The 143,197-nt window shown below is 36.4% G+C and overlaps 9 protein-coding genes, 3 long non-coding RNA genes, 1 other non-coding gene and 2 pseudogenes across 18 annotated transcripts; 9 read left to right on the top strand and 6 right to left on the bottom strand.

Annotated features, from left to right (window-relative positions):
- The first annotated feature begins 1,059 nt into the window (after positions 1-1,059).
- LOC147556618 (Mitochondrial substrate carrier family protein) lies at positions 1,060-5,940 on the top strand. 3 transcript variants are annotated; one of them, XM_086657524.1, is made up of 7 exons: positions 1,060-1,413; positions 1,566-1,641; positions 2,998-3,093; positions 3,893-4,409; positions 4,796-4,931; positions 5,042-5,244; positions 5,375-5,940. In XM_086657524.1, exons 1-6 carry the CDS (start codon positions 1,297-1,299, stop codon positions 5,234-5,236), a joined length of 1,137 nt encoding a protein of 378 aa, XP_086513650.1. In that variant the 5' UTR covers positions 1,060-1,296; the 3' UTR covers positions 5,237-5,244; positions 5,375-5,940. The 3 variants fall into 3 exon arrangements, with proteins under 3 accessions (XP_086513650.1, XP_086513651.1, XP_086513652.1); XM_086657525.1 differs by having other exon boundaries at positions 1,103-1,413; positions 5,549-5,940; XM_086657526.1 differs by having other exon boundaries at positions 1,150-1,413; positions 1,566-1,659; positions 2,973-3,093.
- A 2,684-nt stretch (positions 5,941-8,624) lies between these two features.
- Positions 8,625-13,040, bottom strand: LOC147556617 (putative folate-biopterin transporter 2). Its single transcript, XM_086657523.1, has 5 exons — positions 12,003-13,040; positions 10,556-10,815; positions 10,376-10,471; positions 9,546-9,716; positions 8,625-9,459 (listed from the first exon to the last, which is right to left on the bottom strand). The coding sequence occupies exons 1-5, from the start codon at positions 12,382-12,384 to the stop codon at positions 8,869-8,871; spliced, it is 1,500 nt and encodes a 499-aa protein (XP_086513649.1). The 5' UTR covers positions 12,385-13,040; the 3' UTR covers positions 8,625-8,868.
- A 4,601-nt stretch (positions 13,041-17,641) lies between these two features.
- Positions 17,642-21,131, bottom strand: LOC147556616 (uncharacterized; annotated as a pseudogene).
- An 8,965-nt stretch (positions 21,132-30,096) lies between these two features.
- Positions 30,097-35,060, top strand: LOC147556615 (uncharacterized). The gene is made up of 6 exons (XM_086657521.1): positions 30,097-30,631; positions 31,119-31,400; positions 31,515-31,688; positions 31,768-31,874; positions 33,097-33,422; positions 34,161-35,060. Exons 1-6 carry the CDS (start codon positions 30,479-30,481, stop codon positions 34,742-34,744), a joined length of 1,626 nt encoding a protein of 541 aa, XP_086513647.1. The 5' UTR covers positions 30,097-30,478; the 3' UTR covers positions 34,745-35,060.
- Positions 35,061-35,902: 842 nt separating this feature from the next.
- Positions 35,903-38,026, top strand: LOC147556614 (uncharacterized). 2 transcript variants are annotated; one of them, XR_015233486.1, is made up of 4 exons: positions 35,903-36,085; positions 36,891-37,002; positions 37,705-37,873; positions 37,983-38,026. It is a non-coding gene; the product is annotated as an uncharacterized LOC147556614 (long non-coding RNA). The 2 variants fall into 2 exon arrangements; XR_015233487.1 differs by having other exon boundaries at positions 37,950-38,026.
- An 8,396-nt stretch (positions 38,027-46,422) lies between these two features.
- On the top strand, positions 46,423-48,435 carry LOC147556613 (uncharacterized). The gene is made up of 3 exons (XR_015235003.1): positions 46,423-46,569; positions 46,722-46,787; positions 48,306-48,435. It is a non-coding gene; the product is annotated as an uncharacterized LOC147556613 (long non-coding RNA).
- Positions 48,436-48,519: 84 nt separating this feature from the next.
- On the bottom strand, positions 48,520-48,837 carry LOC147556612 (syntaxin-124 pseudogene; annotated as a pseudogene).
- Positions 48,838-55,096: 6,259 nt separating this feature from the next.
- Positions 55,097-70,547, top strand: LOC147556611 (lon protease homolog 1, mitochondrial-like). Its single transcript, XM_086657522.1, has 20 exons — positions 55,097-55,774; positions 56,390-56,455; positions 57,419-57,610; positions 57,713-57,778; positions 58,123-58,164; positions 58,293-58,415; positions 60,718-60,816; positions 62,127-62,192; positions 62,277-62,363; positions 62,954-62,993; positions 63,484-63,655; positions 64,334-64,458; positions 64,734-64,864; positions 64,950-65,054; positions 65,290-65,403; positions 66,554-66,721; positions 68,009-68,110; positions 68,677-68,928; positions 69,253-69,774; positions 69,987-70,547. The coding sequence occupies exons 1-20, from the start codon at positions 55,436-55,438 to the stop codon at positions 70,170-70,172; spliced, it is 2,997 nt and encodes a 998-aa protein (XP_086513648.1). The 5' UTR covers positions 55,097-55,435; the 3' UTR covers positions 70,173-70,547.
- A 2,851-nt stretch (positions 70,548-73,398) lies between these two features.
- Positions 73,399-76,745, top strand: LOC147556610 (large ribosomal subunit protein bL35c-like). The gene is made up of 3 exons (XM_086657515.1): positions 73,399-73,817; positions 73,932-74,048; positions 76,534-76,745. The coding sequence occupies exons 1-3, from the start codon at positions 73,569-73,571 to the stop codon at positions 76,609-76,611; spliced, it is 444 nt and encodes a 147-aa protein (XP_086513641.1). The 5' UTR covers positions 73,399-73,568; the 3' UTR covers positions 76,612-76,745.
- Positions 76,746-77,504: 759 nt separating this feature from the next.
- Positions 77,505-77,576, top strand: TRNAG-UCC (transfer RNA glycine (anticodon UCC)). The gene has a single exon. It is a non-coding gene; the product is annotated as a tRNA-Gly (tRNA).
- A 2,138-nt stretch (positions 77,577-79,714) lies between these two features.
- Positions 79,715-82,639, top strand: LOC147556608 (uncharacterized). The gene is made up of 3 exons (XM_086657514.1): positions 79,715-80,224; positions 81,694-81,848; positions 82,251-82,639. Exons 1-3 carry the CDS (start codon positions 79,750-79,752, stop codon positions 82,458-82,460), a joined length of 840 nt encoding a protein of 279 aa, XP_086513640.1. The 5' UTR covers positions 79,715-79,749; the 3' UTR covers positions 82,461-82,639.
- Positions 82,640-82,830: 191 nt separating this feature from the next.
- LOC147556607 (putative transporter C405.03c) lies at positions 82,831-86,884 on the bottom strand. 2 transcript variants are annotated; one of them, XM_086657512.1, is made up of 8 exons: positions 86,323-86,884; positions 85,399-85,797; positions 84,685-84,896; positions 84,424-84,494; positions 84,202-84,303; positions 83,915-84,032; positions 83,696-83,831; positions 82,831-83,321 (listed from the first exon to the last, which is right to left on the bottom strand). In XM_086657512.1, exons 1-8 carry the CDS (start codon positions 86,401-86,403, stop codon positions 83,226-83,228), a joined length of 1,215 nt encoding a protein of 404 aa, XP_086513638.1. In that variant the 5' UTR covers positions 86,404-86,884; the 3' UTR covers positions 82,831-83,225. The 2 variants fall into 2 exon arrangements, with proteins under 2 accessions (XP_086513638.1, XP_086513639.1); XM_086657513.1 differs by having other exon boundaries at positions 84,424-84,491.
- Positions 86,885-88,238: 1,354 nt separating this feature from the next.
- On the bottom strand, positions 88,239-97,022 carry MGD1 (monogalactosyl diacylglycerol synthase 1). Of its 2 annotated transcripts, XM_086657510.1 has the most exons (9): positions 96,669-97,022; positions 95,447-96,254; positions 95,134-95,306; positions 93,220-93,381; positions 92,984-93,125; positions 91,991-92,215; positions 91,334-91,396; positions 91,175-91,249; positions 88,239-88,719 (listed from the first exon to the last, which is right to left on the bottom strand). In XM_086657510.1, the coding sequence occupies exons 2-9, from the start codon at positions 95,960-95,962 to the stop codon at positions 88,480-88,482; spliced, it is 1,596 nt and encodes a 531-aa protein (XP_086513636.1). In that variant the 5' UTR covers positions 95,963-96,254; positions 96,669-97,022; the 3' UTR covers positions 88,239-88,479. The 2 variants fall into 2 exon arrangements, with proteins under 2 accessions (XP_086513636.1, XP_086513637.1); XM_086657511.1 differs by lacking the exon at positions 96,669-97,022 and having other exon boundaries at positions 95,134-95,320; positions 95,447-96,168.
- Positions 97,023-100,253: 3,231 nt separating this feature from the next.
- On the bottom strand, positions 100,254-108,083 carry LOC147556605 (uncharacterized). The gene is made up of 3 exons (XR_015233484.1): positions 107,970-108,083; positions 101,503-101,586; positions 100,254-100,391 (listed from the first exon to the last, which is right to left on the bottom strand). It is a non-coding gene; the product is annotated as an uncharacterized LOC147556605 (long non-coding RNA).
- Positions 108,084-123,142: 15,059 nt separating this feature from the next.
- Positions 123,143-127,377, top strand: LOC147556604 (glutathione hydrolase 3-like). Its single transcript, XM_086657508.1, has 7 exons — positions 123,143-123,522; positions 123,656-123,939; positions 125,237-125,755; positions 125,862-126,097; positions 126,224-126,488; positions 126,576-126,713; positions 126,944-127,377. Exons 1-7 carry the CDS (start codon positions 123,477-123,479, stop codon positions 127,199-127,201), a joined length of 1,746 nt encoding a protein of 581 aa, XP_086513634.1. The 5' UTR covers positions 123,143-123,476; the 3' UTR covers positions 127,202-127,377.
- Positions 127,378-143,197: the final 15,820 nt, after the last annotated feature.

The following is a 143,197-nucleotide window of genomic DNA, read 5'->3' as shown; positions in this document are numbered from 1 at the left end:
TTAAACCAGAATGACATTTAAAATTCATATTTTTGTATATTTCTTGTAAGTTCATGTTAGATATATGAAAAGTGGAAAACGTTTTCTCTAACATCTGTTCTTCAAAATCTATATAGCCACAATGTTCCAATTTTGTAGTTATCTTAACCAATACAAAATTATATTCAGAAACAGTTTTAAAATCCTGCAGCCGCATGTTTATCCTGTCATTTTGGGCTTTTGGTAAAATAACTCGTTTCGAATGACCATATCTTTTCTTTAAACATTTTCATAATACAAGTGATCTTTTTTGCTTTAAACATTATGATTTAAGTTCTTCACAGAAATGGCGGCGGATCACAATCAGGGCCGTTGCGCGTTTGTAAAGAGGTTCATTATTTCCCTCGCAAATTATTATTTTTAGTTGTTTAGACTCTAGATGGGCTTAGGTTTCGAGCTTCCAAGTGATATAGGTTTTCTCCGACAACTCAAGGGCTGTAAAATCAACACTTGTTATATTTGACATATTAGACTTGAAAAATTACGAATTACCTGTAAGCTTGATAGTCTTTTTGAGTTGAATGGAATCTCCTCTATAACTAGAGCGTCGTGCTCATAATATTTTATATTTAAAAAGATAGAGATGAAGGTAAAATATAGAGATGAGGGGAAAATGATAATATTATATGTAACCACTAAAAATTTCTTACATAAATATCCTTAGAAGAAGTAAGATGGATTCCTATTTATAACCATCAATGCATGGGAGATAAGGCTCCGAAAAATGCCACATTGAGAGATGGCATGTTTGGAAAGGTGCTTTCATGAGTCAGGAACCCAATTGCTTGCCTAGTCAAAACTCTCTTGCTCAAGGAATGTCACGTATAAAACTATGGCCTAATAAGAAATGGTCATAAGATGAAACTACATCGTTAAGGTAGCAATTATATAGGCACTCTCCATATAGATATACACACTTCATATATGGGCAGCTAATGATGTATTAATGCCTTGTAACGACTAACGTAGATGGTAATGGATTTTTCAATAAAAAAAAGGTTAGTTTGCAAAGTTTTTTTTGGGAGGGGTATTTTTGCTAACTGACCCCAAAATCAGGGCAGTTGAGCAAAATTCCCATCCAACTACGTGCTTTTCAACTTCAACCCGAATGAAACCCAGCGTCGTTTCAACTTCAACCCGAAGGGTCCTGTCCGTGAACCGTGAAAAGCTTCAATCAAATCTCCCGGTTCCAAAACCTCTTTGTTACAGAAGAAAACCCTAATTCGTTTCCTGCAGAAACTTATTTTTGTTACAACAATGGAGGAATTACTGAAGAACAACTTGTTTGCAACCCACGCCATTGCTGCTGCTGGATCAGTGACTTTAGGCACTTCTCTAACTCATCCCCTTGATACTCTCAAAACCCTACTACAGGTTAGCATTACCCTTATCTCTGTTTGTTCAAGTGATATCCTTGCAATGAAATGAAAAGAACCCTAGAATTATAAATGAAGAAATTCATAACAGAGGAAGAAAACTATTTCTTCTTGTTTAATATTAAGGATTGGATTCTTGAATTAATACAGGTTGGTACAGATCCCAGTAAAAAGTTGGTGGTTGCTGAAGTTCTGGGAAGAGTTCGTTCTTTATCAGGAAATTTAGGTGAATACCATGAAAAATGTATTATTTTAGTTAGTCAATCTCATTTATTGAATTTTGCTTGGTTTGTAAACCTTCTGAACCCTAAATTTGTAAGTTCAGAAACTTGGATAGATACACAATTTGCTCCTTTTGTCTATCAGTGAAAGAAAAAAAAAAGTGGAGAAACCATTCTGCTTATAATCTAATTATGGAAGGTGTCTGTTTGTGACCGATAGAAAGTGGACGACGAATCAGATACACCTCAAGAATAATTAGGAGTTGAAAGTCTCTATCTAGGATCATAACATTCCACCTTGTTTGGCAGTTCGAGGTGTAGTTACAAACACTTTTGGGATGATTGTATTGTGTGTCACCACGGCTACAAGTAGGCATTACAGTTAGTTTTGATATGATAATGTATGTGTAGTATAGATAACAGTAAAACTGTAGTATAGATATAGGTGGTGCATGGTGGGGATAAGCTAGGTAGACCGTCCATGGCCATCGGGACAAAATAACCTCCACATCCAACAATGTTACTTGGAATGCAGTTCTCTCCGGTACGTGATACACTACCATGTGAGTATCTAGTAAGGTAGGGGTATACATCTCTAGTACTTATTCGGGTTATTGTACTTTTTGGACTATTTCCCTAGATAATGTATATTCATGATGCATGTTTAATAGATACACCTACTCTCAGATCTTCACCCTCCAAAAAATCAGTTCTTAACTAGTTACCTACCTAACTAGTTAAGCTTATATATTTTTGAAAGAGATTTTGTTAAATAATAGTAAAGATTTCGGGACGCCGAATTTGAAGTACGTGATTGAGAACCTACCCAAAAACTGTATGGAGAATCCGGTATGCAGGGGGGAGTAGAGATGTAGAGTATCTGGTAGCTTCGAGCCATAGCAGGTGAATGTAGCCCATGTGCCTAATATTCATACGGCCTTTTTTTCTTCTGCATATAGGCGTCGTTCTCATTAGGCAGATACTCTTTTCCCAACTTGAAGGCCAAAATGGTTTGATTGGGGCTCTCATCTTACTTGATGAGTTGCTCACCCACTAGGATATAAAGGACAACCATTAAAGACTGTTTGGAGGTTGTGTAGTGTTTATAATAAAAAATCTGAGGTTCAGAGAAAAGATTGGACTCAAGAAGATAGACTGATTATGTAGAAAGACTGCGGAACAAGCTTCGATATGTTGCTCTTCTTTTTTTGCATGCACTCCTGCTGCACAGTAGTTTGTCATTCACTCCGTGTTTTCCTTTCCTTCTTGCAGATTTAGTGTACTTGAATTTCTTGTTATTAGGCGATTAGCTAATTATAAGATGATTATTACTAAGTTGTATTATTTTCTGAACATCTCAGGTCTTTATAGTGGTTTCGGGTGGTCGACATTGGGAAGAATTTCAGGGTTGGGAGCTCGGTTTGGAGTCTATGAACTTTTGACCGCTTATTATAAAGGTGGGAGCACTCATTGTTTCACATGTTATATTTTTGTACAGGTTCTTGTGTTTTACCTCTTCACTTTTATTTTGTCCATTCCAGCATAGCTATGCATATTTGAAGTAACAAATAAATAGAATACAAGAATATAAATCTAAGGGGCCTCTAGGCATTCAATTGCTTCCGCATGGACAACTGAAATATTCTAGAATGATACTAAGTTTGTCATTCTCAAAGGTAAATAACTTTGTGTTGCTTTGTGCACAAGAGGCTGTGAAGTGCTGAAAAGAGACGATATAGGTTATAACAGGACAAGATAGGTGTTAGATGTATAGTTGGTGCATAGAAGGAGGAATAGCTATTATATTGGAATACTTCTCCTTTGAGAAGTGCGAGAATAGATTCATAAAGATATAAAGAGGAGTCGAGTCATTCAATGAGAAGAAAGCAAAAAATATTAACCTAAAAGTATAAATGTATAATAATGTTAAATTGCATCCCAGGACAACACAATTTCTGTGAACTTAAGGTATCTGATGCAATCTTTTCCCATACTAATGAGGACAAAAAGGTTTCCTAAAGATTTTTAAGATTTACTGCGTTCATTTGCTACATTTCTAGGTCCTCTTGCTTTGGGCTTTCATGGTAGGCAAATCAAATCCTACACACAATATTTTGAAATTTTTGCAGGTTTTTGATGCGATCATGTGCTCAGATTACTTTTTAGTTCTTAAGAAAATCATGTATGCCAGGGAAATGATTAATTTAAGTTATATTCAGCTTTTACATCAAATAATTTCTGATATAATTTTTGCAGATGGACGAGAAGAGAATTATATTTATGTTGGTGAGGCTCTTTTGGCTGGTATCACAGCTGGGGCTTTTGAAGCTTTTACTAGCACTCCATTTGAACTTCTTAAAGTTCGGGCTCAAGTGACTTCTGCTGCTTCCCTACCAACCTCTGCTACCATTATGAAAAAAGAAGTTGCAACGCCTGTGATAGCGAAATTATTGCGTGGATATTCTCCTGATAAGAAAGCATGGGACCTTACAAGTGGTCTACTGTCCGCCTTACCTTCAAAGCATCCCAATACGATAGGTGCCCTAAAAGAATTGCCGTGGATGATGACTGGCTCTGGAAAACCACCTCTTGCTTATGAAGTCAGAAGGCTTAGAGATATAATTTCTTTGGAAGGATGGGGTGCCTTGTGGAGAGGTCTTCGGCCAGGAATAGTTCGCGATGGAATTTTTGGAGGGGTTTTCTTTTCAACCTGGCAATTCCTACATATAGCAATGCTCGACTGGAAAGCAATTGAGATGAATCCCCCTCCCAGGTTCCATTAGTTACTTCTTAATGCTTTTGGTTTAATATTGAGTTTTATTATAGGATTCTGCTGTTTTATGCTTGCTTTTCATTTTGCTCTTGATATTACGGTACTCTTCTTGGAATTCCTATTAGTTTCTCCTTGATCCATGTATATGCTTTGACATGAGGGTCAAAAGAGTTGAAATACTTGTGGACATCTCAGTAGTATGCTCTGCACTAGATCTTTGCCAAACCTAATAATACTCCGAACAAATTAATCTCCCAGTATATGCAAACATGGCCATAAAAAGCCTCTGCATATATAGGCATCTAAAAATACATTCTGATGACCAATACCATCCAGTTGCCATCTTTTCTTTCCTACTTACTATCGATTTCATTTCTCCTTTGTAGGTCTATTGAAGAAATTGGTCCTATTTCTCCTCTAGCTGCTAGTTTAGCAGCTGGATTTTCTGGTTCAGTAGCTGCTGCTAGTTCACATTGTTTTGACACGGCAACTAGTCGATCACAATGTACTGTGGTCCCAAAGGTACATGATTCATTCACTTGGCGAAGATACCTGGGCAAGAATTATTAGATCATTATGTTTATACGTAATCTTGTTTCTCTACTAATCTGAGATTGGGTTCTTTTAAGCAGTATATATCCATGGAAAGCAAGCTTATGAGATGGAAAAAGAAAGGATATTGGATTGAAAAACTTACAGGGATCCATCCCTCATATAGAAATGTCTTGTTTCGTGGGATTTTGCTGAGGATGGCAAGTAGCGGATTTGCTTCTTTTGGTATTGTTGGCAGTTACTTCCTGGCTGTGGATTACCTCGCCCCTAGATGATTGAATTGGTATACCTTCTTCAAAAACATACTTCTTCGTTTCAGTTTTGTACGATAAATCAATATAGTGTAAGGTCTTCCTTATGAGATTTTGGATATAAAACGAAATCAAGCTATTAAAAGCAACTCACAATGACAGATTCATACATCAAATTGAAGTGAAACATCACCAGTTAGATGCACATGTTCTGAAATAAGCTACAACTATATGGAGAGAGACGGTGATTCTGTCTATAGTCAATGACTTGGTTCATTAACTTACATTATGTTGGAATTCTCTGCTGATGTAGCATGTTCGTTTACGATGCAGCAGATTTACAACCTACATGCGGCAGGTTATTTCGTGAAGTTTTGACAAAGCTCTGAGATCTGAGGATCCTGACCCTGAGACTAGTTGGTATGACTTTTTTCCCATGTTTAAAACTCCATGGGGTGAAAAAAAAATATTGAAGTGGTGGAATGATGTTCAGATTGTTAGATCAAAATCATATTTTTTCTGAAACTGTTGGATCAAAATCTAGAAAAAAAATAATAAAGAACTCATGTGATTATGAATTTAATCAGGTGTAATTGTTTATTTTGATGTTATATGGTTTTTCGTACTCTTAGCGGAAGACCTTTGCCTTGTAAGTGCATTTGTAAAAACCATTTGGTATTGATGTGGCTTATTTGAATTCGATTAATAAAAAATGACTGACTTTCCTTTGTTGTAGTGTCTAAAAATGTATCAGTATAATGAAAATAATAGGTGTTTTTAAGTTGGAAGCCATGCAGTAAAGCAATACACACCTTGGTTGGAGACGAAATGTGGTGTTCTCTTTTATGAAGGCGCAAGCGTTATTTTCTATTGATGCGTTTTAAAGCTGTGAGACCCTCAAGTGTTAAAGTAGACAATGTCACATAGTGTGGTTACCACTGTTTGGGAACTTTTGCCTGTTGAGCCACGTGAGTGATAACGGGTTCTCTTTTGGTTCTTATTTTTCGGGTGGATTAGGCGAAAAATAAAATGTTCTAAATGGCTAAAGAAAACCTCTACCGATATGGTCATTCCATTGGAAAAAGGCCAAAATAATTTGACCTAATGACGAAAAAGATTACAAATTTCGTCCTCTCATGTGGTGAACAAAACTTATTTTTCTTCGTGAACGAATGAAATAGTGCTCCTAATGTAAATGAGCAATTTAGGATTCTTATTTTCATTTGTTTTCGACCAAAAACAAGTCGTCTCTTTCTCTCCTTCGTCCACCAATGTTGATTGAGATAGAGAAATCATATCTTCTTCTATCAACTTGTGTTATGACATTTCTTCGTAGGAAATTATTTTCATGACCAACACCGCCACGAACTAAGGACATGTTATTCGTTAGGATTTTTTTTGATAACAAAAATGTTTCCGAACTTGAAGATTCTAGGATTTCAAAGTTTTGATATTAAGGATCTGAAAAGCAAATTTGAGTAAAGGTAAACTGTTAAGGTTTTGAAATCCACAATTTGTTTTTTCACTTTTTAGAACGATACGAATGTAGGAATGATCTGATTTTTGATGATTTGATTTTTCAATGGCTTGGTTTTTATTTGAATTTGATGATTTGGTATATTGATTTGATATTTTTATCGATTTTCAAAAGTAAACCTATGATCTACTTTTGGTTTAGACGGTTTGATTTCTCTATATGTTTTGTCTCGGTTTCATAAATCTATGATGTAAGGTCTGCCTCTTTTTTCTTGAGATAAACCAGAACTTTCATTCATATGTAGGAATTAAATCCAATACGTTCGTAAATTATAACACAAAACTTACAAAAGTAGAAACAACGTGAAGGAAAATAAGTTCAATATTGCAAAAACAAAATAAAAAACCCTAAAGGTCACAAGATAAAAAGATCCTAAAGATCGCAAAATAGAGGACCCTAAAGGTCGTGAACTTTATAATATTTAATTTTATTTATACCATAAGTCTACATATGTTTTACATCAGGGGCATGAAAATTGCCCTGATGAGTCGAATTTGTGACCTCTTGGATTTTAGAGTACGAAACATCTACATATCAACCTAACTAATTAATGGAGGAACTGGAGAAATCCTGAGAATGTCGGATCGAAGTTGTTGATCCTAACGACTTTTATCGAGGCATTTTGTCAAATTCGAGATCGTGTTTAGAGTACTAAACACCTACATATCTACCTCTTGTATTGATGATTTGGTTTTTCGGTGATCTAATTTAGATATGAGTTGGAATAGTGTACCTACAATCTTGTTTCTGGACTCATATTTTATATTGTTGTAATATTGTTAGGACATTTTTGTGATCCATGTTGCAGATTACTTCTGATATATCTTGTGATAGTTTGATGATTCTAGTCGCTTGAGCATTTGTTGTGTTCGATTTCATCATTTTCGTTCAGTTTTATTTACCTTGTGGTGGTGATCAGCGGACCGCTCTGGTCTGGGTCCGACCCAGTACCGGCCTGTTCAGGGCGGCCTGACACGTTGATGGGTGGCTCGATTTTTTTAAGGGCCGCCAATCCCGTGTAAAGATGGTCAGGCTCAGAAAAAATAGGAACCAAGCCAGCCTGGGGTACCATCTAGTCTCAGGCTGGACCTCATTCTAAGCTCGGTTGACCAGTTTAGCACCTTTTTAACATTTCCAAAAAAAGTTCACAAACTCTGAGATTGACAAAAAGCCCAGGTTGGGCCAAAGCTAGCCAGGTTGTTGGTACGGGTCGGTCTGCCTGGTCCGTCCCAAGTGTTTTTCCGTAGGCACCCCAACGGCTAGGTTGGAGGTTTTTACACTTTTTACCTCCCACCTAGCCGTTTCAGAGTTGTTGGGGGAGGGAAGCATAATTTAACCCACCCCCTCTCCTTCCCCCCAGTTTCTGCGCCCATCGTTCCACATTCCGTCGACGTTTCCCCTTCTTTCCTCTCTGAGCGACGAAGTGGCTGTTTACAAACAAGCATTCAAGAAAGCCAAAAAAAGTTTTAAGGCTGATTAGTGAGGTTTTAAAAACTTCATACAATGAGTGGTCTGCCATTCCATTTGTGCTTTCAGCAAGTAGGCGACTAAAGTATTAGAAAAAACTGAAAGATTAAGGTATAATGAAGACATTTATTCCTTATTGAATCAGTACGGCTGATGTACTTATGTGGCCCTCGCGTCGATCTTACCTCCGCTGTCTGCCTGTGCGCGGGTTGACTCACAAGAAATGCAGCTAGCTCGCCAACCAACTGCCTGGGTGTGTGCCCCCCCTCCCTTTTTTTATGTTTATGAAAGAAGTCTGGATTAGTTCATTTTCACCAAAATGTTTATCTTTCTCATTCTCTAATCTTCACAGAAGGATCAAGTTTTATAGAACAAAAGACACAAATAGAGTCAAGAAAGACGTATAAATGATACAAAGGGGTAATTATCATTAGATTTTTCTCTTAAAGTGATTTCTCTATCTGTTTTTCCATCAATGTAAATTGTAGTTTGGTATATGACAATAGCAATCAATAAATATACCCTAAAAATTGAACTCTTGAGAGAAAAATCGGAAAAAATGATACACTTAGGAGACAAGCAGATATTTGTGCTTTGTCCATGTCCTATTCCTGGCTGAGTTTACATCATGAATGTTAACTACTCTTACTTTTCATTGACTACTATGAACTAACGAAACAAGTTCAGTCTCGGCTTCATGATTTTCTCCACCTTCTTTCGTCTTCAAAAGTTCAGAAGGAAGAATAGACGACGAAGAATCACTTTTCGGAACCAAAAATATTAGAGCTAGTGGAAATATTCTCATTATATTTCGTATTAAAATAGCCAACCACAGGTTATCAAAATTCACCCTAGTAACCTTCAACAAATGAAGTAAGAATCCTCCTCCCCATGTCGATGTGAGTACTCCAAAATTATCGATAGACATCAGTAAAGCAAAGAAAGTACCTTCAATGCCAGGAGGGCAAAGTTTTGAGCTTAGTACAAGAAGTGGCATCCATTTTAATCGGCCAGTCATTTGAGAAACACCTTCGTCAATCACAACAAAGAATTTATCCGGCACACCGAAAGACAAATTTAACCGAAGCAACAATATCAAATCCAGCATTCCAGATAAACCGTAGAGCAATTGAGTCCAGAAAAGTAAGCTACGAAACGGGTAGTCCTTAAAAGCTTTCTGGTAGAGTAATACTCCTAGCAGGGATCCTATTGAACCAAAAGAAAATATAAACCCGACATTCTCCTGCATAAGAACGAAAATTTTAATACTTATAAGGATAAAATTAATAATATATATACCGAAAAAAATCAAGAGAATGAGATTAGTACCTCAGAGAAAGCTGGACCTGCATTCGGGTCGGTATACCAATAAAACATTCCTTCATGGATGTTTAAGCTTACAGAAAGTGATAAATACATGTATAAACATGGCCTCCATACCTCGCCACATCTTAATGTTGTCAACATAGCCTTACTTGCATCGAGGAACTTCTCGTATACCTGATATCATGATAAAGTTACAAACTTATTTGAAGGAAAGATTTTCTAGTGCACCAACACACTCGCAACTTTTAAAATGAATACCCATATCTTGCGAGAGATGGTAAATACCGAATATATGAAAATGCCTTTGATACATGAATAAAAGCATGACTAGACTTAGTAAAAAATCACAATGACAAACTATAATATTTTTAAATGGTTGGACAATTTAGTCACTTTCACAAAGAGAAGCTTTATCACAATAACGTTGTAAAATTGTCAAGAACATTTATGTTAGATTTCAAAAAAAAATTGAGTACTTTTGAGTCCTAAGGGGCATTTCTGTTTAAGGAAATGCTTAGGAGTTAGGATGCACATCAAATTAACCTAAGAACTGGGGCACTATGTCAAGAAAATCCCTTTTACGGGGTTTTGGCATGAGGATGCGAAAATTGAAAAGATGGGTACAACAAGCCGATAGCCACTTGACAAACTGAAATCCTAGTCAAGTTCTGAAAGGAGACACGAATCTCACCAGACTCCTTGTTTTGATTCCTAACTCTTGTTATGGGAGAAAGTTAGAAAACGAGGATTTTTAACTTGCTAGGACGACAAGACGATTAATGAAAGTTCACTTTTCAGTGGAGCCGAAGAAGCAAGAAATCAGCTATTATTACCTGCATATAGGAAAAGGTTGGAATGTGAGGTTCCTTCATCACTATTCCAACCAAAATGACCAATGAAGCTGGGATACTAAGCAATCCAAACACCCCCTATCAAGAAAAGATAAGGAACTTATCAGGCCAAATACTCAATTTTCAAACACTAATCAACTCAAAGAACCGAGGAGAACTAACCTTAGGACCAATTAGGTCAACAAGAAAACCGCTAATTGAAAATCCGATAAGTGCTCCAATGGAAGAACATAGTCCACATAAACTTTGTATATCAGAAGCAAGGGAAGGGTGGGTAATACTGTTTTGAGCTGCACATGCATCAATTGTAACATCTGCTATGGCTACACCAGCACTCCCTGACGTTAAAGATAACAATGCAAATGCTATATGCAACTTTTTGTGCATTGATATCAAGAGCATGGAGATGACACCAAGAAAACCTGAAACATATGAAATATTATCTGTATAAGTAATTAATCCTTAAGAGGATAGTACTAAATTGACATAATTCGGAAGAAATGGCGGAAACATTCGGTCGAAGTCTAAAGACAAGAAAATTAACATACAATGTTTTTTTTTAATTCTTATTCTTGTGGAAATTACTGATCGTTTCCGTAAGAGTTATGAACAGTGATTTCAATCTTACAACATGGAATAAATAACTTTGCCTTATTGAATACCGTTGTTTATTTCGAATTGTTCTTGTATGGCTTATTTATTTGTTAGTTAATAGAATAATGAATTTACATATTTCTTATGATAACCTACTACATTCTTATAAGATGTATACCATAATTGTTTTGGTACTTGGAAACATGCTTTTTATATTTCTATTGTTTGCTAATTTGTAGCTAAAATTTCTACACAATATCTCCACCAATTCTATAAAGTTGTAGTTATTTTCAGTTTTCATTAGCTAACGCTTATTGCAGATAACTAGTACAGACTTCCCCCGTACTTAATCCACTTATATCTGTACATGAATGCCAAGGACTCAAGGGCCAAGTTCGATCGAACATAATCCCATTGTATTTGTGATGACAAAGTTTCTTGCTTGACCACGTTTTCATACTCTAAACTCATTAACCGATAAATCTTGGAAGAACATACACACAGAAACTTCCATTTTAGAATACGTTGCCAACCATTTTGTCGTTTTCTTAAAAATAATAATAATAATAAAGCCAATATTAAAACATGGCAAGTATAGATGTTTCAATCTATAGGAACTAGGAAATATCGGAATAGGCAGAATCCGCGTTTTGATTTTCTTGAGCATGAAAAGAGTGGCATTGAAAGACAAGTAGGTAGGAACTTGTTTCCTTTTTATATTACGTTTACTCCTTTCAAGTTATATTCATACTTTTCATGTACAATTTAATTTTCGTAAGGAGTGGATACGTTTTTTCAAATCATTGGATGCTTTAAACTTGTAAGTATCAACTATTGAGCCAGAAAAATAGCTAAACGCATTTCAAAAAGTTACCAATATATATCATGTAATTTCAATAATCCGAAATCGAACTACTTTCACAGCTAGTTAAATCAGTAGATGACTCAAAAAGACATGAATACACAAATAGATCATATTAGAAGAGAAATCAAAATGTGGGTATGTATAAATTACCAGCTACAACAAAATATGGTCGTCTTCGATATCCGAAAATGGGGACAACATCAGTGAGAAGACCCCAAAGAGGTTTGACAATCCAAGGAATAGAAGTTACTCCAGAATACATTTGTGCTTCAGATGGTTGCACCTTTTGAACATCCTTCCAATAATAATCTGAACTAACTTTACTTAGACCTCCACCAAATCCTTGACTAATTCCATAAACAACAACAACCCCTAAAACAAAACTCCAATGAGTTTCATTAGCAAGCATTCTGAACCAATCTACAGGTTCAGAAATAAATGCCCAAAACCCTCTCTCTGTTTCTGTCTCCTCCTCCTTCCCATCCCCTTCTTCACCCTTACAATCTAGTGGAAGACTCTCTTCTTTCTCCATTAGGTTCAAATTTCAAGAAAAAAACAGCTACCCAGCTCACAAATTAGGGTTTTACACAGTGGATCTCAGGTAGAAATTCCTCAACAATTTTCCTAACTACATGATTCAGAAATTTGGGTTTCTTAAAATGACTGTCTTACAAAAACAGAACCTCACAACTACACTCAAAAATAAGTATTTCCCAAAATGGGTACCTCAACTTTGATAAAAGATCATGAAAAAACATGGAAAATTTCAAACTTGCTGAGTCTTCTCTAATTCTCTTTGAAACTCAAAAAGTCAACTCTAAGTGTATGAAATAGAAAAAGAAAGATCTAAAATTTCTTCATTGGGTATTAAAGATTTCACTTCAAACTCTTCAAATCTGATGATAAAAGCAGAATGGGACAAAGAAATCAAAAGAAAAGAGTCTCCAAAGAAGGAGGTGGGGTTGGGAAGTTAGGACATGGAACTTGGAACAAAGAAAGCAGATTAGAACTAAAAAAAATATTCAAGCCAGATCTGTTTGTTTTGTTTAAGACTTAAAAAGTTGAAAATTTGGTAGGAAAATATCCAATTACAAGGGCCCCATTAATACTAACTGCACTTGCACGTGGCATGTGGACTAATTATATTGGCTCCTTACTTGTGGAGTGAGGTATTACAAGGGCCCACCTAATAGATCTGCTCAAGGGGTTGTTTACTATATACCACACTCAAGGTCTCTTAATCTTTTGCAGCGTTAAGTTAGGGATAGGATGATGAGCACAAGGTCCAATAGGGTCGAGGGATAATTTCTAGTAAGAAAAACAATAGGTAAAAGTGAACGCACCGATGAAAATTATGATATCAACGAATTTTTGCGTCAAAAATAGAACACAACAACAGTTCAAGGTGTTCAAGACAACAACTAACACACAAGAGAAACCAACATCGACATTGCAGCAACAAGAACCACCAGTAATAAAGACCAGTACTGCAACAATCAACAAGGGGCTAACACAAAGATCACCAACAAAGAAGCAGGAGAAAGGAAACAAAAAGATAACGATGTTTGGAACTAATGTTTGTAAAGGTAAGTAGTAAGAGTATTTCACTTTTCACTTTTGTTCAGGCTCAAGTTGAAGGAGTAGAAGATGGAAAAGCAATAAGAAAGAATATTACACACATAATGGAGCGACCAATGGTCCGACCGAGCTACCAACTGATATAACCAAACCGGGTCGCCTATACACAATCCATGTGGGATCCAACTCTCTAGATTAATCCTAATTGTACTTGATTAATCCTAATTGTATTTTGTGTTTATACTAATACCTATTAATGTGTTATAAATACATCTTGTAATCATAGTGCTAAACATAACAGTGAATAATAATAAAGAAGTTATTTTGAATCTCATCGATTCTTCTCTGTTGTCTTCAAGTTATTATTCTTCACATGGTATTAGAGTAAGTTTGATATCGTATCTCGTTTTTTTTTTCATTATGACTACTCCTATTGATATCTCTTCTGAAACTAATTTGATAATCCCAACTCATGGTTCTTTTGAACTAAGTAATACACGTTGTTCTTCTGTCTTTGATGTTCATCACTCTGACTCTCCTACTACTGTATTAATTACAACTCTTCTCACCGGAGATAACTATGTCTCCTGGTCTTGAGCTATGAAAAAGGTTCTTCGTGCTAAAGACAAACTTAAATTTGTTGATGGTACTATCCCTAAACCAACTTCCACGATCTAGTTGGAAGTTGGATTATTAATCCAGTTGCTCCCGATATTCGATCTTCCATCCTTTATGATGATGATGATGTCGCCGATGTTTAGCGAAACTTATATGACCGTTTCTTTCAAACCAATGCTCCAAAGGTTTTTCAATCGAAACGGGCTATCTCTTGTTTACGACAAGAAGGTTATGATGGCTCGTCCTATTTCACAAGTCTTAAATCTCTTCCAGATGAGTTAGAATCCTTACTTACTGTTGAACCATGCATGTGTGGACATGGAAAGTCTCTTATTGATCGTGCAAATCAAGAACGAGCCGTGGAGTTTCTCCAATGACTCCATGATCGTTTCTCCTCCATCCGAAGTCAAATCCTTTTCATGGACCCCTTCTCTTTAATCTTGAAGATTCATAGCCTTGTGAAGCAAGAAGAAACTCAACAAAATATCCCTCACAATTCAACAAACACAGTTGAAGCTGCTGCCCTGACGGTCGAGCGGTTCGATAACTCAAATTCTAACCATTCCGACCGGTTAGGTAAACCACATACAAAACGTCAAAGACCTTTTTTAAATCATTGTCGTTAACATGGCCATCTACGATCTACGTGTTCCAAACTTCATGGCTATCCAGATCGATAAAGATCAGGTCCCGTGGCTGCAAACGTCACCCGGAGCCGAAATAACCGCATCGCAACAGGGGGTGCCTCTAGCTGCTGTGGTGTTATCGACTTCTTTAAGCTTTAACCAGTACAACTATCTGGTCTCCTTGCTTGAACAACAACGCAACTCTATAGGCACCTCCAATTAGAATATACAAGGGCCTTTTATAAACAACACAAGTAGCCCGTTTATAGGCATCTCCGAACAATAACAGTTCGGTCACAATAGTAACTTTACAAGCACCACCGTCCCACCTGACCAGCAACCAAACGACTCCCTTTCATCTCCAAACTTCCAAGGTACGTTACCTCTCTTCTACTTCTCTTTGGGTCATTGATTCAGATGCCACTACACATATAACTTCATCTCTTTCATCTATTCTTATTATTCAATCGCACCTCTGAACTATTTTGTTCGTCTTCCGGATGATTTTAGAGTTCGTGTTTTACACATTGGTTTTATCTTTTTTTACTAGAGATTTATATCTTCACAATGTTTTACACATACCTTCGTTCAAATTTAATTTAATCTTTGTCTCTGAAATTATACGTGCTCTTTCATGTGATGTAACTTTCAATTCTAGTTCTTGTGTCTTTTAGAACCAAGTCAAAGATCGGACAATTGGAGTTGGTGATCCCCATGAAGGATATACTTTCTACGGATAAGTCTAAGTGTTTTTTCTTTTTTCGTTTCTAGTATTAATAATATTAGTTTTGATTTATGGCATTGGCGGCTAGGTCATCCGTAGTTATGGCAGATTTAACTATTTTTTACAACGTTTTTCTTGTATTAAATCTCCTTTAAAAAATAAAGTTCCTTGTCTTATATGTCCACAATCAAAACAATTTCGCGTACCTTTCTCTAAAAGCACTTTCACTACTTCTCGTCTCTTTGAACTACTTCATGCTTTTCCTATCACCTTTATTTTTGAATCTCGTTATTTTTTAACTCTTGTCGACGTTTTTTCTCGTTGCACTTGGATCTTCCTCATGCACTCTAAGACAGAAATGACAAAGATTATTTCTAATTTTTTAACTTTATTCACACTCAATTTCGTTCTAAAATCGCTTCTTTTCAAACGAGCATGGGAGACATCATCTTCCCTCAATTATAAATTTTTCTCTCCGATAACGGGACGAAGTTTATGTCTCGCGATCTCCAATCTTGGTTCCAGAAGCATGGTGTCCTCCATCAAAGGAGTTGTGTCTACCCCCCCAGCAAAATGGGGTTGTTTAGCGTAAACATCGGCACATCTTGGATGTGGTCGGTGTTCTTTGTATTCAGGGTAATCTTCCTCTCTCTTTTTGTGGTGAGTGTGCCCTCACGACCGTTTATCTTATAAATAAGATGCCAACACCTATTTTGGATGGTTTATATCCACACGAGAAATTACTTGGGTTTCTTCCTATTTTTGTCCATCTTCGTGTTTTCAGATGTTTGTGTTATACTCATAACATTCATATCTCTTCTAAAATGAATTCACGTGCCACCCCAGGCATTTTTGTGGGTTATCCCCACGGTCAAAAGGGTTGCCGCGTTTATGATTTCTACCAAACGCATCTACACTTCTCGGGGATGTGATTTTTCATTAATCTCGTTTTCCAATGGATTCCACCACCCTTTTTCCTTCCGCTCCACCTCCATTTCTTTACATATAACCCGATTGCTCTTATACTTACTCACCTCACCCATCTTCAATTCCCCGGGTCTCCGAGGTGCCTTCAGAAACTCGTACTCCGGTTGATCGTTATCTTTCACCTTCTCGGTCTGTAAGCACTCCCTCTCTCTCCGAACTCCCTCCTCCGTCACCGCCCGTTTACTCAACCAGGCCTCTTCTCTTAACTCCCAGAGATGGCTTACACCCAGCTGAAACCGAGATGGCTTACACCCAGCTGAAACCGAGATGGCTTACACCCAGCTGAAACCGAGATGGCTTCACCAGGCGCCTCGTCTATATTGGATCATGGATCAGTCAACTCTCCTTCTTCGGAACCATCGTATGTTTCCTCTTTGCCGATTTCTAGCATGAATGAAACTGAAATTGTTCCTCACCAACCTCGAGACCGGTCGTCCACCGTCCGATTTCTAGTATGGCTGAAACCGAAATTGTTCCTCATCAACCCAAATTAGATTCCTAAAAAGTCATTTTGAATAAGATTATTTTCCCTTTTCCCTTGCTATGGTCACCCCTTACAAGGGAATATGACATGATCCAGCTGGCCCCTTTATGGGCAGCCCATATCACATGGTCGGCCATCCTCTTGGGCCTAAAACATCTCTTTGGTGTCCCGACCCAAAATCCCTTCTTTCGGGCCTTTCGTAATATCTTTGCATAAACTTCTTTAGGCCTTTGGACATATCTTTATGGGTATTATCCATGTTATATGCTCAATCCCTCTAGTCATATCTTCCGATGAAGTCGACACTCTTTGGCCATGTTTGACGCGCGGGAATGAAATGTGATTCCCGAGAATACCATTCCCGTAACTAGATTCCTGGGAATCAGGTTACTTAGTTTAATGTTTGGTTCGACCAGGAATAGGAATTTCATTTCCTGATGGAATCCTAACTTGGTGTTTGGTTTGTAGAGGAATGGGAATGTTAACTTTTGTAAAAGTTTACTTTTACCCTTACATAAACTACATAAAATACACATTAACTTTGTTATATATTAAAATCATTATTACTTATTCAAATTTATAAATATGAAATAATAACACGATACACCAAGGGTTAGAATTTCAAGATAATAAATAAAGGTCTTAATAAAATTATATTCGAAATAAAGTTTTGCTCATAAACCTAAAGAAAAAAATTTGTTCATAAACCTAAATAGTAATTATTAATACCAAATCCCACAAAAAAAAAATTAGACTGAATAATTTTTTATATCTAGGGCCTAATTTTTCCAAGTAGCCTCAGAACCCAATATAGACGACATTCAGGTGGCAGTGCAAAGAAAAGAGCTGCTTTCGAAGAGTCACTATTGAGGATATCTGTTGCTTCTAGCATTTGATTGTAATCTAATCCTTCGTGTAACTTGGATAACTCCGCTACCACTTTAGTTGCAGTTTCATTTTCTTGGTTATGAGTAAGAGCTACAACCATCTTATCCATATATTCTTTCGTTCCTTCAGCAATTTTTTCAATCGAACTAGCAATGTTTCCCAAACTCGTTACGAATTCATTTGATTTTCGGAAACGTTTCCTCTTATTTGAGTTTGAGGTTTTTGTTGTTGGAGCTGGACTAGGGTTAGGGTTTTCTTCCTCGTTAGCAAATGATGCTTCAGAATCACATTCTCTATTGATTTCACCATCAAACCCATCAACACCATCAACGAAGGAATCATTTTCATTTGCATCAATTTGTTCCTCCTCGTCAGTTGGTGCTCCTGCATCCTTTCCGTTTGCCCTCTCTTTCAAAAATATATCTACCAAAGCATCATAATGTGGGAATGGCTTACTTCTAAGCCCTTTGGCCGATGGATGAGTCAGAAAAAATAAATATTTAAGTGATAAATAAAGAACTCAACATACACAATAAATTCAATAACAATACTAATAAGTCATAAAGTAAATGGACTTACTGTGGACGGGTAGAAAGTCACACGGTTAGAAGGATCGTCGGGTGGGCACCAGCAACTAGGCTTCGGGCCTTCAAATAGACGGGTTGACGGGCAGAAGGTCGGTTCTGGTAGCCGGGTAGACGGGTAGGCAAACGTCAGAGAAGGAAACAGCTACTGTCGGGCCAACGTCAGGGTAGAAAACGGGTACCGGTAGCCTGTAAACCTGCACAAGGGAAACACAACCGTGAAGTCCAAGGGGGCACCGGAGATGGTGTCGGCCAAGAACCCTCCGACGGTCAAGTCAGTAACTTAGTTCGATGTAATAAAGAGAATAACCGAAGGTAGAGTTACTATTGATGGTAGAATCGTTGTAGCGTCGGGGTGGCACGACTCGTAGAGTGGCCGGAGCTCGGTTCTACGGAATGGTGAGTTGTGGTAGCTTCTGGACTACTTAAATAGCAGAGTAAACTTCTGGTTATGGAAGAGTAGGATTCTGCTTACGGAAGGGTAGATCTCTGCTTACAGAAGGGTAGACTCCTGCTTACAGAAGGATAGATTAACGGGGAATGAGAGAAACAAGAAGCCTCTAGCAAGTTCCGATGTGGTTTCGTGGAAGCTTCTAGCCGGAATCTCTGCCTTAGGCTAGCTTAGACCAGAGATCGTCGGGGTAGGTGATTCGTAGCCGGAGCTTAGTATAGAGTGAGTGAGGTGATCGGAGTAGAGCTTCTAGAGTGCTAAGTAGAGAATAAGTAAGTAGTTTTCGAGTGAGAGTCTGAACCCTTTCCAAGAGTGAGGCTTCCTCTATTTATAGGGTGTAGAGGATAGTAACCGCTCTTGGGGGCGCAGGGTTGTTGGATCCGCAATAGTAGGATCACACTAGACTGCTTCCGTGGTCGTTGATCTCTTGAGAGAGAAGGGTAGCCTTACGATACCCGTTGCCCTAGCATGTTCGTTGCCAGTAGAAATAGTCCACCACTCCTTTAAAGTAGCGCAAGACTCGGTCTTCTACCATGACCCCAACGTGTAGCAGAATGCTAGGATTGGGCTGACCCAATCTCTAACAATTTGGCCACGTGTACGCACAACTAGCTGGAGTGTGGGTGGATCGTCATGTCAGACTTTATCTCGGCATGCCAGGAGCGTGGGCTTGGGTAGGCCTGCTTAGAATTTCTGGGCTTGCGAGGCGTGTTGGGCTTTCGGTGGGCTTCCTTGCTAGATCGTAGAGGCTACTGAAGGCACCCCTCATATGTTACACGAGGGTGGGCGCATAAGGAAGGCCCAATGCTGTTTTTTGCCAATACACTTACCTTAACCCATTCGTCAAAAATGCTCTTTTCACATATAATCGTTTTGTCTTCATCACTCCATTTAAACCCGCCTGCGTTTGAAATAATATCTGAGATAGCTGCTATCTGTTTTTTTTATATTTTAATTCGTGATTCAATGTGAGACACCCCTTTAATATTGCATCCCGGTAACTTTTCTTCCATCAATTTTTCTAGATGAGAAAGATATTCTGATCGGAACCCATTTTCCGCCTTTCAATGTCCACCAATAGCAATTTCTATCAGACACTCGTCCAGTTTGTCATCTTCTTTAGGTAGCCATAAATGTTTTGTTGGTCTGGAGCGAGATTGTAGATCACTAGGAGGTGTCATCTGGATATATAAGAAACAAGTATATCACATATAATTAAATAAATAACCAACATCAATGAACAAACTTGCAATAAATATAAGATTATTATAACTATATATTAATATTCGATGTAATTCGGAAAAGACATAAACCAGTTTTTTTATCTAATATGAAAATTAAGCATTTCTGGATGTTTGCCACTCATTGAACATTTAAGATGCTAATTCATCCCTCCATGTAGACCACTGTCCTGAAGAATCGATATGCGATATTGGATCACCATGTGGCTGTGTATAATTAAACATATGTCGGTCTAATGCTTCTTCTAATGGATCTACTGACATTTCTTGGCGAATGAAGGACTTCTCAAGATAGTCCATCTAAGCTTTAGTAACCCAAAACATCTTTCTATCACATTCCGAACACTTGAATGTTTCATGTTAAAAAACTCTGTAGCAGTGGTAGGTGTGTGTCCTTCTCGCCAATCATTTAAATGATAACGTTGACCTCTATATGGGGCAAGAAATCCTTCACTATTTAGATATCCAACATCAACGAGATAGTAACAACCTAATAAAGAAACTAGAAGTTATAATTTTTATTTAAGGTGAGACAAAATACACAAGAAAATAATCATTGAAATCACATGTTTAAACCATGAGGAACTTTCAATCCATTTCTCCTAAGTAAGGCGTCCCTCAGAACTCGAGAATCCGCTGCCGATCCCTCCAAACCAGCCAAAATGTAAATGAATTGCATATCTTGAGAACACACTCCTAATACATTGGTAGCAATATCTCTCTTTCTTGTCTGATATCGAGGTTTGTCATTTTCTGGCACATTAATTCTTATGTATGTTCCGTCTAGAGCTCCCAAACAATTCTACATCAAAATTAATTTCTTATTCAATTAAGATGTATTTCTTACTTAATCTAACCTAAAAACCTTATTACTCAAAACATAGATAAGATGTATACCTCGAACCATTTTCATTTTAAATCAGTTGAATTCTCAGAGACAGCTTGAGGTTTTTTCAACAAAACTGATTGCAATCGAATTACCCCATTTAACATGTTATTGAAACATCTACTAATTGTTTCTCCTGAACGAAAAAACCTTATTTTTATAGTTCTATTCTTCCCATGGTGGGCAAGTATATGCAAAAATATCGCGACCATCTCCTCCACCGAAACCTCATTTGTGTCATTCACTTTACCAACAGTGCGCAACATTTTACACAAAATGGTAAAAGTTTTCCTATCCATCCGAAATTGTTCTCTGCATACTAAATCACTATTTCAAACCATTGTCTGCATGTTCTCTGTACGCAATTTATTTGTAAGAGTCGATGATGACTTTAATATGTAAGACCTATAATAGTGTTCGACTTGTGTGACGACCATTACGGACAATAACGTCAACATATTTAACAATAGCCTCAAATTATCTAAAATAATCAAGATTTTTCGTTTTCTTGAGGTGATTAGACGAGCCATAACTGCATATTAATCACATGTCAATTAATTAGATCTCTAACACCCACTTCTTTTTTCTATTCTTTTTTTCAGAAAATCACTTACTTTTTCTTTACTACCAAATTCCTAATTAATGTTTAGAAATATAATATTGTTTTGTCAATAAAAAAGAAAAAAAAAAGTATCATACTGTTTACAACTATCCTATTAATATTGGGTGAATCAATTATTTTTTCTTTACTATCATGATTAATGTTTACAATTACCCTACTACTATTGGGTGGAAATCTGCTATTTAGTGAAAAATTGATGGTAGTATGTGAAATACTAAAATGTCAACTAGCAGACAACTTACTCTCAACAAAAAAAAACTAGAAGGCAACTTGGTGGATTTCAATAAGGAATGCTTAGGGAAACCAGATTTCTAGTTTATAATTTATAAATTCCCTCGCCCTAGAGTTGTCAGAACAAGAGGATGGGAACCTAGGTGTTATGTAGGTTTACCTAGTTTAATGATTGATCCTACATGTTGATATAAAAGAAAGTAGAGAGATATTGAAGAGGCAACTGACCTTGACTGAGAGGGAGAGATGGATTACTCGTGAGATTGAAGAAGCAACTAACCTTGACCGAGAGAGAGATGGATTACTTGTGAGATGTGTTATGTATTAAACCCTAGTTTAGTTGAGGTTTTATACCTTGCAATAATTATAAATTAGTAATTTTAATATTTTATTAAGGACATATATGTCCATAAATATTACCACAAGTGATTCCGGGGGAATGGGAATCACAAACCCACCCCCCCCCCCCCCCTCGGGAATAGGATTCCTACGTCATTCCCGCACGCCAAACATGATATGGATTGTGATACTCAGGAATCACATTCCAATCCCACATAAATCCCGCGCGCCAAACATGACCTTTGTGTAACCCGTTGTAGGATCCAGTCGAAGTTAGCCGCGAATCGCTTCGCGATTCGACGATTGTAGTTGGTTTCCAGCTAAACATTACGATCCCTAAATCATCCAGACTTGATGATCTTCCTCATCACTTGTCCTATCTGACAAATTGCTCGCTACTCGCACTGCATCTTTGGTCGAACGACATCTCCTTCAGACTCCCACTTGTACTTAGAACAAGTGCAATGCTCGATTCCCATCTCACTTCGTATCCCATCTGATACGTCACGTCATTCAGACTTTCTTGATCCCGAGTACAACTGTCAAAACAAATGATTAACGTTTAATCCATTTGAGCACGACCATTCATTTTTCAGTTGTTACTCGTCAAGTGGCCCGGAAATAGTTTATCCTAATTTTAATTTGAGCACGGCCATTGGAAGAGAAACAATCCCAAATTCCTTGAAGACAAGAAAAACGGAACAGTAGTTTCCGCTAAAGGTAAAATGTTAAAAGTTGATTCAATTAAATACAATTCCCTCAAAGGTATTGGATACCTAACGCTCATTTCATTATGAATGACATGAGCAAATGGGAGCTGAGTATTTAACTGAAAGGAGATGAACCTATCGAAGAGTCAAGGAAGCAATAGTTGTTGAGAAGGCTTCAGAAGGCTTTTAAATCTCCTATAGGCATTACTTTTTATTAGAAATTAGTAGTTTTTCTTTTCCTTTTGAACATCTCTCTAAAATTGGATTTATGAGAAATAGAGTATTTAGATTCAATATTTTATGATGTTCTTAAGAAAAGTGCCTATTTCAACTTATAAACATTAAAGACCGAACGATTCAATTAGTTATTATAATCTAGTCAGACAACTAGGATGAACATTCGAAAGAATAAACATGGTTCAAACTAACCGATCTGACAAGATCTTTGACAAAATAGAGGTAAGTTAATCACTGAAACTTATGTTGAACATAAGATAATGGTTAATGTGACTAGAATCAACTAAAGTACTCGAATTTAGGAGAAGTTTTAGAAACTTAACCTAAATCCGGTAATGAATCAGTATGACTAAAAATATTGATAAGATCAATAGTCTAAGTCATAACAAGTCTTCCAAAGCGATAGTGTCTAAATACAAGCTGCATACCCACAAGAAACCCAAAAATGCTATAGAAATTGAAAGAATTCCATACGAATATGGATTTTAGAAAGATTCTAAAATAGTCTTTCAATTATAGTCTGAGAACTTCGGACATAATTTCTTCTTCTTCAAAAGAAGAAATATGGGGTTTTTCCCTCACAACGTCGAAACAAAATTAGATTGTTGCTCTCGATGGTGTCTTCCTAGAAAAGAATTGTTCAAGAAGACAAGTGGGAGAAAATATTCGAATATGATTCGAACCGAGCAACAAAAGAACATAATGGGAGCACGAGAAACCCACCTAAACTTCTTAAGATAAGTTAAGAAGGTTCTACGATATTGTTCAGAAACCCCATTGAGTCTTCAGAATACTCACATAAACTATAGCAGAAACCAGACTATGAAAACTGGCTAAGAGCCAATAAGATCGAAAGTATGAGTTGGTATCTAAACATTCATAAAAGAAATTCAAGGGTTGATTTTCTAAAAAGAGTGGGTAGATTCTTGTTTCATAAGAGAGTAAGTGGGAGTGAAACTAGTCAGTTTCACGTCCTTTATGTGAGGCATACTAGAATTGAGAAACAGTTAAGGAACTGACTCAATAGGACACTAGACGAGGGTAAATAATCTGGGCATCGAAATCTATAGGGATATAGATTAACAGATGATAAGACTCATTCAAAAGAAGTTTTGAAGAAGTCCAATTAGAAATACTCTTAAGAGAGATTCTACCCATCTCACATGGATCACTGCTAAGCAAGAAATCAGAACTTGGAATTCTGATGAGCAAAAGCACACATGAGGGAGTACTAATGTCATCAGACATTAGATCGATTATAAAGATGATCGATGTTTACCCGCACATCTAGAAATACATAAGTATTTCTTGTCGTCACCCATAAAACAACAAAGAAGTTCCTAGAATACTTCGAGTATCTAAGAAAGTATCTCTGAAAGTAAAAGTTGAAGAAAGTCATAAAAGCAATCTTCCGAAAATAAAGATAGGAATCTCTTAGGAAGGACTATCATGTGGAAAATAAGTTTTTCACAGTGGGAGTCGTAGCAAACTCTACTAATAAAGAAAGTACAATTAGGACTTAAGAAGTGTTAGTTTCAGTTTAAGAAAACTGATATTATTGTAAAAGCTGACGAAGGCGTTCTTCAGCATAATAATGATAAGCAAAGTGAAAACCAATAGTGGAATGAATCCACAAAACTAAACTGTCACCTCAGATTGAACATGGAAGATGTACGTATCTAAGGATTTAGGGTGATGAAAGACTACCCTAAGAGACTTGTAAAATTGGGCACGTAAAGAGTTCACGTGGGGAACTCACTTTTACAAACTCTTGTTATCCGAAATAAATTGAATTTATTTTGTCATCCAAATTTTGGTTTAGAATTTAGGCGACAGTCCAAAAATAATGGAAAGTTCCAGGCAGGTTTATTAGATACGTGATCTAATAAAAGAAACCCTACTAAGTGAACGTGGAAGCATTCCGTTATGAAATAACCCTATTTCAGGACATCGATTCGACAACGATGACTTACGAAGACTAGCATGAGTGATTGACAAGATAGCGTTGTTTCTTGGGCTATAGGAATTAGAGAATTAAAGTCAACTTCATGGGTGTATTAGATACACTGGAACCCACCAAGTGAGAGTACTTCAAGAAGTTGAAGATATGAACGTCATAACTCTCATTTAGCAAATCAAAGAGATTCCTCAAAACATGAGTACTCACTCGTTTTATGTAAGGAATGTCAAGCCTTGGTCCCGTCAAACGCCGCGCCGTAACAGGAGGTTATATAAACGGAGGTCGGGTAAGACAAGATAGACATGAAATTGAGTGGGAGTACAAGAATGGAATATATCTTCCTAACGAGAGTTAAGATAAAGTATCTCTACGCCACTTGAGGAGTGACAACTGGAAATGCATGGTCGTGCTCAAATGGATTGAAAGTTAATCATTTGATTTGACAGTTTGTCCTCCCGATCAAGAAAGTCGGATAAGTATGACGTATCAGATGAGATATGAAAGACATGGTAATCAAGCATTGCACTTGTTCTAAGTACAAATGGGAGACTGAAGGATATATGTCCTTAGAGTCTGAAGAAATATCCTTCTAAAGGAATGTCATTCGACCAAGATGGTAATGCGTATGATTTGGCTCATACAACAATGATGACTTTATTGGAAGATCAATCAATCCGCTTCAATTAGGAGTCGTAATGCTTAGCTAGAAGCCGCTTACGAATGTCGGATCGCTTTGGTTATCCGCGGCTAACATAGCCGGATCCTACAACGGGTTACACATAAGAATTGGTAACTGGAACAATGAGAATAGACTGATGAGAACTTGTAAATAGATGGATGTGATCCAGTCTAAAACATAGAAAGAATCAGACTCGAAAGAGAGGTCTGAAAAGGTAAAAATCCGCTTTTAAGGGGCAACCAGGGATTTCCTTAAGGGGAGATCCCTGGCCAGCCGAACTAAAGGGGTGGTCCGGAAAGAGCAAGCCCATTAAGGGTTGCTTTGGCCGGCCATACCAATGGGCAACCCTAATTAGGGTTTTCCCCATATTAAAGAATCCCGATTAGTTTAAACACTAACTTGTGCTTATCTTTTCTGAAGGGAGTTTTAGGATTCCTTATTTGAGTAGGACTCTACTAAGTTAATGCCTATATAACGCCCCAATATGAGTTCAGAAAAGGTGTGGAATTTTCTCAGAAGAAAATCATCTCTCTCACACATCTTAAAGAGAAGAAGATTTTAGAGAAAAGGTTCTCATTCTTTCTATCAAGTCTAGAAGAAGCAGTTCTTCATCTCAACCTTCAAGAAGGTCCTAGCTGACTCAAAAGAAGGAGTTCGAGTTATACAATTCGGTGTCTCAAGTAGATGAGCTCCACTTGAAGCTCTTTATCTTCCGAATACTGATCGGAATTTAGTTCGTGGGAAAGCGAATCCAAGGAATTCTTCTTCATTCTAGTTCATTGATATGTTCATGTATAGATCCTGGACAACCTAGTGTTAATCATAAGATGATTGAGATTCTGCTACCAACACTAGTAACATGATTAGGTCATTTATTAGATACGTGTAATTCCCAACACTTATGGGAGTTTACAGAGGAGGAGTATTTGGAATTCTAATCCAGTTGGCAATTTTTATCTTTTTTCGTCCTAGTCAGCTTGTTCACAACCAAGTTGTTTTGTTATATAGATATTTTTTAATATTCAAAGTCATTCGAGATGTTTGAAATTAATTCTAACCTTAATGAAATTAAGTTTCCGTCGCGTTAAACGCGATATATCCCTCTTGACCAACTGTGGTAAATCGTATTTAATTCTGATTGACACCATAGGTATAGAGATAGATAGAAACCTACAATTAAAAAAACCGATCTGAATTTGTTTTATTGATCTCTTTTATTGTAATGAAATAATATTGATCTGTGTTTATATGAAAATGAAATAATTTTCTGCAAATGAAATTTTGGATGAAGAAAACTATTTTCCAATGTTTGATAAGACTAAAAAATGTGAGATAGTCGGTTCCGATGGAAAAAATAGGTCTAAAACTTTTCCCACAAAAAAAAGATGGGAAACGGATTTCCCACCCTCTTCACTTTTACGCTCTCTCTCCTACCGTATTTCTTCCTCTCTCTCTATTTCTGAAAGTGTGATTGCAACCCATGTTCTAAGATTCAATCTCAAAAATATAACCCAATCCCAAATCTCCTGATTAGGATTCAATCCATTATCCTAATTGATATGGGATTAATCCGATCCCGACTTTTCCAATGATTCGATCTCAAAGACATCACCAACATCAACACAGGTAAGAAAAGTATCGGTCAGAAGATTTCAAAATTAACCCCAAAACGAAGTGAAATAAAAAAAGGAGATCGATCTAGAGAGAAACACCGCGAAACGAGAATGGGATCTTCAGCAAACCTTTACCTTCAACCACAAGTACGATTAGCAAACAAGAATCATCTGAGAACAACAATCGAAAACCCTAACCCTATTTATGCTTAAGTTCTTCAGATTTTGTCAGAGAAATGAGATATCGAAAACCCTAGAGGCTAGTGCACTGATTCTGAACTTTGAGATGGAGAAGAAAGGAGAATCTCTTTTAGCCCCTATTTTTAAGTTTTCTTCTTTTATATTTTCTTTTTCTTTGTAAATTTGTTTTTGATCTCGTTTTATCAGAATTACATCCAAATATTTGCTCGAACAATTTTTTCTCTATATTATTCTTATGTTTTTTTTTCCTTAATTTTATTCTCACTCTTTTTTTTTTCTAAAATGATTATGCTACGTCTTTCCTTAAGATCTTCAAGATATAAATATTAGTGTTTTTTTAAAACACAAATGACTCTCGTTCTTTTAAGAAAAAGTGATCAAGACTATAGGCACTCCATAAGTGCGATGCAAATTACTTTTTAAAGGCACTCTTAAACTTTCCTACAATCGTATCAAACGCCTAAATGCTCGATTTCACATGGGAGAAAAATGACTCTTTTCCATTAGAAAAGTTGATTTCCGCATCTTACAAATTTTTACGTAACAAACGGACACTAAATGTGCCCCCACAAAGAAATTTTTCTGGGTCGGCCACTATATGCATGTGGTCGAAAAACTAAAGAAGTAAAGAGAGAACAAAGATATAGAAAGTTTTACTCAATTGGGAGGAGGGTAAAAAAATTTTCTATGTTGGAGAAAGTTTGGAAAAATAACTCACGTGACACTAAATTTCTCTTACCCTAAATTGGCTACCAAACAAAAGAAAAACATAGATTTTAGAGAAATTTTTTCTACCTTCTCCCGAAAGAAGCCTATAAAAAACAAAATAGTTGCATGAAAATAATTATATGGAAATAAAAGAGTCCCATGGAAAGTCTTCCACGGAATTTATTCCGTGGAAATAAGAGTTTTTTTGTTTGGTAGTCATTTTTATTCCGTGAAATTATGAACTCTGTTATTTGGTTGACAACTAACTTCCACGAATATAATATTCAATTAAGAGTTTTTATTTACTCTTTATGTAGTCAGAATAACATTTTTACACTTATGTTGCAAAACTACATTTACATCCTTACGTTGTCCAAATTACATTTTTAATCTTATGTTGTGAACATTATATTTTTACCCATATGTTGTAAAATTATTTAATCTTGTGTCACTTTGCTAACTTAAGAGTAACAATGTCAAGTTGTTAATAAAACAAGATAAAGGTAAGAACGTCATTCATACCACATAAGGGTAAAACTGTCATTTTGGTGTTATACTAGGTTAAAAATGTCATTTTGACAACATAAGGGTTAAATGTCATTTTGAGATTATAAAAAGGTAAAAATGTGATTTTGGCTCCATAAAGTCAAAATGTCATTTTGACAACTTCGTAAACATGTCATTTAGTAAGAAAGACGTACAAAAATGTCATTTGCCCAATGTATAAGTAAAAGTGTATTTTGCTAAAGTTTATAAGTAAAAATGTCATTTCTAACATATATGGAGATAAATATTAGGTTTCAAGTATCCAGAGATATTAAAATATTTTTATTTTGATTTTTGTCTTTCCACAGATAGGGGTGGGAATCGGGCGGGTTCGAGCTCTTGATTTTTGGGCTCTTGATTTTCGGGCTCGGGCGGGTTCGCGCTCAAGAGTAAGCTACCCGATCGGGTTATCAGGCACTTTGAGCCGGGTAAACATGAGTCTCTTCGAGGCCGCGTTCCGATTTTGCCCGAGAGCCAGATCGGGCTCTAACGGGCTCGGGCTGGTCGGTTTTCAGGTTTTTCCAATAAAAATATCCACATCAGAAAACATCTTCAAAGCTCATCCAACCCTAATCTTCGAAATCTATGTTCATCTTTCTCAAGAAATTTCAAAACTCTTTTGAAAAATAAAACTTCACAAGGCAAAACTAATCCACGGTCAGACTGATACCCAAATTCATCTTCAACTTATTCTTTTGCTCCTTTTGAAGAAGAAAGTAGATCTAGATCTAGACAGTAAATGCTTTAGGGTTAGAGATGTGAGTTATATGCTTAGATGACTTAGGGTTTTGGTTGGAAAACATTTTAGAGGTGATCGGAGAGAGAAGACAGAGGGGCGTAGAGATGCTTTAGGGTTAGAGATGTATTTATAGGGGATTCCTAGGGTTTTAATTTGACTCGGGTTTCGGGCGAATTTGACGAGCGGACGCCAGACAGGTAGCGGGTATTAACGGGCGGACGGGTGGCGGTTAGTTTTCGGGCTTCGGTAGCGGGTAACGTTCGGGCGGGTGTAACGAGTCGGAACTCAGGTAGAGGATCTTGCCTGAGTCCTGCCCACGCCCACCCGAAATTATGAGCCGGATATGCCGGCTCGGGTTCCATTCGGATTTTGGGTACTTACGGTCCGGGCGGATTGCGCCGGATCTCGGGTTCCCGGACCGTTTTTCCAGCCCTATCCACATAAGCTAATTCATAAGAGAGAGCAAAGAATTAAAAGTGGAATATTCATAAAAATAGATTCTGTAGGAATTAAAATCATGGAATTATATTTCTTATCAAATGGTGGAGATACCTCGTTCTATAGAAATTCTTTTATTTTCATGGAAATTGATGACATCTGAGGTGGAATTTTGTTACACGTACAAGAGTTTCAAAGAGCACGTGTTAAAAGTAGCTTACGTGCCGTCGAAGCTCGTTTTCACTGGGGCTACTCTTTCCTTCGCATGACAATTCTTATTCGTCTTTTCCTCCACTCCCACCTGGAAAGAAAGTATCTAGGGTTTTCATTTTGATGTGTTTTGGAATCTTTAAATGATCGATCAATAGAGTTAGGTTTGATTTTACTTTATCAGTAGATCTCAATTACTATTATTATTATATCTTCTTAATTCTAATTGGGAGTTTGTTAGGGTTTCAATTAGGTTTTTAGAGTTCCATTTTTGTATTAAGGGTAAACAAAAATCTGAGGTTGATTATAAGAATATTTGAAGTTTGATGGTTCAGTTGATGAATTCGGGAAATCAACGATCTGAATCTGACACATCATGTCGGAATAATTTGCGGGCGAAATTAGAGATTGAAGATTCATTGGAGGAAGAATATGGTCCTCTTCATAAGAGATCTAAATTTGGTCCGCGTTTTCAACAGGTTTGATTTCGTTTCATATTAATCTTTGATATCTACTTTTTGTTTATGGTAGTAGCACACTGATCTAGTAGTAATTTCTACTCTCTCTCTCTCTCTCTCTCACCCTCAATGTTCAATTTAGGGTTCTAAAGAAATGGGGTAGCCTCCATTTATGCCTCTGGAGAAGTAAATTACATTAGGGTTTTTTTGTTGTTTATGGTAGTAATGGATTTACTCTATCCAGCTCTGATCTGTTGTATGTTTCTTAGATATCAATGTGTTTATATTATATGTATATATTATATGTATATCTTATAATAGTTCTCTCTGATTTTGTTTCGGCTTCAAGCCCATAGGTTACTTATTACGGTATTACCTATCGAATGCAGATTCGGGTTTTTTGTTTGAACTATTCTCTTGTTGAAATGAACATTTTTGAGTCATTTATGATCTAATCAAGATTTTTTTTTTTTTTTTTTTTACATTTGATTGGTTTTTTGTTATACAGAAATGGAGCAGTGAAACTAGCAGTTCTTTAATTCAACCTTCACAATACAATCCTCTGGATGAGCCTAGTCCATTGGGATTGCAGCTCAGGAAGAGCCCTTCGTTACTTGATTTGATTCAAATGAGGCTCTCCCAAGGGGGCAATGCATCTAAACTAGGTCGTCCACAAGCCGAAAGTCTTGAAGGTAAAAAGGTTGTCAAGGGTGCCCTTGCCACTGGCAGTAATGACAAGCTGAAAGCTTCCAACTTCCCAGCTTCACTTCTTAAAATCGGAACTTGGGAGGTAGTCTTAACTCTTATGAACTTCACTTTTTTTTTATCCAATTTTAAGAGGTGGGCGCAAATTTCAGTTATGGTTTAAAAGTTGCAATTAACTATGGTCTATTATGGGTAATAGTGTGTTTCAAGAAACGAAGGGGATTTGGTGGCAAAATGTTACTATGCAAAGCATAAACTAGTCTGGGAAGTTCTTGATGGTGGTCTTAAAAGCAAGATGGAAATCCAGTGGTCAGATATCATTGATCTGAAAGCAAACTGCACTGAGAGCGGTCCTGGGACCTTGGATATAGTGGTAAGTTTGTGTTCATGTAATATGAGGATTTGTTTTCCAGTTGGTTCTTCAAGCAGCCCTAATGATTTTTATTGTATAGCTGGACAGGCAACCTCTTTTCTTCAAAGAAACTAATCCTCAGCCTAGGAAACACACCTTATGGCAAGCTACTTCAGATTTTACCGGAGGACAGGCCAGTGTTCACAGGTAAACATAATAAACTTGCTTCTGCTTTTTAACCTTTTGATCATTCAAGTACCCGTATGTCTTGTGGTTTGAAATGCCTAAAGCTCATGATAGACAGCTACTCCCAGATATTAGGGACTTAGGCGTGGCTCCTGTATTTCGTTAAGAAGTCTTAAATGGCTTTTAGTTGCAACTTAGGGATTGATGAGTAATCTCTTGGTGTCTCATGTGTGCTTCTCTGCAACACTTATTTCTTGTCTTTTGTATTTTCTTTTGGCTCTTCAGTTTTCTTCCTTCGTAATAATGCAGTCAGGCTCGGCATGATGAGTTACTCTTGAATCAGCTCAGGCTTGGGATAGGCTGAGCCGGTTCCAGGCTGAACCGACAAGTCAAGGGTCGATGAATCGTCTAGAACACTCATCCCTATTGTAATGACTGAACCATAAGAAAAATGAGGGGGAGATAGGACCCACTTGGCATTCTACAGACCGTTGACTGAATCAATTTCTATCTCGATTGTTATAAAAAAAACAAATAAACGTTATGATAATACATATGCTTCTCAGCGGCTCTGATAAAAAATATTTGTACTATAAGTTCCTCTTGTGCTTACCTGTCTTTACTGCTTTTCTACTTCCTGGTCAAGTGGTCATGCTGTTTTCTATTTTTTCTGATGGTTATTTACAGATGTTGCTGGTTATAAGCATCTATATTTATAATAATAATATTCTTATATTATATTATATATATATATACATATAAAACGAGCTTAAGCCATCCTCCCAACTACTTGGCTTTGTCGGTAACAAAGTGTATCCCTGGCTTTATTTTGTGAGTAACAACCTTATGTTTATACAAGTAAGGTGTACACTTACTTCGTACAATACGACATAAGTTACAATTGGCAATCAAGTTTCAGTGAAAAGATTCAATAGGTGCGCATTGAGAAATCAAGATGTACATGACTCCAGTAGAAGATGTCGGAGAAAAGAACTTGTCATTTAATAGCAAGCTATTTTTACCGTTGGATGTTCCAAAATTTTGTCGTTTATATGCTAAATACAAAAGTTATCTTACTTTTGTTTATTAGGCAATTTAATTGATTGTCGAAATAGAAATTAGGATTTGATATTTTCTGTCCATGTATGAAATTGCACTTTGTGAATGGTGCAAGCGATTTGTTTTGTTTCGTTTTAGCTATTGTCCATCTCCCGTTTGACAGAATCTTCAAATTTTTTTGTAGGCGACATTTCCTAGAGTGCCCACCAGGGCTGCTAAGCAAGCATTTTGAAAAGCTTATCAAGTGTGATCCGCGTCTGAACTGGCTGAGTCAACAGCCAAAAGTGGACTTAGAATCTCCGTACTTTGAACCAAAAGGTTCTATTTTCGATAGTCCTGGAGGATCCAAATGTCTTGGCTTCGGTCAACCTAAAAGTAACAACCTATCTGGTTTAAGAGATGTACAATCGCCATCTGGTGCTCAGTCGTCTTCCTCGAAGAGTGATTTCCAGGATCCAGTTGGAAAATCACAAGAACTTTCATCCATGGAAACTCTATCCCCCAGCTCAGGTACATTAATGAACCTAGCAAGTCCATTTTGGTTATAATGATTGGGAAAGAGTTGGTTTACAGGCATCTATTAACCGCCTCGATTACCGTCCTATGCCTATGTTGTCTGTGTATGGGCACAAAAATATCTCTATGAAATGCTGTCATAATTCAGACAGTCATCCAGGGGGTCAGATTGGTGGGAGCACTACAGCACTTTGTATCTCTTAGTTTACGTTGAAGTGTTGGAGAAGTGTTCCAGCTTAGTCAACTGAAAATTTAGGAGACCTTGCTATCTGACTTTTTATTAATTTTCTCATCTTAATAATATGCCGTTAGAGGACACAGGTCATGCTCACCACCTGGTTAATACATTTGTAATTACCCAACTAGTTAATCATGTAGATTCCTTACAGAATAAATATTAGGTTAATAAAGGTTCAAAACTTCGATATTCCCGTTCTGAGTGTTGGATCACCAATGTACCCCACAATCGATACGGGATTCTGGTGTGCAGTATCCAAGGTGGAGTAGAGTTTCTGGTAACATATGCTGTGAACTAGTTTCGCTGTAGGAGACCATTTTTTTTTCTTTTCGGCTACAAGTTTGCATGGGCCCTCACTTGCTCAAAAGTACCTTGTATATATATATACATGAGACTTCTGAAACATGTTAGGATTGTGGAGGATTGTAACTGAACTGGTTCTTTGTTATATTGTGAAATTATGCCTTAAATTTTATCTCTTTTCCTCTTTCTAGTGATGGGTGGTCATTCAATTGAAGAAAATGGGAACAACGAAGCAGAATCAAGAGGGTTACTTGGCCATTTGAATCAATTAAAAGTTCCTGGAATTCGTCCATCAATGTCGATGAGCGACATAGTAAGCCACATTGGGAATTGCATATCTGAGCAAATGACTTCTGGCAACCCACTTTTCTCAAATGATTCACAGAACAAGGACATGCTTGATGAGATCACTCAATACCTACTCAGTGATACTCAAAATGCATCTGCTTCTGATGAGCAATGTGTCATGTCAAGAGTCAATTCTCTCTGCTGTCTTCTTCAAAAGGATTCAACCACAGTTCAAAACTCCCAGCTCAATGTTGAAGATGAAAATGAAGTAGAAAAACACATTCAGTCAAAGGCTGAATCATCAGTCGACAATAAAACAATCCAATTTTTTCCGGGATCAGAAGAGAACTCAAATGATTCCCCCTGCAAGTCGGGTATGTCGAGGAAAGACTCATTTGGGGATCTGTTACTTCATCTTCCTCGAATTGCATCTCTGCCGCAATTCTTGTTCAACATCTCTGAAGATGGTGAAAATCGAGCCAGATAAATTCATCTTCCCTTTAAGTTATATTCAACTTTTAAACTTGTGTACAAAATTTACGTAGGTGAATTATTTCCGTTATTACCTTACTTAATTGGGTGATGGAACCAGTAAGGTTGGATTACAGCTTTGGAGAGGTTTGGATTCAGAAATTAGTTTTGATGACGAATCCTTTCAGGATCCAATATTTTATAAATTGGGAGTTATTGCATTTTCTTGTATGAAATGTAAACAGTGTTTCCATTAGGAGCGTCTGAACTAGACTTTGTTAATAATTGATAGATGTTCTAGCTTTTTAAAATAGAGTAAGAAGGGTTTGAAAGTGTTTGAGTTTTGATCCGAGCTTTTTATTGTGTGGATTTATGTAGAAATTAGCTTGTTTCCATTGTATTGTTTGGTTATACAAGGGAATCAGGGCCTATTAACTTGAAATGGTGACGATAGGCATGATAATGAATTGTGCATTTTTTAGGATCCTTGGAAGTCTATAAACCCATGTTAGACTTCAATAAATGTTATTAATATTTTTGCACTGTCACATAGTTTGTGATATTTGTGAGGGGCAGAATCGCGTTAGACTTGTTGCCTCTTGATCTGAATCTGGGTTGGTTTTTGTCGTGGTGACATGTAAAACCTGTGGGTTTCAGACTTTGTTTTCTGAGTCTGTTTCGTTCTGATTTGTTCATAGGCAACAGATCACCATCATAATGTCTCCAAGGGTTTTGTTTCATCATAATTTAAGATTATGCTCTATGTCCCACCAAATTTATATTAATTTACATATGGTTCGGGAATTGTATAATTTGAAACTTCGGTGCGCAAGATGCTATTTAAAAAATTGAAATATCACAAGACAATGTGGTTTGTTAACTACACATCAACAAGGACGAAAGCATTCCTTACATTTGGCGTGACTAGACTTCAATGATCACAATATCAATGTAATAAACAACATGGATCAAGTGTAAATTACAACATGGAAATTATGTGTATCGTGCTGATTATTTTTAATTCACCCTACTATCTATATAACAAATCAGGTTGGTTGTGACCAGGACAAGCTGACTAGGACAAAAAAAGAGTAAAAATTGCCACCTAGGTCAAAATACATTCATGATACATCCAATTTCTTCAACTACAAATGACCGTTCAAATCCCAATCTTCAAGTAGGAGGGCGTTACAAAACCATTTCTCTTCCTCTCTTTAACATTCCCTCTCATCACTTCTTCCAGAAAGATGGTCCAATTCTCTGAAAGGGGTATTTTTTTTTTATTCAAACGTCCCTTTCTATTCATCTTCTTCTTCTTTCATCAAAACATTTCTTTCTCTTCATTTTCTTTGTTGAGGTAAGTTCATTAAAGGAAAGCCCTAACCCTATTTTCTTGTACAGTAGTTGTATTTTAATCTGTAAGATTTTTGTGATTCTCTGATCGTGTTTATTTTCTGAGTTATGTTTGTTACAATTAAAGAGAGTATGTGAAAATTTAATCATTATATTTCTTGTTTTTCATCATTTTTAGGTTTGGTCATCCTGTAAACAAAACAGAAGCCTATACTTCTATTTCATTAAAAGCAAGTTATTTCAGTTCTCTAAAATCCTCATTGAATGTCATCACTTTTGATTGGATTATATAAGAAATTCTCTTTACTAGAGGGCTGTCCTTTTTGCATATGAGAACCTCTTCCCACCTAATGTGATTATGGTCAATGAAATTGCATTGGTGTTACTGCCTTAGTGGTGTTCAGGTTCCACCTTTGGCCCCAATTAGTACCAACAAAGAGGGTGACTAATACATGTATAATTCATCTTCATTAATTTTTTTTATTCCAACTGATAATCGCAAATATCAAATTTTTGTGGTTTCTTCACTTATTTGGATTTTGTCAGTAACTCATTTCTCTGGATTTCATTTGAAAATATCTACTCTGGATTTCGACTCACAAACGCGGGAAACCTAGATAGTATTTGTTTCTCTTCCTTTTATCTTTTTCTTCTTCTTTCCCATGTGTTCGTTCACCATTAATTGTTTTCTCTCTCAAAGTTAATTTTGGTCCGAGATTGTATGGCATTGGTAAACGGAGTAGAGGATGATAATATATAATGGAGAAATTTGGTGTAAATTGCTCATACCATTGTCTTCTTTTCTGCAGTTGTTGAAAATAAGCTAATTTCACTGTTTCTCTTCCCAAAAGTGTGTTTGAGGTAATCCGACATTAAGCAAGTGAGAGCTCTGATTTAGATGACTTCCATAAAGAGGAAGAAGTGAGTATTTATGTTTCTTTCATCGTCAATTTATTTATTCAAATGTTGAAATAAATGTTTGTCTTTCAGTTGTATGTACTGCTTGTACAAAAGTAGCCTTTGAATTTCACAACATTGAGATTGTAGGAATTAAGTTCGTCCATATCTTTGTTAAGTATATTTTGAGTTCACAATTAGTTTAGAATTTAGATTAGGTTTACATGATTTTATATTGCATTACTTATCTAATATCACACTTTTTTTTTATGCTGGATACTAACTTTTGCCAAACCTTTTATACCCTGAAAACATGATCCTATAGACGGACATAATTCCTACATTCTCAAAGCTATAGAAATTCTTATGAAAATTGATTTCTTGTTTTCATTTGAAAGGATCCTTGACCACCTTGTAATCTAACTAACATCAGTTTCAGACCATGAAATAGCATTGCGAAAATTCGATGATCAATCGAATCCAAGGAGAAATCTTTTGAAACTCTACAACCCACTCTTTTGAAGAAAGAACATGTCTGGCTACTTAGACCTTTACTAAATGTTACTACTTCCATATTACATAAGGTGTTTCCGCTACATATATGTGAAGATCACTTTTATTTGAGCAATCATGCGTTTTTTCTGTTGCCTAAGAAAAATTCTGACTCTACTTTTTTCCATAGCATCCAGTAGTTGAGTAATTTACCTATTTCAATATTTTTGTCAGATGTTAGAAGAAATATGAACGTCGATACAACCTGCCGAGGTGAAAAAGAGAGCTTCACAAACAGAGATCTCAGCTAAACACCAAAACAGAAAGTACTTGCACCAAGAATCGCCACCCCTTCCTTGGTATTTCTTTTTCCTGGTCCATCTACCTTGACTAGGTCTCCAAGGTAATGTTGTTCATCTACTTATTTTATTGATTACAACATTTACAAAGCGTGAAGTAACAACTTGTCGATGCACTAGATGAAAGCAGCTGAAACGGTATCTTCTTTACAGGTATACTGTTAGTGATGGTGTCCAGTTGGTGTGCTAAGGCATTATGTGGCGCCCCAAATCCCAAATCTCAAGTCGCCTTGAAATCGAAGATTTGAGACCTTCAAACTGGATCCACGAGCGACGCCTACCATGAGTGCACAATCAATACCTGAAAAATGAAATAGCTGGGTTAAAACCCAACTGCAGTAGATTTCCTCAAACCTAAGTCTCGGGTAGGCAAGCTCAATCCCCAATCAAGGAAGTATTTCATTCATATTCATTATTGGCGTTATCTGAAATTTAACGTGACAACTAACATAATAGAACGAGATTTACCCCACGCATGTAGAAATTAGTAATTTATGTTCTTGGTTATTAGGCTTTCAACGTCCTCGTATTCTAATCCAATATTAACTCTCGGGATAATAATCTTTCTCTTTTTCAATAAATATAAAAAGATCACACTATTCACCAAGATAGACCATTATAGAACCCTAACTTGACAATTAAGTCGACAAAACATTATGCCAAAAGACACAATCATCCAACTCTCGTCGAATGATATGACAAGTTGGTGTCCAAGTTGTATGAGAGTGTGGTCCACAAGGTCATCCATTGTGTTAGCGCCGACCCCATACGCTCCATACCTCGATCACATCCGGTAGAGAGGGTCGAACCAACCACATAAACTCATACAACCCTCCATCAACTCCATCATCACACACATAATAGCATCATACAACAAACATAAGTTGAATGAGAGTGTGGTCCACAAGGTCATCCATTGTGTTAGCGCCGACCCCATACGCTCCATACCTACATCGCCTCCGGTAGAGAGGGTCGTACCAACCACATAAACTCATACAACCCTCCATCACATCACACACATAATAGCATCATACAACAAACATAAGTCGAATGAGAGTGTGGCCCACAAGGTCATCCATTGTGTTAGCGCCGACCCCATACGCTCCATACCTACATCACCTCCGGTAGAGAGGGTCGAACCAACCACATAAACTCCTTCAACCCTCCATCACATCATAGCATCATACAACAAACATAAGTCGAATGAGAGTGTGGCCCACAAGGTCATCCATTGTGTTAGCGCCGACCCCATACGCTCCATACCTACATCACTTCCGGTAGAGAGGGTCGAACCAACCACATAAACTCATTCAACCCTCCATCACATCCATCGCATCACACACATAATAGCATCATACAATCATAATAGCATCACACCACAAACATTGACACTAATAAAGAATTACAAACAAGTTCACCAAACCATTCAAGCCAACAACACATGGCAAGTCAAAATGGATGATGCTCATAATAGATCCCCACGTGGATCACAACCTCAAACAAACAAATAACAATAATAGTTAACAAATATAGACTCACCAATATAAGGTACCATATACCTAGGAAATACATTGCTTAAAGAATAGAAACCATGTGAATTATCTCAATCAATTCGCTCATAGGAGATTGTATCGACACCTAGTACAAAAAACTATTATAACTCCTCACTCGGAACTTCAATTAACTCACCGTTTGAACCACTAGAAAGTAGACAAACAAACCTTTCCAACCATATAAGCTAGACACCTAGATTCGGTACCAATAAATCCAGATCTAATTTTAATCTAGACCAAAATACAGTAGGGACTGCTGTGACACCTCATACGAAAACTACTATAACTCCTCGCTCGGAACTCCAATTAACTCACCGTTTGAACCAATAGAAAGTAGACAAACATACCTTTCCAACCATATAAGATACACACCAAGATTCATTATCAATCAATACCAGATTTACTTTTAATCTAGACAGAAATACAGTAGGGACTGCTCTGACACCTCGTACGAAAACTATTGTAACTCCTCGCTCGGAACTCCAATTAACTCACCGTTTCAACCTCTAGAAAGTAGACAAACAGACCTTTCCAACCATATAAGATAAACACCGAGATTCGTTACCAATAAATCCAGATCTAATTTTGAAGTTAGATCAAAACATTGTCCTATATAGATATTTTATGGAATTCAAGATGGAACTAATATCTAAATCATTCAATCATTCTTTATAGAACTTTATGTGATTAACAATACTAAACCTATCATGGAATCAATTGAAAAAGCCTACAAAAGAATTAGGAGATAAGAAATCTACCTCTTTTGCCTTAGATGACATCAAGACCACAATCATGCCTCTTTCTCTCTCTAGAGAACTCCATCTTTACCTCTTTTCTTCTTTATCCAATCTTCATTCACTAAGAGTGGCTTGTTGAAGATTAAGAAGATATACTAACCATAACATAAACAATACATAGATTTCTTCAACTTATTCATCACAATCTTCTCCAAAGAATACCATTTCTCTTTCTCTCTCTAAGTTTTGTTCTAGATCTACAAAAAGAGCTCTAGACCCCTTTTTTATATAATTAGCTCAAGCAACCCTAGTTTTTCTTTCTAACCCACTTCTATTTTATGATGCTCAAGCCCACACTAACTTACTCTTCATATTAGGCCCAACCCCAAATTGACCTAGAGTTTGGTTATTTCCACCTAATGTGGTATATATAGAAAATAGGGGTGTTACACATTAAGATGTTGATATATTTCCACTAAGAAGAGTGAATCAAATAACAATACCTCTTCACTACTAGAGCAAGAAAGGACCCTTTTAGAAATGAGAAGATTATTGTTGAATGCCATGGTGATAAGGTTATGAATGCAACAAAGGGTTCTTCTAATAGGTAAATGATCATTAACTTCAAATTTCATGGATTGAAGACGAGTTGCAGTTAAGATTTCGAGGTGATTTTATGCATTTATAGTTCTTGTATTTTGCATTTTCTGTATCTTGTGTTCCTTAAAACAGTTTGTTGCGGTGAATGCTCCTCAATTGGCACGATTGTTTAAGGTTTAGTGACAATGTAATGGGAGTGGTTTTGAAAGAATTTTTTTATCCATAAGACGATTTTTGTTGTTCTTTTTCTTTGCTCACTCTTGCCTGATATCAGATTCCTCACATATATACATGTATATATTTATATAAATAATATAATATTATATATATCCAGTCATACAATCGGTACGTAGTTAGTGGACACTTATATGTTGACAGTGATTTACTTCGATTTATTTATATTAAGATCGATTGTTATATCTTCAAGTACTAAGAAGTCTTAGCCCCAGTTCTCTTTTTTCTTTTTTTAAGTATTGAAGTATCTGTGCCGGAGGCACGGGTTATACCTATTTGTTATAAAATAAAATCCATATGTCTAATTCGTCTCTTGTCGAGTAATCTATTTTGTTTCACTCTCATTTTTGCAGGAGAATGTGGTGGTTAAAGCATTTGTATTAGCTTTAGCCGCAATCGAAGCATCTTTATTACTCTCTATAGGTTTAGATTTTGGAGTCCGACAACCTAACGACACTTTAGATTAGCAGATCAACTACAATGAATTACTACCTTTTTTCATTCTTTCACTCATTGTTATGTTACCGTGTTTCTTATTTAATAATTTGGTGGATTTTATGAAGAGACTGTTGGAGGATGATAGATATTTAGAACCAAGAGACAAGAATAGGGAAGACAATTATATTGTTCAGGAGACATCGTATGAAGTTTTCTTCTGTAGCCAATCAAGAACGAGCTTTGCTTATTTTGAACGCTTTCAACCTCAACTCTTTGTGAGTTCAGTGTTAGTTTTTGTCCTAGGGTAACATGAAAAAACACTTATATAGAGATGATAAAACAAAGAAAAAAAATCAATGTATACAAATTCATGGGAATTAAGAAATGTAGAAGTTTGTTTGTTTTCCTAAGGTAATGGAGAACCTATATTTGTGTATATATTAGTTTTTGTTGAAGTGTATATATTAGTTAAATTCGAATTTGCAAGGCAGTAATTTCGCAATTGTACAACTCTTCTAGGATTTTTTATAATATGGATATGTTGTTTTTGGGTCAATAAGAATAGGGCTACATGGTTACCACTTACCGTTCATTCACATTGCCAACTCAACGAAGAAGCCACCTAGAACATAATGCTAACAAATTATGCTTATAGTTCAACAAAAAAAAAAAAAAAAACAAATTATGCTTACATTTTTATGGCTCCTTCTTTCGCCCCCCAACAAAAAACCAACTTAATCATATCCTTTTTTTTTATCAACTTTATGTTCTTCAAATATACTATAACTTCTTTGCCGATTACAATCAACAAATATTAAACGAAGTTGAAGAGAGAAAGTCGGAGAAGCTGATGAAGAGTATCTGACCATGATTTGTTACACGTTGTGTAGAACTTTTTATTTTTTGAAATCTATAATTACCGTAACTATTTCTAATTTTTGAGAAAAACTAATTTGTTTGTTTTTTATAATTTGTTTTTGAAGATCTTCTCCTAATTTTTTTGCTTTGATTTATGTCAGTCAGAGAAGATGCAATAATTGTGATAACAGAAAGATCATCGATGCAAATTAAATATCACTCATTTTGATGAAGGAAGGTCCACCACTTTATAACAAGTAAAGTGTTCAACAGAAGCGTCCGTGCCGGAGGCACGGGTAATGCCTAGTCTATATAACAAGATACATTGGTTGTGACTAGGACAAGATGACTAGGATCAAAAAAGAGAAAAATTGCCACCTGGATATAGACTTTAAATTTAATTTTCATTACTTTTGGTAGATGTTAATCATTCAATTTTTACCCCTAATTACTCTAATGTATTCTTAACAACCGCATGCAAAAGCAATATAGAGAAAATACACTTATGCCAAAACTCTTCGTGTTCTTTCTCTTCAATTTGTCTCTTTACAGCTTTTTTTCCTTTCAATGGTACAAAAATTTATGATCAATTTCTTTGATCATGCTCTAAATTTAAAAAAGTTCAACAAAAAAAAATGTTCTAAAAGTTAAAAAGGTTTTTCCTTTTCAATGCAAAAAACGAAATTTAATTTGGGTATTTTATTTCTGAAATTGGTGAGAATTAGAAGTTCATAAGCTAATTCAATTTCGTAGATTTCACACTAGATCTTATTTAAGTTCCAATACACATTTTTGTAAACTTGAAAGTTAAAAATTACTTCAAAAAGAGTATCATTGGTGCTCCTGTCTATTTCGTCATTTGAATACCTTACTGCAAAATTAAATTTCTTTTTAGTGATTTGAATTTTTCCCACTTTGATTCTTAGATTTCTGATTTTCACTTTTGCGAATTATATCTTTCAAAATCTTCGTTTAGATATTCCAAACGGGTATGTTCACTTCAATTTTTTTAGTAAGCTTTATATACAGTTTCTTGTTTTCTGGAATTGATATACCAACGAACAATCATAAAGGGATTGATAATACAATTTATGGTATCGGTTCTTCATTTTTTTTCCTTTGATAAACTTGAAATTTCAACCTCAGACTCTCTCTCTCTCTCCCTATATAAATGTACATCGTTTATAATTATGTTTGTGTATTTTATTGTCCAGGATTATTAAAGAATCATGGTTGGCGTCATGCCAACTGTAAAGTAATACCAATGCGCACATATCCCTCTTCATTTAAGGATGAGCAGTTTGATTATCTCTTCAAACTATTTTTCTGCATATATATATATATATATATATTATCCAAGTTGTTGGTGTGCACTCATTGTCAAGGTTGCCTCCAATTCTTTTTTTTTTTGTTGAAAGGCATGTGTCTAATTCTTGATGTGGATGTAAAGACACGTCAAGTGTAATTTGTTGGTGTCTTCTAGAGTATAAATTAATGTGTGATAAAGTTTCTAACAAACTGTAATTGATTATATATAATTCAAAGCTCCTAAATGATATCATGAATTCCAAATTAACTTGCATATTAGATCAAACTTATCATAACTATATTATTTTATTTCCCGCTTACCTTTAGGTACTGTTTTGGTTTGGGTATATTTCATTTGTTCGCAATCAATAGTTTGTTTTCGAAATTAGATTATCAAATGTTTAGTTTGGTTTGTTTCTATTAAAAAAAAACAAATAATGATAAAAGGAGATCTACTAATCGAGTACATTTGCAAATCGAGGTCATTCACCGTGGAAAATACAAGAGAACAAGAAAACCAGCATAAACCTTAAGTGACTTGTTTTGATGCGTCTCCAATATTCTTAGTCGCTAAACTGAGAGACACGACAAGCCACAATAGATAACAAGTTTTGTGAGTGTCTAACAATTTTGACTATATTTTCTTGTTACTATACCATGTGGCTCCTTCATAAGAGATGATATATTTTTGTCAGAATTTTTGTTTCAAATACGTAAATACTCGACGAGAGCTTCTGTGCCGGAGGCACGGGTTATGCCTAGTTTTGTTGAATCCAACTTTCGCTTAATTATATCTTCGATGGAAAGTCGATATAATTATGTTTAAAGTATTGAGAGAATACATAAGTTCATTAAAAAGGAAGTTATATAAGAACAATACAAAAGATATCCTTGTCCAATGGGCGTAAATTGAAGCATCCAACAAAATATGATGACAAAGTCCCACTAATTGATAATATCAAGGGGTCTTAAAACACCAATATGGAACATTTTAGGTGATGGACCTTTTGTGAGAGGGCAACTATGTTGGAGTTTATGTTAATGTGTTCAGTGGATACTAAACGAGTTTAAACACTATCTTTCTCGCAAGGTACTTGATGTCAGTGTATTTGGACTTCGAAGAGTTTTTGTCGTTTTTTGAATACAACTCAGCTGCTTATGGTCACAATAAATCCTCATTGGTCATTTGATGTTATCGATTACTTCCAACTTAGATACAAATTTTTTTCTAAGAAATAACCTCTCTTGCCATAATGTAAATGTAATCCTAATGTTGATTTCTTACTATCAAAAAAATCCAGCAAATTCGAATAGGAGTAACTCACGATCTTTAGGTGACCAATTTTCCAGAAGGTGAGTATGTAATGTTTCGTCCTTTTCAAGTATCTTATAACCCGCTTGATGGCCTTCGAATGACTTAGGCCCGGGTTATTCAGATATATGTCTAACGTTCTTACAACGAGCACCAAATTTGGATGTATACATACATGTGCATAAACGAGACTTCCAACTGCAGAGTATGTGATTGTCCCTATTTCCTTATTCTCAAGATTCAACTCAAGACATTGGAGCAAACTAAACTTATCGCCCTTAGTCATTGACGTATCTCCTGGTAAACATTTCTTCATGTCACAACGGTTCAGAAATTTATCGATATATGCCTTTTAGGAAAGATTAAAAGTGTCTTTAAAGCGATCTCGATTTATCTAGATACCCAAACAAAAGAAGAATTTCCAAGGTCTTTCATTTTGAATTTGCTTGATAGAAAGGTCTTAGTCTAATGCAACAAGCCTACGTCACTATTTGCTAGCACAATATATATCATTTACATACAACACCAGTATAATGAATTTACTCCCACTAATCTTAAGATGTATGCACTGGTTAATGATATTTTCCTTATAACCAAAAGAGGTAATGACTTTATCAAATTTTTGGTACAATTAACGACGATAGCTTTAAGGCATAGACGGACTTCTTTAGTTTACATACGAGTTCTTCTGATTTATTAGACTTAAAATTTTTGGTTGTACCATGTTTATTGTTTTTTCAATGTCTTCATCGAGAAATGTTATTTTTACGTGCATTTGGTGTATCTATAAATCATAATGAGTTATTAATGTTATGATAATCCTTAGAGAATCTTTCGTAAAGACCAGCTAGAATGCTTATTTGAAGGTTACTCATTCCTTCTGAATGGCGTCTTTAGAAACTATACGTGTTTTATATCTTTCAATTTTACCTTTCGAGTCCCTTTTGTATTCGAAAATCCATTTACATCCAATTAATCTTGCCCCCCTGTAGGTAGCTTGACAAGATTTCAAACGTCATTGTCGTCCATAGACTTTAACTATTCTTTCATGGCCTTAGTCCATTTGTCAGAATTAGAGTTGGTTTTGACTTCACTATAAGAAGTTGGCCCATTTTCCGACCCCGAGTTATCATCGCACTACAAAAATGGGGCTTATTTGTGACGGGCTTTTTCCGACGGATGATGGAGAATGGTCGGTAATAGTCAAAGTTTTCCGACGGATCTATTAGAATCCGTTGGAAATAGTGATGTTTCCGACGAAATACTTGGCATCCGTCGAAAATGGTTAGTATTTGTGACGGTTAATTACTTTTCAAACGACGTATTTATGCAAGTTGCTAGCTGGAAATTTTTCTTTTTCCCGACGGCTTCCTTTGCCCTCGAAAAAAAGCACCTATTATGACGGTGGAAAAGTGTTTTCCGTCGGAATAGGAAATGATTTCTGGCGCCCAAAATTCTCCGCGTAAATCTTTTCCGGGAAAACTATTTTCGTCGACTTTGGTCGTCGAAAATAGTTGCCCTAAAATCGCGTATCCATTCTCTCTCTCCAGCTCTTTCAGAAAAACTTTCGAACTCTTTCCACAGCTTTCTCCCTCTCCATCTCTCTCCGTTCTCCATCTCTTTCCATTCTCCATCTCTCTCAGTTCTCCATCTCTCGCAGTTCTCAAGCTCTCCATCATCTCTCCCAGAAGAATTGGCAGGTAAATGATTCTCTATCTATCTTTCTCTCACTCTATTAGGTTTTTAGGGCTCTATTTGTGAATGATGTAGGTTTATCTAGAAATTAGATAATCGATTGTTAATTAGGAATTTTCTAACTCAATTTTTTCTGGTCTATTTGTGTATGAGCTAGGTCAATGAGGTTTCAACAAAAGGAGAATTCCATCAGTTACTGTGAATAGGAAATCGATTTCCACAGGTCAAATTCTCAATTCTAAGCTCCCGTTAGGTTTAATCGATTCCCCTTCTCCTTTAACTTCAATTAGTTTTGTTTTGACTTAATCCTTGAGTGTTTCAACACTACTTTGTAGTTTGTATAGATAGATAGTATTTTAGTTCCAATCTTGTCTGTTTTTTAGGTTTTCTTTTCAAGATGCTTATCTTTTCGTAATGATAGAAAGAAAGAGATGAACTGATGATTCAACGAACATGAAAATGGATTGACTGTCTGTGTTTTGGTTGAAATTTGTTGACTTACATTTGAACTGTTTTAGATTGAGTTACTGAATTGAGTTGCTCAGCTAACTAAGCTTGGATCAGAACCAAATAGACTTGTTACTTGGGTGTTACCAGGAAAGCGAGACCTACCCGTTTCAGTCGTGATAGAATTCCGAATTTTTCAACTATGGTTGTCTTTCGATCTTTGGTTTTTCGATTAAGTGAAACTTCTTTACGGGTTTTGTGATTGTCCATCATTAACTAGTAAATGAACATATACGAGCTTTCATGATGCATCTAATCCTTCATCCATCTTCGTGAAGGTACAAGTGTGGGTAAAATGATATTTTAGTTTCATTATGTCTATATTCATTAAAGTTTTCTTATTTCATATTGTGACTATATATGGCCAACCAATGCCGACTATGGGGACTAGTTCTTAACTAGCTGCTAGTCCTTGGTCGACTGACTAGTGTTCGATTATGAGACTTTCAACAACTTCGAACACAAGACATCTAACATTTTTTTTTTGAATTCTACAAGACATCTGACATTGCATTATGAGATAACAATAGAGAATCTTATAGACATAAGATGGTTCTTATTACTCGTGATTGTATAATTTTTACCAATTTATCTTCTCAGAAGTCGGAATAAGTGGGAGTATAAATATCTTAGAATGTTTCGCCTAATCTACCTTTCTTCTATAGACCTCTAGACATATTCCAAGTTTATGCTATAAAGTGCAACGAACAAACTTATGTCATGTGGTTCTGAATTAACCGATTTGATGAGTTTTGTATGCCCTATAACATTATCTTAGACTGTTCACTGTTGTGCCTAAGAAGCAGCAGTAGTAGAAGGAAAATAAGTTTGTGGAATATCTTGTACAGAAATTTCAAAAATTTAAAAAAGAACTTTACACTGTGTGGTGATGCTATAACATGTCTCTTTATTACAAGTTACTATAATATGACAGTGCTAGAATACATTAGTTTCAAATGTTTAATCTCTTGTGTATTTTGAGATCAAGTTGTTACTACAGTACTATAAATCTATAACTGCATATTTTATCATGTTATTCTCATCAACTCTTTTCTTATATGAAGACTTGAAGTATAGATATGTGACATGGATCCTTTTATTACTTGACTTCATCTCAAATACTTGCAGTTAGAAATATATGGTCCTCTGTTTTTGTTTTTCTAAGTGGGTAGGCTAGTCTAGGCCAAGTATGACACCATTACTATAAGTCTATAACTGCTACTTTCATATGCAGGTTACCCAGGCCAGGCAAGAGCTAAAGTTGTTAATGCATCCAGATTTGAAAAACCAGTGAGTTGTTTGCTGCTTTTGGGATTACCATGTCATTGTAGATTTAAAATGCTATCTTGTATATCTTTGGCCCGATCTACACACATTTACATGTTTAACATCTAAGTAAGAAGTCTTGTAAGCTACAATCAAGAACCTGGTCCAAAACCAGGAAGACTTCAATGTGCTTCATTAGATCGTCTGAGTGCTTCAAGCTTCGCTTTTACGATTTTCACTCGTTTCAAAACCTGACAAACATCAGAGTCCATTCTCGAACGTAATTCCTTAACTGTTTTCCCATTATGAGCTGATTTGATTTCTTCATTTGCATCTTGTAATTTCTTATACAGTTTTTCCACAACTCTCATATCATTTTCTACATCTTCGAAAAATCTATCGAGATTTACTGTTTCTTTTCCTGCTTCTATGTCATCGAGTTCGACTTGTTGTCGTAAATCCGTGTACTTCCTGAATGAACTTGAGAATAAATCATTCATTTTAGCTAATTAGGAAGAATGAACGATCTTTCCTTTTTCTCCTTTTCTTTCTTCTTCTCCTCTAGTTGTGTTTTTCTGATTGAGCCAGAGGAGGAAGAAGATGAAAAGGTGATAAAGCCAAAGATATCATCAAGAAAAGTACATTGTCTTTATGTAGAACTACTCACAAGACCCTCTTTTTTTGTCATCTGCTTCATGATCTTGCGTTCATATAAATCATGCTATTATTGGTCTCAAATTGTCATTTTTTCTACTATTCAAAAAGGAGGTAGGCAGAAGCAGCTCGGATCAGGAAGAAGTATCCCGATCTAATTTCAGTAAGTTCTTCTACTTATTCAACCTCCGGCTTTTTGTTTCTATTAGTCTTTTAGTTTGATCATTTCTGTTGTTATCTTTCTATCTTCTATTCTCTTGGATCTTAACAATACCAACTGCATAAGCTGATCCACTTCCGAAAGCAAAAAACAGCATTAGCAAATATAGATATAAGGACATGTTCTTTCATATTAAATGGTCCTGGATTAAGAGACATTTCCAAAACAGAATTTTAGCCATGAAATTTTCAATGGGAAGGATTTTAGCCATGAAATTTCCAATGAATAGATAGATGATGACGAACATATTTCTTAAACTTCAAAGTATATGCACCTATGGGCAGTCTCTGGGTTTAGGACAACTTTGTGAAGTGAATAGATAGATGATGATGAACATTCCAAATCCACATAGCCAAGCTTTTTGAAGTGAAGCGTTCTGCTCTCACTTTATTAGGAGAGACACTTCAACAATTTTTTTCTTTTCTTAATCCTTTAAGTTGTACTATTTATAATTTGTGTCTGTTAAAAGTATGAGAACCTCTTCATCACTTAAAGATGAATCTGCTGCATACTGCAAAGCAGTTTTACCATCTATATCTACTCAGTTTGCCTTGGTCGAATTTCAGAGTCTCATGTTTAGTTCAGGTTTACTAAAGATACTTATATAAGGATTTAGTTTGCCTTGGTCGAATTTCACATAATTGCTAGTTTCAAATCATAACACACTTACTAACTTCATTTTGTATGTATGTTAATGCAGTTACCATGATATCTCGAGTCTTTTGTGGTGTTGAATGGAATATCAATTGGATTTTTGAATCTCAACCTCGATTTTGACTCGGTTGGTTTTATCGTTTACATTACTTAGCGACTTTGTTATTTTACGGTATATATGCTTGTATGAAACCAATAGTTTTATTGGTTTTCGACTTCATTACTTTTCATGTATATGACTTCAGTAATGAAATATCCAATACTTTTAATTTGTTATTCTTGTGAATGTTCGGTTTATGTTATTTTTGTCAGCAGGTTTATGTAATCGATAATGCTGCTGCTGCTGCAGCAGCGGAAGAAACCAAAATTAAATTTAAAAAAAAAAAAAATTGAGTATTTTCGACGGATAGGAGCCGTCGGGAATAGTTTGCCACTATTTCCGACGGATTATCAAAAACAAACCGTCGGGAATAAGCCGAGGCAGGTTGACATTTACGAGAATGTTTTCCGACGACTTTCTCTAAGTTATTCGTCGGAAAAGAATCTATTTTCGACGACATCTGTCGTCGGAAATACTCTTTCCGTCGCCACTATTTCCGACCACTTTGCGACGGTCTTGCCTCGTCGGAAGAAGTCTTTTCCGACGGCTTTACCTTTATTTTCGACGGACCCTTTCCGTCATAAATGGTCTTCGTTTTTGTAGTGTCGTGTTAATTGAGATAGACAATGTAATCATCGGAAACCACCTTTCCCCTTTTCTCTAGTGGACCTCCTTAGTGGCTTCTCAATTCGAGGGTGTTGTAGTAGATCCGGAACCTCTGTAGTAATCAAACCCCCCCCCCCCGTTTCCAAATGTGCTTCATTAGTTTGTATAGGGGAGGGTTCCTCATCAACTATGGGGTTCACATAATCACATGTAAGATTGTATCTGGTACAGTACTTTTATTCTTGAGTTGAACAATGATAGGCACAAAGACTTGATTATTGTTAGTCGTGATTGTAGGAAGAATATTTGCATACTTCTCTTCAAATACAATCCCTTTGTTTTAATTACTATTCCACTGTAATCAACTATGGGGTGACCACCCCAAGCCTATTCTACCCGTTGCTGGTTGGCTACTATCCGTGTCGGGTTTTGGATAAATGAATACTAGTTTTGCCCAACTCGAGTCTACCCTGCTAAGTCAAATGGTCTTTGACGTAGGCTACCCGAAATGCCCGAGCTCGGACCAGAGGTGCCTATGGGTGCCCGATCCCGACCCGTTTCTAACCCCTAATTGGGACATACGGGTTTCGTCCCTATATCTGTTACAAATACTATTTGGGACGCCACTTATAGGGTCGGGTGAAATATGTCCCCAATAGACTATCTGGGACGGTTTGAGGCTTTTTCGGGCGGTTTTACACCGTTCCTCATGATTATACTTTTTATAGTGGTAACAGATTTTATACTACTTTAATTGGTGTGTACTCTGTTCAATATATAAACTGCAGTCTTTAAAGCGTCGCCTCAAAGTGACTAAAGTAGAGAGGAATGACTGATCATGCTTTCTCACCATTGATCTTCACCTATATATATTTAACGATATTAGGACTACAAAAATAATGAAATTCTGTATGGTGTTATTCTTAATCTTGGTTTTTCTATCAAATGTCAGTTAAGTGGTTCGCATGGCAACCACAAGCATGAACAAAATACCCCTTTTGGGATCCTTACGTAGTTGGCATGTAGAATCCTCCCAATCATAAAATCACCCCAATCTAAAATCTCTCGTACATCTAATAGCTCAATCTCCCTCTCTATCCCCATCTCTCTCCACCTCTCTTCTACCTCTCTATCTATCAATTTATCTATTTTTCTATTTTTATATCACTAAAAACCACCCGGCATTTCTCACTGATCTCTCTCTAATTCAACTTCGATAATTAAATGGAGGAGAATATGTTCTTGATGAACCAATAATGTATGATAGTGATATGCGACCAACTCCAAAACGATTAATGAAACCTTATTTTGTTGGAGTTTTTTCACTGCCAAGTATGGGTGGAAATGGTTTGAAGGATTTGAGTAAATCAATAGTTTAACATAATGTTAAGATGAGATCTTGGAGGCTGGGAATAGGAAAAGCTAAATTGTTGATTCATTGGGTTGGAGATTTCGAAAGACCATGAGCAAGAATGAAAGAAGAAAATCGTTGTGCTAGGAAACAAATAAGTAGTTGTTTGGGTTCTTTGGTATTTCAAGTAGCCAAGGTTAAAAGTTATGAAGGTCACCTAACTATGAGTTTTAAACATGTCAGATTTTGAAATAAGTTCGTTGAAATTTAAAACTTGTTGAGTTTGATATTGGTTACCCTTGAAAAATTAAGAAGTCAACCGATTGATTTGGGCGACATGTTTCAGAATCCTGAACAAATACGAGTATACTTTGATAGAATCAACATAAAAGTGTACCAAAAGAACTCTGCTACCTAAGCCCTAAAATAGAAAGTTGACACCAGACTCTTAGGTACCTTGAGTTCTGTCTTGACTTAGAGGGCAACAAAAAGGTGGATCTAAATCAATAGTACAACCTAGGCCTTGGAACGGGGGGTCTGCAGAAGTAAGCTCGTCACTTTGAACCCTCTTCTGCTTGAGATAAACAATAACTATGTAGAAGGGCAAATGGTGTCGAATATCCGCTTGTCATATTCGAAGATATGATCATATGGCCTTGATAAAAAAGATTCTATTAACGGCTCTGCCACATGGCCTTTCATTAAGTCATTGACTAACCACCACCATGCAAAACCTGTATAAATGACACAATTTTGCATTGAAAAAGGATCTGGTCCTTAAGCTTGTATTTTTCATTTATGTTTAGCCTGCAACACTGAAATGACTTGAGCATTGAAGTGTTTTTGCAGGTAACTCCCCCATCTGGTCATATACGACAAGGAAGAACAACTAAGCCGAAGGTGCAAAAATACGATTTTTGGAAAACCACTTTCTGACATCATTAAAACTGAGTTGAATCTGTAGAATTTATAAGTGGATACTTTTTAAGATGGAAATGTCAAAATGATGGTCAAATTAGGTAAGTGGATACTTTTTAAAATGGAAATGTCAAATTTGATTGATGATAGTCAAATTAGGTGAATGAGGTATATTGGGTAGTGCAAGTGTACAAATGATGCATTTAGTGTCTTTTTAAGGAGGTTGAGTATTGCAAGTGTACAAATGATGCATATTGCAGTGCAAGTATGGGCAGAAATGGGGTTTGAACTGTATATTCCTCCTTCCCTTTCATTACTGAGTAAAATCTAAGTCAATGATCCCTAAATCTTGATTTTTATCTACCTTTGGTCTTTGATTACTGTTAAATCTTGTAAAAAATTTTCCCTAATGCATTAACTCGTTTAGATCAACTCATAGTACTAAATTTAAAAAGGGGGCCTGATGAAGATGGATATGGTGGTGGTGGGTGAAGGAGAACATGAAAACGTGGTGGTCGGCGAAAGAGAAAATGAAAATTATGAGTGTCACTGAGGTGGTGTGTTAGTGAAGGTCCTTCAAGAAGATTGATTTTTTTTTTCTGGAATCAAACTTCATTGAAGGGCCAAAAGGCAATTGAGATTACAAATGAATTAGACACACTAAGACAAATCTTAGTACAAAAAGAAGATCACTCAATTTAGGGAGTTGGAAGAACCGAATGAGCCATTGAGTGGGCTTCTAAATTGGCTAATCTGTGGCAATGTGGGAGTGCTTGTAGATTAGGGTTGTTGAGGAGGGTCTTGGCTCGTTGGATGTAAGGCCTAATTCTCCATGGGCCTAAATCCTGGTCGTCGATTACCGCATCAATGAGAACCCTACAATCTCCTTCCACTATAAAAAGATCATTACTCCTTTCCACTCCCACTTCCAGCGCCAACAAGAGGGCTTTTACTTCACTTTCTATAGTCGAGCTGCTTTCTATTCTTCTTGCTGATTCGAGAATTTTTGTTCCTCTACCGTCTTTAATCACTACTCCAATCGCCGATCCCCTTTGCGAGAAGGCACCATCGAAGTTTATCTTGAGATGGTTGTCTGGTGGAGGTAGCCATTCTCAGATATGGGTTACATTAGTTGAGTCGGTTGGGCTATTAAGAAGACCTCTTGCTCTGATCTGTGCTTGATGTATGATTTCTTGTAGATTTACTGGTTTCCCTTTAAACATCTTGTTGTTGCGACACTTCCAGAAACCCCAGATAAGGTAAGCCGTGAACACTACTTTCTTTTCTTCTTTTCTGTTATTGATCATCTCTCTTATTATCTCTTCTGGATCTGCATGTTGAGGGACATTTTCGTGGGAGGAAGCTTGATGCATGAGTTCTCTGAATACTGAACAGGAGCCAAAAAGGTGCTGGGTTGATTCTGCCTCTAGATTACATAGAATACAAGTCGTATTTATGCTCGGGTTTCCTCTGCTGATGCTTATGAGATCAGGTACACCTTTGTTAACTACTTTCCATAGGAATTGTAATACTTTTGGTTCCAAATTCTTAAGTTTCCAAAACTTTGTCCAAGGGAACTCCTGATTTGTCCTGGCTGATTTGATTTGAGGCGTCACTTCTCTGTAATAAGATTTGGGAGTAAAAATACCTTTCTCGTGGGGAACCCATATAAGTTTATCTTCTGTTGGATGCATGGGCAGTGGTGTTTTGAGGATTTCTACTGCTGATTTGTGGTCGAACAAATCTCTGATTAAAGGTTCGTGCCATCTTCCATTTAGTATAAGTTCAGAAACCTTGGTTTTGTTGTGGTGCCACCTGTAATTTACTGTTGGTTTGAAACCTTGTATTGTAGGTACCCATCTATCTTCAGTGAAATTGATGGAACCACCATCTCCCACTTGCCAGCAAGTATTGTTTCGGAGCACCTCCCTGACCTGCAGCATAGAGGACCAAATGGTCGAAGAGTTATAATTTCTGTTTGCATTCCAATAGTTCCCTATCTTGCAGTATTTAGCTTGTAATAATTTAGCCCACACTGTGTTTGGATTTGAGATGAATCTCCAGGCGAGTTTCGCCACTAAGGATTCATTGACCTTAGCTAGAGACCTTATACCTAGGCCCCCTAGTTCTTTGGCTCTTTGAATAATGTCCCAAGATAGGAAGTGCATTCTTTTTTATCTTCCTCGTGGTCCCACCAAAAGTTCCTTTCGAGTCTCTCCAATTTCATCAAGAAGATTGATTTGGCTTGGTATTGTTGATATAAATAGGGGTAATTTCATCATGGGTTGCATGTGCGAGTGGCACTCTGACTACTTAACTGGTATTTAACTGGAAAGCCAAGAATGAGAGTTAACGCTATATATATTTTCATTTTGGGAGTGAAGTCCAAGTACAGCTAAATAGTGAGGGGTGAATGTCTAATTAACCCTTGGGAAATATACGGTTTCTTTAAGCGCAAGCTAAAGTGAAGGGGTTTGGAAGGTTTAAGAAAATCCCTATTTTTCTTCATCTCGTTCTTCAATGGAGTTTCCCACTCTTTGCAAGAGAACCTTTTAACCTAATCTTTATTTTTTTCTTCGTTACAAATAATCAACTATGCTTAGGGCTCTTTCATCTTCTCATTTGCAAGTTCGATTGCCTAACTTCTCTACCCAAATATCTTCGTGTAGAGGAGAATCGAGAAGTCCTGTACTAAGATTTTTTAATTATTTAAGAGAGTCAAATGCAAGAAACCCTAATTGTTATACAAGAGCATTCTTTTGTTCGGAATCTGGTGGAGATGGCTCCAAACCGGATGGTGATGGAAAAGCAGAAGCCGTCACGGATGTGGAATCTGAAACTGTGGCAGAGACAGTAGGAGAAGTTGATTCAAAATCTTCTTCTTCTTCTTCAGCTATCGTTTCTACGAATCCAAGACCAGAGGATTATCTAAAGGTACTAATTTTTTTTTTTTGTCAATTTTGAACTTTTGTTATGAATAGAAAGAAAAAAAATCGTAGAACCCTGACAAATTAGGAGTTCACCCGAAAGATCAAACTGACAAATGAGTCTTCCGAAATGCTTGTAAATGAATATCACTTCTAGTCGGAATTTGCAGATTTGCTAGAGGGCATGAAACAGGAATTGACCTAAGAAATGACCCAATTAAGTAAGGTAAGAATAAAAAAAAGGAGACGTAGTGGACTACAGTGATTTTAGTGGGTGCCCTCCACACTAAGAGCTTTTGCATTTGAGATTCAAGTATAGATGGTCAGTAAGGATTTCTTCGATTACTCGAAAAAATTTTATTAAAAAAAAGAATTGACATAGGTTTGTGAACCCTAAGACTTGAGAGTATTCCTCAATGTGGTATACAACTAAAAGTGATATAACACCATCAACAGAAAAAAGAGACGTAGGGCCATAGCAGAAGACTTTTTCGTTCTTTGGTTTTTATTAGTTATCTCAGTTTTATAGCTAATAATTCATATTGACTTCCAGTCTTTGCTATTACCTTTCCCTCGTAGATCAGCATTTTTTTCACTGCACTTATTATTGTACTTGTAACAGGTTATAGCATTACCTTTGCCGCACAGACCACTATTTCCAGGTTTCTACATGCCCATTACTGTGAAGGTATTTCATCTCATAGCCTGGATTACAGTTTTTTTTTTTTGAAAACTTTGAATTAATATTGAAAGGAGAAAAAGAATAGAACTGTACAGGGGGAGGGGGATATCATGATTACAGGATTACATGCTAATGATACCCCCCCAATTCGACACGAAGTCTAAATAAGAATACGCCCTAGCCCAGCCCAGGGTCCTACTCCAGTGGAATAGGACCCCCAAAACATCCTCCTCCTCCACCTTGAAGGCATTAGAGGAGTCCTTAAAGGTGCCCTCGTTCCTAGCCTTCCAAATACACCAACAGACTGCTAATGGGATCATAACCCAAAGGTTACGCTTTGATTTCTTATGGGAATCTTCTTCCATTGAGCTAAGAGCTGAACTAGAGAATCTGGGAGACTCCAGCTGACTCCGACCGACCCAATAAAGAACTGCCACAATTTATTGGCCTCCTGGCAATGAATGAACAGATGGGACACTGATTACAGTTTCATCTTATTATTAAAAAACTCTTTGTCATGTCACAAAGCCAAGTAGACTGCGCAATTGATTACTTTGAAATATGCAAACCTGTTACCTGTGTAGATTCAACTAGCTTATTTGGGGTTGAGTTTCTTATGACCAGTATTGTAGTTCATGTAGTCTTTTCGCTACATTAAGGCATATGCATACATGCTCTGCTTGTTTTTCGGATAGGGTTCTAGGCACGGTAGTTGAGTATTTAAAACTAATTCTTTGGTACATTTAGTCTGATGTTTGATGCGTAGCATTTAGAAAGATATGCAGCAAGGGATTTTGTTCTCCGAAGTAGGACAACGAGAGTCTCATAATGGGAATGCGAAACTGATATCGTGATTATTTTTACACTACTTTCCCTTTATTCACCATTCTTTATGCTCCTAATATCATTGTTATCTCTTCTTTCCTCGTTATTTTCAATTGAAGTCAAGGATAAAGCTTTTCTCTGCAGGATCCTAAACTGCTAGCAGCTTTAGTGGAGAGCCGTAAAAGGCATGCCCCGTATGCAGGTGCCTTTCTTCTCAAAGACGAGGCAGGAACTGATCCTAGTCTTTCATCTGGTTCAGAAGCTGATAAGAGTATATATGATCTCAAAGGAAAAGAACTATACGACCGTCTTCACGAAGTTGGTACATTGGCCCAGGTACAATTGCTTCTCCAGAGTCGTGAAAAAAGAAACGATGAGTTGAAAGCAACATTTTATTATTCGTTTCTGATGATGGTCCTTATCTGAACTTGGAACCAGATAACCAGTATACAAGACGAACAGGTCGTACTTATTGGTCATCGACGACTTCGAATTACAGAGATGGTAAGCTGGATTCAAAAAGCAAAGTCCTGTTGAAACTGATTTTGTACTTATTGGAACTCATTCTTGTATTTTCCTTTATATAATCTCCCATATGACTTTTAGTAATCTTTTCCCGGGCAAAAGATTCACTGACTAATAAGTTTTTCTTGGTGATCTGGTAACTCTGGTGACAAATCCAATTCATGCATTAAGATACCTACGTGATTATTTCACATGAATATCTATTATAGTATTACTTGTCTCTTTTTTATTTATAAATACAAAACCTTGAAAATCTTTTCAAAATTTTCAATGTTCAACTTCTGGAATCTGGACAATCAAGTCTCAATCTTTTCTGTTTATAGGTGAGTGAAGATCCCCTTACAGTGAAAGTAGATCATCTCAAGGTATGTCTGTCTCCTTTTCGTGGTTTTTCTGAGTTGATTTGCAGTTTCTTCTTTGTTCAAAACTTCAAATGATATTTATTGTGGTTTGCTCGTTTATGTCGATCACTAACTTTTTGTTTGCTTTGCAGGACAAGCCATATAATAAGGATGACGATGTTATAAAGGCAACATCTTCTGAAGTCATATCGACCCTAAGAGATGTTCTGAAGAAGAGTTCTCTCTGGAGGGATCACGTTCAGACCTATACTCAGGTGTGGTACTCTTTAACACCTTGGTTTAGTTAGGTTATGTCCTTCAAATACCAGAAATGTTAGCCTCAAGTAGTCGTAAACTGGAAATGTTGCCCTCCAGTAGTCGTAAACTAGAAATGTTACTCTACAGTAGTCGTAAACTGGGCATGTTATCCTCCAGTAGTCGTAAACAGTTGATACATAGCAAACATTTATATGTTCAGACATATACTCAGGTGTAATATAGAGCAAAAGGTTACTCTCCCGTAGTCGTAACATTTACTGTTCCGGGGGTCATCCAGTGATCCCAATCCAAATATTAATGCTTTGGTGGAAAGAACTATTACCTTGGACATGGAAAAATATACCAGAGGGAGTATTTGAGTTACATATATGTATTTGATCAAAATAGTCTGAATAGTTATATTTCACACGATACAAGTGGGGCAATTATATTTTACCTGAAATGGTGGGATGAAGGTTAAATTATTTTTTATTTCTTGAATTTTTTTTCCTGAAAAGTTTGAATTGATATTGACGTAAATGAATGTATGTACAAGGAGTTTAAAAGGAAACCGAAGTACAGGAGATATAGCCTAAATGCTACATCATAATAGTCTCCCAGTTAGAAACGAAGTCAGCATATGACTTGTTCTTAGCCCAAGGGGCATTGCTGCTCCAGTAAGCTGGGCAAGGATGTCCTGCACTTCTAGAGAACTGAATGGATTGGAATCTTTCAAAATTCTCTCGTTTCTATCCTTCCGAACTACCACATGATTGCCAAAGGGACCAGGTTCCAAAATTCTTTCCTTTCTTTCCTAACTCTTTGAGGGTTTTCCATTGAGTTAATGCCTGCTTGATTGTCCTTGGCGTACACCATATGTTCCTTGATTTGTTGACAAAAAAAATCCCATAGTGGTCGGGCCTTGTCACAATGCAGTAACAGATGATCACTGATTCACTATTCTCCTCTTCCTTCATACATCTGATGCATCTGTTAGGGGTCGGCATCCCTCTTCTTTTCAACATATCAATAGTAGGGATTTCGTTCTTCACCGCTGCCCAAACAAAAAAGCTTACTCTGGCGGGGATTGTCTGGTTTCAGATAATGCTGTGATGGAATTCCTGGCTGTCCTGATTGGGAGTTATCTGCCTAGATAGTCTTTTATAGCATTGACACACAGAGAGCTCGTCCTTGTCCGCTAGAGTCCAGATTCTGCAATCATCGTTTCCTTCGAGTGGATGTGAAGAGTTTATTACCTCCAACAAATGGGCCAAAATGGGAATTTCCCAGTCATTCAAATGCTTTCTCAAATTGATGTTCCAAGAGTCCTTTATTGAACATGTCATGAGCAGTAGCCTCTTTGTTCTCAGCTATATTGAGTATAGCAGGGAACCTATCTTTAAGTGGTATGGTGGTGCAACATGTATCTGACCAGAAGCTAATCAATTTTCCTTCCCCTAGTTTCCACCTCGTAATAGTGTGAAAAGAGGTAGATATTTGTTGTATGCCTTTCCATATCCCGCATCCATAGGCTTCTTTTGAAAGTCTGTGCTCCCAGCCACCCTTAGATTCACCTTATTTTTCTTGGATGATTCTTCTCCAAAGGAATGTTTTCTCTGTTGCGGATCTCCAACTCCATTTGGTGAGGAGAGCATTATTTATTATCCTGAGGTTCTTAACCCCCAACCCTCCTTCCTTAATGTCTTTAGATATCAGATCCCAAGCTACTCAGTGGATTATTTTGGACCCCATCTTGCTATCCCATAGGAAATTACATAGCTTTTTATCTATCTGCTTGAGGATGTCCATCGTCATTGCAAAAAGGGAAAGGTAGTAGAGTGGGAAGGCTGAGAGAATTGCTTTAATTAGAGTAAGCTTACCTCCTTTTGGTAAGGTCCTCGACTTCCAGGCAGATAGCTTATTGTTGATCTTCTCCACAGGTTCCAATAAGCTTATTAGTAAGGTCCTGAAGCTAACTGAAACCAGATCATGATATCAATAAGCTTCCTTAATTGCTCTGTGTTGTCTTCTGGTAAAAAGAGGACTGAAATTTAATACCTTTTATATAATAGTAGCAATGTCGTAAACTAGTACAATTTTTATTTTATTTTTATTTGAAACACAAGCGTAACGTTTCGAAGTTTCGGTATTGAAGTACTTTACCAATCCCTAGGAGGCGAGGAGTCAGTGATTTAAGTACGTTGGTGGAAGCTTCAAACAATATTTACACTTTATGATGTCCTACATGCAAAAAATATGGTCTATACAAGCCATCCGCGAACTCCTAATCTCTGATCATTTTTCCTCCTTGCAATGCAGCATGTTGGTGATTTCAATTATCCAAGGTTGGCCGACTTTGGAGCTGCTATTTCTGGAGCTAATAAGCTGCAATGCCAAGAAGTGCTTGAAGAATTAGATGTAAGAGATGTCATCTGCACTCATCTACAATTAATAATTTATAATAGTATTCATGTGTCCATTTTTCATTATATCATTATTGCTTTCATGATTTTCTTATTTATAAATGAATCTGCAAATCAAACCTGGAAGTGCTTTAAGATATGCCGATTACTAGAGAACTTTTACTTTGTTCATGTTCGTTGCACATATTCTTTTCTAGCTTAGAAATTTCTATTATGTTGGGTTTGGTCTTACTGTAGCTGTGAGAAAAAAATCATGCTTACAGATTAATGTGGGACCTACTTGAAGACTTTTTACTGCGTTCCATGATCTATAGGACAACTTTTTGTTTATAAGGTGGTTGGTATAAGGATAGCAGTTCCCTATATGGACAACTTTTGGGTGCAACAAGGTGCTCGACAGTCAAAACTTCAGTTTTTACCCCATTTCTAAAAGATCATCTCCCATCAATGGCCTCCTACTCTTTCTCCCCTTCTCCCCTCCTCACCCTCCATTAATGGAGGACGAAAGTCCAACTTTTATTTTTTACTATCCTGTTTGACTAGGATTCCTTGCAAATATATACTTCAGCTCCAGCAATGGAGAAGTAAAGGATGGGGACATGAGGAAGGAGGGGGTTTGTAAAAAATTGGGTAAAACCAAGACAAACTTTGACGTGGACTGTGGTTATATAGGCCCATAGTTGCTTAGCACAAACAGAAAAAGGTTCTCCACACGTCAGACCTTTTGCGAATTCAGCTAGGTGTAAAGATAAAAAAAAAGAAAAAAAAGGATAAACGGAATTGTTGATTACGTGAAATTTAGACCAAATCACCAAAACAACTTCGAAGCTATGCAGTCACTTGCATGCTACTTGGCTTGAGTTCACCCTGTTCGATTCTTTTGTTGTTTCTTTCTTCATCTTCTGTTTTATAAGTGAAACTTTTGATCGGGGTAGTAAATTATTTTCCATATGAAAAATATTATATTAATGTCAATTTGTGTAGAAGTACAAAAAAGAAATTCGAAGAGTTGGCAAGTTTGGTTGAGCGAAGCCCAATTCTAACTACTTTGCTTGGAGAATGCTTTATATATGTTCACGGAGGTTAATTTTGGTTGGTTTATTCGAGTTGAGGCCTGAAATGCGAACATATATAATAGCTGATTCCTGTGCATTATTTTCATATAATGTGAACTTGTAATCACCCACTTAGTGCCAAATCAGGTTCCTTTGTATTTCAGATTAGATTTTTCATATTTGAGCAGACAAGCAGTTCATCTTTCTCCATTTATATTTGTTGAATTCTACATTGTTATTGCTAACTCAGGTCTATAAGAGGTTAAGACTGACACTGGAATTGGTAAAGAAAGAACTGGAAATCAGCAAGATACAGGTAACCGTTGTCCACCACTTAGGGTTGTACTCTCGTCATATATTTCTTAACCTTTTTGTTTTCTCTTTCTGGGTTATGTGTCAGGAATCAATAGCAAAAACCATAGAAGAAAAAATAAGTGGCGAGCAACGCCGTTACTTGTTGAACGAGCATCTTAAGGCAATAAAGAAGGTTAGTTTACCACTTCAACTTCAAACTTAATCTCTTCATTGGATGATGTGCTGATTCGTCTATCTACAAATATAATGATTTGTGAGTAGTGGTTGCCGGTTGCCCCCTCAAATCTTTGACTACCTAGACATGTTTCATTTTAGGGGGTCTCTAATCTTGATCTGTTCTTTTGCCTTCACATGTCGACTTTAGGAAGAGTCCTAATTTCAATACTGTGAAGTATGTTTTTTGTGTGTCGCCCAAACTATTATCATGCCATTATGTCAAGTAGGATAAGGGTGTAAATCCTACATGTTGGGGCAAAACAGTTCTTGTTTCATGCTCTATAGTCCATATGCTAAGACTCAATGTGAGGAGAAATACATTAACCTAACATTCTAACTTTATTTGTAGAATATTTTGTTTCTTATGGTTATATATGTAGAAAGAGCCACCTGGGGCTGGATTAATTCTTATAATGTGCCAGACTGCCAGTAGAGGTTTCTCCTATAGATAATATACCTAGATCTCAAATTTATTGGTTGGGATGTGCTTGTTTTATCAGTTCTTTGAAACTTCTCTAAAGGTTGTGTTCATTTATATTGATCCAGGAGCTTGGTGTGGAGACTGATGACAAAACAGCTCTCTCTGGTTAGTTCTGTTTGATTCTTTTGCATCGATACAAGGGGGGAATCAGATGCCACGCATAGCGAAAACTGGGGCACATGCAGGGGATTTAAAACAGCTTGCATTTAACTGATCCATAAATCATGTCTTAATGTGTTGAAGAAAAAGATTGATGATGAGTGATCTCAATATTGACCATCACATTCTTTTGATTACCAGAATCAGAAATTTTATAGATAAACCTATTGTTCAGTTGACGTACATGATACTAACAATCTTTACGGACTTAATAATCACATACACATGATTATTCAGTGAAAACAATAATCGGCTGGTTGACTTACATAGATGGTTTCTTTTCCCTGTGTGTGCACACAATCTGCATATTTCGCCTTTATTGTTTTGAAGATTTGTTTCGTCTTGTCTAATATTTTATACTGGTTATAGTTATGCGTATAATAGAGGAGTTTTATATGGTTCCACATGGTAAGCGCTCTTTCCTCTTTTCTTGCAGCAAAATTCCGGGAAAGACTTGAGCCGAACAAAGAAAACTGCCCACCTCATGTTTTGCAAGTCATTGAAGAAGAGCTCGCTAAACTCCAGCTGTTAGAAGCCAGCTCCAGTGAGTTTAATGTAACTCGTAATTATCTGGACTGGCTCACTGCTTTGCCCTGGGGGAACTACAGGTGTCGTATAACCTTTAAATTGGTTTTGAGCAAATTGGAACAATAGTTTTTGTGGAATATAACCTTCTTTTGTGTATTGCTGTATCAAGAGTTGGTTATAGAAAGGGATTTGAGATAAATTGGTTTCCTAACTTTTCGAATGTTTACTAGGTTTTTGCCCTTCTGTTATCGTTTTGCATTTTATTTTAGTTTGCATTCGCAATAATGTATAACGTTTCCCATCACAAGGAGTTGAGGGGTGTTTGAGAGTGCAAGAGGATATTGAATTAGTTATGATATTTCCCTTATACATGGGTTACTTGTCAGGGAGAATATAATCACCTGTACTTCGATAGGTGCAAATTGAGCGATCTAGTTAATGGATGTACTTCCAGTTTTCCAGAAACGGAAGCAAAAGTAATGTTGTTCATTTGATGATGAGTCTTCAAAGTGCTAACTTTATAAGAATTTGAACGCCTTCTTGTTACATTAGGTAAAATTTTTTTTATAAACAGATTAAGTTTATCCTACCTTTGCTTAAAGAAGAGAAGAATATGAAATTAGTTGCACATACTTACTTGAATTAGCTGCCAGAGCTTTTATAAGTGATATCATAATTCATAAATGCTACATTTTCTGCTTGATTCTATGCTTATACACACACCAGTGCTAATTGTTATTAATTGCATCAAAACGCAGTGATGAAAACTTTGATGTCCATCGAGCTCAGAAAATACTAGACGAAGACCATTATGGCTTAAGTGATGTTAAAGAGAGGATATTAGAATTTATAGCTGTTGGAAAGCTCCGAGGAACCTCACAGGGTAAGTAACAACTTATTGAAATGTGCTGTTGGAAAGCTCCGCTTGATTCCTGTAATGCTTGTATAGCAGAGGCACAGCTCTTGTATTCAAGCAACACTTATTGAAATGTGCTAAATGCTGAGTAGGGTTAATAATAAATTTACATTGTTATTTTCACCTCTTTGCGATATACCAGAATGCCCGAAATTCTGTGCAGTATCTTATGTCCTCCCACAATGGTTCCCTATGATGTGAGATTTGAGGAACTGATATTCGTGTTATATCTGGGTTTTCAGGAAAAATCATTTGCCTCTCTGGACCACCTGGAGTAGGTAAAACTAGCATTGGTCGTTCAATTGCCCGAGCCCTAAATAGAAAGTTCTATCGATTTTCTGTGGGAGGATTGGCTGATGTAGCTGAAATTAAGGTTTACCTTTTACTAACCTACTAATCTGTAGCCGGTTTTTATTAATTCACACTGATACATCATTTCCATTACAAACTATATATAGGGGCACCGTCGAACCTATATTGGCGCCATGCCAGGCAAAATGGTGCAATGCCTGAAAAATGTTGGAACCGCTAACCCTCTTGTTCTAATTGATGAAATTGACAAGGTAAGCTTTTGGTTATACTTGATTTTGTTTTGCAATAAGATTGTATGTCCCCCACTCTCCCCCTTGATCTTAATTAAATAGTTGAAATAGTTAATAATTGAGGTGTAATTTGCTGGTTTGTTCTGCCCTATGTTGTACTCTGACATATTGTGTGGCAGAATGGGTCAGTAAGTGGCTTTTGTATTGTCGATGTATTTGATTACTTAGGTGTTTGATGACTTGTGTCTTATAATAGCTGGGAAGGGGACATGCTGGGGATCCAGCGAGTGCTTTGTTAGAGCTTCTCGATCCAGAGCAAAATGCAAATTTCCTAGACCATTACCTTGATGTTCCAATTGATTTGTCAAAGGTAAGATTATTATCCCAAAAGACTGGCTTGTCTGGTTAAAATTCTGTGCTTCAGAAAGTTTCATATGTTTTCTCCATGTTTTCTGCATACCTCTTTGTGCCTCTTTATTATGTAGCAAATCTGTAGTTGTTCGGGAACTACTAGTATAAAAAAGTGAAAGGAAAAAGAGAAAATCATTTACATAAAACATGCTTAGTTTCTAAAACGTTTAGGCTATGGTAGTGAACCAAACACAACTATCTCATATCTCGGTACAGGTTGCTTCTCTACTCTTACTATTTTGTATCAAATATTCAAGACCTTGTTAATTTAGTTGTCTAAGTTTTTCATCTAGATGTAAATCTTATATAGGTTGCAACTTTGAGTTTAAGTACTTAGGCTCCCCTGGCTCGGCCAAGCTTGAGTAAGGAGCCAGCCGATGAACTTCCAAGTATATATGTTCAATTGAGTTACTACTGGAAAGTTCCGTATGCTAAAAAGTAAAATGATAGAAGACTATAAATAGAGATAGAAACAAAGACGAAAATAAAATGTGTAGTGTTTCGTGTAGGTTTAAAGCTATGCAGTACGACTCGGCCGAGTCAGCCGAGTGACTCGGGACTCGGCAGTACACCGAGCCGAGTCCCACCGAGTCAGCCGAGTCTAGGGTTAGCCCAAGTGACTCCGGTGACTCGGACCTGACTCGGCTGACTCGGGCCTGACTCGGCTGACTCGGTAGAGATTGTATTTCTATTTATTTTTATAGTAAGTCTACTAGTTTTTTATTCTAGTTATTAGTTATTACTATTAGAGTATGAGTCTACTAGAGTGATTATTTAGTTCTACTTGTTTCTAACTCTACTAGTAATTTAATTTTGAAGTTTGAACTTGATTTTATTAAGTATTATCATGTTATTATTTTATTTACATACACTACTAACAACTTCATAACATTCAGAGTGACTCGGCTGACTCGGCCGAGTGACTAGGCTGACTCGGCCGAGTGACTCGGCTGACTCGGCCGAGTGACTCGGCCCTTGGCCGAGCCGGGTCCGAGTCCGAGTCGTACTGCTTAGGTTTAGAGAAATAACTTACGAAACAAAGTGTGCATGTTATTCTAAATTCTACAATGTGACTCTTAATGTGTCTTTGTGTTACTATTGCTTTGTAGGTTCTATTTGTTTGCACAGCTAATGTTATTGAGATGATACCAAATCCTCTATTGGACAGAATGGAGGTCATTACAATAGCTGGCTATATAACTGATGAAAAGATGCACATTGCGAGGGATTATTTAGAGAAGACAACTCGTGAGGCTTGTGGTATCAAACCTGAACAGGTAAAGTTGATCCATTAACAAGTGAAATTTTATTTTTATCTTTTTCCGTTTCTTAGTATCATTATGTAAATCATATCAAAGTCAAATGAATTGAAGTCTCAACTCCCACAACATTATTCTATTTTTACCGTAAGCGTATTATGCTTGACTGCTTGAGGGAATTTGAGTGGGAAGACGTAATGTATTAATTGAAGTCTAATAAATGCTTGATAAAAAGGAGACTGGGGGAATGGGTTCCAACAGTTAGGTAATTGCAAGAACGGTCACAGTACTTTTAAGGTGAAAGGCTGCGCATTGAAGGCTTCAAGTACACCATAAGAGCTTCTTGAGGTAGTGAAGAGCGAAAATATGATAGTCATGACCAAGGTATTAAAATTTTCCAAAATATCCACCGAAATTGCCTAAACATATCCATTTGAGTCAACAGAACGAATTACTTGCATGTTCTGTATATTATTTCAACAAAAATGACAAGATATCTCTAAGAAAAATATGTTTAGCCCAAAATTCTTAGAAAACGAGTAAGAACATATTAGAAATTTAGAAAATTAGAGGTATTCCCTTATTTTGGCCATTTTGGTTGATGCAACAAAACCTGAAAGAATTGATGCAACAAAACCTGAAAGATTTCTTTCAGTTAGGTTGGAAACGGAGTAATTTTGGTGGAAATTTGGAAAGATGTAGTACCTGGTGTAATAAACATTAGACATTAAATATATAAATATGACAAAAAAAAACTAAATCAACTTCTAACATCTTACAACAAAGTCTTAACAAAATACTACAAATTTCATTTTTCCCCTTCATAGGTTGTGATTAGAGTTAATTAACCTACATTTTGTGTTTCCTCATTGTATATAAAGAATTACATCATATTTACAACATTTGCTTAACGTTTTCATATTTGTATGATTTTGTAGTTATTTCAACACCGCCTTTAATATTTCTACGAAATATTTCCATTTCCATACCGACTGAAATATAAACTGAAATAAAAATTTAATACCTTGGTCATGACACTTAAACTTAACCAATGGCATATTTTCTAATAGCAATGGAGGACCAAAAGTCGTTTTGTTAACTGGAAATAACTAGGATGAGGTGTTTAATATTAGCAAGTTACTAAACCCGATCCCTTTGGTTCTCAGACCACTTAATGACTGCCTCACAAGTTGTATACATTGCCTTGCATATCTTATGCTATAATTGATAGTGTGTGTATATATATGTACATATACACCACTGCCACGGAAACTTTATGGTTAAAACAATAAACTTGTGTGATAGGTTGAAGTGAGTGATGCAGCTATTCTAGGATTGGTTGAAAATTACTGCCGTGAAGCTGGGGTTCGAAATCTACAGAAGCATATCGAGAAGATTTACCGTAAGGTTTGTCCAACTACCCTGTTCCATTTTGATTTTCTATATTGGGCTAAAATAATAATACTAATACTAATAATTTAATAAATTATTATTAGTATCCATGTTCTCCAAGACCTCCTCGAAAAAAGTGTTCTCCCTCACCTTTGTCCATATATATGGTCAGGTCTAGGATACTTGTTCATTATATTGGGTACTTGATCTAATACTCTAATTCATCATACCTAAATATTCAGCTCTAATTAGCCAATTCTTTTGTAAAGATCTAAAGAATTAGTAGTTCAGTAGTCAACTGATTCCTTGAATAGTTACTTAGTATTTTAGGATAAATGAAACTATTCACTATGCATTACAGAAAATATATATTGTGTAGGAAACTAATCCAAAACCTACCACTACCCTGCGTATTAGAGTGGTATACCCCTAGCATCCAAGCTACTTCACATGATAGCACTACGTCCAGGTACCTATACCAAATATCTGAGTGATCCATTTTCCTGGTAACATTGACCACTTAGTCTGAAGTTCTTTTGTTCATCTAAAAATATTAAATATATTCATTAATCATTTGACAGATTGCTTTGCAACTCGTGAGGGAAGGAGTACCTGATGGGCCGTCTCCAGTTGTTCAGGATCAGGTTATTGATAATACTGAATCTAAAAGTTTGGACATGTCTACTGAAACTGATGTTCAAGACGTGCCCCACATTGATGGTCAACCAGAAGATGCTACAAAGCACGAGGAGGATAGTAACACAACCTTGGAGTCTGAACAAATACATACTGATCAAGTTCCATGTGGAGGTGATCAAGAACTTGTTTCACAGGTATCATCACCTTAGTTCCCAGCAATCCACTATTAACTAATGATTTTGAAAGTTCAAAATGGTTCCTATTCTATAAAAAAGCAAGAGAGTTCTTCAATTTTATATCTATGAATGATGACAAAAGTGCCACCTATTACTGACATCATGTACATGTCCACCATTAAATGGTTCTCTTTCTTTTTCTTTAATCCAACCAGGGCGGCTATTAGAGTACCTTGTAGATTTGCAACCTCCTATTATAGACCACCCACACTCCCAATTTAGTTTTCTTTCATGCTTCTGTAATGGATTTACTTGTGCTGACGCTTTAAATCGCATTGACAGACTCCTATCGTAGAGGCCGAAAAATCTCATGAAACTGCGGCAAGTGAAACAACCAAGAAGATCATAATCGATGAGTCAAACTTGTCTGACTATGTTGGCAAACCTGTTTTCCATGCCGAGCGCATCTACCAGAACACACCAATTGGAGTTGTGATGGGACTTGCTTGGACTGCAATGGGTGGTTCAACTCTATATATAGAAACTACACAGGTGGAACAAGGAGATGGAAAAGGAGCACTCCATCTAACTGGGCAACTTGGAGATGTGATGAAGGAGAGTGCCCAAATAGCTCAGACATTTGCAAGAGCATTTTTGCTTGAGAAAGAACCCGACGACCAGTACTTTTCTAATACCAAGATTCACCTCCATGTTCCATCTGGTGCTACACCAAAGGATGGGCCAAGTGCTGGATGCACAATGATAACATCAATGCTTTCACTTGCCACGAAGAAGCCTGTAAAGAAAGACCTAGCTATGACCGGGGAGGTAACTTTAACCGGAAGGATCCTTCCCATTGGTGGGGTAAGTAATTTGAACTCAAATTCTTTGTCTTCACTTACAATTTTCTGTTTGAAAACCTGTTTTGAGATGCACGTATACCGAATGAATTTGGTGCAAATATGGTATTTATCCATCTATCACAGCTATAAACGTCCTTTGAGATTATGTTATAGCAGAGTTGACTAGCTAAGTAATTCAGAATGGGCATTAACTATTTCTTTTCTCTTTGAAAGGTGAAAGAGAAGACGATTGCTGCGAAAAGAAGCGGTGTGAAGACTATAATATTTCCTTCTGCTAACAGAAGAGATTATGATGAGTTGGCAGCCAATGTGAGAGAAGGTCTCGATGTTCACTTCGTTGATGATTACAGTCAGATATATGAAATAGCTTTCACTGAAGACCATGACACTGAAAAATGATCTCAATCCACTTAAAAGATCAATTCTTTATCTCCAACTTTCGGCAAAGTTGGCCAGCGGCAGTTTCGCTCAGGTGCTTTTTAGACTCGTGACAATGTCAGTTCGGCGGAAACAGTGTAACAGTTCAACCAGAGGCAATCAACAATTATTTATTTTTCATTTAATGTAGCAAAAATGAAAATATCCACCCAACTGTAAAGATTATACTTTTGGGTGGATCATGATACAATAATCTTGTTAGGTTCTTTTCATGGCTGGGATCAATAATTAGGTGTTACTTTTCACGATTTGGTATAAGAAATTATAGCACCTTTCATATCAGCTTTGAATAATGTATGAGAGTGCTTGTCATCTTAAAATGTCGAAGATTCGTCATATACTTTTGCCTCTTGTGTTAATAGCTTAAAATTTCCATCTGACCGGAAAGGACGTTCTCATTGGCAGCCTGGAGCAAGGGTACTTGGAGCCGCAGCCTAATTGACTCCCCGTGGTTGGTTATCATTGTTTGGGAAATGTTTATCCACTTGCCCGTATCTATGTAACACATTCACAATCCAGATCTTTTTTTTTGCCTGATACGCAATTATGGTAAACAGATTTCGGTCAACTCTCTGAGATGTGTCAGAGGGTAACGGAGAACTAAGCAACATTTGCTTGCAATTTTGAAAAATTTTCTGAATTTTTTTTCTATTGGTAAGATGGCTGTTGACGTTGTATTGTAAAGGCTGGAAAGATGTTGATGTGTAACTTTGGCCTTGATCGTGCTACCGATGGATACGAGAACAACATTTGCTTCGATAAGTTTTCCATTAGACGAGTACCGATGTTAAACACTAAAGGTGTGTCCAACGATATGCCAACAGTAAATATCGTACAAACAGATAATAAAAACAATATTTGTATACAATTTTGAAAAAATTTCATTCGTAAGATGGGTATCGTTTTCCATTAGACGAGTACCGATGTTAAACACTAAAGGTGTGTCCAATGATATGCCAACAGTAAATATCGTACAAACAGATAATAAAAACAATATTTGTTTACAATTTTGAAAAAATTTCATTCGTAAGATGGGTATCGATGTTACAACTTATACATGAAAGGACGGAAAGGTACCACCGATTTGTTGTCTGTCAATTTGTTTACATCATATAGTAGGTGTTGATGTCAAAATTTGTTAATATGGTATCATTCAGAATGATGAGGCCGTGATGCTAAATCCTGCTGTGATCAATCTTGCCCCTCGCTCATGCTCTTCTCAACCTGGGGAGAAAACCTACAAGGAGCTCAGATAGTTAGATTGCCCTTGCAGTTAAAAGAATTGAATAGTGAGTGAACTGTGGAGTTTGTACCTTATTCGAGACGAGCTGATGATCTTTTATAAGTTGCTTTGACTGACTGTTGCGGGGTGATTGAGGCAGTTAGAAGATATTAGGGTTTTCGGTTAGAGTTATCCCGTATCTTTAATTACCTTGTTCAAGGATTCTTAATAGGTCATGTCACCGAGTTGATAGATACTTTAGGAGATGTTTTCTCTTTAAAAAACTCTTGAAACTCAAGTTAATTAAATACTTAAGATCCTCACTGACTTGGATCTTTGATTATACGGGATTGAGTCGGTAAGCTATAGGCGTGCTTCTATCTCCCATGTTTTGGGATTGAGGTATCGACCCTGCTAACGTGGATCCCCTACTCTTCTTGTAATTCCCAAGGCAGACGTAGTTCTATTTGAGTCAATGCAGGGGTTAAGGTGCGTAGGACAATTGTACCCCTACTCCCCTAGTTCTGAGCTTGAGTGGCAGACCTCTTGACTCATTATCAGTAGTCAACTGCCATTTTTCGAATCATCAACAGGTTTCCTCCGACTTTCAAACACTTCCTCCATTTCAAATTATAACGACATATAAAACACTAGGACCCCTTCGTCTACTCCTTGGTTTTCATCTATAGGTGGTTCATTTCGAGATGGATGATTTTCGTTTGGAGATTAGACGTTCCATCGATATTGTCAAGTTTATTTTTGTTTGAAGACGAGTTAAATTTCACATTTTCATTTACGGACGCGAGATTTACACTTCCTTGAAGAAATTCGGGAGTCTTTGCGTTGATGTACTTATCGACCTCCTCATTCCGATATTCTTCACCAGCGACACCAAAGTTCTAAAAATTTGTAGATCAAAATTGAATTTTCGGGACATATGTGAAGTGATCATCCTACATCATTTTGGAAAATGAATAAAAACTAGAAGTAGTTATTCTATGTCAAAGTTGGAGGCAACTTTCCGACATTTTGGTAAAATACCGGTCGAAACACACTTACCAATTACACATTACGTCGGCGTGGGGAGTATGTATATTCCCTTACATATCAGTGACATTGTGTCAACTTACAATGCAACCTTATTGGCTTAATGGCAAGTGTGAGTGAAATTTGACTCCGTCCAGACAAATTGACCAAGTCAACATGAATGTGAGTGGGAAGAAAAAATGTGAGTGTATATAAAATTTCCCTTATTGTATATCTCGTTGGAGCTTATGGGAACTAAAATCTTCATAGACGATTATAGAAGCCCATGAATGGAAAGAGCCAAAGAGTAGGGGTGAACATCGGTTGGATAACCGACTTTTTGACCCTATCCATAGTCCTTAAGGGTTCAGTCATTGTAAATCTCAATTCTAACCAATCCGTTCACTGTTTGGTTCGGTTACCGAACCAAACTATGCTTGAATGCTTTGGTCCGACTGGATAACCGAACCAAAGGTTAAAATTTTTTCAAGAGCAAAATTTTGAGTTTTTGACTTTAAAACCTACTACAATTATACTTGCAACGTGTTAAAAATTAGTTTTATCTCACAAACCATTAAGTCTACATGTACGTATTAATTCGACATAGTTTATCAACATCTGAGGAAGATAAAAAACGATTAACAATTGAATCTCCACCATCCATCATGCCCAATCATATATAATATATAAAAGATCATAATAAATGGTTTGGTTTGGTTTTTTCGGTTATCCATAAAAAATTGCATGGACCGAACCAAACCCTTCGATTTTGACTTTTTAATATCCGAACCAATCAGATAACCATTGGATCGCTCCCCAAATCGTCACAATCTGTTTGGATCGGATTGGTTTGGTCTGGTCGGTTCGGATACCAAATGTACACCCCTTCCAGAGAGGTATCCTTTAGATAAAAAGCATTGCAGTGGGAGGTTAGAGTGAAAACAGAGAGTATTGAGGGCCTTTAGATAATTAAGGGAAACTCTTGAGGGCTCTTAATTTTCCTATTTATCCACATAGCTTCCTTCTCCTAGGAGAGTTCATGGTTTATGCGTACAAACTGATAACACAAAACCAGACAAACACTTGGGTAAGAAAAGAAAATTGAAACAATGGCGTCTGCAACTGTAATGCCTTTTTCACTGAAATTCTTCTCTCCTTCTTTCCCTTCAACTCAAAATTTCAATGGTGTTCGTTTATCACCAACCTTTTACAAGGGAGCTTCCTCCTTAAAGCTCAGCTCTTCCCAAAACATTTCACACTCTTCTTCAATTCTACTCAAAACACTCCCTGTCTCTCAAAACCCTTCTTCAACTTTCACTGTTTTTGCTGCAAAAGGCTACAAAATGAAAACCCACAAGGTATTTTCCTTTATCTTTTTTGGGTTTCTCATGAATTAGTATGAAAACCCAATTTGGGGTAATTGTTTGTTTTGATTTTCTCTTTTGGGTCGGGTGGTTGTTTTTTGATTTCAGGCTTCTGCTAAGAGATTTAGAGTGACTGGTAATGGGAAGATTGTTAGAAGAAGAGCAGGAAAACAGCATTTGCTTGGGAAGAAGAACACTAAAAGGAAAAATAGATTGTCGAAAATGGTGAGCTTTTTTCTTTTTAATTTCCGAGTTCAGTTTAACTGCAATCTAGCATATAAAGATAGTTATATGGATCAAACTAGTCTAGGTTGACACCACATAATTTACGTCGTTATCAACCTAAACTGATAATCTTAGGGTTTGAATTCCCGAGGCTAATAGTTTGTAACGCCCCAAGCCTTAGCAGTTATCGATATATTGTCCCCGCTTTGACCACCTCACATAAGCGGGGTTTCGTTCTTGGCGAAGGCACCCGACCCCGCCCAAAAGGCTTCGGTCCACTGGGTTGTCCATTATCAATTCATGACACCAAACCCATTCAAATTTTTAAGTTGATTCATAACCAACTGATACGCTAGCACACAACATACGTTCAAACAACTCAAAGTCCCATAAAAGTAGGGAGTTTCATACCCTCATGTACATCACAAATATATGGATTGCTATAAACACAATCACATTCCTTAAGTTTGACATCACAGCCAAATAAGACATTTGCTCACACGTATCACAAACTAAAGTACATTAGATCAATAGGCATTATCCTTCATATAGAAAATTTGCATTCCCAATTTAGATTCAGAGAACACAGACAAACTTCTTTGAAGTTTTCACGAGAAAACAATTCCGCGACACATATTCTAGATTCAACCAGCTGTGCAAGACAATAATCAAAGTGTTCCTAATAATGACGTGTCTAACGTCGACAATCAAACCCACAATACAACCCTAGGACCACTAAACCTAGAGCTCTCTACCATTTTGTAGCACCCCAAATCCCAAATTTTCGATTTCAAGGCGGTTAGCTTGAGATTTGGGATTTAGGGCGCTACATAGTTAGACAAAGTCATGTGATGGGAACCTGTTGAGAAGATTATGTGCATATCTCTAACTCTAGTAGGTAGCACAATTTGAGTAATGGGCCACTAAGGTTAATCTATCGACAATGTTGTAACCAAGAACCGCTGTTACAATAGCAGTTTTTGTTCTTCTTCTTGCAAATAATACCTCCTTCTAGTTCCTCGTTTCCTTCTCTTTGCTTAAATTAGTGAGAACATAACACTTCTGTTTGCCATTTAAGGTATTCATTATCTTTGCCGATGGTTTAATATAAGAAGTTTGAGTAGAAAGAAAAAATTGAGTTTATGCAACTACGATTTTTTTCAACAAACCTTGGTATCTATTTTGCAATTCATTGTTAAAATGTTACCCACTTCGATAATTTTTCCTGTAATTAGTTCTGCATCATAGACTTAGATTGTTTTACCGTGGTCCGTGGATTCTAATGCATAAAACCCAAAATGCTGCACCCTTTTGAAATTATAATAATTGCGGCCTCAAATGTTCAATCTTACACAATGCTGTCAATTTTAGTTGTCAACTCGATATTTTTTTAGCTGAGAAGCATTTTTCAACTATGGAATGAGTGATTATTTAGTTTATTGTTCAATTGTTTACGAGGAACAAGTTCTTTGCTCATGCCTTTTTACTCTTTAGACTTTAATACATAATGTAGTTCTATTCGAGTTATGATATTAGATTTACTCTTTCATTTATAGTTTATAAGCAAATTACTTGCCAAGGATTATCGGGAAGACTTTTCATAACCGGACTACTGAGTTGCATCCCTTGAAGATGTTAGCATCTTCATTTAAAGATTTGGCGAATGAATGTTTTTCTTCATTTAGTTCCTTGATCTACTTTTATTTTTCTTTCTGACCTCTCTAATGTTTTTCCCCAACTACGCACTGTAAGGATCTTACTCAAGTTGGTATAAATTGAGCTCGTGCCTTATGGTATTCACATTTTCTGGTTTTGATGAATAAGAATACTAGTCATATCTTAGAGATTGCGTACTTTGGATTGTAAGAGCAAAATGGTCTGAGTTCTTCAAAGAATAATAGTCATAGCTGTGGCACTTTCTTCTTGTCTTACTCTCGTACCAATCCATCCAAGATTATTTACCTGAGACACATGACTACTTTGTTTCGCTGAAATATTAAGAATGTATGTATATATATACGTAGTGACTTTCTTTCTTTGTATATTTTGTTTTCTCATAACAGAAAAATCTTTTTATTTTATCGAAGTAAGGGAGTGGATCATTAGGCGTTGGTCATGGTTTAATATGCGAATTTTTCTGAATTTGTTACATCAAGCTAAGTTTATGCTCCTCTAAGGTGTCTTATCTCACTTGAATTGAAGGAGAAAATCTTGTCTTGCTGATTAAAAACCATCATTTTTCGACTCTGCTACTGGTGTTGTTTGATTATTTGCCTTTTTGTCAGCAAGAGTGAAGACTGCACAAAAATGTCTATTAGTACTGTTTATAGTTTAAAGAGCTCAACGGTGCTAATATAAGATTAAAGTTTTCGCCAAAAATGAATTTAATCATCTTCCTCAATGTTAACTATACTTATAATCGAATTACTCTTATCTATTACACTGATATATAAGCCTGACTTGTTTGTGCTATGATCATTTACAGACTGAAGTTAGCCGGAGTGACTATGACAATGTCATCGGTGCCTTACCCTATCTAAAGGTCAATAGGAACGCAAAATAAGGTGATGAATGTTGCTTGCTTTTATCAATGATTGTTTAGTTTGTCTGTTGTCACTTTCTCCTTTTTATTGTAATCAAAATTTCATAACATTCGCTTCGGGAACAAGTTCTTCATTCTCAAATCGCTCTTTTATATATTTTGTTGTGTGGTAACGAAATTGAACTTCTTTCGGCATCTTAATGTAGGCCAAAGTTATTAGGGAAATCAAAGGTAGACTTACGTACCGATTGAGTTTGTGACACTGGACTTAATGTTCGTTTACGAAAGACTTTGACCATCTAGGCTTTCTTTAAGTTTTGAACTTAAAATTTAAAGATTAAAGTGGCGAGTAAAGCGGAGACTAGAACCATGAATTCGAATTTTTTGGTTCTTAAATTTATTTGTGTAAGTTGTATAATATTTTTTATTGTACAATATTAGTTTATACGAAATAATATTTCTAGATGATAATGAAAAGAGAGACATGTTCGAAGATCTAAATGAACTAAAGAAATGTGGGCATAGAACTAACTAGTTTTATCCATAAATCACATTTAGTTTATTTTTGAGAAAGAGAACAATCAAAAGAATGAGCTCCACAATCAAGATATATGGTTTTAAATGATTTGATACTTCCAAAGAGAACGTAACGAAAGCATCAAAGATGTCGAAGTCAGTTTGCCAATTATTGAATAAGAGTTTAAGGAAAATAAACATTTATATGTAAAAAAAAAATATATCGTTTAGTGAAAAGAGGTATTGCGTTTGTGAGAAGGAAATGCTACAAATATCATGCTTTAAAAAGTAGGGTAGCAAGAAACTAGCCTTGGTAGGTGGCTTTGTGGATTTGTGCAAGTGCTTCCAAAACTCGTGACATTGGATGAAATATATAGGAAGGTGAAATATGACAACAAGCGTTTGTAGTCCAACGGTTAGGATAATTGCCTTCCAAGCAATAGACCCGGGTTCGACTCCCGGCAGACGCATTTCCTTTTCTTTTTACACATTTCAGCATTTTCAGGGTTATTTTTTGGGTTAATTCCGTTTTAGCCCCCAATTTGTGACCAACTCACCATTTTGGCCCCCATAAGTGTCCGGTAGTTCGTTTTGACCCCAAAAACTACTTTTCCGTCAGTGATTACATCAGCAAGCTCTGACCCAATATTTTGTGTTCCTAATCTACCCCTGACCAAATCTTAGTTGTCAAATCAATTAATTCTAATTATTACCCCTAATTCCTAACCCCAATGCACTTTCTTCTTCATTTATATTTTTCTCTCTGTACTCTTTGTTCTTCTTCACTAAGAGAAAACTACTCTAATTTCTTTTCAAATTTTCACTGTAAATAGTTATTAGTAGTTAATTATATTTTTATACCATGATTTTGAGTGATTTCTTGTAGTTTATCTTTGTGGAAAGATAAAATTTGAAATACCTTGCTCCAGATTTGGGGTAGAATTTAGGGGAAAATATGAAATTTCTTGGTGTTAAACAAGATACCATGAAGAGATCTAGTTCGAAATGGAGGTCGAGGTGTTGAATTACTTCACCATGAAAAATTTAGGAGTGGTCAACTTCCATCGGGGGTGATTTATGGGTCTAGGGTTGTTAATGGAGATGCATGTGATGATGGGTTCATGGAGATGCAGATAATACAGTAGGAAACTAAGGGGAGTTTTTTTTTGTTAAGGAGAGACTAAGGGGAGTTGGTAATAGGTATTTAATATGAAGCTTGAAATCTGGAGGTGACATCTCCATGGGTGAAATTCAAGTTGATTTCATTAATGATCTTCAAGAAACCAATCCCATATTAACCTTCCAGAAATCAAGGGGGGTTGGTAATATGTATTGTTCCATGTCTTGACTAATAGATCCAAGTGGTGGTATGGTAATACCTGAAATTTCTGAGTCAATGGATTACAATGAACTTGATGAGATGACCATATATGATGATGGGTTCATGGAGATGAGATGAACTTGACTAATATGTATTGCTCCTGTTGTTGCTGATGTTGTGTTAATGGCAGTGGTTGTGATATTGATAAAAAGTTTCTATCTGGGTTGTTGTTAGAATTGTTCAATCTAGTGTTGTTGTTGTTATTGCTATTATTATTGGTGAGCAAACACAAACGACCATTAATAAAGGAAGAAGAAGATGAGTTTAATTTGGTTTAGGTTTTTTAAGGGTTTAGTGTTTGATAGTCTAGTATTTTTTGGTAGTGAAGAAGATGAATCTGTTAATGGAGAATTTGTACATGAAGAAGATAAGAATGAAAAGAAAGGGTAAAGAAAGATGAAGACCACAAGGGAGGGTATGGAGAGAAAATAAATGTCTTGGGAAGGTAAGGATATTAAATAGTATGATGGATGTGACATCTCGGGATTTGGTGCGTGAAAGATAAGATTTGACCAGAGGGGTAATTCGGGTATAGAAAAGTATTTAATTTGACTTGATGATGTCAGCGCTGCCCGAAAAGTGGTTTTTGGGAAAACAAACTGCCGGACACTTATGGGGGCCAAAACGGTGAGCTGGTCACAAATTAGGGGCCAAAACGGAATTAACCCTTATTTTTTTTTGCCCCGTAAAAATGACCAATTAACCAAAATAACCTTCCAAAGATGACCAACTTTTAAAATGCCCCTTCTATCCTAATTTTACGAGATTTGCTGGTGACATGTATTTAGATCCAAGTATGTCCAATATATTATTTTTGTCGGAGTTAGACCTCAATTTTGTCAAAAGGGAGTCCAAAGTGCAAAACTGAAGAAAGGGAGTTCAAAGTTCATAATCCCAGTTTTATTATCTCTGAAATTCGGATTATGAATACAAAACACTTTCTTATTATCACTCCTGGGTGTCGTCTGCAACGCTAAAATAAGTTTTTTTTTTTTTGTTTATTTAAGTAGAAAAGTTAAAAGTTAATTTGGTAACGTGAAAATTTCCAACTTCACTTAAGTTAAAATTTTCGACTTCACTTAATTTCTGACTGCACTTTTACAAGTTCCTTCAATAACTAAAGATTACACCTTCCAAATTATCTCTAATGGTTAAAATTATACCTCCCATACTTGTCTTCAAATTTACAAAAAAAACATAAATCCCCCTCTTCGTATTTATGAAACCTCGCTAAAACTATATTCACACGCACACTTCACGTAATGCGTGCAATCGGTCTGATCCGGCGTGTACAGGTTATACCCTTCCCAAGCCTGTCTTACTGGATAAATTGGACGGATGCAAGGATGCAATCGATGAGGGTTGGGATCCGGCAAAGACCCGAAAAGAGAGAGAACGGGCAGGGGACGAAGAGGGACCAGATAAAAGAGTGTTTGTTAGAGAGAGAGAGAGAGAAAAGAGTGTTTGTTAGAGAGAGAAAGAGAGAGAAAATGAGTGGGAGCATTTCAGCTTCCCCTTGTTCGCTTTTCCCTTTTTCTACTTTTCAGTTGAACATCAAAACTAACGTTTCCTCCAAATTAACAATTACTCATCCTCCACCCTCCTCTTCAAATTCTTATCTCAAACTCAAATCTCATCATGCCCATCGTCTCCCAATACCATCATCATCATCAGCCGGAGAATTTTCAAATCCCAGACCAGTAAAGTGCCGGAGCTACAACAACAACAACCCTGGAGGTACCACCCCCATTTCTCTTTTTCTTTTACTTCCTCTTACTCACCCCCAAGGCCCACCCACTAGATTATAAGATTTGACACAATTTTAATTGGGTAATTGATAGATTGTTGTAAGGGCTAATTTTATGTAAAATTGTTCTTCTCACTAGGAAGATAGATGGTTCTCATAGGAATCATCTTATTATGATTCTTTAGAGCCCTACCCATAATTTGGGTAAATCATTGATTTTGAGGGTATTTTTCTTAAAGGAGTAATTTTGTGTTAGAATGAGATGATTTTTTTTTGTCAAAACCAATTTTCATCAATAATTTGTGTCTCTTAGTTATAAATAGTTAAATGCATCATTTAAACACCAAGTAAAACTTCTGCTTGCTGAGTTATGAAGAACAATTTATTCTCGGATGTTATCTGAATATGCTGAAATCTGAATTTTATCGTATCGTGAAAATTTGATAGTCATGAAACTTTGGGTACCTTGAAGACATTGATTTTCATATTTTGGTATCCCTTCTAATTGCTACGGAACCTAGATTTCGGTACGTTCCAAGATTGATTTCTCTAGGGTTAGCATTCAATATTCGCTAAAAGTGATAGTTGAGTTGAAGAACGACGAATGTAGTTACTCGACCATATAGGCTCAAGCCTCAAACCTTCCAAAACGACTAAGCCCTTCTGTCCATCCAGACAACCCATATAGCGTGTTTCAGTTGACTTAGGAATACGCTTTCATATAAGAGATGAACTAGTTGAAAGGAAAAAAATAATATCTGAAGGACCTTTGTGAAATCGTGAACACATTTTTCTAATGTCCCGTCATCTAGTATTGTATCATGGATGAAGCTGTTGTATGGACATTTAAGGAACAATGAATTAAATTATTTTAGTTAGTCCGGTGTCAAACTCTTCTCTGAATATCTATTATCTTGAATAGTTAGCACCATTAAAACAAAGCTAGCTTTATGTCTGTTAATTTTCTTTTTTTTTGATATTGGTGTTAACTGCTGCTTCTGACATTGTCAACTTTGAAGTGTACTTGAGCAACGAACTATATTTCAGAGATACAGAGGGAACTTTAGTTCTTTTTACCTTGTCTGACTAGAGTTGATGTTGACGTTACATTGACATAAAAGAATTTTAAGAGACCATATATCATATCATAGCTTGTGGTTTGTTAAATCCAATCTATGGTTGCAACCTAGGCAAGGTTGGTCAAGTTGGGACTAGCTCGAACATAACCTACTACTCAGGAGCTTGACCTAACCAATCGAGGTGGAACTTTATTGACAGCCTGCTAGGGAAAAGGATATTATTTCTCCAGAAGCTTAAAGTAGTCTTGTTGTACATTGTTTTCGGATTGGCTTATCACAAGATTGTCTTTGTCAGTTCTTTTCAGAAGCTTCAAGAGAGCTTTCTTTGGAATGGGAAAGCACTACTAGTAAGAGTGATTAAAGTGATTTGAGTATTGCAGGTGATAATGGTAGCAAGAGCGTGTTGGATGCTTTTTTCTTGGGCAAGGCTCTTGCAGAAGCCATTAATGAACGTATCGAATCTTCAGTTGGAGAGCTATTGAGTACAGTTGGTAGGTTACAAGCGGAACAACAAAAGCAAGTACAAGAATTCCAGGTCAGTGGCAATATGAGAATATAACTATTTCTATCATCACAAAAAAATAATCAAATTTAATAGTTCATATTCTGATATTCAATAGCTTACGTCCATTAATAATGATTTTCATAACATCTACATGACAAAAAACAATGGTGCCATTTCTTATTTCCTGACCTCTGGCTTAGATTTATGCGATGAAGTGTAAACGACTAAAATAGGAGGTATACAGGCAGGTTACATATTTTACAGGATTTTCCGCGCCATAGACAAGAGTGATAGTCTTAAATAAAGAGTCACAAAAACATATTTCACTTAAAACTGAAGATTGGTAGGTTTCATTAAAATCCCACTGCCAAGTACCGCCTTGTCGCTGATTGGCGATATTAGAGTATTGTTGAATAACATTTCAAGGTGCAGGAGGATGTGCTGGAAAGGGCAAAAAAAGCGAAGGAGAAAGCAGCAAGAGAGGCACAAGGAAAAGACATCACTGACAAGTCAACAACCACAGAAGGAGCTGAAGTGGTTTCATCAGAGGTGGTGACAGTAGACATATCTCCACCATCATTGCAATCTCAGCAAATTAACAACAGTGATCCCATCATAAGGATGATGATGAGTGACGATTGACCGCTTCTTTTGTTAGTGTTGTTATATACTGCTTTTTTGTAAATCAGGCAGGGCTAGGTATTTTTCTCATAAAAACTTAGAAGCCCAATTCCTATTTTAACTAGTAATGTATCAAGGTCGAGGTTTATCTTACGATCTATTGGCTTTCAGTTATCAACATAGACATTAAAGTCCTCAAATAGTGTTTTGTCTAGTTCTGAACTGCTAATTTAGTATTTCACTGTATTTCACCTCTTGAGGTTATAGGTCTGGGTTGGATTCAGATAATATGCCCGGTTTTATATTAAAAGTGAAAAAAAGAAAACAAAATCCCATTGACACAGAATTTGAAATTCGACAAAAACAGAATAGGAGAAAAGCAAATACTAGCTTTGCATCTTAACTGCGTACCTATGCAGTTCTTCATAAATGTTACTATTAATGCAATTGTTATTACAAAAATAGAGGAAAGTTGTAACCCAAATTACAGATATAACTATCAGTTTCCAGAAAACTGATCCCAAGTAGGGAAGTTATCGATACAGCAAAATACGTATTTCCAACTGATACACCTCTATTAGCAATCAAGTATAGAATGATGTCTGATGTAATCTTTTTCAGAGTAAAACCCTAGTGTAGAACATGCGTGTGTATGAAGAGAAAAACTCTCCCGTTCTATTATATTTGATTCGAAATTCGTACATGTTTATTTTCTTTAACATTTTACAGTTGATTGAGATTTTGTTGGAAGTTTGTATACGTGGAGAAACTCTAGTCGTAGCACCTTTATTTGTTATAGTTATCATACCAGCTCCGAAGTAAATTTGTCGGCTTAAATGAGCATGAATCTGATAGGTTAGCTATCACAAACCCCGCAAAAACCTGGATTGAGAAGCAAAGGAAGAAACTCGATGTCAGTTCCAGATCTCTGTCAGTTGCTGCCTCGAAACCATATTATGTTAGAAAGAAGGGTTAAACACAGGTACAGATGTGATTATAGTAACATGAACAGAAATTTAATTATGGATCAGTTATTGAAAAGCATGAACATATATGTGATAATGGGTAGTTTGTCAAAACATGAACAGAGATGTGTTAATGGGTAGCTTGTCTAAACATGAACAGAGATGTGATCATGGGTTGATTACCAAAATATGAACAGAGATGTAACCGTAGGTCTGTTATAAAAACATGACAACAGTTGTGATCATGGGTTGAATATCAAACCATGAACTTGATTTAGTTGTGGGTAATACCTGAAGAGAACCGATGATATAGATCGCAGAATAGTGGCGTCCATGGATGGCCATATCTGCTACCATAGCAAGAGGTATTGTAAGGGACATACCCAAGGTTGCAACTAATGGGGTTGTCCAAACAACAGAAAGCGCCCTATTTCACATTCGAAAACCATTTGAGTTTTAATTTTTTACTTGGCACCAAAATTGAAATTGAAGCAAAAGAAAGGTTGATACCAAAAGTAGTCCGAAATAACACTTCCAATGAAACCATTAAGCAACAAGACTTCTTTAGTAGATGTTGAGGAGGGAAACTTGAATTCAGGTTCAATCCCCACAGCAGTCAGAGGCCACACTGCATCAATAAACTTACACAATATCAAAGTGGGATTTGGAAGACAATATTCTATAGCAAAATTATATCGACGGAGGGGGTTCTTTTACCATGATCACCAGTTTGTTTCTTAACACAAGTTCCAACTTTGTAACTACAAAATTCGAAAAAAAAAAAATATGCTTATTACCGAGCCACCAAAGACCAAGAAGGGCGAATAATCCAATATATCCAAAAATCTTATGCACATCAGCTTTTTCTCCTTCTGATCCAGCACATCTCTTCAGCATTACTGCATTACAAATAGATCAATTTCCATCCAATTTGAAATGAATTACTCACGTTGATATCACTCAAAACTTTTGAGTACCCAAAATGGAAGTACACAGGAGATAAGATCAGAATACTCAACCAGTAAATAAGCCATATATTACTGCTGAAAAAAGACCATAAACGTCTCCGACAATTGAGTGCTCCATACTTCTAGGAAAAATAAAAACAGTGGGGTTAGATTAAGAAAAATGATAGGATTAAACTGCTGAAAGCTAGTATTGCTGGTTCTTTAAAGAAGCTACAGTTACTAACAAGGTACATATACATACTACGGATAAGCATAAACAACTGCTTTCTTAAAGGACTCCTAATGCAAAAGCAACCAGTGAATAGAACTCACTCGGGGATGCTAGGCTCATCAGATGCCCATGTTTTTCCTAGTGTGGTCATGATAACACCAGCCATGGTGATAAAGACTGCAACAAACTTTGTTACGTTGAGAGAATCTTGTCCAAGGCATGCTCCGAAGAAAAGCGTAAACAATCCTGAAGTAGAAGACAAAACCGTAGTACTTGCCACACTTGTGTTTGCCAGTGCACTGTTGGATAGATACTGTTCGAAAATAATGAAAAGATGAACATGTAGATATTTTAGCAATAGAAATTGTGTGCATCTCTAATGAATTCCTAGAATTTGAATAAGATATGCTAAATTTCATACAAGGAAACCTCTAGCAGCTATTGAATTATTTGGGAAATTAAAACTCCGGAGAGACATTCAAAGCAAAAAAAAAAAAAAAATCAAAATATCATGAAATTAAGATGCTTCCTTAATGTCAATTGCACCGCCGAGGATCACTACAAGAAGATCTTCATCTATTTAATATAAAGTAGTAACTAATAAACGGTAAACCACACTGTTACTAATTGCTTTCCCTCAATAAACAACCCATATTATGTTGACAAATTCATAGACTTTGGCTTGTTTCATTTTTTTGACAAAAGTCGAATATGTTTTATTGTAAGCTTCATCAACTAACTTTTAGAAGCATACCCACTGCATGATAGTATAAAACAGACAACAAAGAAAGGGATAAACTTCTTTAATATCTTACCTCAGTTATAAACCATAATGGAGCAATACAGAAACTAGACTTGGCGATTTCCCATGAGCTAGGTTCAAATTTCACATTTTGTTCTTCGAACTCATCCTCAGTGTTCTTGGGAAGCAAAGGTTGTCTCCCCAATTCCATTTCGGTAAGATCCATATCACTAATTAGGCAATTTCTCATCTCTGTTTCTAGAATACGGTGCATTCCGTTAACTCTTAGTGGTGTATCCAATCCAAATGAATAGCTCATAGTCCAGTTCTTAAGTATTAGATCTTTCAATGACCATGTACCAAGTAACTTCGAAATCCAGTCCTTGAAAATTGCTATCGGAAGATATATCACCATAAGAGATGCCCCAAGATACGTAATAGCGAAAGGATGTCTATACTCCAAAAAGATTCTCTGCAAGGCATTACTTATCATAAATTCATATATATATATATATATATATAGCTCAAACTAGAAATGATCATACGAAACACCAAAACCATAACGTGATAACAATTAATAAGTTCATATACAAGACAACTCACTATATGCGTATGGCAAAGTCAATATCGAAGGGCAAATAGGGTCCGAACTGGGAAAGCGAAATTCGACTGATTATTAACATTTACCTATAGTATTGTCCTTTACTCCTAAACATGGCAATACTGAAATAAAGGTAGTTTTTGTTCTATTCAGTTTTACTAGTTAGGGCAGATAAAGCACACAACAACCAAGCCAATTTAGAGCGTTCAAACAAGAATCAAGAAAATGAAAATTGGGCATAACTTTAACCTAAAATTCCGAAATGAAACCCAGTTAATTGAAATAACAAGCAAAATCAAGAAAACCTAGGTAAACACATGAGGTAGATTATAGACTAAAATAACTTACTAAATTAGAAAGATTAATGGAAGAAACCAATCAGGAACTTATATTTACCTGAGTAATCTCAGCAGAAGTGACCCAGATGAATACAACTATTCCAATTAAGAACAACCCACCTCTGTATTTCCAACCCATACTCGAAATCAGTACCAAATACCTAGTCAGATAAACTCTTTCTCTCTCTATCTATCTAGAAGGGGGGAGAAAGTTTGATGTTTATATCAAAACCCTTTGGGCATTTAAGAATGGGGAAGATTATGAAATTTGAAGAGAAGAGAATGGAAATGAAAGAGGGTAAGGGTTGATTGGGAGGGTATTGGCTGAGTCTTTCAACCCCAAAACAAAAGGGGTAATAAGGGTTTCTGTGAGGAGTTTCGTCAAAGCTAGTAGTAATAAGTTGCATGTTTCATGTTGGCAACCGTTTTCTTCTCAAACTTCACTGTTCACTGCCATCTGTTAACACTCTGACAATTATGCCCTTCATCTTTGACCACACCCCACTTTGGCCCTTCAATCTTGTCTTCGAGATTGCTGCAGGTCTTCCTAGGTATAAAGTGCCTAACAGGCGTAGTGGATGGACACTCACTCCACCACACGGAAGTTCCAAATTCGATTTCTCCACCACACCGAAGTTCCAATCAACAGAAAATTCGAGGTTCATGCCTTCGCCACTCATTTCTCTACGCATGTAATTTTCCTAAGGTATCACCGAATCGAAGGCCTTCGCCACTCATTTCTCTACGCATTAATTTTCCTAAGTTATCATCGAACCAAATGCGAAAATGTGGTTTGAACTTGCTACCGTGTGTTGTCCCTCACCTGGGGGGGGGGGGGGGGGGGGATTCTAGGCAGAGTTTCTACTATAAGAAAATGTTTTTCAAGGTTTCATACAAGTTCCACTTAGCCGATGAGGTCGTGGGATCAAGTCTCGGTGTAAGCAGTTTGCCATCAAGATTTATCCCATGTAATTTAGTCTATAAATATAGTAAATACTGTAATAAATTTGTCGGACTTTAAGCCTATTTCATATTGACAGACTTGAAGCTTTTTTCATTATTGCTTAAATCAGGCGGTTATCGTGCTCCTCACATTTTCGTGATGTATCAATGCCTTTAACGACTAACGTAGATCGCAAACGATTTCTTAAAAAAGAAAAAAGAAAAAAAATTCCACTTAGCTGATGTCTTTATTTCTTAAATTATTGCATTCCTATCGCTGAGCTCCTGATTTAGAGTTAAAGTTCACTCTAATCCTAGAAAACGAGATATTAGTGTTTGAAATATGGAACTTGACGTAGTTATGTTTAGTGAGATCTAATGTTTAGGTCTTACATTCCTTAAACCATTTCCTTGGCATATAAGTAATCAATCTCTTAAGTATACCTATTCTACCACTTGCACGCTCATATTAGAGCCTCTAGAGCCCATCAGTGGTTAGTGGTTCAATAAGAAACATTCGTCACCTCTCCCTCGCTTCATCACCTTAATTAAACCTAGTAGTCTACGATTATCTGTTTTCTTTAACATTTAGGTCACCGCTTTGGGGAAGCAGAAATTTTCGAGGAAGACGGTGGAAAACAAAAAAAAAATAAAACCAAACACACCTTAACGTCGCCGGCAGAAAGTCGCCGGAGAAGATTGAAGTCGCCGGAGATGGTGGTGGTAGGTGAAAGGAAGAAGCTGAAAAATATTTGGTTGTTTGGAGAAAATAAAAAAGTCTAGTTTTTTTTTGTTTCCACCCAAAACTTCAAACCCCAATGTCTAGTTTTTTTTTGTTTCCACCCAAAACTTCTAACCCCGGAAAATTTCTTTATTTCCCCGTAACACCGTCCTAAATTTAGTATTGTCGTAAGAAGGACCCAATCTAACCCATTTTTATTTTTCTTTAGGGTAACTAGATTTTGGAATGCCCCAAATCCGCCTGACTGTATTGTATCCAATTTAATTGTATGTATATTTGCCAAAATGACAGATCTGAAAGCTCATGAACTGTTATTTTTGATTCACATGATAAAATATAAGTTCCAATCAACCTCAAACAATATGGTTAGAGTTGAGGATCATAAAAATGGTTGGTAATCAAATTACAAACATAAGCATTATTCCGTATGTTGTCGATAGCAGAAAAACAAAAGAAAGACGATCACTCCCTCTTACTTGACTCATCATCAGAAATTATTTTTCCCGAAATTACGAGAACAGAAACTGTTCTCTAAGTTGTACAAGAATACTGAGGAACAACTAAATTTCGTTCTCTTACTAGCTCATGAAGATCATTAACAATCTTAAAAACTGCATCGGGTCTCGCCAACTTCAATGCATTCTGAGACATGATCTCGAGTTCATCTGCTTTTGGACCAAACCATTGAGAAACAATCTTTGCTATTTGTTTTGGCGACTTCGAGAATTTACCGCATCCATTTTCCACTACATATGGCACATTTCCAACTTCCTACAATATGAAAAGGCAAATATTAGTGAATACATAAACTGCAATGAAGTATCAATGGGTATTAAGAAAAAAGTAATACGTTAAGACTCCTCAAGGAGGATCACATGAAAACTATCATGCTAGGATCGGTGTTCCTACTTAGCACAAGAGAATGGAAATCCTGTTAATTTCTTAAAAACACAAGCCTACATGTAAAAGTTGTTTTGGTCTATGATGTGAAATCATTGGTTGAAACTTCACGACCTCCAGAGATGAGTTTCTCTGTTAACAGACTTTCCAGACTAGCAAAGACAGTGAACCCCCATATGGTTATCAGGGTACTTCAAAGACTCATCCAACAAATCTTATCTACATGATCTGCAGGTCCCCATTCGTAGCTGAGCAAGCTCCTAAAGAAACTAAAGACCGTCACCAAATAGTCTTAGCATGTTAAGCCAGATCCTCTGTTTTCGCACAAATGTACATCTTTTGGGCAGACAAAATTCCATTCCCCGAAGTGAAGTCTTTGTCATCTTCCAGTGTCTACGTTCTTGAGTCTGCTTCTGTGAGGTTGTTACATCACAGTTTATATATGCCAACAGCGCAAGCAATAAATCTTCTTTCCAGTAGAACAATTTCCTGCTTCACCCCAATTCCAGCTGCTTCCCCTGGTCCCTCTCTCATCTCACATCCCGGATAGTCTTTGTGTTGACACTTGGTATAGAGCTGGGAATGTGTCCATACAGGATCCACAATCACACTGGCTGTCCTCCAAACTTGATCATGTCCACATCCCTGGTTTGAGTTTGACAAATATTTGGAAATCCTTGATCCATTTATCGTACCTTATACCCCATAAGCTTTCATTACCCTTCTAGGTCTAGGGTCACATAAAAGATCTTCACCAGCGCTTAGCAGTTACCACTTTGCTTCACAAATCGATACATGTCGTGCCAAACCCCCAAAGCACTTCGCGACAGAGCCTATTTTTTTTTTAGCTTTGAATTAATATTAATAATAGAAGGATAAGAATATTTACAGGAAAAAAACACAAAAAATAAGGGGGGGCTGAAAACTAGAGCGGCCTAATTGTTACATCGTGATAGCCTCCCAATTGGGGACACAAAGTCCGTGAATGTGCAATTCCTAGCCCAAACTAAGTTCCTGTTCCAGTGGAACAGCATGGCTAACACATCCTCCAAATTACCCAGATGATAGCCTGCCAATACACTATTTGGGTTGCATTCTTTGGACACAAAATCCGTGATAGCCTGCCAATACACTATTTGGGTTGCGCTCTTTGAATAATTTTCATTTCTATCTTTCCAAATTACCCAGATGATCGATATTGGGATCAGGGACCAGACATCTCTTGTTGATTTTCTAATCTTGAGGTTCTGACGTTGCATTATAGCCTGGATCCCCAAGCCTCTTTCGTCCTTTGCGGCAGAAACTGTCTCCTACTTAACATTATGCCTCTTCCTACTCGTCGATCCTGGCAAGAAGTCTTTCATGAACTTCTACATTTCTTTTACTGCTGAGATCTGAAATAGGAATTGTGAGATAGATTGGTATGCTCGCAAGGCGACTTGGAACTAGGGTCCACCTTCTAGCCTTCCAGTTCAAGAGGTAACAAGCATTATGTTTGTAGTCACTTCACTTTTTTTCCTCCATCACTATATCCCAGATTCCCAATCTGCCTCGACTTGTACTTGGCCCGAAAAAAGCCCCAAAATAGGTGGAAAGAAGGTTTCTGGCCTCCCCCTCAAGATTGTAGAGAAGTCCTTCAATTTGATGTTGTTTCCGACCTCAAACATTATGCTTTTTGAGAAGTTAATTTTCAGTGCCAATGCAATCTCAAAACTCCAAAGCAGCAATATCAACCGCAATTTGACTAGGTCGATGTTTGTACTTCATAGCCATGTTAAAACTCCAATCATATTTTTTGTTGACTAAATACAAACTAATGTCACAATAGCACAATACCACGACAGAAATCATTAAATTGGATGTGAACATTAGCAAATTATCTATGCATGCTACTCATAACTTCTAAAACTTTCGATCTTGCAATGTGCAAACTTCCGAGTGACGACCTATACAAGGTGATGCAACAAATACAGAGAAAACCCCGTTATTAACTTGCTGAACTTGAAAATCAACATTTCTACATCCATATGGTCAAGACTCTTAACCAAAGATAGGGATGAATATATAACAAACAGAAGTTCACAAATTTCGAGGACGAACGACAATTCAGCCTGCCCGCATGACACAAGGCGGCGCTTTCAAAGTATTGTATGTTTAGTAAGAACATATCTAAAGTTCAAGTCAGAGGACACCACAATATTTTTGATAGGGGTGATAAAAAATTGTGAATTTCGAAGAAATTACAAAGCCAAGAATGAGTTCAAACATGCCATACTAATAGATTCATAATTAATCTAGCAACAATAAGCAGCAAAAGTAGATTTACCTGCCCAGCAATATAATCGTTGAGAATTATTGGAAGACCTCGTATCATTGCTTCTGCAATCGTTCCTGGTCCTGCCTGTAAATGCCAAATCATCACGCATAATCTACGGATGAATCAACAAAATATTCCAATTCCGTTTTTCGATTTTGATGGAATTACCTTTGTTATGATGCAATCACAGGCACCCATGCATTCTTCAATTTTAGTAACAAAACCCTTCACCTGAAAAATGTAACCAATCCCACTATGAATGGTTGTAACACAGAGCAAAATGAAATGCACAAAATTGTAAGTCCCTTGAGTCCTTGCTCTTCGAAGATGCTTGTTGCTACTTGTTTATGAACGCGAAACAAACTGAAGAGATACCAATTTCCCTCTACTCTTTTTAATTATTCTTAGCATCTACGAACCAATAGAATAAATATTACGAATAAGGGGCACTATACCCAAGGACCGGAGAAAACTGATGATCCCTTCACTCAAGTCAGAAGGGACTGAGTTTATAGGTCTCAACTGAATGGTACAGAAACAAACTGACCCGTGTATGCCTCTAGTTTGTGAATTCAACTGAAGGCACCCCTAGTAGAAGTAGTTAAAATAGACACACCATACTGATTATAAAAATGCACATAAAACAAGGATTTACTCTACAAAATATACAATATAATAACATGAGATATTCAATTCATCTCGTGTTATATGCAAACATGAATTCATCAGCATAACATAAAATAAAATAAATTACCAACCTAAAGCCCATATATGAAACTTTGATAACCCAAGGAATCACTACTAGATAAAAAGTGTGACTTGTACCTTAACAGGGATCTTCCAGTTGATTGAACTCAATCTGTTAGCTAGTTTCCTATTACGGCCACAGATTACTAAGACCTGGCCCATTGGTTCTCCAAGAACATCATCATACAACGCATTCCCAAGCGCCCGAGCAGTGGCCTCAATGGGACCCATGCCCTCACCTCCACCCATCAACAAAACCGCAGGAAGATCCTCATCCATTTCAAGTTCCCTCCTCAGCTCATCCTACACCAGATTGTAATATGATAAAGATACATATATTGTTACTAGCCAGTGGAGTAAATGCAATTATAGATTAAGTTCTAAGGAAGATATATCGGCAACCATCAATTCTACCATGAGGACCATGTGATATGTGAAACATTAATCGAACTCGTACACGCTATTCTATCCAGTTTATTTTACTGAACATAAAATGTAATGCCTCTAATAAAAAGAATGCTCTAACTTCATTTCTTTTACATGGACAAGCTTCATCAGAATTCAGAAGAAAAAAGCGAGAGGAACAACGCGTCGGTACTAAAAAGAGTTAGCACTTGCGGCGTAACAATATAATTTATGAATTTATTAATGTAATATAAAACTTTAAATATTCATTTCAACACACATGTGTGTCATAGTGACTGTAAATATTTGTGTATGGGTGCCTATGAAAGTTAATGCACACACATATATATATATAAGTCAAAGAAGCGTAAGAGTATATATGTAAAGGATCATACGAAAAATAAACCAAAGAACACTCCAATGGCTAGTCGTAAATCACATTATTTTGCTTAACACCTCTAAAAGGAAGTAGAAACACTCCAATGGCCAGATTACTTCAATAGTACATTGAAGTACATTCAGTCTTGCCCCCCCCCAACCCCCCAAGCATTAGCGCACCCCATGAGTGACTATTGTATGCTATTACTCACACTTACAAAGTATGAAGAATAACAGATAATATAACAGGTAACAATATAAATGGAGTTATTTGAGAGGAAAAAAAACCTTTGGCCGAATAGGTTTAATGAAAGAAGGTCGAACTGGAAGGCCATAAACCTTAACTTGTGAAGGTTTTAGTCCAGCTTTTGATGCCCTTTTTGCTACCTCTGACGTTGGGCAGTAACATCTAGTTACAAGCTTATGGAACCTGAACATAGAAGTGACAACAGACAAGCTGTGACACTGATACTACAATGATTACTGGAAAGGGAAAGAGGAACTAAAGATGAACAAAATCCTACCATGTAGGATGGCAAGTGCTTAAATCTGTTACTACTGTAGTAAATACAATCTTTTCCAGAAGACCTTTAGCTCTTAGGACACGAAGTGGAACATGTTGCATTAGAGGATGTACACTGATAATAATATCCGGCTGGTACTTCATCAATCCTTTTGCAACCTCTCTGCATAAATACATGACAACAAATCCACAATGAATACACTTCCTACAAAAATTTCAAATCTTGAGATTTTCAAACTTGCTGGCTCGATCAAAGCCAACTGCAATGTAAATCAATTAGCATATGTCGGACAACACAAGTAACAATTCGATGCCTGAAAAGAAGTCCTTAATAAAGATCTACGAGTAACGATGTTTTGGTTTCTGTCTAAAACTGAAGTACGTTTCATACGAGACAGTCTTCAATGGTGGCTCATTGTTCTTTTTTACAAGTCCAAAGTACTTCAGACCTTTAGATAAAATATAGTTCTTAATATTAACATATCTTAATCCATTATTTAAATATTAGCTTTTCTCAATATTTTATTTAAGTATCTTGATGATTAATAATTTTGATTTTATACCGAGCACACGAAACACCATATCCTTTATATAGCTAGAAAACTCTTATCAAGGCAGGGCAATTATAGACCTCAGATGTCAGTACTCAGTAGATCATGGATGAATGACGCTACTGTTGGTTAGGCTTCACTACTAACTCCACTAGTTCTAGTCTATCAAAATACGGGGTAACTTTGCAGCCACACAGCTCTCTAATAAGAAGCTAAATAAGTCAAATTATGTGCTCTTTACAAATGTTAAGTTCAGATATATGATAATATTTTTGAGTTCTGGCAAATGTCTCTCACTTGAAAATTGACAATAGAGGAAAAGCAAGTCTCCTAATTCATACATAGATGCCAGCGGATAACATAATATCCAACAAGATGCACAAGCAAAGTAGCGGATTGAGCTTAGACCCCAAATCTACTAAAAAAGAGATGGACTTCTACCTAAGCAAATACACAGTCAAATTCTGAAACATATCCATCTAAATATCTAATAACTTCCATTCCATGAAAATAGTACTACTCAATGTTAAATCATAGATAGCATGAGATATCAAAAATTTATGTTTGTTTGTAGGGACAAATACAGGTTCTACCACAAAACTGATTATAAATACCAGAGTTTAGTCATTTGTTACTTAAAACAAGAGAACCGACCTAAACTAAAAGCTGGGGCCTAGTGCATATAAATTGTACAAACAAATAAAAGGCCTGCCAAGGCTGCTTATTTGTGTCCTCCTATATAATATAATATAAATATATTGAGCCCCTCTTAAAGAGACTAGTCACCTTCATATTTGGTCCTACTCTAAAAAGTAAAGCAATATCCAACTCATGTCTATAACTAAAGTAAACGTCCACTAACGAGTTGAAGAAAACCTAAAAAGAAATATCAGAGTTTAGGCAGAACATCATCACAAGTGAAGTTGCTCAAAACTTAAAAGTAATTTAGAGTAAAATAATTATAAGCTGCAAAAGGGTTAGATTTCAGGCAATACTATATAGACCTTGCTTGGGTAACCCCCCGCGCTTCCTCTTGCATCAACAAACCTCTTCCTCTGAAAATGAGAAAGGGAAAGAACGTTGGCAGACATTCGAGTTGCGCTGCTTTCTCTGCTCTCCAGTGAAATTTGAATGCCTAATTTCATTCCAACTTGGGTTTAAATTTGGTTCTATTTATGTGAGGATTTAGAGTTTCGGGAGATGAAAACAAGTCAATCTTTTTTGCTTCTTCTGGATGATATTAGACCTTTTAAACTAAAACTCAGTTGATGAAAAGAAAAATCATAAAGCTTGTAATTTCTTGCACTAATTAGTAAATTACAACAGAATACTAGAAGATGAAGCAAAAGAAAATCGATTCTCACCGAGCTATAAACATAGAAGTTGCAGCAAAATTGGATTGATGAACCAATCTAGGAGAAGTCCCATAGTAAGTCATTTTCCATAAGGGTCCATGTTTCACCAAGAAGTTATAGCTCCTGGGTAATTGATTAAATGGCCATGGAGTGTGCTCTGACCATAAATCTGTAACAAACACCTGTGCCATACACTCTAACACACAGAACATGATCAACAAATAGTACAAAAATAAAACCCACATTTTTTTTTTCTTGAATTTGTTCAAAGAAAAATTAAACTTCTTGAAAGAAAGCAAGCAACAATCAAAACCCAACTGACCTGATATTCATCACCAAATTGTTCATTAAAAGCAGCTTTAATGGCTTCTGCAGAAGCTCTATGTCCTCCACCAGTATCACTCATCAAAATAAGAACTTTTTTGGGCTTCTCCACCTTAACCCCATTCAAACTAATTCCTTCTTCCTCTACCAAACTAGACCCATTTTCTTTCAACCCATTATCATCTGAAGAAACCCTCACTGAAGCAAACCCAATTGGAATCCTATCACAGTGAAACCTAATAGCCCTATTGAATTCATTCCAAATCCTTTGAACCCTTGAAGCACTTTTGCTTAATGACAATGAAGCAACAACTTTGGACTTACCAGAACATCTCCCACCTGTTAAACCCCCGAACCTCTCAAAATACAAACCATTTGATAAATTCGAAGAGTACCCATTTGAACCCAAACTGTAAAAACCTTTGGAATTAAAGGAATTCCCACTTAAATTATACAAAGGATCGAATAAATGTTTGGGGTCTGGGGTTACAGCAGCAGAAGAAGAAGAAGACATGGTTTTCTTGTGTTTGAGATGGGATAAGAACTCAGTTCTTCAATCCATTGAAGTGGGATTTCAGTCTAGAGAGCAAACTAACAAATCAGAGAGAGGGCAGGGTGGTGGAAAAACGAAGTGGGTGAAGACGTGAAGTGGTAGCTCAAAGAAAGGAAAGAGGTGCGAGACAAAAATCGCGCAGTGGGAGGATAATAACCACAGAGGATATAATGGGAGATTCCAATATTTATAGGCAGAATTTTTACTTGTCTGGCGAGCAATTATGGATGGTGAGCTTCTCTAATAAGAGCATCTCCAATGGGACACTCTAATAAACACTCTAAAAATCTAGTTGTCAAGTGTCAAATAAAGATTCTCTTTCTTAGTGTCAATATAGAGACACTCTACATTTGTTTGGTCTCCAATGGAGATCTCTAAAATCTCTTACTTAATACACATGTCCCTCTTCAATTCAATAGATAAAAAGTAGTTGAAAAGCAAAGTTTTCTATTGGTTGGAGTTATAAAGTAACACTTAGAGAGTCTCAAGTAGACACTCTCATTTTAGAGTTTCTCTCTCTAGACACTTTATAATAAATGTGTCCAACTCATAATAGAGTGTCTAACAAAGTGTTCCATTGGAGATGATTTTTTAACAAAAACTCCTAAAAGTCATATGTGGCACTCTAAGTGTTAGAGATTGAGTGTCCCATTGGAGATGCTCTAACCCTTGAGGCCAAGAGCTTTCCTAATTGTCGAACGATTTCTGCTTGTTTTTCCGGAGCGAAATTTTACATATTTTGTTTTACTGCTATGCGATCCAGCTTCTGCTAATGTGAAGTGATTGAAGCATTTGTGTCGGGTGCTTCATCTATGTTGAAGGCGAATATATGTCTGTAACTTCTCGGAAATTTAGTCAATTTTTGTTGTTCTACTCCTGTCAGGGTATTTGTGGTATGAGTAATCTCCGTGTCAAGTATTTTGATTTGAACTAGTATTATCATATCTATCAAGGCATTTGACTCAACCTTCTCATATATTTTGAGTTGTCGCATTCACGACTCGATTCCGCTACTTTTGTCTTGGTAGCTATCTCTTGGCTCGTCTTCAACTCAACCTCAATTATTTTTCTATCAAGGTTTGGTCGGCTTTGGCCATCTGAATTTCTTATATCGATTTAGTTTCTTTAAATTGTGGGACTTCTCTCTCAAGTTCCCCTAGTGCTACCATTAGACATATTGTGGCTAAGGTTAGCATTAAGTGAGGTATAGAAACTATGGCGCCTAGGGACCAGAGGAACCGTTGTCGGAAGATGGTGTTATAGGCCAATGGTAAGTCTACCACGGCGATTTCCGTCATGATTTCTCTTTGTTACCTGTTTTCTCCGACTATAACTAGGAGTTTCAAATTCCCAATTTTGGATGGATTTTCTGAGATATGGATGGAGGGGTTAGGGTTAACAGATAAAGGACCGGTGCCTACATAGTTGATTGGTGCTAATAGAGAATAGAGCGGTTGGGCCTGGTGCTAACAGAGATGGATGCTAACAGCCATTTGGCCCGGTGCTTTTAGAAGCACCCTTATGAAAATGCTAGAGAAAATACAAAATTTTGGAGAGATATATCACTTTCTGATGCTATGTTTTCTAGAGAAAACAAGGTTCTAGAGAGACAAAAACGGTTGAAGAACATTTGTGAACAATTTACTTGTTCTCTTTAGGAAAAAGGTTGATATCGAACCTTTCATGAAAATGAGTAAGTCAAAACTTGATACATAATTATGTTGTTAGCCAAGAAAATGTTAGAATAATATTCTAAATTTCAACATATACATATGTATTATATTTCATGCAAATTTTCCAGAGAAAAATAAGTAAAGAGATACTCAATCTTGTTTTTGTATGAAGCCTAATCTAAGTAAATCAGAAAACATGTAATACATAAGTATGCTGTTAGAATCAAGAAAATGCTAGAAAAGTATTTAACATTTAAGCAAAATATATAAAAAGTTTCATAAAAATTTTCCGTAGAAAACAAAATTGTAGAGAGTGAAACAGTGGGACAAAATCTGTGAAGAATGTTTTTGGGAAAACGATTGATGTTCTAACTTTAAGGAGAATAACAAAACCATGCAATGTCCAACAATCCATCGTTGAAACAAAAAATTGGTGGAAGAGGAAATTTAACGAATAACAATGGACAAACCTTAATGAATATCAAACCTGCTGTTGTACGAACATAAAGAGAGAAAGTTTGTTTTGGCAATTTCGGGGAATAGGAAAGTCTAATTTTGGCAACTATGGGTTTCGAAATTATGGTTTTGACAACTATATATTGGTTAACTTAATCCTAAGAAACCTTTGGGTTTCTAAAGGGGAGGAGAAATATTCGTAGGAAATAAATGGTTTCAGACTTAGGGCGCACCAAAAAGTACACCTTCAAACCCAATTCTCATTTCAAAATTTCTTTTGGACTTATATTTTCATTGGTTTATGGGTGGATATATTGATGATGTAAAAAGTGGTCATAAGTTGACTGCAGTCAATAAGTCAAGAAAGACGAAAAGTCTAATGGTCAACCCGTATCAAGTCAACATAGAGGTTGAATCCGAAAGAGGTCCACCACTCAAGCCCAGAATTAGGAGTCAGTACGATCGTCTTAGGCGCCTAAGTCATGCTTTGGCTCAAATGAAACCATGGTTGTTGTGGGACTTAAGAGAAGACTAGGAGGTCCACGTAAGTGACGTCGATACCTCAATCCCGAAATATGGGGGTAGAAACGTGCATGATGCTTTACCGACTTGATCACAAGTCTGCTAGCTAAGGTGAAGACAAAAGCAAGTTAGATTACAAAAAGACATCCCTAAACTAAAATGTCTTTGGGTTACTAAAATTAGAAGCGCTGAAGTCAAGCACTGAGCCTCAAGCAAAACAATCCACAATTAAAAGCCCTGGTAGCATATGCTATGACCAGGCACAATAATAATGATTACATTAAAATTAAGCCATGTCGTCAGCATAATCACCGAACATTACAAATCTTTTGCAGGTTACTAAGATTAAATAGATAACTAACATATTTGCTGTTTCATAGACACAAAGAAAGGGGGGACCTCTTCACCCCTTAATTAGTAGAGACATACATCCTACTAAGCTTAGGATAAGCATTATTATACTGATTCGACAAAGTTTTATTGATTTTAAGTATAATTGTCATACATGAAATAAAGTTTATAGAAAGAATGTTTTGTTCACTCCGGAACGTATAAGATTGAAGCTTTCGTTAGAAAGAGAGATTGATATAGATAGGAGAACTAACAACCTTTTGTCTTTGCTAGAGCAGGAAGAAGAGAACTATTCCTAGTAGTTAGCATAGGACATGCGTTGTTACATTAACCCACTAATGTTTTGCTTAAGTATAAAATTTTGCGCTGGAAACAAAATTTAAGGAGAACACTCTGTTCATCACAAAAACGTTAAAGTCTGAGACAAAATTTTTATCCATTACAAAAGGGAATTTATATGTCAGAGGAAGAAGAAGAAGAAGGATGGGGGAAAAGATGTCGGAGGAGGATAAACTAAAGTAATAAAAGCATAAATCACTCGCTCCACAAGGTTACCTCCTCTCCTCAGTCGTAACAGGTATTCTAAAACTTTAAACACAACCTCCCTTAAGTCATTGAGAGTCCCCTTAACCAATTGATCAATAGGGTATAAGATTGAAATTAGAGAATTGAACCAAGTGACCCAGGCGATATACTCTAATAAATCCACCACTCTCCACTTCCACTTGGAACTCGTGAACGAAGAAATCTGGACCGAGGAGGATCATGTGAAACACAATATCAGAATCTGATTGGGGAAGAGCCACGTGAACTGCACGAGAAGCTCATTAAAAGTTGAGCGAGTGCCAAGGAATGTCGCGTGGAAGAACAAAATGAAAAAGACGCAAATGAAACATCGTCGATAATTAAAACGATTGAAGGAAGATTCAATTACTGATCATCGGATGGATTTACGCTGTGACGCCCCATGTTCCAAAATAGACACGACCACGCCCCGCAATTCACAGACGAGACAGAAATCCGACAGAGTCTCCTCTGTAAATCGAACCGGTCGCACCTGTAAAACCTGTTATGCAAACCATACATTCGCATACACAAAGAAATAAACTATCGAGCGGAAGCTAAACAAACTCAACTCAGTTTCGGGTCGAAACCCGAACCACAAACATACAAACTCCTCATACAACACCGATACAACTTATAAACAACTCTAAGTTTTACGTATATATATATATATTAGAGTTTGGTTTCTGCGATAAATACATAACTTGAAAATAACGAAAAAACCATATAAAACGACATAACTCCATTAGCCTCGTCAGACAAGATCACCGGCTGGAATACACACTCCGCCTCGAGACTACGACAAAGCACCTGCACACTAACAACTGGTAGGGGGTCAGAATACTCACCGACACGAGTTATTCTGGTAGAAGACCAATCCAAAACCCATCACGTTTTCAAAAGTTCATTTAATAAGTTGTAAACATCGTGACAAAACGAGTTATCAAACCAGTTACCATATATACTATATACAAAACCATTTTCCTTAATCTAGCAAGCAATAGCAGTGATTAGCTGCCCACCCATGGTGCACTCACAATAAGAGGAGAGTTCCTCAGGAGAACCTAGAGTGCGTTAGATAGTACCAACCCATTTATGACACTAGCTAATGCACTAACGTCTCCTCGAGAAAGAGACTTACCCCTAGCCGGTAAGCCCCTCTCCCACTAAGGGACTCCGCAATCATTGAAGAGTTTACCTCATGATACATATATACCTTAAGTATCTAAATACGTTTTTGATCACCGAGTTCGAATAAGAGAACCGTCCCCCAATTACCATGGAAGGACCTGAACCTCATTCTCTTCGGTACCCTGTCATGCATCTAATGCGATCTTTCAAAATCAGTTTCATTCATTTATCAAAACCAATATTCTCATTCGATTCAAATCAATTTCATTCGTATATTAAAACCAATATTCTCATTCGATTCATTATCTTATCAAACACGGAAGTGGAACAACCAAGAGTCACATCGCCACAAAGTAGAGGGACTCCCAATCAATGTCACCTCCCAGGCGAGCGGTCAGGGTGTACGGCCCTGAGCCTCGAGCTGGAGGCACGAGCACTAATGGCCAGCAAGTGAAGCACTCTACTCCCACAGGTCTCATGACTAATGTCGCCCACCTCACCGGTCTCACACGGATCACACCCTTGTCCACATGTCACCTACCCTCAATGGCTACGTGCCCGTAGGTTGACATAATCCGCAGTCAGGTACATACAAGAAAATCCTCAGTAGTTCAATCATCGTAAAATCAGTTCGAAAACATTTCTCATATCGCATCAAAACATTTCAAGCATATTTTAGTTCATCAGATAAATCGAGTTTCATGCTACCTAAACTCTAGTTATAGTGGCGCATATATAACTATAGAATCTAGCATATTCATTATCTATAAAAACCATGCTGGATAAAGGATTCAGAACCCCTACCTCAGTCCTTGCATCACCAAAGACCTTCCGCCTACCAGACGACCAAATTCCTCCTCATTCGCATACTCTGGGATTACTAAGAACCTTCGTAAATAAAAAGAATCATTAAAACAAAACCATGAAAACTTAAAAGCAAATTCGCTAACTTCGGAAGGCTTCAAGTATCTATCGAATCGATCTCTAACTTCGTACCTATGTCTCCTGAATATCGAAAATGCCTACGAACCAATCAACCAACTTCCCATAAACTCTATTTTACATTTTATAATCTTCATAAGTTGATGAATCATATACTGAACCCCATAATATAAAGATATAACTGAAATTGTCCTTTTTGGCCAACACTTCGTAGTAGGGTTCTGTTGAGAGAACCATGTTTTGAGAAGGAAAGCTTCTCACCGGAATCTATTCACAAGGGATGGACGATCGGCAGGATAGAGATATAGAGATAAGAAATGATGACTATGAATCTGTGGTGGTATTAATGGGGGCTTTAATGGGGAAGGAAGATGAAAATATCTTCATGTTATCAGAGGATGATGCAATCTCAGAAGACGAAGCAAGAAAAAGCTTGGCAATAAAATTAATCTCAGGAAGGAAGATGACTACTAATGTATTGAAGATGACACTAATGGGAGTCTGGAAACCAGTAGGAAAATTTTGGGTGAAGGATTTTCATGGGGATTCTTACCTAATTACTTTTGAATTAACAATTGATAGAGAGAAAGTGGAAGAAGGATCACCGTGGTACTTACAGGATGAATTATTGATTTGAGAACGATGTGAGAGAAACAAACTCCCATCAGATTACCGATTTGATCAAACTGAATTCAATATACAAATTCATGGGTTACCAATTGAGTTTTTGACAATTGAAACAGTAAGCAAGATTGGTAACCTAATTGGCATCACAAGGGAGATTCAGAAGGAGGAAACTGTTAAGTGGGGTAAGTACGCTCGAATTAGAATTCGTATTGATGTAACCAAAGCTCTAAGAAGTGAGATAGCTATTGAATTACCAGACAAACGACAAAGTTCAATACAAATCAAATATGAGAAACTTATAAGATGTTGTTACTTTTGCGGAAAAATTGGACACTTAATGGCGGATTGTATTACTAGAGCAAAGATACGAGAGAAAATATCAGATAATTGGCCGGAAGATATAAAAGCTAAAGCTAAGAAGCTCCTTATACCAAGATTCAGTGATGTTATGAAGGCGGACTTTGGAAATACTACAAAGATTGATTTCCGGCAAAGAGGAATCGGAGAAGAGAGCCGGAAATGGATTCCGACGAGAAGGGCCGAAGAGAATCTAGAAAAATCAAATTCAAAGGAAGCAGAATCCAGTAATTCGAGAAAATTACCTCATTTGGGTAGTAGAGAATCAGAAGACTATGCACGTTCCATAACTAAGGAGGAACGATTAAGGAAAACACATATGAAACAATTATGGACGAGAATAATATACCTCGTACTCGGATTGCAACAGTTATGGAAGGGGGACCAAATCCACATCAGGAAAATCCTATCATATCATCAAATAAAATAGCAGAAGATGACCCGATGGAAACCGCAGGGGGGCAAACAACAGAAGCAAACATACCCATTCTTACAACAAATGAAATGACTGTGGTTGGGTTAAATGGGAAGGGCCAAATTGGTATAGAGTTGTCACCAAATCTAAGAGAGTATAATAAACTACAAACCAGTACAGGGAACATGGAACAAAGAATAATGAAAAAGAATGCACTTAAAGGAGGAGGAGGAGAAAAAGATAATGGGAAAATACAGAAAAAGTACAAAAGAGGACCAGGGAAGAAGACGGAACCAAAGCTGAGAGAGTTGAAAGAAAATACAGAGATGATAAAAAATAAGAAAAGAAGTCGTTCTCTTAGTTTAGTTGATGAAAACTCAGAGGAAGAAGAGAGGAAGAGAGTAAAGAATGACACAGACAACTTGACTGAAGTACGGGTAGAGGCGGCCAACCCTTCAAGGCCGCTTACACGATGATTGTACAAAGCTGGAATTGTCGGGGAGCGGGGAATGCTCCGACAATTCTGTCCGTAAATTCATTCCTCCGGGCAATTAAACCGTCCATTGTTTTCTTGTCTGAAACTAAACTATCTCAATTATCATCTGAAAGTTGGATACAAAAGCTTAACTATAAGAAATACCATATTGTACCTTCTTTGGGGCTTAGTGGTGGATTGTGGCTATTATGGGATGATGAAGTGAAGGTGGAGATAATTTCTAGTTCACCAAATCATATACACTCCAAGATTGAGGAAGTAGGTAACCTACAGAAGTGGAATTTGTTGTGTGTATATGGGCCTCCCTGTGCTAATGATAGAGAAGAATTTTGGGAGTTCATGAGAAGATTTAAATTACAAATGCAGGAACCATGGTGTGCAGTTGGAGACTTTAACGCTGTAACGAGTGTAGCAGAAAAATGGGGAGGTGCAGGGTTAAATCAAAAAGCTACAGAACAATTCAGAAATATGATTACGGATTGTGAGTTGATTGATATTGGATATTCGGGACCAGCCTATACTTGGTCGAATGGGAGAGAAATACAAAGTCATATCAGAGAAAGGTTGGATCGTGTGTTGGCGAGCATAGATTGGAGAGTACGGTATCCCGATGCACAAGTGAAGCATCTCCCTAGAGTTAACAGTGATCATGCACCTATTATACTTAACACATCGAAGCCTAGAATAAAAGGTGGTATCCCTTTTAGATTTGAGGCGCATTGGACAGTACATGAGGAGTTCGAGGAAGTGATTAAAAATTCTTGGCAGCACATAAATTACCTTCAAGATGTGGAGTAGGGATAAAGTGGGTCAGATTTTTAAAAGAATTAAGGAAACTGAGGAAGAATTATTAGAAGTTCAAAATCAGTCACCTTCAAGGTTGGGTATGGAGGAGGAAAACCGAATACTTAAGAAGCTAATGGAACTACGAAGAATGGAAGAGAGGTTTTGGGCGCAAAGAGCGAAGAAGCATTGGGTGCACGACAATGATCGCAATACAAAATTTTTCCATCTTTCGGTCCTTAATCGTCGAAGAAAAAATAGTATTCTTACTGTTAAGTTGGCAGATCAATCATGGTCTGCTGACCAAACTAAAATTGCTAATGTTTTCCTTGATCATTTTTACAGGGCCTCCAGAGCAGAACCAATAACTCCGTTTCCAGATGCCTTTGAATTGACAAACCGACCGATTTCAGCTACAAACAACTTGATGATTAGTGTTGTTCCGTCGAAGGATGAGATATGGGGTGTTTTAAAAGAGATGAAGTCATGCAAAGCACCGGGTCCAGATGGGTTTCCTGCATTATTTTATAAGAAATGTTGGCACATTGTTGGTGATGAAGTCTCAAATCAAATCAGAGATATTTTTGACAAAGGAGTATTGCCAAGTAACTTCAATCATACTCATATTGCTCTTATTCCCAAAGTCTCAAATCCAGAAACCCCTATTGATTATAGACCTATTTCTTTGTGTAACGTATTGTATCGAGTCATTACCAAAATATTGACCAATCGAATTCGTCCTCTTTTGGGACAATTGATATCGTCAACACAGAATGCTTTTGTACCGGGAAGACAAATAGCTGATAATATTATTGTTGCACAAGAGATTTTCCACTCTATGGCACACACAACGGCAAAAGATGGTGCTTTTGCGTTGAAGGTTGATATGTCTAAAGCATATGACAGGGTTGATTGGAAGTTTTTAAGTGAAGTACTTATTCGAAATGGAATTATTGCCAATACTCATCGACTAATTATGAATTGTGTTACTACTGCATCTTTCTCGGTATTATTGATTGGAAGACCAAAGGGCTTTTTCTATAGCGAGAGAGGACTGAGACAAGGGTGCCCGTTAAGCCCTTATCTATTTATCTTATGTTCGGAAACCCTTACTAAACTTGTTATACAAGCTGAAACTAATGGGTTATACAATGGACTTAAGGTGAATAGACAGGCACCAAGTGTTAGCCATTTGATGTTCGCCGATGATCTCTTCTTCTTTGGGAAAGCGTCAGAAACAAATATTATTGGATTGAAAGGAATTCTCAACTCTTATGCTTCTTATTCGGGTCAACTTATTAACTATCAGAAATCCTCTATACATTTTAGTGCTAATAGTGATGAGGATAAAAGGGCAATGGTACTAAATATTTTGGGGGTGAAGGAAATGAGAAAAGATGATGTATACTTAGGCAATTACTTGTTAAAGCCAAAACACAAGTTGTCATCATATGACTTTATTGTGCAAAAAATAGATAAGAAGTTAGCCGGCTGGAAGAGAAATACATTATCACACGCGGGTCGCACGGTTCTCTTGAAAAGTGAGTTATCATCCAATCCTATTTATTTTCTTTCGAATAATATTGCACCAAAGGGGGTTATAGATAAAATTGAACGGAAGCAAAGAAATTTTTGGTGGGGACATAACACGGATACTTTTAAAATGCATCATCTGAATTGGAGGAAACTTCAAGCTAGTCAAGAAGTAGGTGGCCTTAGAATTAGAGATATGGGGAGTGTGAATAAGGCATTAGTAGGAAAGCTTGTATGGAGATTTCTAATGGAACCTGAGGCGATCTGGGTTCAACTCTTAAAGTCGAAGTATCTTAAGAATATAAATTTCTGGAATTACCAACCTAAATCACCAATTACTTCTACATGGCGCAGTATGTTAGAAATGAGATCAAATATAGCGGAAGGTATGTGTTATTCAGTTGGGAATGGTAAAAACATAAACATATGGGAAGATCCTTGGGTACCAAACCTAAGAGGATTTAAACCAGGTCGAAATGAAGATTACCAAGAGGAGATCCGTGTTAAGAAGGTATGTGAGCTGATTGATGAAGATAGGCAATGGAAAAAGCGGATAATTGAGGAGATGTTTGACGAGTTGTCAAGTAGAGCCATATTGCAAATACCATTAAGCCAAAATTGTACTGATGATAGAATTGTTTGGGTTCACACAGACAAGGGGATTTTCACTGCCAAATCTCTATATCAATCTATAGAGAGAGCGAAGCCAACAACGTCTTTTCATATGGAGTTATCAAGTGGATTAACATGGCACAAATTCTGGAAAAAAGTACAGGTTGCTCCGAGGGTAAAAATTTTCTTATGGAGAATTTTACACAATGCACTACCCACAAAAATGAGAACTCTCAGGTTTAGTGACCATATATCAAAAACATGTACATGGTGCCAGGAAGAAGATGAAGATGTGGATCATATATTTAAACGGTGCAAAATGGCGAAAGAAATATGGGCTTCTTATTCCTTAGACATAAGAATTGTCGATGAGTCACGCTTCATTGATATACTATGTGAATGGATCGAAAGAAGCAGAGAAGAAGATGCAAGTACGGAGAAGCTTTATATTGTGTGGTTTATATGGAAGGCGAGAAATAAATGGTTGTTTGAAGGAATAAAACCGTCTATAGGAGGCATTATTCATGCAGCAAAACTAATGCACAATGATTTTAAAGAGACCGACAATGGCCCTAATAGACAGACTAGAAGGGAGAAGAATGACGAAACACCATTGTCGTGGCAAGCACCAAAAGCAGGAGGAGTGAAATTCAACTTTGATGCTGCCTTCATTCATGGAAAGGCAGCAGCAGCAGTGGTGTGTAGGGACTCTAATGGAAATTTTGTAGCAGCTGAAACTAGTAAGATTGCGGCATCTTGCTCGTTAGAGGCTGAAGCAAAAGCAGCACAATTGGCATTGAATTTAGTGAAACAAGTGAACAAATTTCCAGCTATTGTTGAAGGTGATGCGATGGTGGTGATTAATAGTTGTCTATCGACCGAGAAGAGTATACCATGGAGAATTCGTCCAATAATGACTGATATACTATCCGAACTCAATAAACTACATGATATAGAATTCACTTACTGCTCAAGAAATTTTAATTGCGCGGCTCATACTTTAGCAACAGAAGCTCTCATATCAAATGAAAGTAATGTATGGAACTCTAATCAAACTCCAGTTTGTATTGTAAGCCAGTTGGGGGCAGATAAACCCAACATTAACTCTTTTCCAATCCATGAATAAAGTCAAGGCTAATGCCAATTTTCATCAAAAAAAAAAAAAAACTGAAATTGTCCATTCATATGAATTACGACAAAATTCGAATAACCATCACTATTCCTATTTATACCCAAAACTAGTTCAAATCTGAAATTCAAGCCGAAAAATAATTCGGCAGCACCCCGTCTATATACGGACACCCCAAAATAGTTCATAACATCCTAAACATGATCCTGAACATTAATTATTCGATGAAACTAAAGAATAACTGCTCCAAATCATGAACCCAAAAAAAACTAGTACAACTATACAATATTCGAATTAACTATCCTAAAACCATCAAATTTGGACGAAATTGAAAATTGTAAATGGATAGATATGTAGAACAAGTCGAATGAGATTACCTAGAACAAGTTTCGTTGAATTCCGACAACCGAGCGCGAAGAAATTGACAAAAGAATTTCATAGCCGTTGAATCCTAAATTTCTTTCACTTCCCACGGCTAAGTCTCAATGCTGTTTATTGATTCTCAAATCAATTTGGGACAAAGATGGAAAGGGGAATAAAAGGTGGGGTAGTGGGGATACGTGGCAACGTGGGTGGTGGAAATTACTTTGTATGCTGCCAAGTGTTACAAAACAAAGTGGCCATAGATTTAATCCATTTTTAGTCCTTCAATTTATACACACTTCATGAATAAGTCCCACCAATATTTGTACCCAGTTAATTCAATCTCCTTTATTACCCTTTAACCCCCAATTTGACCTTTTCTAATTGCCAAATAGCGCCTCTTCTAACCGTAGTCATTTATTTCTTCAACCGAAAACATGGGATGTTACATACGCGATAATCAAGGACGAAGGCAACATATTTCGTTTTAGGGTTATTTCTCAAATGGCCCCCAACTTTCTGACCAGCTTCCTGCCTGGCCCCCTACTTTAGCAATAATTCCCGTATGGCCCCCTTTTTCCGTTATCTTTAACATTCCGTTACTCTCACTCCTCCATCTCATTTTCTCTCTCTGCCACATCATTTCAGCACGCCACCTCATTGTCTTCTCCGGCAAGGTCGTCGGCCGACCAATTTTTCGGCCGGCGACCTTCAAGTATTAAATTTTTTTTTCTCTCTCTCTAATTTTTTTTATCATCTCTCTCTACACACTTCGGCGAAGGGAAACCCTTCGCCGGAGTAGGTCTGTTCAAGGAGCAGACCTTTGAAGGTATGTTCCTTGAATAGACCGGGATCTGTTCCTTGAACATAACCCTTCGCCGGAGTCTGTAGAGAGAGAGAGAGAGGAGAGATGACAAAAAAAATTTAGAGAGAGAGGAGAGAGAAAATAAAATAAATATTTTTGAAGGTCGCCGGCAGAAAAATTGGCCGGCCGGGGACCTTGCTGGAGGACGATGAGGTGGCGTGCTGAAATGATGTGGCAGAGAGAGAAAATGAGATGGAGGAGAGAGTAACAGAATGTTAAAGATAACTGAAAAAAGGGCCATACGGGAATTATTGCTAAAGTAGGGGGCCAGGCAGGAAGCTGGTCACAAAGTTGGGAGCCATTTGGGAAATAACCCTTCGTTTTATTCATGCTTGAAGAAATGAGAAACGGTGAAAGTAAACCAATCTAACGAAGGAACATTATTTAGATAAAGAAAAATCAGAAGGACTGGTTTCCCTACAATGCGCCACAAAGTAAAGTTTAAGGAAGATTTCTTTCATGATTAAACATCTATTACAGAAGAAATTACAACAGGTTCAACAGAAACATTCGTCTCGACTTGTGAAAGAGAAAAACTTTGTAAACAAAGAAATGGCAGTCATTCAAAAATTATAGGAGCCCCCATGGTCTTGCCATGCAGGGAATAAAAGAACAAGGGATCAAGTTCACATACATATGCGAGATGCACGAGTAGGAAAGAAAGCACAAAGATCTGATAGCACCCCCCGGATAAAAGAAAGGCATCTGGAACCCGTCGCTTAATATCCAATTACCTTGAAAGGAGGATGAGGGGGATAAATTCTCAAGTAAGCTTTTGCATCCTTCGAATTTTGCCAGCAAAAAGAAAAGGAGGTGGTAAAGTGTTCACTACACATCAACAATCCCTTGAATGATGCCCCATTTAGCACAACTTCCTTGAGGAACATGGGACAAACAACTCTAAAATTAAATTCAAATAAAGGTCTCATGATGAGCTTAAAGAAAATCAGTAAGATGGAGAAAAATATCCCTAAAGAGAGACAACTTAGAAAAAGTTGTTCATGAAGAAAATCAAGGAATCAAGCACGCTATTTATAGACAGAATTCTAATGCAAAAATCTCAACTTGTCTAAAGGAATAAACAGGAGACGCCTTGAAAACTGGCGATAAGTGTTCATAAGTAAATCGCGACGAATTTCTGACTTGGACAAACATGGAAATGACTAAGTCTTCAAGCCTATGAAAAGAAGACGCGTGTCCTTCGGACGGATGGGAGGTAATGTAGTTTGTTACCCATAAGATAATCAAGAAAATGTGTGATCAGAAGATCAAATCACTTGACGTTAGAAGTCAAATCGCTTGACGTCGAAGAATAAAAAAGGAATAAGAACGAAACTCGTTCTTCGAAATATTCAAGGCATTAGAAATTTTCAAAAAATTAACGGCACGTAAGCATCCCTGAGAACCAGCCTTGGAAGCAACACTGCAAAATACCTCGCTACACGGAAAATAACTGGCCTTCACGAACCACTCTACTTAAGGTATACTCTAAACCTTAAGGATTTACTAATTCAAGTTAATTATAGATTATTTTAGTTACATGTGAATTACTTGCATAACAATTATCTGTAAAAATCAAAGGAAATATTTTTAAGTTCTTTCTCCTCCTTAGATTTTCTTCTTTCAACATTATAGTGGAAGGACTCGTGATGATCCAAAAAATGGTCATCAGTTGACTATGGTTATTAAGTCAAGAAAATATCAGAATCCTAACGGGTCAACCTGCATCCGGTCAACATGAAGGTTGAACCGGAAAGAGGTCTGCCACTTAAGCCCATAACTCAAGGGTTGGTACGATCATCTTCGACACCTACGCCTGCTTTGGCGCAAATACAACCAGGTCTGTCCTGGGATTTAAGAGAAGACTAGGGGCCCGCGTAAGTGGGGCCGTGTAGGGAATTATACCCTTATACTAGTGTTTATAGCGGATAACGACATCTAATGTCTAACACTAGTATCCCTAAGATCATCATGCAAAACTAGTAATTAACTAAGGCCGCGACTTTGGGGAATAAAGAAAAATCTCTAGGGAATAACAAAAAGTCAAATAGAATTTACTTAGGAAGAATATTTATATGTTAGCCCAAAAATAAACCTAGTTGCTTTTTAGCCCTTAGTCTTCATCCCACCCATATTCGACCACTACGGCTTTAATTTCCGGTCACCCACCAAAACAACTCCAAAATCAAATAACTTCTTCCTCTACTACTAACTCCTCTTTTCTTCATATCAGAAGAAAAAACAAAGATCAAGATGATTGTTCCAGCTGATTCCCACCAAGAAGAAGAAGGGATTAGAAAACTCAATTGAAAAACTTGAAATCATCAGAAATTTGATTTATTAGTTGTTGTTGGTGTTGTTGTTGCTTGAACTGAGAGTCAACCTCCACCATCACCACCAACACTAACATCAAGAGTTGGAGTTGATAAACAAATAACAAATCAAGCTAGATTGATTATGAGACCTCAACCAACCAAATTGAAATTGAAATTGCAACCACAAGCTAATAATTCCCCTTTTCTAACCCTAAAAAATTAACCTGGTTGCTTTTCTTAACCTAATCTTTGTGTAATGTTTGATATTTGTACTATTGTAAAAAGAAAAATGGAATAACTTGAAAAAGTTTGGAGATTTAGGTTTAGGTTTAAGGAGTGAATAGGGTTCTACTAAGATCGAGTTTCTCTAATAAAATCTGATTCGTTTCTATAAGCTCCCATGGATATAAACATGGAAAGAAATAAATCTATCGCGTAATTAACTTCATCGATATCCCTAACAATTCGGTAACAGAAACAAATTCAAATAAAGATTAATTTACTTTCTTCTCGTAAGTGTTTATTGAAAACATTCTAATACGAAGAATGATCATCAAGAACTGAAAAAAAACCTAGAAATTGATGGAATCGGGGACGAAATAGACGTAGTTAGGGAGAGAAGAGAGAGAGGAAAGAAAAGATAAGAGAACAGATAGAGGAGAGTAAGAGAATAGAGAGGGGAGAGTAAACGAGCAGGAGAGATAGAGAGAAGAAGATGAGAGAGATGGGATGAAGATTACGGAGCGAAGTTCAATCATGTAATTTTTTGGACTAAAAACTAAATATTTCTCGTAAGTCAACTTTGACTGACTAAGTCTTTATTCCCCGGAGAGGTTTCTTTATTCCTCAAAGCCGCGACCTTAACTAATAGGAAGATAGTAGATTACCTTAATCGCTATTTCCCTCGAGCTAGTTGAATAGATTAAAGAAGACCAAGAGCTTCAAACGTAGCTCCTCTACTTGGGACACCGAACGTTGTATTTAATCTTCCTCCTTGAAAGCTCGCTAGCACTCCAATGGTGGTTTGATAATAAGAAGACCTTCTTGCTTGACTAGAAGATAGCGTGGGAATTAGCTCACTTTCTCCTCTCTACTTGATGTGGTAGAGTAAGAAAGCTTAGAGAGAAATTCCACACCTTATTCGCTGCCCTAAGAGTGTTTATATAGAACCCTAATGAGAATACACCTCCTCAAAGGTTTCCTAAAACACCCTTTAGAATAAGATTTAGGGAAATAGTCGAAAATAGCAATTAATGATATTTTCTCAATTCCCTAAGTAGGAGGTATCCAAACACCACGAAATTTTGCGTGCATACTACTGGGTATGTCAGAAACTCACCCTCCAAAATTCAGCCCAATCCGAGTCCCGGAAGTACCCGAAGTGGCCTAGGCCCAAAACCCTTATTTCAGGCCTTTTTGCTATCTTATGCCCAAATTCTATTTAGGCCTGTGAGATATGTTTATGGGACATTTCTAATGTTATATCACACTCCCACTAGTCATATCATTCGATTAAATACCCATTCTTATGTGTAACCCGATGTAGGATCCGATCGAAGTTAGCCGCGAATTCCTTCGTAATTCAACAATCGTAGTTGGTTTCTAGCTAAACACTACGACCCCTAAATCAATCGGACTTGATGATCTTCTTCATCAATTCTCCTAGCCGACATACTCGCATTGCCATCTTGGTCGAAGGACATCTCCTTCAACTCCTTCAGGCCTATACTTTAATCCCGAAATATGGGGGGTAGAAGCATGTCTGATGCTTTACCGACTCAATCCCGAAATCCCATCAAAGTTCTCAGTCGGTAAGGATCTTAAGTATTTAAACTTGCGCTTCAAGAGTCTCGCAAGGGGGAACTTCTCTTAAGGAATCTACATGCTCGAAAAGACATATATCAAGTATCCTTGAACAAGGTAACTTCTATTAATCAAACAACGAGATAATCCCAAAGAGGAATCCTAAGATCTCACAACTACGAAATAATAGTTTCAATTCAATAAGGTGGATCAGAGCCGCCTCATCAACACCACCTATCAACAATTGGCCAAAGAAGCCTGTAAAAGGTAATCAAATCACCTCAATGAAGGCACAAACAAAATTTACGACTAAGTCACAACTCTGTAAACCCGAGTTCACTCAATACTGATCAATACTCGATATTTTAACTACAAAGGCAATCTGACTGTCTTGCTTCAGTGACGTACCCGAATTTCTTGCAGGTTTTGCCCCCAGATCGTGAGCAACAAAGCAGGATGCGACGTAGCATTCACAACACCTTGATTGATTGCAGAAAGATAAATTTTGACATCAGCATATATATGAATAACTACCCCCTCATGTTGGACCTTAGATTAGAAAATGTTTAAAATCAAATTTACCTTTTATTTTTTTTTAGTCGTGGATGCAAGTTGGTCTTTTTTTATTCATGTAGGACCCTTTCTAACATTAAAAAAGTCATCGATGTAACTATCCATCTATTAATTGTGAAGTTTTAAAGGTGCTCCTAAAATGGTTAAAGGTGTACTCATCAAAGCAATGGTGAAGTCTGCGAGGAAAGAGATGCTTTTAACATTTATGGGAGGCGCCTTTAAAACTCTCCTTTTAATTTTCATCACATTTGAAGATTTATTATATAATAGGCCAAAATCTTTTAAAAGTTAGGAGAAAAATCACCAGTTCGCAATAAGAGAAAATGTTACACTATGTACAAAAACTCTTTTAATGTAACTAACTACACATAACTCTTTTATTGGACTTCGAATCTTGATAAAATTCATATATTAAAAAAAGGGCTTCTCAATATCTTTAAAAAATATACTTTCTATGTGATTCATGAAAAAGTTATTCAAGAAAAAATTAGCTGCATTTTCTGTTTCGCAAAACTACTTTTGTAATGAAAAACTTGGAATATTTTTCTTTTAAGTTGGCTGTTTTTTGTTATTTCCAAACAACTGCTGGCAAAACTTGCAAACACAAAAAATCTTGCAAATCCCAAGCGCGAATTCTTGTAACTCGTCTTCTTTTTTTAGGTCGCTGCTTTGGAGAATAAAGAAAATTCTCCGGGGAATAAATTCTCGAGGGAATCCAGATTTTTTTGAAAGTTCTCCGGGGAATAAATTTTTATGGGGAATACAGAATACATTTTTTTGAAAGTTCTCCTCCATCTCATCTGTTCTCTCTGCCACTTCATCTTCTCGCCACCTCATCATCTTCTCCGGCGAAGGTCGCTGGGCGGCGACCTTCAAACATTAAAAAAAAAAAAAAAAATTATTTTCTCTCTCATCTCTCTCTCTAATTTTTTTTTGTTTTCTCTCTCTAGAACAGATATAGAGAAAGAGAAAATTTTTAAAAAAAATTTAGAGAGGGAGAGGAGAGAGAAAATTTTTAAAAAAGTTTTTTTTTTAATGTTTAAAGGTCGCCGACCGGAAAATTTTCCGGCCGGCGACCTTCGCTGGAGAAGATGATGAGATGGTGTGAAGATGAGGTGGTAGAGGGAGGTGATGAGGTGGTAGAGGGAGGTGATGAGATGGAGGAGCCTTCTAAAATTTGTTTATTTTGAACTCCCAAAACTAGAAGTCCCTTAGCAATAAAAAGAAACATAAAAGTCAATCTTATGTGAAGAAAAGTCAATCTTAGCAATAAAAGTCAATCTTATGTGACTAATTAGTCACATAAAAGTCAATCTTATGTGACTAAATTAGTCACATAAAAGTCAATCTTATGTGACTAATTTTTTTTATTCACCAAAACCGCGACCTTTTTTTATTCTTCTATTTTTCTCATTTCTTTTGGCAAACTCAAGTTTGCAAATTAGATGTTCGCAATTAGGTTTAGAGAGAGAAAATAGGTAACCGAGAAGAGACAAAAAGTTGTTTAGGACTTCAAACTTTCTTAACTACCAGTACTTAACTCTCTGTTACATCCATCAGAAATAATGAAAAACTAACACCCGTTCCTTTGCCTAATTACACCTTTGTTACACCTCTTGATCGTTGTGGTCTTCTTTCTTTTACAAATTTGTTTCAAGCGTTCTATAATCTCTTCTACTGAAAGTAGTCCTTCGGTTGGACAAGAGAAGTGTTGCAAGTGTCTTGAATATGGGTTTGATGTCTAACCCGATTTTTGACCTGCCAACCCGCTTACTAGAATTTTTGACCCATTAGCAGAACTGATTACTGAGACAGGATTAGTATGCGAAGCAGAGCTGGACTCCGAGACAGAGCTGGAATGCGGAGCTTGACCTATGTCGGTTATTAGTATTAGCGTATCCATGTGTATTTCGGATTTAGAAAGAGAGAGTCGATGAGGCGGTGGGATTAGCGTTTTAGTGGCTATATAAACTAAAACCCTAGGAGATGCCTGTGTCGAATTCTCACGAATCTCTTGTGTAACTTGTTTGCTTATCATAGTGGAAATCATCGCGCCGTTGTCGCCGTAGAGTAGGTCTCACCAACCAAACCATGTAAATCTCTTGTGTTCTATGTGATTGTTCTTTATTTCCTATTGCTTTTCTTGGATTACTTGATTTAGATCATAGCAAACCGCTTTTCTCATAACAAAAAATTTGAACTCCATTCTAGGCAATCTATCAAGAAATAAAAGTCAATGTTTTTCCATCTCATCTAAACTTTCTCAATTCTTTATTCAAATTCTCTCTTTTATAAATATTTTATTTCTTAAGTCCACCTTAATTATTTTATCTTACAATGCATTAAAAAATAAATCACGTTTAACATTTTAAACAATAAATATAAAAGCACGTTAGAAAACTGAAACTACATTATTACATTATTTCAAAATCAATATTAAAAAGAGAAAGTTATTGTTCTTTACTTTAAAACTCAAAATTTGTATGATGTCCAAATGTCACGTGGCAAAGTTGAAGGAGAGAACATGGGTAGGAAAAGATGAAAAATAGAGAAAAGAAGTTGAGAAACCTAATGAGAAATTTAAGAGTAATGAGAGGTAGCTAATTCTCTTTATTAAAAAAAGTAAGAATTAAGAAATTTTGGAAAAACAAGAACACTCAAACCTTCTTTTTCTATTTCCCTAATGCAATACTTTTTTGTCCACCACAAAATTGGCCCGCCTTAAGATCTTATCTAAAATAATAATCCATCACTGTTTATGACAAAAAAAAAGGCAATTAATTTTGTGGCACCTTAAGTATTGTAGATTTCATTCATATAACCTTAGGTAAAAAAGATCTCCAGTCTAGATAATTTATATTATACCATCCTCTTGGTTAAGATTTCTTCGTAGTTAACCTTGCTAATGAGCCAGCTAGTTCATTGAACTTTTTGTTTACAATAACTAAAACATAAAAAGTCAAAAAGATGTCCTTTACTAATTTATCAGTTGAATAGCTCTATAGCTTGTCTAGTGGGCATTCGTCTCCGTTCCATTAATCCTGCAAACAACATTCTTTGAGTCGCCTTCTACAGAAATTCTTTTATAGTCGTGAGCATTGGCCCATTTAAGTACTGCTTCTAATCCGGCCTATGCTTTTCCTTCATCTACATTAATTTCGGCAGCTCATGAGGAGTGATGTACTTGCAAGACAATTTCCTTAGCAATAATGAATTACAAGTCCTATTACTGCTTCATGGGAAGACGATGTAAATGAGATGTCGAAGTTGCATTTGATGTAGGTTTGAGGTTGAGGACTACAACTGAAGATATTAGTTGTAACTGTCATGGTAGAGTGACTACCTTTTTGTATTGATGATGTAACTTTAGACATTCGGATGAAGAGCTTCGGCTGATTTGGCTCCTCTAATTGGAGTAGCTTTTTACATCTTTGTTTCCATACAGACCAAAGAATATAGATATGTGAGATGAAAGAGGAAAATCTTTACACGAATTGTCACCCATCTTAAGTATTTCTGGTAACCCGTCAGATATCTTCCTCGAAAGTGGTGTGAACCTTCCTTATGATCCAGATCTCCCGTCAGATAGTGGATTTCCTCTGGTTTCCGATCAAATTTGTGAGGGCAAAGCTTGTGAAAAACAAAGAAGACACTCCAAGGATCAAGTTAGTGAGGTGGTTTTTACAATTTAAGAAAAGAATTCAAAAGTCTGAATTCAGAAGATGACCTTTGATCCTTTTAAAACAACGGAAACAAAGATGATTTGTTTATAGGGAAATGATAGAGTGCCCAGCAATTTTGCCCATTAAAATGCCCAAATCCTCATTTGGAAATAAAAGCGGTCCCCACCGTAGTCAAACTTTGAAAAAACCTTGTCTTTTAGTGATTCCACATCAGCTGGGCATTTTAATGGGCTAAAAACTGGGCACTCTAGCATCTCCCTTGTTTATATAAGTCTCGATGAGCTTTGGTAGTGAGCTGCTGAGATGATGCGGTGGTAAGGCATCAGTCTTCATGGTAGCCATTTGTCCATGACTGTTTGGAGGGTAATATTTGATAAGTACATATGTTCTAATATTAATAGATCCTCCGTCACATAACAATCCGTGTATGTAAAATAGATATTTGGCTCTATCGGTCATTCCACGTCATTGTTGTTCTCTTTAGGTATGTATGGGCTCGAGGAGACCGAGCTTACTCTGGATTATCTCCCTGCTTTGCGCCTCCGGCCAGCGCACAACGCTGGCTAAGGTTACTGTAAGAGGCAGTTTCTAAAACTCTTGAAGAGGCGGTTTTGAAGGTGGTTTCTAAATTTTGGCACCAAAGTAATTTAGAAACCAAAGTTCCTTTTTATGGGGCTTGATATCTATATAAATAGGGGTCTTGAATCTTTGTAACAAACACCAACACAACTACTCAACAACAACTCTTCTTTAGAGAGCTAGAGAGATAGCAAGAGTGAGAGAAATTTTTCATAGTTTTTGAGCGGTGTTAAATTTCTCGGTCGTCGAAGATTTAGTATAGAAGGTTAATTCTATACGGTACCATCTTGGGACGAACTTGCGGGTTGTGTGAGTCGTCTTCATCTATCCTTCAATAAAGATTTCTTGTTCGCCCGAGGACGTAGGCTTTAAAGCCGAACCTCGTAAATTCTGTTTGCATATTTAGATTTTGACTTAGTTTTTCGATTAATCTTCATAATCGGATCAATTTCTAGAATAGGTTCGATAGCTTCCGCGACTTTTAGTTATAACAGTTACAAACCTAGCCCGGGTCCCCCTTCCCCCTTACCTTATGGTAGTGTGGGGCTCAAGGTACCAAGGTGACTTTGCAGACCTTTCTCCACTGTTCTGATAAAAGTCGAGCTCTTACTATAGTTGGCTCTGATTCACTTTTTGCTTGTCTCTGGCCAGTGCAAGGTTCAAGGTGGCTCGGAGACTCATGCCGACCTCCCATATCAAGGCTCAGGTGAAAAAACTCTTCGGATCACCTCCCTAATGACTTTGAGGGTCTGCCTATTTCATTATTGGTTAATATGTTGACATCTTGTCTCAAAGCTGACCAATATTTGTTTGAGCAGATTTGACTCCTTGAATTGGAACAACTCTTCACATCCTTGTGTCCATACAAACTAAAGAAAGATAGAATTGTGAGATGAAATTAAAAGAAAAATCTTTAGGTGAATTGATACTCATCTTAAGTATTTATTCAGATAACCCGTCCTTGAAGGAGTTTCTTGGCAACTGATCAACCTGGCACTTTAAGGAAGTGAGAAGTACAATGATCGCGTGAAGACACAATCACCCACTAAATGCTCTCATGATTCATTTGCAAATTGACACGATGGGGAAAGTTAGAAAGATTTGACTGAATGAGAAATTCTGCAATATGTTCTTCATCGACAGTATATTTGAGGATAGCTTCCATATAAACAATCTTTTTGTGTAACTTTGAGTGCCCGTACTTAATTCCAGAATCGGAGTTCTATGTACATAAAATATTTTGACTTAATTTGACTTTATTACTCAGCTTCTGTAAAAGACAATAGACTTAAAAGTTTGACCACGATTTCGACCGTTTTCTTTTACCTAAGTGAGTTAGCATGTCACAAATAAAGTCAAGATCTTTTGTACCGTAATTCTAGTGATTGTTCCTTTGTTATTTCCTTATACATCGATGAAGCATGTTGGTATTGGTTATTTGAAAAATCTTAATTATTTTTCTGTTGTATTGACGGCTAACTAGGCTTTTCTTTTTTAATAAGTAAAATAAAAGAGTTGACTATTAACCTATCTTTTAATTTCTTGTTGAAAATTTTTGGTTTAAGGTCCAAAAGATAGACCTTTATAGTATCATAAGTCTATTTTTTTTTTTGTTGAAGATCATAAGTCTAATATTAGCACAAAATCCACCAAAAGTATCAAATCTTACAAATTCTGGGTTCACCATACAAATCATTGTTTCCATGATACCGTACCAAACATGTTTCCACGACATTGTTAGCTTACTACATGAAGCAATACGTAAAAGACCATTTGCCTTTTACAGTTTAATTTCATGCAACTTGGTTTGCGGTGCGTAAAACAAAAAAATTGTACGTAAACATATACATACATCTTCACTAAACAATTAACTCGTCACTAATGCAATTGTGCATTTGCACGAGGAAAAATAAGAGATTCAAAGAAATGGACTTGTTATCTTTTTTTTGGCTAGCGCTTTAGGGAAAGCCAAATAGTTTCCGGGGTGTGAAATTTTAAAAGGGAATATGCAAAATTTTAAAAAATTTCCGAGGAAACATATTTTATGAGGAATATGTTTCAAAATAAAAAACCCTCCACCTCACCTCCTCTCTCTTTGTCTTCTCCGACCAGTTCGCCGGCCGGAAAAATTTTCCGGCCGGCGACCTTCAACAAAAAAAAATTTAATCTCTCCCTCTAAAAAAAAAATATCTCTCCTCTCTCTAGATCTGGTGAACCAGGCCATTAAAGGTCTATTCGCAGACCTTCATGAGGTCTGCGAACAGACCTGAACCAGATCTAGAGAGAGAGGTGAGTTTTTTTTTTTTAAATTATTTTTTTGTTAGAGGGAGAGATAAAAAAAAAAATTTAATGTTTGAAGGTCGCCGACCGGAAAATTTTCCGGCCGGCGACCTTTGCCGGAGAAGACGATGAGGTGGCAGAGAGAGGTGATGAGATGTAGGAGAGAGAGAGAGAGAGAGGTGAGGTAGAGGTTTTTTATTTCCCTATAACAACTTACAAAATAAAATTGTTAAACAAAATTAACCAATTTTTTACCAAGTCTTCACACCCCGGAAATTATTTAGCTTTCCCCAAAGCGCTGGCTTTTTTTTTTTATTGAGTTTGGACATTAAATCCATTATATTTTCTATTTTGGACTTACTGCCTACTGACGCTATGGCCATTTTTCCATCTCCGTTGGCAACATATATTCATATAAGGTGACAAGAGAAATGTTACAGGATGGTTGATGGTTATGCAAACATTGTCCATTGATGCCCAAGGGAGATGTAGAATAAAAAAGTTGAATTACATGATGTAGGGTATTGAGACTGATTCCTGCGTCAGTCGTATAGTTGGGGCCAAATTCGTCTAAAAGTGAGTAACTAATTTCTCACAATACAAATATCTTTTCCACCAGCCAAAACAAACCAACTCATTCAGCAACAAATACTCATAAACACGACTAATTCCTGCTTAGCCCCTGGGATGTAACCAATTCGTATCCGTCTGCTTGAGTTCCTACATTTGACTAGTTTCAATTTTAGCCCCCATTTTAACCATTATCTATTATATAAAACAGAAGGGAAAACGATGACTGGGACAACCATCATTTTTTAATAAAGGATATTGTCTAAAAGCCCTTCTCAAAATTTAAAATATAGTCCTTCGTAAAAATAAAGTTACCTATTTAAAAAAACAATAATCTTTTCCTTCTTAGAAATAAAATAAATAATTTAAGAAAAAAGGAACAAAATAAATTTCAAGGGTTAAAAAAAGAAATTAAAATCTCTCTGTCTCTCTGAATAAATTATAACTGATTTAAGAGAAAAGAAACAAAAAAATAATAACTAATAAAAATCTCTCCCTTAATAAAATATAACAATAAATTTTGTAACATTTGATCGATACAAGTGTCTGTGCCCTAGGGCACGGGATATACCCTAGTCTATATAATAAAATAGAAGGGAAAACGATGACTGGGACAAACATTCTTTTTTAATAAAGGACTAGGGTATATCCCGTGCCCTAAGGCACGGAAACTTGCTATCAATCAAATGTTACGAAATTTATTGTTATATTTTAATGAGAGAGATAGATTTTTTTATTAGTTATTATTTTTTTGTATTACTTTTTTATTCTTTTCTCTTAAATTAGTTATTATGTTATTGAGAGAGAGAGAGATTTTAATTTCTTTTTTCAACCCTTGAAATTTATTTTGTTTCTTTATTTCTTAAATTAGTTATATTATTTCTAAGAAGGAAACCATTATTTTTTCTTTTGTTTATTGTATCAATCAAATTTGAAGACTTTCGATATTTATTGTTGCTATATTGTTTATTTTCTTTTGTTTATTTTTTCCTTAAATTAGTTATTTTATTGAAAGAGAGAGATTTTAATTTCTTTTTTTAACTCTTGAATTTTTTTTTCTTAAATTAGTTATTTTATTTCTAAGAAGGATACGGTTATTATTTTTTAAATAGGTAACTTTATCTCTACGAAGGACTATATTTTAAATATTAAGGACTTCTAGACAATATCCTTTATTAAAAAAGGGTGTTTGTCCCAGTCAGCGTTTTCCCTTCTGTTTTATTATATAGATATTATTTAGAAGTTCTTCTTAAAATTTAAAATATAGTCTTTCGTAGAAATAAAGTTACCTATTTAAAAAAAATAATCGTTTCCTTCTTAGAAATAAAATAACTAATTTAAAAAAAAAAAATTCAAGGGTTAAAAAAAGAAATTAAAATATATCTCTCTCTCTCTATCAATAAAATAATAACTAATTTAAGAGAAAAGAAACAAAAATATAATACAAAAAAAATAATAACTAATAAAAATCTCTCTCTCTCAATAAAATATAACAATAAATTTCGTAACATTTGATTGATACAAGTGTCCGTACCCTAGGACACGGGATATACCCTAGTATGAAGAAAATATGAAGAGAATGTGAAGTCTATTTTTTGATTTCCAATTTTACCCTTTGTCTTGTTTTTCTAATCTCCCTCTTCTCTTCACTTCATTATCTCTTTCTCGTTCACAAAGGCACTTACAGATTTCGGGTGGAAGGTGAAGTCTCTTAGTTGGAGAAGGATTGTAAAAATCAAAGTTTTATCTCTAGCTGTCTATTAGCCTTCCTTTCTCTATAGCTCCCTATGCCACTTACTCTCCATGCCTCTCTTTTCGAATAAAATTGTTTGTGGATGCGTGGAATCGATCTGATCATGGTAGGGTCCCTCACCCCGAAATTGATTCGGTTGTGTTTGGTTTGTGCACCACTAGACCAATTTGTTCGTAGTTGGTGGGTTTCCAAATCAAGATATGGTTCATGGTGGGTGTTCACCATCATGAAACAATTCCCGTCACATGAGAAACAAGAATGTACAAGGGGAATCCGACTGTTTAATTATAACAAAGCATTGCGATGGTCCCTGCGAATGCTAACGCAATGTGATTTCTGCCCAGTGCTCTGAATGTCAAAGTGAAGAAATTCAACCAAGCGCGGATAAACGGCGGGAGTAACTATGACTCTCTTAAGGTAGCCAAATGCCTCGTTATGACGAAAGGTCTGGAGATAGAGGGGCATTCTAGGTATTTTTTTCTCTAAAGTACGAAAAATGGAGGTCATGGAAAAAAACTTAAGGTTAAATTTGGAAAAAAAATATCAAAGCTAAAACAGAATTACTTATAAAGAAGGGGGAGACAAAATGGTAGTTGGTCAAACTATAAGGGGCAAAACTCGAGTTGGTCAAATAGTAGGGGCTTCTATTTAAAATGTACAATAATTTGTAATCCCAAAATAAGTATAAATGTAGAATCACATGAAAATAGTATAAACTATATACAATCCATTATTTCTGTGTCAGCAACATCTCTTACTTAATTTTGTATGTATTTAGATTTATAGAATACATAAATCTCTTTGATTTAGTGAGAAATTATTTGGTTCCTTTTAACATGTATATAATATATCCCAATAATGAAGGATTAGACATACATATATATCTCTTCCATAACCAGGTCTTAGTAGGCTTAAGATTCCCATTTATAGACCCTTCTTCCAGTACATAAGTATTCTACATTTTCTATCAATGCAATAGTCAAACCTCTCCCTTTCCTTCTCTCTTTTTTTCCAACTTCTCCTTCTCTATCTTTTGTCACTATTATAGTAGTAGAAGAAAGCTTCTAATCTCTCTTGTTGTCAAGAGGACAGATAGCAAAATGAAGTTAGATATCAGAATTTTCATTGTTACTCTTACAATAATCAGTAAGTTCTTCTTCCCAAGATTTCTCCCATCTTATCTCTTTCTCTAAATCTCAATACTCATTTCACCAACCTTTCCATTATTTTGTTTCCATTTATGGTAAGACTAACAAGTATTGGTGGTTCATAAAATTAGGTTTAGGATTTGCAGTTGATGCTGAGGATAAGGGATACGTAATTAAGTCAAAGAATGGCGTAGTTGCTGCAGATGATAGTCGGTGCTCAGAAATCGGTGCAGCAGCGTTGAGAAAAGGTGGTCATGCCGTTGATGCGGCCGTTGCAGTAGCTATATGTCTTGGGGTTGTGAATCCGATGTCGAGTGGAATTGGTGGTGGTGGTTTTATGGTAGTCCGGTCTTCATCCACCTCAAAAACCCAAGCTTTTGATTCAAGAGAGACTGCTCCTTTAGCTGCATCCCAAGTTCATATTCTAATCTCTTTCTCTCTTTTTATTACTTCTATATTTCAGTTAGGAACTAAAGGATAGGTTATTGGATCAAATCTAACCCTTTTTTTTAACCCAATTGGATATCAGAATTTGATACACTTTTTTCTTTAATCTAAATTAAATAAGTTAAATCAGATATTTGATTTAATACTAAATATTTGATTGAAAATAGTTAGTACTACAAATATATTTATTTTATAACCTGTGATTAGACCCAATCGTATCTAAATCATAGTACGGTAAAAACTATATGTCAACAAATAATAATATATGATCCATCTTTGAATATTATTTCTGATATCCAATGGTGGGTCTAATTAACGTACATAAACTAAGCTTACTAGAAAACCACGAGTTAAGATCCGCTTACTTTGTGATTAAACTTTATTATATATGGGGAATCCAACTAGACCTATTTCTTGAAATTTTACAAAAATAAAAGAACTTAATAACTAGTGTTGGAGTTTGTTGTTCTTTTTTTTTGAGATTTCACACAAAGAATTGAAAGTATCTAACAAAAATGTCAAATGACCTAATTTTTGGGGCATATACAGGTCAAAAGGTGATATCATCGGCCTAATTGGTCAGACAATTTCTCTCTCTTCATGAAGTGACCACAAAACTCGGGACATTTACCATTTCTCATTACTTAGACATCCAACAAAACACTAAAATCCACAATAGTATGTGTCTTGTACACACAGCATCTCTAGAAATTTTATGCCTTTTTTAACCTTTGATTTGACAAATTTATATTCATTTTATTTGTAAAAAAGGCAAGCTGGCACAAGATTTCACAGTATGGCTATTCCAAACCATCCCAAAACACCATTTTAGGACTACTTCCAGCTAAGCCTTCCTTAATTATAAGTTTTTTTTTTTGTTGAAATTTCCTTAATTTTTGAAGTTACCCCACATACATATGTATATATGATCATGTTTGCTTTTTCTCAATGTTAGATAAGAAACCTAATTCCAACTCTAAGTTTATTCTAGTTTGATTTCAGGATATTTGTACATTTTTTTTTATTAGTGATGTCTATCTCATTTGAATGATAAGTTCAAATTGATATTTTGTCCCATTGATTAGACTATTCGAATTCCCACAACCAGAAAGAAAAAAAGAAAAGAAACAAACACCACTTTATAGGAATCTCCGCGTGCAACACACCATTGTGAACAAGAAAGGACCACGGCTAAATATTATGATGTAACTATTAAGTTGTTTATTCGATGAATTTTGATCGTGTATTCTGTTAACTAATAACAGGATATGTATGCAAATAATCCCACATCTAAATCTCATGGTGCATTGTCTATGGGTGTGCCGGGCGAGTTAGCCGGACTTCATGAAGCATGGTTGAAGTACGGACGATTGCCTTGGAGCGAGCTAATCGATCCATCTGTCCGACTAGCCGAATACGGGTTTGCCGTCGGTCCATATCTTGAACGTGCCATTAACCAGTCAGAGAAGCTTATCAAGGATGATCCTGGACTAAGTAAAGTTTTAGCCCGGAACGGGAAATTACTGAAGAAAGGTGAAACTTGTTATAATGTTGAGCTCGCTAACACTTTGAGCACGGTCGCTAAGAAAGGACCTCAAGCTTTTTACAACGGGACAATAGGCGAAAAATTAGTTGAAGATGTGAGAAAAGGTGGTGGAATTTTAACAATGGAAGATTTAAGAAATTACAAAGTTAAAGTTACTGATGCTATGGCTGTGGACTTGATGGGATTCACCATTCTTGGAATGCCTCCTCCTTCAAGTGGTACTCTTGGGATGTCTTTGGTATGTCCATTTCATCATTCTTTTATATTCTAAAATATATTTAAAACTAGGGTTTCAAGATTTCTAATTCTTTGTCAATACAATGTATTTATTTATTTTGTACCAGGTCCTAAACATATTGAACACTTATGGATCAAAGGAAGATGTAAAGGGTTTATTGGGTGTTCATCGATTAATCGAATCACTGAAGCATATGTTAGCAATTCGAATGAACCTCGGGGACCCAGATTTTGTAGATATATCGAAATATGAGTCTGATATGCTTTCTCCGTCATTTGCTGCAAAACTTCAAAAAAAGATACTCGACAACACTACCTTCGTACCTGATTACTATTTGAACAAGTAAGAATGAATTATTTTACTACTTTTACTTAGAAAATACATAAAGCAATACTTGATGTGCACATAGTTATAGTGTTATCAAAGAGTGCACATTCCAACTATATTATTATATGAATGGACAATCAGATGGAGCCAATTAAGAGACCATGGAACCAGTCATTTTTGTATCGTTGACGGAGAAAGGAACGCCGTGTCAATGACAACAACTGTAAATTACTATTTTGGAGGGGGTGTTCTCTCACCATCCACTGGCATTATCCTCAACAACGAGATGGATGATTTCTCGACGCCCACCGAGAAGTCTAACGACAGACTTCCTCCAGCTCCATCAAATTTTATAAAACCAAACAAGAGACCCTTATCTTCAATGACACCAATAATCATTCTCAAGGTACATAACTTTAAAACTCACACTTCCTTAAGGTCTAGCTTTGAGTTATTTGTTCACTTTTTTCTTTTTCGTGGTTCATGTTTGTAGGACAAGCAATTAGCAGGGGTACTTGGCGCAAGTGGGGGAATTTACATTATCCCGGCCGTGCTTCAGGTTTTCCTTAACCATTTTATCATCGGAATGAAACCTCTTGATAGTATTCGAAGCCCAAGGATCTACCATAAGGTTCAACTCTAATCTTTTCTATGTATATACTTAACAACTACTAGTTGCGGAAGAGAGGTTTTAAAGGCGCCCTCTATAAGTGTTAAAGGCGTCTCCTTCACTCACAAAGCTCAATCTTAATTTTGTTTTGGGGGTGGCGTCTTTAACACTTACAGGGGCGCCTCTAGAACTACCTTTTTTGTATAATTGTGGTAAGTAAATTAACCATAAAGTAATGTTATTGATGGCAGCTAGTACCAAATGTGGTATTGTATGAGAATTGGACCATAGTAGATGGTAGCCACATTGAGATTTCAAACGAAGAGAAGACTTTCTTGAGAAAAAGAAGACATGAATTGACAAGTCTTCCAACTGGGGCTATCACTCAACTTGTTATTCAAACCCCAACTACTGAAAAGGTCTTGGGAAGGAAAAGCTATAATGCAGATGGAGGAATGCTTACTGCTGTGAGTGATCCGAGGAAAGGTGGAAGGCCTGCAGCCGTTTGATTATTTATAACCATTAAAACATTTATTTGAATCAAATAAAAGCTAGCCTCATGCCACGAAGTGACGAAGAATTAATGGTAAAACGAATGTATTCGCTTCCATGAAATTTGTCATTGTTAAACCATGAATTTGTTGACGAAGTTTCTAGACTAATCAATTTCTGATGTAGTTGTCAATATTTTCCCAGTATTATTGTTTTTGTATTAGTAAGGGGGTTAAGGATCCCTACCCTAATAAAAAGCTACTTACACAAGTTTACTAGACCTTGGTAAGGAAACGTAACTAGGGTTAGATTCATTACAATTAATCGAAGAATGATAGAACAAAAAAACTACTCCGTATTATCTTCTCATTCAGACTTCGTCTCAATGCACCTTCATTATCTCTACTAGGTCATGTGAAATGTTGCCTTAGTCCAGCAGTAGTTCTTCATTGCCCATTTGTGGCATCTTTGCAATGTAATCAACCAATTGGTTAACATCACGATAAGCATGGTGGATGTCACCCAATACGAGCTCGAAAGCTATCCGGGGTGCCTACGCTGCATAAAGGGCACACTGCCCACGCGTATGCCCCCCTCCACCCTCTATCGCTTCAACAAGTCACACACTACTTTTGAATTGTTGCTAACTATAGTCTTTCTTAGTTTTTGTTTTGTTCTAGACAGAGGGCTAGCTTCACACCCTGCATTTTATGAACTAGAATACTTTTTCAGTTCGCCAAGCCCGAGCCTGCCACAACGAGTTTGCCTTCAAAATATCTTATTACAAACCCGTACCCCACAATTGAGTGCATCGATCTATACTTGTTCACGGACACGAATCCATTATTGGGTGCCCTGTATATATGTCCTTGCGCAGTTTTCTTGGTCATTGGGACATTCAACGACTCAAAGACGCGTCTACTTATTATTGTATCTTCAATTCTACCCTTCAAGATTGTTATTTTGATTTGGATATGCCCCTTATCTTGCATAGAATTATAGAACAAACCAATCCGGCTAGGTCTTGTTAGCACTTTCATGTTGGTTTCATCACACCAACCAATAGAAACACTAATCCCTTGATCTTTGAATCTCATGGTTGTTACAAGATACATGAGTAGGAATAAAGAAAATCAAGATAAAAAAATATATGTACCTTTCTCCATTGTAGTAGATGGTTTATTTAATCTTTATCTTCAACTTTCTTCTCTTCTTTCAATCTTTAACCTTCTTGCTTCTATATGAGATGGAGTAAAGTAAGTAGAGATGAAGAAGACTCTTTTCTCTTTCTCTTCTCTAGCTCTCTAAGTGATGGACAAGAACTAGACTTTCTAGAGCAAGAGCCCCTAGCTTTCTTTCTCTAAACTCCATCTCTATTTATACAAGTCTCTAATCCATCATAGAGGTTGTATAAGAAGCTACATGGGTGGCAAGTGTCCCTTAATGCACCAAACAAGAAGCCACTTGGTGTAGACACAAGACAAGTGTCCTCTTATGTGTCAAACAACAAGCCATTAGGTTTAGACACAAGACAAGTGTCCTCTTATGTGTCAAACAACAAGCCATTAGGTTTAGACACAAGACAAGTGTCCTCTTATGTGTCAAACAACAAGCCATTAGGTGTAGACACAAGACAAGTGTCCTCTCAAGCTTATAGATATCTTGGATTGAGTTTTCTTAAGCCCACTCCTTTATGGGCCTTGATTGTATGGGACATTTAGGTATGGGCCTTGTACTTGCTCTATTTTGCATAGAGCACACTTAAAATGTATAAGCCCATCTTACATTCTCCCACTTGGCCCATACAATCTAAGGCAAAACAAAATAGATTTATTTTTTTTTTTTTTTTTTAATAAAATTGGTTTTTCGAAAGACTCGATTAAGGGCTTAAGACTAAGAAAACAGACATGCGCGCATTTTTAACAAACATCTCAATCCATATCTAGTACATCATAATATCATCAATAAGAAAGTTGCTAATGCGAGTCATGGCGGTTACACGTCTTAAAACGACACGTTTCCTTCCATGTACCACAACACAACAACCCACCTATCATGATCATCATTAGGAGTATAGTTACAAATCTATATACATAACTAGATTTGCTTCAATTCAGCTAGAAATCTTATCAAGACAATTTCTATCTTGCTAAGACTATTCTTGTTGCTTTTCAACTCATTTTCAATTATGTGCATATATGAGTAAACAAGAATATAGAAACATAGTATCACGAGATCTCAAAAGTGTTTATAGAAACTTTTTGCTTATTCAATCCATATCATTATAAGGATTACTAAGACCCATTGTTGCAACATGTTCCTTAAATGTCTTAGTGTTCAAACCCTTAGTTAATGGATCGGCTACCATAAGCATAGTACTAACATGTTCTATAATCACTGTATGTTTCCGAACCTCCTCTTTAACGATAAGATATTTGAGTTCGAGGTGTTTGCTTCCCCTTGAGCTCGAATACTTATCATTCTTAGAGAAGTATACTGCGGCGTTGTTATCACAATAAATTCTCAGCGGCTTGTCTATAGAGTCGACGGTTCCAAGCCCTGAAATAAAATTCCGCAGCCATAAAGCATGAATCGTGGCTTCATAACATGCCACGAACTCAGCCTCCATCGTGCACGACGCATATATGCTTTGCTTAATGCTTCTCCAGGATATGGCTCCACCTGCCAAAAGAAACACATATCCTGAAGTAGACTTTCTGCTATCAGCACATCCAGCAAAATCAGAGTCTGAGTAACCCTTTACTTCCAGATTATCAGTTCTTCTGAAAATAAGCTTATAATCTTTGGTTCCTTGCAAGTACCGCATCACCCTCTTTGCAGCTTTCCAGTGAGCCATTCCTGGGTTACTTTGGTAACGTCCAAGCATACCCACTATAAAGCTAATATCAGGACGGGTACAAATCTGAGCATACATAAGGCTCCCTACGGCAGAGGCATAAGGAATATTTCCCATTCCTTTCTTTTCAAGATCATTTTGTGGGCATTGCATGAGATTGAACTTATCCCCTTTCATTATTGGTGTTTCGATTGGTGAACACTCTTTCATGCCAAATCTCTCTAGAACTCTTTCGATATACTTCTTCTGAGACAATCCTAATAAACCTTGTTTGCGATCTCGGAAAATTTCAATTCCGATAACAAAGTTTGCCTCATCCATGTCTTTCATTTCAAAGTTCATAGAGAGAAATTTCTTGGTGTCATACAATAAACCAAGATCATTAGTGGCAAGAAGAATATCATCCACGTATAAAACCAAATATATGAACTTACTCCCACTAGCCTTCTGGTATATACATTGGTCAACAATGTTTTCTTTGAATCCGAAAGCTGTAATGGTATCATTAAACTTAAGGAACCATTGTCGGGAGGCTTGCTTAAGTCCATATATTGATTTATTAAGCTTACACACCATATGTTCCATCCCTGCTTCTGAGTAGCCTTCTGGCTGCTCCATGTAGACCTCTTCATCTAAACTCCCATTCAGAAAAGCTGTTTTCACATCCATTTGATGAAGCTCTAGATCATAATGAGCCACCAAAGCCATAATGATTCTAAAAGAGTCCTTTCTAGATACAGGCGAAAATGTATCATGATAATCGATGCCCTCTTTCTGAGTGAAACCCTTTGCAACAAGTCTGGCCTTATATCGTTCAATTTTGCCCTTAGAGTCGAGTTTAGTCTTAAAGACCCATTTACACCCGATTTTCTTACACCCTTCAGGCAATTGAACTAGATCCCAAACTTTGTTCTGTTTCATCGATTTCAACTCTTCATTTATTGCATCAATCCACTTAGAAGAATCATCACTTTCAATTGCTTGTGAAAATGAAACTGGGTCTTCTTTACTCGTTCCAATGTCGTATTCAGATTCCTGAAGGTACACCAAATAATCAGGCGAGATAGCAGGCTTTCTTATTCTCTGAGACCTGCGTAGCTCTAATGGATTATGAGGTTGTGGGTCAGTCATTTGTTGTTCAGCATCATCAGTGTGATGACTCCCAATAGGAACAACAATCTTCTCAGAGTGTAAGGGAATAGGAACTGCTACCCTTACTTCTTCAATAACCACATTTCGTGGTTCAGGACTCCCACTAGCCTCAAAATCCTCCAGGAATCTAGCATTACCAGTTTCAACAATTCGAGTTGTATGGTTAGGACAATAAAATCTATACCCTTTGGATTTATCAGGGTATCCAATAAAGAATCCACTGACTGTTCTTGAATCTAACTTCTTTTCATTTGGGTTATAAATCCTAGATTCCGCTGCGCAACCCCAAACATGTAAATGTCTCAAACTGGGTTTCCTTCCAGTCCACAACTCAAATGGAGTTTTGGGAACTGACTTACTAGGAACTCGGTTTAAGACATATACAGCCGTCTTAAGAGCATCTCCCCACAACATAACGGGTAGAGTGGAACTAGATATCATGCTCCTAACCATATCCATTAAGGTTCGATTACGCCTTTCAGCAACACCATTCTGCTGCGGCGTTCCAGGCATTGAATATTGTGCACAAATGCCAAGCTTTTCAAGGAGTTTGGCAAATGGACCGGGATGTTGACCCGATTCATCGTATCTGCCATAATATTCACCACCCCTATCCGATCTGATGATTTTCACTTTTCTTTCTAATTGCCGTTCAACTTCAGTGATAAATACCTCAGCTACACTTACCGCTTGAGATTTATCATGCAACAAATATATGTATCCATAACGTGAAAAATCATCTATAAAGGTGATAAAATATTTCTCTCCACCAATAGAAGAAGTGGAGAAAGGTCCACAAATATCGGTATGAATGATCTCAAGAAGATTTCTGCTTCTTGTGGCTCCTTTCTTGGTGTGTGTTGTTGTTTTTCCTTTTATACAATCAACACATGTCCCAAAATCAGTGAAGTCTAGGTTCGTAAGAATCCCATCCTTTACTAATCTTTCCATTCTTTCTTTCGAGACATGTCCCAATCTTTTATGCCACAAGTTAGCAGAATTTTCTTTAATCCTGTTACGTTTAATTCCAAAATTAACATTATAATGCAGGGTTAAAAGAGTTTTTGCAAACTGATCATCAAGACTGATTTTATAATGTTTACCACTTACAATACCAGAACCCACAACCGAAGAGTTTTTAACAAGATCAAAACGCTGGTTACCTAAATTCAAAAAGTACCCCAAAAGATCTAATTGAAACATAGATATCAAATTTCGAGACATCGAAGGAACAAAAAGAGTATCATCCAAGTCCAAAATGTAACCAGTTTTTAAAACCAAACGATAAGTGCCTATAGCTAAAACTTCAGAAGGGGACTCGTTTCCCATTAAAATAAAACGCTCAGTCGGACTTGGGGTTCTGCTTGTAAGGAATCCCTGCATTATTTTGGAAATATGAATATTAGCGCCAGTATCAATCCACCAAGTATTAGAAGGAACTTCAATAAGATTTGATTCGAAATTTGTTAGAGCTAAAAGCTCACCTTTCTTTTCGAACCAAGCCTTACGTTTTGGACAGTCAGCTAGAAAATGTCCTTTCTTTCTACAGAAATGACATTTCCATTTAACCTTCTTCTGAATATGGCCCTGAGATACTTGAGCAGGTCCATCATACTTTGGTGAATTAATTTTCTTTCCTTTCTTTGGCTTCCATTTATTTTTCTTTACTTCTTGAGAGACCATATGAACTGAAAAACTTTCTTGTTGCTTAAGCCTTGTCTCCTCTTGAACTAACATACTTGAGAGTTCATTTACATTCCATTGTTCTTTCAGTGAATTATAATTCATTTGGAATGTACCATACTGAGGAGGCAAGGAGTTCAAAATAAAGCGAACAATGAAAGGTTCATCCACGTTCATACCAAGTCCTTTCAACTTTGCTGCAATGCTTGTCATTTCTATAATATGCTCTTGCATTCCCTTAGTACCATTAAACTTCATGGTAGTTAGTTGAGCCATCAATGTGCCCGCTAAAGACTTATCAGCAGCACGAAATCTTTCCTCAATTGCCTTGATGAATTCCTTAGCATCATCAATTTGAGGAAGAGAAGACTTTATGTTGCTCGCAATTGTCATTCGCATAAACATTAGGCTTAATCTGTTCGATCTTTCCCAGGCCTCAAACAAGTTCTTTTCATCCACACTACTAGAGACAGTAAGAGCAGTGGGTTTATCATACAATAATGAGCGATCCAAGTCAAGAACACCTAAGGTGAATCTGACATGTTCACTCCATTCAGAAAAGTTTGAGCCTGTGAGCATGGGAACAGATGCAGCTTGCGAATGAAGTGATATAGGAGCTGAAACTGCAAACATCAACCATCACATTATATTATAAGCAACTAATAAAAATATTAGGATCGATAGCAAATTATCCTATAAACAAAAATGGCACCATCATAATTTATCCTTTGGGACTAAATTAAGACATACGTGCAAACAACACAAGTGATCATCATTAATCATTCATTTATTGTATCATCTAACCACAAAAAGGTTTGTCACCTTTGGGCAACACAAACCAAGTTGGTTAAGTCATACAATACACCGATTAATTATTGTAATTCATCTTTGGATAAATCATAAGACAATAATAATCGACTAATTAATTAATGATGTCACAACATTTCATGCATAAGACTATAATGAACTATAACATATGTGTTTCTCTACTCCATAAATTGCTTTGGCAATATTTCATAATGGTTAAACACATAATTTATTGTTCACTAAGATCTCATTTATTTAAATAAATCATGAGTCACACTAAATACAAACACTAAGGTATTTAATTAATCACACATACTCATGTTTCTTTAATTATGTATTCATGTGCATAGGAGTAGTAGCAAGTATGTAAGAACTATGACCATTAATTAGTTCTCACCATGCAACCAATAATTACCAAACATTGGTTTAACCTTATTCATATCTTCACATATTACTTAATTTCAAAGTAATAAAATAATGAACTATTATGACATAACTTGCCTCCACCTTTCTCCAATGAAGAAAATAATACATGAATACACATATTAACACTTAATTGCAAATCTCTACAAGCAATTAAGGGTCTACCGGAAAACCTTTTTCCGGACACCGGAAAAAAAATTATAGAGATGCATTTTCCATAAATAACCATAATATACACATGCATGAACTTCTTATACATAATAGTAACTCATGCTTGTATACTAACATCTCTCTGAATAATATCATATCTAAATTATGCATGAGACTATAAATCTATATAAATAACTACTCTTCTCTCAAGAACAAACATGAGATTCATCAACCATGGGCTCTGATACCACATGTTAGCACTTTCATGTTGGTTTCATCACACCAACCAATAGAAACACTAATCCCTTGATCTTTGAATCTCATGGTTGTTACAAGATACATGAGTAGGAATAAAGAAAATCAAGATAAAAAAATATATGTACCTTTCTCCATTGTAGTAGATGGTTTATTTAATCTTTATCTTCAACTTTCTTCTCTTCTTTCAATCTTTAACCTTCTTGCTTCTATATGAGATGGAGTAAAGTAAGTAGAGATGAAGAAGACTCTTTTCTCTTTCTCTTCTCTAGCTCTCTAAGTGATGGACAAGAACTAGACTTTCTAGAGCAAGAGCCCCTAGCTTTCTTTCTCTAAACTCCATCTCTATTTATACAAGTCTCTAATCCATCATAGAGGTTGTATAAGAAGCTACATGGGTGGCAAGTGTCCCTTAATGCACCAAACAAGAAGCCACTTGGTGTAGACACAAGACAAGTGTCCTCTTATGTGTCAAACAACAAGCCATTAGGTTTAGACACAAGACAAGTGTCCTCTTATGTGTCAAACAACAAGCCATTAGGTTTAGACACAAGACAAGTGTCCTCTTATGTGTCAAACAACAAGCCATTAGGTGTAGACACAAGACAAGTGTCCTCTCAAGCTTATAGATATCTTGGATTGAGTTTTCTTAAGCCCACTCCTTTATGGGCCTTGATTGTATGGGACATTTAGGTATGGGCCTTGTACTTGCTCTATTTTGCATAGAGCACACTTAAAATGTATAAGCCCATCTTACAGGTCTTGCCTTAGAAAGATCTAGGGTCACGTTCCCTCCACATGTGGTATAAGTATGCATTGGGAACTTGGCAGACCACTTTTTTAAGAACTTGCTCCCTGTTAAGATAAGAATCTAACTTAATTACCAAAGCTGAATCAGAGTTAAGATAGAGTTGAAAAAGGAAGAAAAACAGAGGTGCCTTCAGAGTGAAGAGGTGTATATAGAATAGTTAGTTAAGACTTTCTTTCTTTAACTATCTGTAACAAATTTCTAAATTTTCTCTCTGTAAAGACTAGCTCTCGTGTATAAATATAAACTAAATCATTTGCATTAATACAATTATCTCCTTTCTCTCTCTCAAAGATCTCTGCATTTTCTTGTATGGAATCAGGGCGAGGAGTACGGTTCAAGTGAGGGAAAGTGATTGTTAATCTTTAAGACAAAGCTAATACCCTCATTTGGAAGGATCAGATCGAAACTATCCTAGTGAGCAATGATCTGTTTGGATATCCAGATGGATCAATCGAAGCTCCAATAAAATCTATCATAGTAGAGGATGTTAGAAAATTAAATTGTTCTCTAAATGATGGAGAGACACAAGCAGTAAAATAGGAGGTGTTAGGGACCTTCAATTAATGTAACTACTCCCACTTCTTTTCTATCGAAGACGGGTGTAGTAAGTTGGTTATTTAACCAACTTTATCTCACAAATATATTCCCAATACTCACGTACGAATTTACTGGATTCAAATGAGTAAATGGTCAAAAATAAGTCAGAAGAAAATTAGGAATGTGGGTCACCCTTAGTCTCTAATAAAGAGACGTGTCCCACATAATATATTTCATAAGTACATGGGTGATGGAGATCTGTATGGCCATACAAACACTTAGTTGGGATATGATAAGAACCTAAGTCCTTCTCTAGGTCAACCAAAGATAAACGTAATACTAATAGAAAACTTTATTAATAACTTCAATATTCATATTCATATCCCCCTAACTACTATGAACTCAACCATATATATAGGCTATAGCTAGACAATTTAGAATCCAACTAGGACTCCTAATTAGACATCAACTAGGACTCAATATTTAGAAATATAGAAACTCCTATTTAGAAATATAGAAACTCCTAGGAATTCTAATTAGACATCAACTAGGACTCAATATTTAGAAATATAGAAACTCCTAAATTACTTAGAACTTTAAAATATAGAACCTCTTAATATTAAATAACTAGAGAATATCTTCCAAAATATAGAAACTCCTAACATTAAATATAGAGAATATCTTTCTCTATCATTCCTCCTCCCTTGACAATATCCTTGCCCTCAAGGATGTTCTCGATCATAGTTAACACTGGGTCTCCCTCATCTTCGACAATTGGTATTTCATCATCAATTGCAATATTACGGATAAGTGCCTTCTTCAAAACAAAAACATGAAAAACAAGATGAATTTTAGTTTCCTCTGGCAGTTCCAAACGATACGTTACTGGACCGATTCTTTCCTGTATTTTATATGGACTATAGTACTTTGGAGATAACTTTAGAGACACCCTTCTTACTATAGAACTTCCCTTCTTAGAGCAACTACTCTTATTAGATGCTACTTGTTTGGAATATCCTCCATATATGATCAGTTTTGTTTCCTTCAGTGGATTGATGTTCATCGAACAATTTGATCGAGGAGAAGGTTTAGGAACATTTTCTTCAATGTGAATTTCTTTCTTTTTGGATTCCTCTATTTGTATATTCATTAGGATGGCATCGCTGTCGTCTCTCTCTGAGATTTTTTTTGTTCTCTCTGCTAGCTTTCTTCTCCTCTGCTTTGGTTGTTTCTCTCTCTGTCTTATCTTTATCTTTCTCGGGCTCCTTAACCATGTTTGAAATACGCTCAAACTCTTCTTGATATTCATAGTAGGACCCTGTTTGTCGTAATTTTGCTAGTAGAACCCCTGCATCTTCATACGTCGTTCTCCCGAAGCGACCTACAACCGCTTCAACAAACTTTTCCCATGTACGAATACCTCTTTTAGCCCAACGACACCATTGCAATGCTTTTCCATCCAAGTAATTGATTGCAAACTGAATCTTTTGGTCTTGTGCAGCGTTATAAAACTCAGAATATTGTTCAGCTTGAAAAATCCATCCTTCCACATCTGATCCGTTAAACCGTGTAAAATATAACCTTTCACCTTTAAAACGATCACCTCTTTGAGACACAATCTCTCTATTGTCGATCAATCGACCAATCTTCTCAATCAATAATGATTGATTTACCGTCATCTCAGCCATCTTCTCCGCCAATTCACCTAATTGCTTCTCCATTCTTTTTTTTTCTTTTTTTTTTTTGAATTTGTACCAAAAATAAGGTTCTCTAACGAAGATAAAAGTAACGCGAAAGCGAATGATATGAGCGTTTGCTCTGATACCAATTGATAAGAACCTAAGTCCTTCACTAGGTCAACCAAAGATAAACGTAATACTAATAGAAAACTTTATTAATAACTTCAATATTCATATTCATATCCCCCTAACAACTATGAACTCAGCCATATATATAGGGTATAACTAGACAATTTAGACTCCAACTAGGACTCCTAATTAGACATCAACTAGGACTCAATATTTAGAAATATATAAATATAGAAACTCCTAGGACTCCTAATTAGACATCAACTAGGACTCAATATTTAGAATTATAGAAACTCCTAAATTACTTAGAACTCTAAAACATAGAACCTCTTAATATTAGATAACTAGAGAATATCTTCCAAAATATAGAAACTTCTAATATTAAATATAGAGAATATCTTTCTCTATGAGGATACAACTAATTCTTAATTAAAGAACATATCACACGAATCATAGTGGTCACATTCTGATAAGTGAATGCTCTCTTTTATGTATTACAATGCATTATGCTTTCTAACTAAGCAATTGATGAGCATAACTTCTGAATGAGCAATTTCTGCCAAAATTACTCATCAGGTCCTCCTTTAATATCTATATAAGATGGTTATTCTTTATGTGCACAAATAAAATCATTTATTTAAACTAATCAAGTACCTTAAATTAGTCAAAGAGATAACATGCCAAGCATTGCATAAGTTAACAAAGACCCATAAGCTCCAAATGATCTAAGAACACTTGTGTCGGCAATGCCTTAGTCATGGGATCTGCAATCATTAACTTAGTACTGATATGCTCAATGGCCACCACATGTTCCTTAACATTTTATCTGACAAGTAGGTACTTTATGTCGATATGCTTAATCCTTCTTCCACTCTTACTTTTTTAGAAGCAAACCGGAGCAGAATTATCACAAAAGATCTTTAATGGCCTCTCTATAGAATCGACAATTTTAAGACCTGAAACGAAGTTTCTCAACGATATTGCTTGTCTCGTTGCTTCATAGCAAACAATGAACTCTGCCTCCATAGTAGATGTTGCTAGGATGGTCTGTTCGGTACTTCTCCAAGATATAGCTCGTCCAGCTAGAAGAAAGATATACCTCGAAGTAGATTTTCTTGAATCCACACAACCCGCAAAATCTGAATCCGAATATCCAACCAACTCTAGAGGGTCAGTATATACGTAAGTCATTTTGTAGTCCTTAGTTCCTTGCAGATATTCATAACTCTTTTCACACCCTTCTAATGTTCTTTTCCGGGATTGCTTTGGTATCTTCCTAGCAGTCCCACCACGAAAGCAAGATCAAGTCTTGTGTAGACTTGTGGATATAAAAGGCTGCCTACTGCTGATGCATATGGAATGTTTTTCATTTCCCCTTGTTCCACACCCGACTCAGGTTCCTCTCGTGATTCCTTAAATTCTATTCGTCGAGGAAAATCACTCCCACTGGACTCAAAATCCTAAAAAAACTTAGCATTTCTAGCCTCAACTATTCTTTGGGAATGTGAAGGACAATAAAATCTAAATCCCTTAGAGTTAACTGCATGGCCAATGAAATACCCACTGGTTGTGTTTGGATCCAACTTCTTTTATGTAAGGATTGTAAATTCTCACTTCTACAAAACCTCATATGTGCAAATAACTTAAAATCGGTTCCATCCGTTCCATAATTCAAATGGTGTCTTAGGAACAACCTTAGATGAAACTCTGTTTAAAACATACATAACGGTTTTCAAGGCTTCACTCGTAAGGATAAAGGAAGATTAGTGTTACTAATCGTGCTCCTCACTATGTCCATAAGAGTTCGGTTCCTCCTTTCAGCTACACCATTTTGTTGTGGTGTGTCAGGCATTGTATATTGAGCAACAATGCCTTCTTCCTCAAAGAACTTAGTAAATTGACAAGAAATCTGACCTTTCTTTGTGTAACTTCCATAGTACTCCTCACCTATATCAGACCTTACAATTTTGATTTTCATGGCCTTTTGTTTCTCTACTTCTGCTTTAAAGCTTTTGAAGGCTTCAAAAGCTTTCAACCTTATCAAACAGAAGATAAGATACATGAGTCTTGTATGGTCGGCTATGAAGGAGATAAAATATCTCTGGTAGTTGAGGCATGGGGTAGGAAAAGGTCCACATATGTCAGTGTGTATGATCTCTAGGACTTCTAAGCTCTTTTTGGCACCCTTAGAGGTCTTGCTTGTCTGCTTTCCCTTTATGAAGTCCACACAAGTATCAATATCAGTAAAATCAAGAGTTATTAAAACTCCATCATTCGCTAATCTCTTTATACGCAATGGAGATGTGACCTAATCTCATGTGACATAAAGTAGAGGAGTTCTCATCGATCCTATTACGTTTAATACCAACATCTATATGCATATTTAAATAATTATGCTCGAAAGTGGGGTCTAGGTCAACTTTGTATAAACCATCAATTAAAGTTCCACCACCAACAGAAAAATTAATTTTTAAAATTCGAAAACATGGTTTCTTAAATAAAAATTCATAATCAACATCCACAAGTTTTGAAACAGAAATTAAGTTTCTTGAAAAAGATGGAACATAGAAGATATTGCTTATGTCTAAATCAAACCCAGTTTTCAAAATTAATTTAAAAGCCACCATAGCTTCGACTTGAGACTGCATCTGGTTTCCGGAATAGATGTCAACCTTATTTCCTTTCGGCTTCCTTAGGGCCAAAAAGCCCTGCATGGTATTAACAATATGAATCGTAAAACCATAATACACAAGATATGAGATTACCTTTCTTTTCGAACCAGTTCTTATACTTGAGGCAATCTTTCTTCTCATGTCCAGTCTTTCTGCAGAAGAAACATTTCACCCGTTTGCCATGATGCTTTATTGGCATAGTTCCTTTGTTCTGCACATTCTTGACATGTTTGCCCTTCTGAACACATATGGTCTGGAGTTCATTGATTGACCAATTTTGCTTATGTGTGTTGTAGGGGATTTTGAAAGGCCCATATTCCTTAAGAAGATAGTTAAGTACACGAAAAATGACTAAGGAATCTCAACTTTAAGGGGTTTCAGCTGAGCGCAATGTCCCTCATCCCCATAATGTGCTAACGCACTCCTTTAGAATAGTCAAAAGTTTTATCTGAAAGTCTCTTCATTAGGGTGCTGGCTTGTGCCTTATCTGAGGAAACAAATTGTTCCTCAACTGCTTTAAGAAAGTCTTTTGCGTGAGGGCAATCACGTATAGAACCCCAAATACTCTTATTCACGCGGGACTTAATGAGCATTAAACTAAGGCAATTAGATCGCTCCCACTGCTCATAGTGCAACCTTTCCTGAGGCGTACTTGATTCCGTGGGGATGGGCAGTGCCTCCGCACGAAGCGCCAAATCCAAGTCCATACACCCTAAACTGAAGAGAACATTGTCTTTCCAATCCGAGAAATTATAACCACATAACATAAGAATACGAGAAGTATCATTCATAAAAGCAGTAGAAATAGCCGCAAAAGAAACATTTAAGCTATGAAATATTTTATCTTTATTCTAAGTCAATTAATGTCAATTTAACAATAAATTCTAACCTTCCTGTGGGCAGAGACTACAACTGCATAAGAATTTATTATACTATATTTAAGACTGGTAAAAATACAATATTTAATCCGTAAAATTTTCTTACCTGCGGGCATAAAAAATTCACATTTAATATTTTATTACACTATCCTATTCTAGTGTAATTTAACAAAATAATTACTTCCTGTGGGGAAAAATAATTATTTATAAAAATTATATTGCAATTGGAAACGTCATTTTAACTTGATTCGATAAATAAATAAAAATTTATTATCACACATCTACATGTTTTAATATGTTGTGGGTACTCTAACAAACATGCAATGTCTAAAATAAATGAAAATATATCCTTATCCTTGAACTAGTCTTCATGCTCAGCATACATAGGTATCATGTCTATAAATGAACATATGATATACAATTGCCAAACAATAAGTAATAATTATCAAAACCTGGTTATTATATGTAATCAATCATGACCACATGCATGGTTCTGTTGCATTCATACATGTTAGACAATTGCATGGCATTTGAATTTACAAATTTCAAACAACCAATGAAATTATTCCCCGATCAAAAAATGGAATTATTCCAAAGAGAAGTTGGGGGTAACTAATTCTCCTTTCCAATTACTGATTTAGTCATTGGAAACAATGGACTTAACTGAGAATCCCAAACAACCAATAAATAACATTTTCTTTGCAAATATAGTTTCCTGGAGAGAGAATGTTTGTGCGAGAATTAAACTACTTCTCCTAAAATATCTCCATGAAGTGTGCAATCTATGAAATTTATTACTTAAACTAATTTCATGAATTAGTTTTCACCGACTGTGAATCTGTTTGAAAACGAACTTCTAAAATTTGTTCAAATAAGATGTCAAAACTTCAAACAACAGAGTATAATATATGCACGAACCAATGTCAATTCGAAATTAACTAAATGTAGTAACTGCATGATATTTGGAAGATAAAAAATATTCAAGATTTTGTCCATATTTTTATTTGGAAAATCTCAAACAAAATGTTTTAGCAACAAAGGAAAAGTTCAAAATTTACTAAAACAATTTTCAAGATCCAAATCGATTTTTCCTTTTACTAAGAGCATCTACAATGCAAAACTCAGAAAAACATCCTATGTGTCAATTCCAATGGAGATTCTCACTCCTAGGTGGCGGAAATAGAGATCCTCAATTTTTTGTGGCTCCAATGAAAACTCTAAACTTATCTTATTAACTCATGTGACAAAGTAATTTTTGTAAATAAATAATTAGTTATTTAGAAAATATAGAGGACTCGATTTCGATTGGTTGAGAATCAAATATTGATGAGTTGGACAATTAGAGATATCTTAAGAAAAACTCTAAAAATCATACTCCATGTGGCACTCAGAATTTTTAAGATTGAGTGTTACATCGGAGATGCTCTAAGTCAAACTAATTTTGGAGATCAAACGAGATAATATTTGGAACTACTTCCAATCCTAAAATATCTCCTTTTATTTAGTCTTTCCAAAATCTCAACTAAAATGACTTTACAACCGAGACATAACAAAGTAGTGATTTCTAATAAAACATGAAAAACTAAATTATTAACCGATTAAAGGTGTCCCAAAAAAATCTCAAGATATTGTTTCCTATAATATTTCTAAAATCTTATTTAACTAAGTAAAACAAATTCAATCTTTAAATCCCAATAGAAAACCCTATAACAACAGTGGTTTACATTACAGAGAAGATTTAGATGAAATTTGTTTCAAGCAAAATAATTTAACAATATTATTTCTCATATCTAAACTTAAATGATGAATCAAGATCATAGGTTTAGATATCATAACAAACAATAAATAATTTTTAATACTAATCAAGAAAGCCAAAGGAAGGCTCTGATACCAAATGTTGGAAAATTAAATCTTAATAGATGCGGAAGTACATACCTTCAACTATTGTCGATTAAGTGATAAACTGGAACAGAAAGATGA

This window comes from Eschscholzia californica, unplaced genomic scaffold (genome assembly GCF_041429995.1).
Source record: "Eschscholzia californica isolate CP2 unplaced genomic scaffold, dmEscCali1.0.p SCAF_2, whole genome shotgun sequence".
NCBI lineage: Eukaryota > Viridiplantae > Streptophyta > Magnoliopsida > Ranunculales > Papaveraceae > Eschscholzia > Eschscholzia californica.
Note: the sequence above shows the minus strand (reverse complement) of the source record. Positions and strands in the feature narration are given on the sequence as shown.

Bases quoted from the DNA above. Each gene is read 5' to 3' on its own strand.
- LOC147556618 (XM_086657524.1), top strand. From the start codon at position 1,297: ATGGAGGAATTACTGAAGAACAACTTGTTTGCAACCCACGCCATTGCT. The intron at 1,642-2,997 runs GTGAATACCATG...TGAACATCTCAG, and splicing joins TTCTTTATCAGGAAATTTAG to GTCTTTATAGTGGTTTCGGG. The intron at 4,932-5,041 runs GTACATGATTCA...TCTTTTAAGCAG, and splicing joins AATGTACTGTGGTCCCAAAG to TATATATCCATGGAAAGCAA.
- LOC147556617 (XM_086657523.1), bottom strand. From the start codon at position 12,384: ATGGAGAAAGAAGAGAGTCTTCCACTAGATTGTAAGGGTGAAGAAGGG. The intron at 10,816-12,002 runs GTAATTTATACA...CATATGTTTCAG, and splicing joins ACCATATTTTGTTGTAGCTG to GTTTTCTTGGTGTCATCTCC. The intron at 10,472-10,555 runs GTTAGTTCTCCT...TTTTCTTGATAG, and splicing joins TTGACCTAATTGGTCCTAAG to GGGGTGTTTGGATTGCTTAG.
- LOC147556615 (XM_086657521.1), top strand. From the start codon at position 30,479: ATGGTTCAGTTGATGAATTCGGGAAATCAACGATCTGAATCTGACACA. The intron at 30,632-31,118 runs GTTTGATTTCGT...TTTGTTATACAG, and splicing joins TTGGTCCGCGTTTTCAACAG to AAATGGAGCAGTGAAACTAG. The intron at 31,401-31,514 runs GTAGTCTTAACT...TATGGGTAATAG, and splicing joins TTAAAATCGGAACTTGGGAG to TGTGTTTCAAGAAACGAAGG.
- LOC147556611 (XM_086657522.1), top strand. From the start codon at position 55,436: ATGCTTAGGGCTCTTTCATCTTCTCATTTGCAAGTTCGATTGCCTAAC. The intron at 62,193-62,276 runs GTAACCGTTGTC...GTTATGTGTCAG, and splicing joins TGGAAATCAGCAAGATACAG to GAATCAATAGCAAAAACCAT. The intron at 62,994-63,483 runs GTTAGTTCTGTT...CTTTTCTTGCAG, and splicing joins TGACAAAACAGCTCTCTCTG to CAAAATTCCGGGAAAGACTT.
- LOC147556610 (XM_086657515.1), top strand. From the start codon at position 73,569: ATGGCGTCTGCAACTGTAATGCCTTTTTCACTGAAATTCTTCTCTCCT. The intron at 73,818-73,931 runs GTATTTTCCTTT...TTTTGATTTCAG, and splicing joins ACAAAATGAAAACCCACAAG to GCTTCTGCTAAGAGATTTAG. The intron at 74,049-76,533 runs GTGAGCTTTTTT...GATCATTTACAG, and splicing joins AAAATAGATTGTCGAAAATG to ACTGAAGTTAGCCGGAGTGA.
- LOC147556608 (XM_086657514.1), top strand. From the start codon at position 79,750: ATGCGTGCAATCGGTCTGATCCGGCGTGTACAGGTTATACCCTTCCCA. The intron at 80,225-81,693 runs GTACCACCCCCA...TGAGTATTGCAG, and splicing joins CAACAACAACAACCCTGGAG to GTGATAATGGTAGCAAGAGC. The intron at 81,849-82,250 runs GTCAGTGGCAAT...TTCAAGGTGCAG, and splicing joins AGCAAGTACAAGAATTCCAG to GAGGATGTGCTGGAAAGGGC.
- LOC147556607 (XM_086657512.1), bottom strand. From the start codon at position 86,403: ATGGGTTGGAAATACAGAGGTGGGTTGTTCTTAATTGGAATAGTTGTA. The intron at 84,495-84,684 runs GTGAGTTCTATT...TATTTTTCCTAG, and splicing joins GATGAGCCTAGCATCCCCGA to AAGTATGGAGCACTCAATTG. The intron at 83,322-83,695 runs GTATTACCCACA...TTCTCAATCCAG, and splicing joins ATATCATCGGTTCTCTTCAG to GTTTTTGCGGGGTTTGTGAT.
- MGD1 (XM_086657510.1), bottom strand. From the start codon at position 95,962: ATGTCTTCTTCTTCTTCTGCTGCTGTAACCCCAGACCCCAAACATTTA. The intron at 91,250-91,333 runs GTAATTCCATCA...TGGCATTTACAG, and splicing joins GTGATTGCATCATAACAAAG to GCAGGACCAGGAACGATTGC. The intron at 88,720-91,174 runs GTAAATCTACTT...TTCATATTGTAG, and splicing joins ACGATTATATTGCTGGGCAG to GAAGTTGGAAATGTGCCATA.
- LOC147556604 (XM_086657508.1), top strand. From the start codon at position 123,477: ATGAAGTTAGATATCAGAATTTTCATTGTTACTCTTACAATAATCA. The intron at 125,756-125,861 runs GTATGTCCATTT...ATTTTGTACCAG, and splicing joins GTACTCTTGGGATGTCTTTG to GTCCTAAACATATTGAACAC. The intron at 126,098-126,223 runs GTAAGAATGAAT...ATGGACAATCAG, and splicing joins CCTGATTACTATTTGAACAA to ATGGAGCCAATTAAGAGACC.